Source organism: Pan paniscus, chromosome 19 (genome assembly GCF_029289425.2).
Source record: "Pan paniscus chromosome 19, NHGRI_mPanPan1-v2.0_pri, whole genome shotgun sequence".
NCBI classification, from domain to species: domain Eukaryota; kingdom Metazoa; phylum Chordata; class Mammalia; order Primates; family Hominidae; genus Pan; species Pan paniscus.
This window is the reverse complement of record NC_073268.2, coordinates 24,450,216-24,572,111: the sequence shown is the minus strand read 5'-3', so window position 1 is coordinate 24,572,111 and position 121,896 is coordinate 24,450,216. Positions and strand designations below refer to the sequence as shown.

General features: G+C 48.6%; 3 protein-coding genes and 1 pseudogene across 4 annotated transcripts; 1 reads left to right on the top strand and 3 right to left on the bottom strand.

The window, feature by feature from the left end:
- Positions 1-4,773: 4,773 nt before the first annotated feature.
- TOP2A (DNA topoisomerase II alpha) lies at positions 4,774-34,230 on the bottom strand. The gene is made up of 35 exons (XM_034941919.3): positions 34,051-34,230; positions 33,020-33,175; positions 32,702-32,792; positions 32,284-32,347; positions 29,755-29,900; positions 29,470-29,567; positions 29,030-29,242; positions 27,912-28,085; positions 27,621-27,722; positions 27,376-27,513; positions 24,765-24,903; positions 24,240-24,397; positions 23,822-23,947; positions 23,105-23,215; positions 22,857-22,962; positions 22,657-22,766; positions 21,045-21,137; positions 20,631-20,745; positions 20,406-20,527; positions 19,160-19,308; positions 17,099-17,330; positions 16,778-16,912; positions 16,458-16,658; positions 16,121-16,316; positions 15,283-15,374; positions 15,016-15,180; positions 14,801-14,884; positions 12,534-12,716; positions 11,700-11,790; positions 8,830-8,982; positions 8,463-8,586; positions 8,311-8,354; positions 7,749-7,883; positions 6,208-6,407; positions 4,774-5,890 (listed from the first exon to the last, which is right to left on the bottom strand). The coding sequence occupies exons 1-35, from the start codon at positions 34,069-34,071 to the stop codon at positions 5,762-5,764; spliced, it is 4,596 nt and encodes a 1,531-aa protein (XP_034797810.1). The 5' UTR covers positions 34,072-34,230; the 3' UTR covers positions 4,774-5,761.
- A 19,071-nt stretch (positions 34,231-53,301) lies between these two features.
- On the bottom strand, positions 53,302-59,600 carry LOC129394495 (large ribosomal subunit protein uL23-like; annotated as a pseudogene).
- Positions 59,601-59,741: 141 nt separating this feature from the next.
- Positions 59,742-75,380, top strand: IGFBP4 (insulin like growth factor binding protein 4). 2 transcript variants are annotated; one of them, XM_034941918.4, is made up of 4 exons: positions 59,742-61,784; positions 70,625-70,782; positions 71,577-71,711; positions 74,096-75,380. In XM_034941918.4, the coding sequence occupies exons 1-4, from the start codon at positions 61,436-61,438 to the stop codon at positions 74,228-74,230; spliced, it is 777 nt and encodes a 258-aa protein (XP_034797809.1). In that variant the 5' UTR covers positions 59,742-61,435; the 3' UTR covers positions 74,231-75,380. The 2 variants fall into 2 exon arrangements, with proteins under 2 accessions (XP_034797809.1, XP_063455122.1); XM_063599052.1 differs by having other exon boundaries at positions 71,577-75,380.
- Positions 75,381-93,014: 17,634 nt separating this feature from the next.
- TNS4 (tensin 4) lies at positions 93,015-113,587 on the bottom strand. Its single transcript, XM_003831419.6, has 12 exons — positions 113,149-113,587; positions 105,702-106,125; positions 104,188-104,612; positions 102,080-102,166; positions 101,643-101,768; positions 99,481-99,573; positions 99,286-99,363; positions 97,865-97,933; positions 96,839-97,007; positions 95,742-95,810; positions 95,469-95,495; positions 93,015-94,891 (listed from the first exon to the last, which is right to left on the bottom strand). Exons 1-12 carry the CDS (start codon positions 113,585-113,587, stop codon positions 94,750-94,752), a joined length of 2,148 nt encoding a protein of 715 aa, XP_003831467.5. The 3' UTR covers positions 93,015-94,749.
- Between the last annotated feature and the right edge of the window lie 8,309 nt (positions 113,588-121,896).

Below are 121,896 nucleotides of genomic sequence, written 5' to 3'. Positions count from 1 at the left end.
ACTTCCTGGGTTCGAGCGAGTCTTGTGTCTCAGCCTCCCAAGTAGCTGAGACTACAGGTGTGCACCACCACACTCAGGTAATTTTTGTATTTTCAGTAGAGACAGGGTTTCGACATGTTGCCCAGGCTGGTCTCCTGAGCTCAGGCAATCTGCCTGCCTAGGCCTCCCAAAGTGCTGGGATTACAGGCGTGAGCCACTGTACCTGGCCCAGTTTAACCAATTCTTCTATTGTGAGACATCTATGTTGTTCCCAATTTCTCACCAGTGTAAATAATGCTTCAGTGAATGCTTTTGGACTTAAATGTTTTCGTTTGGACTTTAACATATTTTTCCACAGCTAAATTACTGAGGAAAGGGTACGGGACAGGCAAGAACAGGTATCCATTACTCAAGAATGAAAAGTTAATGAATTAAATTTTTCTGTTTGGGTTTCAGGAAAAATGGCTAGAAATCATTAAAAAAAAATCCATTGCAGCAGAAACAGTGGGATGCACTGTATCTTAAAAACAAAAAGGGTCAGGCTGGGCACAGTGGCTCACGCCTGTAATCCCAGCACTTTGGGAGGCTGAGATGGGTGGATCACCTGAGGTCAGGAACTCAAGACCAGCCCGGCCAAACTGGTAAAACTCTGCCTTTACTAAAAATACAAAAATTAGCTGGGTGTGGTGGCATGCGCTTGTAATCCCAGGTACTCGGGAGGCTGAGGCAGGAGAATCGCTTGAACCTGGGAGGCGGAGGTTGCAGTGAGCCGAAGCTGTGCCATTCCACTCCAGCCTGGGCGACAGAACGAGACTCAATCTTAAAAAAAAAAAAAAAGAAAAAAGCCGGGAGTGGTGGCAGGTGCCTGTAATCCTAGGTACTTGGGAGGCTGAGGCAGGAGAATTGCTTGAACCCAGGAGGCGGAGGTTGCAGTGAGCTGAGATGGTGCCACTGCACTCCAGCCTGGGCAGCAGAGCAAGACTCTGTCTCATGGAAAAAATAAAAAAAATAAAAAAAAGACTCAGTAAACTTACTGTTGAATCCTTTACCAATTAATGCAACTTTTGAATCTTTTCTCAATAGCCATTCTTTTGTAATTCATAACTTATATGTATTTAAGGAATGTTTCATACACATAGGAAATAACCACATTCTATAAAGGGTCTAAATACATAAAACCATCACGTTTATTAGCAAATCTTTATATCCTTTAATGTGTCAGTAGCTTAAGAAATAATGAAGGCCGAAGGCCAGGCGCAGTGGCTCACGCCTGTAATCCCAGCACTTTGGGAGGCCGAGGCGGGTGGATCATGAGGTCAGGAGATCGAGACCATCATGGCTAACATGGTGAAACCCTGTCTCTACTAAAAATATAAAAAATTAGCCAGGCGTGGTGGTGGGCGGCTGTAGTCCCAGCTACTCGGGAGGCTGAGGCAGGAGAATCGCTTGAACCTGGGAGGCGGAAGTTGCAGTGAGCTGAGATTGTGCCACTGCACTCCAGCCTGGGCGGCAGAGTCAGATTCCATTTCAAAAAAAAAAAAATAGAGAAAAGAAAAAAAAAAGAAATAATGAATAGGCCTGGCATGGTGGCTCACGCCTGTAATCCCAGCTCTTTGGGAGGTTGAGGTAGGTGGATCACTTGAGCCCAGGAGTTCCAGAACAGCCGGGGCAACATAGTGAGACCCTGCCTCTACAAAAAATACAAAAATTAGCCAGGTGTGGTGGTGTGTACCTGTGGTCCCAGCTATTTGGGAGGCTGAGGCAGGAGGATCGCTTGAGCCCAGGAGGCAGAGGTTGCAGTGGGCTGAGATCGAGCCACTGCACTCCAGCCTGGATGGTAGAGTGAAACCTTGTCTCAAAAAAAGAAAAAAAGAAAAAAGAGTCAAGGAAACGTTATCCGCTTTCAGTTAGCAAGGTCTTTACTCATCAGGAAATGTAAAACTTCTACTTTCAAAAGAGAACTATTGGCCGGGCGCGGTGGCTCAGGCCTGTAATCCCAGCACTTTGGGACGTGGAGGCAGGCGGATTGCCTGAGCTCAGACCAGCCTGGGCAACATGGTGAAACCTCATCTCTACTGAAAATACAAAAAATTTAAGCTGGGCGTGGTGGCTCATGCCTGTAATCCCAGCACTTTGGGTGTCTGAAGTGGGACGATCACTTGAGGTCAGGAATTCGAGACCAGCCTGGACAACATGGTGAAACTCCATCTCTACTAAAAATACAAAAATTAACTGTAATTTTTGTATTCCCTGTGATCCCAGCCACTTGGGAGGCTGAGGCATGAGAATCACTTGAACCAGGCAGGCGGAGGTTATAGTGAGCCGAGATGGTGCCACTGCACTCCAGCCTGGGTGATAGAGCAAGACAAGACTTTATCCCCCAAAAAACAAAAAACCCCAGAAAATCCCACAAATAAAAACACAAAGAATTAGCCAGGCATGGCAGTAGGCGCCTGTAGTCCCAGCTACTTGGGAGGCTGAGGCATGAGAATTGCTTGACCTTGGGAGGCAGAAAGCAGAGAATTGCAGTGAGCTGAGATCGTACCACTGCACTCCAGCCTGAGTGCCAAAACGAGATTCTATCTCCAAAAAAAAAAAAAAAGGAAAAATATTTGATTCTTTTACTTTCTAAAAAGGGTTTACATACTTTCCTCCCACTATTTATTTTGTAAACAACTGGCATATTTACCAGATGGGGATTTCATCTTTGATTTGTAATCTGCTTTTTTCCACTTGGCAATGTCGTGAACATCTATCTTTTCATGTCAATAAATGTCAATAAATAAACAGTATAGATGATCATTCTTTTTTTTTTTTTTTTTTTTTGAGACAGTCTTGCTCTGTTGCCCAGGCTGGAGTGCAGTGCCATCATGGCTCACTGCAGCCTCCTGGGCTCAAGCAATACTCCTGCCTCAGCCTTCCAAGTAGCTGGGAGCACAGGCATGCACCACCATGTCCAGCTGATTTTTACCTTTTTTTTTTTGTAGAGATGGGGGTCTCACTATGTTGCCTAGGCTGGTCTCAAACTCCTGGGCTCAAGCAATCTTCCCACTTCAGCCTCCCAAAGTGCTGGGAATACATGTATGAACCACTGTGCCTGGTCTACCTGATCATTTTTTTTTTCTTGATGGAATTTCACTCTTGTTGCCCAGGATGGAGTGCAATAGCACGATCTTGGCTCACTGCAACCTCCACCTCCTGGGTTCAAGCGATTCTCCTGCCTCAGCCTCCTGAGTAGTTGGGATTACAGGTGCATGCCACCACACCTGGCTAATTTTTGTATTTTTAGTAGAGACGGGGTTTCACCATGTTGGTCAGGCTGGTCTCGAACTCCTGACCTTGTGGTCTGCTTGCCTTGGGCTCCCAAAGGTGCTGGGATTACAGGCGTGAGCCACTGTGCCTGGCCTACATGATCATTCCTAATAGGCACCTGGTATTCCATATTTACCATTTTAACCTTTTGGACATTTAGGTTATTTTCCATTTTATTATTACAGCAACTTCAATAAGCATCTTTGCATGTGGCTTTGTTTTGATATAGTTGTACATTCACATAGTTTTAAGAAATGGATCAGGCCGGGCATGGTGGCTCATGCCTGTAATCCCAGCACTTTGGGAGGCTGAGGCGGGCGGATCACGAGGTCAGGAGTTTGAGACCAGCCTGGCCAACATGGTGAAACCCTGTCTCTACTAAAAATACAAAAATTAGCTGGGCGTGGTGGCATGCACCTATAATGCCAGCTACTCGGGAGGCTGAGGCAGGAGAATCGTTTGTACCCGGGAGGCAGAAGTTGCAATGAGTCAAGATGGCCCCAGTGCACTCCAGCCTGGGCGACAGAGCAAGACTCTGTCCCAGAAAAAAAAAAAAAAGAAATGGATCAGAAACAAGGACTCTTTCTGAAAGGAAAAAAAAAGAATGGAGATCCATCGTATACTCTGCCCATTTCCCAATTTTGCAAAATTATATAGTAACCAGAATATTTACATTGAAGCAACCCATTGATCTTACTCAGATTTACTTATACTCATATTTGTGTGTGTTTACATAGTTTTTTGCATGTCTGATTCTTCTGTCAAACGAAATTCTTTTTTTTTTTTTTGAGACAGGGACTTGCTCTGTTGCCCAGGCTGGAGTGCAGTGGCACAATCTCTGGTCACTGTAACCTCTGCTTCCTGGGCTCAAGCAATCTTCCCTCCTTGGCCTCCCAAACTGCTGGGATTACAGGTGTGAGCCACCACGCCTGGCCCAGATTTCTTTGAAAGGGCTAATTCCTCCATATCTTTGTCAACACTACTTTTGGGTTTTGTTCAGTTTATCCCTCTGTAACTCAAGATTACTTTTTTATAGTTACTTTTTAAATAGTTTTTGACATTTAAATATTTCATCTATTTGAACTTAATTTTGGTGTAAGGTGTGAAGAAAGAGATTTATCTGATTTTTTTTCTAAATGGATTAGCCAGTTGCCTCAATATATCTTACTGATACCATCAAGTAGTTGACTAGGTTATCAAAATAGTTGTTAAAGGAAGGTATCATTAAAAAAAAAAGATACATGCATATTTACTGATCAAGTGTGGTGGAGATGAAGAACTTAGTCCTCATGTATAAAATCTCAATAAAGAGCCTTTGGCCTTAATTAGGTCATAATGCCTATCTCTTGGACTTATCACCTTAGCCAGAGGCTGTAAGGTCTGTCACAATATGATTGGAATGCTTCTGAAAGGGAAGTGAAGACTATATTTTAGAATAAGGAAAAGGGTGTAGTGTGTGTTTTAAAAGAGGCATTCTATGGGTTGCAATGTTTAGAACATTTTATTAAAGTACAAAATTGTTGGAATTTAGCTAATAGAAAAACATAGTAAATATTTACAAAAACGTTGATAACATTACTCAAGTCACACACATATAACAATGTAGACAGGTCTTAACAAAGTTTACAAATTGAAATTATGGAGATTTCCCAAAATGAATCTAATAGCTCATTGCTGAGCATGGTTATCAATATAACATTTAAGATCTTGGATCAAATGTTGTCCCCGAGTCTTCTGCAATCCTTAGAAATTGGTTTCTCTCTTTGGGAGATTCAGACTCAGAGGCAGCCAGAGGGGACAGGTCAAGAGCTGAAATAATCACATAACTAGTCTAATTTTCTTCATTCTATTGACTGTGTCAAGTTATAGACACAGCCAAAGTGTTTTTCTTCGGCCTCTGATGATTTGAGAAGATGAAGAACATGAGCAATTTCTCATTGCTTAAAGAAAAACTTGGCACATAAGAGGCTGAGTGTAGTAGAGTGTCTGTACTAGAACCATAAAGTTCTATCTGATGGTAAATTATGTATAAAACTAAGATAAAACAGATAATTATGCTCTATCTCATATTTACTGAAAGTAGAAAAGGAGGAAGAGTGACACTTTTAAATCAAACTGCTCTAGTTTTAGCTTAGTGGATGGTTAATAAACACACTGCTTTACGCTGAAGTGACCAGATAGCTATTTCTACAGTTCAGAAGAACTTAAAAATCAGGTTTTAAAGACAAAAGAAAGCAGACTCAAAACACAGACAAAGCAGAGAAGAAAACAATGCCCATGAGATGGTCACTATTTAGACAGTATTATAAAAAGCTAAAGAACACTTGGGCTTTACTTCACTTTGATGGTCTTGTACTAAAAACACCTTCCCCAAACTAAATTCAGAGGGGAGGAAGTTAAGAGCTTCAGGTAACTTTAAAACCAGTCTTGGGCTTGGTAAGATAATTACTTAAAATAATCACCTCACATTTTAAAACAGATCATCTTCATCTGACTCTTCCAGGTACTTTATAGGTTTCTTTGCCCGTACAGATTTTGCCCGAGGAGCCACAGCTGAGTCAAAGTCCATATGGAAGTCATCACTCTCCCCCTTGGATTTCTAAAAGAGAAAAGCCCAGGTAACTTGCACATTGTAAATCTGACAACATAATTGTAATGTAAAAAAATGTATCAAGACACTATATTCAAGGAGTTTTCTATTTTCTACCAAGTAATAAGAAGCAGATCTAAGGCCAACTCTTCCATTGCCCAAATAAGTGGCATATTTAACTTTGTTAAAACTAAATATGTACAGTAAAAGCTAACAGATTATGAGAGTTAATTTTCTTAAAGATATGCCAAATTTTTAAGAGCAATGGCTTAGTTACGTGTTTCAGAGCATCTACAGCAAAAGGACTGACTAGGATCAACACTCACCTTGCTTGTGACTGCTTTCGAAACAATTTTCTCAAAATTAGAGTCAGAATCATCAGAAGTGGATGGCTTCCTTTTGCGGCGATTCTTGGTTTTGGCAGGATCAGGCTTTTGAGAGACACCAGAATTCAAAGCTGGATCCCTTTTAGTTCCTTTTGGGGCAGCCCTTTTTTTGGCACCGGTAGTGGAGGTGGAAGACTGACCTGCAATTCAATACAGGCATTTGTCACAGCTGCTCTTTTTTTGAGATGGGGTCTCACTCTATCGTCCAGGCTGGAGTGCAGTGGCGTTATCTCGGCTCACTGCAACCTCTGCCTCCTGGGTTCAAGCGATTCTCCTGCCTCAGCTTCCTGAGTAGCTGGGATTACAGGCGTGTGCCACCACACCCGGCTAATTTTTTGTATTTTTAGTAGAGATGGGATTCCACCATGTTGGTCAAGCTGGTCTCAAACTCCTGACCTCAGGTGATCCACTCGCCTCAGCCTCCCAAAGTGCTGGGATTACAGGCATGAGCAACCGCGCCTGACCTAGTCACAGCCACTCTTAGATGAATTGTTCTCATTGCGAACTTTCTTCAGCAATGTGATGACTGTATATTTAACATAGGAAAAGACAATCTAAGAGAGGTGAAAACAGAGAATCAAAGTATTCTTAAACATTCTATTTTTTTTTTTTTTTTTTTTTGAGACAGCATCTTGCTCTATCTCGCCCAGGCTGGAGTGCAGTGGCACGATCTCGGCTCACTGTAGCCTCTGCCTCCTGGGTTCAAGTGATTCTCCTGTTTCAGCCTCCCGAGTAGCTGACTACAGGCATGTGCCACCACACCTGGCTAATTTTGTATTTTTAGTAGAGATGAGGTTTCACTATGTTGGCTAGGCTAGTCTCGAACTCCTGACCTCAGGTGATCCACCCACCTTGGCCTCCCAAAGTGCTGGGATTACAGGCATGAGCCACTGCACCCAGCCTTAAACTTAATTCAATTTCAAGAATACGTTTTACGTTAAACATTGCAATTGCTTATAAATCCTATCCTTGTCACAGAAATGAACTAGATGAAGCCTGGTACTGAGAGAAACTCACTGATTTTAAACATTTGGACTACCTTATTTTTGGAGACAGGGTCTTGCTCTCTCACTCAGGCTGGAGTGCAGTGGCTTGATCATAGCTCACTGCAGCCTTGAACTCCTGGCCTCAAGCAATCCTCTTGTTTTAGCCTCCCAAAGTGCTGGGATTACAGGCATGAGCCACTCTGCCTGGCTTTTGTTTTGTTTTTTGACTAGTCAAGTGCAGTAGTGAGAAGGAGGGAAAAGAGTAGAACAAGGAGTTTGATCTGTAACTGAACAATCAATAGAGATAACTTACTGTTTTGGAACAGCCTTGACTACTAATTTTGATTATAAAGATCGAAAAGAAATTGCTTCCAATTGGAAAACATTTAATCTGTAATATCAATAGTAAGTTTTGGCAATAAAAAAATTGAAATTGACACGTGGAAACCAGTTAGGTAATTGCAACATTAACCCATCTCAAAGATTTAGGCTTACTTTTTGCTGCTGTCTTCTTCACTGTCACATTCTTTTTAGGAACTGGGTTTGTAATTTCAGTTTCATCTGGGAAATGTGTAGCAGGAGGGCTTGAAGACAGTGGTACACTGTCCTTAGCATCATCAGCTTCAAGGTCTATTATTTCAAATGGAAAGGAAAATAGTACATTTAAGCAACACATGAAAATCCATTTTCTGCTTTGTCCCTGGTATGAATTCCTATTTAAACACCAAATATGTGACTTTTCTGGAATATTTAAAACATACTCTTAAAACTTTGTTCTAATTTCTGAATTTTTTATCAGCAAGAACAGTTTTTATTTTTTGTATCTCTAGCACCTAGCAAAGTACCTGGCAAGCACTATGATTACTTTTAGTATACTGAATGCAGTACCTATTTACATGTGAAACTAAACCCAGTGAACAGTATCAACATAATGTTAATAAGAACTCAAATTTATTTCCAAAGGAAGTACTTGGATAATGTAGCCAGGATTAGAACCCAGTTGGATCTGAGTGTCCCAGTAAGGCAGATGTCTCACTACTTTTACTTAAATACATACCTGACACGACACTTTTCTGTGGTTTCAGTTCTTTGTTACTAAGTCTAGAATTAAAAAAAAAAATATCCTGACAACCAATTCTAAATGTGTCAAGCAAAAAAGAATATATTAGAAACAATCATGACAAAACCCGTATTAGATAAGATACTTGCTTTGGGGAAGTTTTGGTCTTAGGTGGACTAGCATCTGATGGGACAAAATCTTCATCATCAGTTTTTTCATCAAAATCTGAGAAATCTTCATCTGAATCCAAATCCACTGTGAATTTGGTTTTTGCTAGTAAAAAAACCATATACAAAAAAATCAAAGAGGGTAGTAGGAGAAACAATTCATAGGCTGACATAACATTTCATGAATATTTTAGTTTTTAAATCTCCTGAAAGATGCTTCAGTGTTTCAAAGCTTTAACATAATTTACTGCTCTATTAAGACACAGTAATTTCTGGGGCAAAGTACCCTGAAGTATATTGGCCATTCCACTCTTACAGTTTATCTATAATGTTCTTTAGTTTTCCTTACTTGCTGCTCTCCGTGGCTCTGTTTCTCGTGGAGGGACATCAAAATTACTTTCGTCACTGCTCCTATCTGATTCTGAATCAGACCAGGGATTTCTCTTCTTTCCTTTTTTGATTGGCTTAAATGGCAATGTAGTTTGTTTCTTTGTCTTTGTACCTAGAGGGGAGATAGAAATTAATCACCTTTATATATTAGACCCACTTTTCTCCATCTATCATCCATCCATCCTTCAAATTTATTAACTCCTGTGATAGTTCTGAGAATACAATCGTGAAAAGAGACAGATATGGTCTCTGTTTTTGTGGTGCATATAGCTTGGTCACTTAATCTCATAAATAAATGTGGCCGGGCACAGTGGCTCATGCCTGTAATCCCAGCACTTAGGGAGGCTGGGGCGGGAGGATTACTTGAGCCCAGGGGTTTGAGATCAGCTGGGGTAAGATATAAGACCCTGTCTTGGCTGGGTGCGGTGGCTCACACCTGTAATCTCAGTACTTTGGGAGGGTGAGGTAGGCGGATCGCTTGAGCTCAGGAGCTAAAGACCAGCCTGGACAACATGGCAAAACCCCATCTCTACAAAAAATACAGAAATTAATGGGCATGGTGGAGTGCGCCTGTGGTTCCAGCCACTAGGGAGGCGGAGGCAGAGGCAGGAGGATTGTTTGAGCCTGGGAGGTCGAGGCTGCAGTGGGCTGTGATCATGCCACTATACTCCAGCCTGGGAGACAGAGTGAAATCTTGTCTCAAAAAAAGAAAAAAAAAGAAAAAAGGACTGTCTCTACAAAATACAAAAAACTTTTAGAAATTAGCTAGTCATGGGGCGAGTGCCTATAGTCCCAGCTACTTGGGAGGCTGAGATAGAAGGATTGCTTGAGCCAGGATTTCAAGACCAGCCTGGGCAAGAGTGAAACCCTGTCTCAAAAAAAGTAGATACTCAAGGACATATATAGCTCAATCAGTGGAACAGAATTGAGACTCCATACATAAACCTTAACATTTATAGTCAATTGATTTTTGACAAGGGTGAAGACAAACATTGTAGAAAGAAGTCTTTTTAACATATGGTACTGAAATAATTGGATATCTACCTGCAAAGAATCAGGTTGGACACCTTCCTTACACCATATACAAAAACTAATTCAAAGTGGATCACAGACCTAAATGTAAGAGCTAAAACTATAAAATGCTTAGAAGAAAACACAGAGGTCTACCTTCACGGGCTTAGTAAAATGGGAGGCCGAGGTGGGCAGATCGCTTGAGGTCAGGAGTTTGAGACCATCCTGGCCAACATGGTGAAACCCTGTTTCTACTAAAAATACAAAAATTAGTTGGGCATGGTGGTGCGTGCCTGTAATCCCAGCTACTCGGGAGGCTGAGGCAGGATAACTGCCTGAACCTAGCAGGCGGAGGTTGCAGTGAGCCGAGATCTCACTACTACTGCATACTGCATGCCAGCCTGGGCGACAGAGCGAAACTCTGCCTCAAAAAAAAAAAAAAGAATGAAGTACTAATATATGGGCTGCCACATGGGTTACCCTTGAAAATATGTTAAGTAAAGAAGTCAGCTCCAAAAGACCACATATTATTTAATTTATAGGAAATGCCCCAAATAGGAAAATCTAGAGACAGTAGATTTTTTAGTGGTCGCCCAGTGGAGAGGAGTTGGTGGCAAATGGCAAATGATTGTTAATGAGTTCAGTTTTCCTGGGGGGCAATAAATTGTATTAAAACTGTTTGTCTATACTAAAACCACTGAATGGCATACTTTATTTTTATTTTTGAGTTGGAGTCTTGCTCTGTCACCCAGGCTGGAGTGCAATGGCACAGTCTTGGCTCTCTGCAACCTCTGCCTCCTGGGTTCAAGCGATACTCGTGCCTCAGCCTCTCGAGTAGCTGGGACTACAGGCACGCACCACCACACTCAACTAATTTTTGTATTTTTAGTAGAGATGGGGTTTCACCATGTTGGCCAGGCTGGTCTTGAACTCCTGACCTCAAGTGATCCGCCAGCCTCAGCCTCCCAAAGTGCTGGGATTACAGGCATAAGCCATGGCGCCCAGCCAAATGGTATACATTAAATGGGCAAATTTGGCATGTGAATATCTCAATAAAGATGTTTCAAAAAAAGTAGACAGTAAAGGCATTATCAAATGATTAACAGAATTATTAATTCTATTTAGTTCATTGAGTGGACATTATTTATATCCGAAGCATGATGTTGAACTCTAGAGATACTACAAACATGACTAATATGTGGTCACTTTTCTTAAGAAACTTTGTATACTAGAACCTCGTAAGTGGCTAGAAAATGAAATCTAATAAACTGGGTATTTTCTTAGATCCCAATTAAGGAATTCAAATTAACAAACTACTTCATTACAAAATATTTTCTATAATGAATCAAATCCCAAGGACGATATTAAAGAGGTCCAGGCCGGGGGCAGTGGCTCACGCCTGTAATCCCAGCACTTTGGGAGGCCAAGGCGGGCAAATCACAAGGTCAGGAGTTTGAGACCAGCCTGACTAACATGGTGAAACCCCGTCTCTACTAAAAATACAAAAAGCAGCCAGGCGTGGTGGCATGCACCTATAATCCCAGCTACTCAGGAAGCTGAGGCAGGAGAATCGCTTGAACCCAGGAGGTGAAGGTTGCAGTGAGCCGAGATTGTGCTATTGCACTCCAGCCTGGGCAACAAGAGTGAAACTGTCTCAAAAAAAAAAAAAAAAAAGATGTCCAAGTAGAATTGAGATACGGTCCTCTTTCACATTTCTCAATTCAACAAAAAGGTTTTGAACATCTATGTGGAATGTACTAGGTAACGAACACAATTTAATCTTCACTTTATACCATTTTTCTAAAAATGTTGTAATACCTGGTTCTCTTTTCTGTTTCTTTTCTAATCTTTGTTTTAGGCCTTCTAGTTCCACACCATCTTCTTGAGGGCTTCCTTCAGTATTTTCATTCTAAAAGATAGCAAAGTTAGGGTTGGATATAGAATAAATTCTGAACTATGGGATTAGAGATTTTATACATTTTTGGCTGGGGGCGGTGGCTCACGCCTGTAATCCCAGCACTTTGGGAGGCCGTGGTGGGCAGATCTCTTGAGGTCAGGAGTTCGAGACCAGCCTGGCCAAGATGGTGAAACCCCATCTCTACTAAAAATACAAAAATTAGCTGGGTGTGGTGATGTGCCCCCAACTACTTGGGAGGCTGAGGCACGAGAATCGCTTGAATACGGGAGGCGGAGGTTGCTGTGAGCTGAGATCCTGCCATTGCACTCCAGCCTGGGTAACACAGCGAGACTCCATCTCAACAACAACAACAAAAAAATTTTATACATTTTTTTTTTCAATTTTAAGTGGACATATGCATCAATATTTTATGCATAATATTTTTAAGAGTATTACCTCTTTTTTTTTTTGAGATGGAGTTTTGCTCTGTTGGCCAGGCTGGAGTGCAGTGGTGTGACCTTGGCTCACTGCAACCTCTGCCTCCCGGGTTCAAGCGATTCTTCTGCCTCAGTCTCCCGAGTAGCTGGGATTACAGGCGCCTGCCACCATGCCCGCCTAATTTTTTTAATTTTTAGTAGAGACAGGGTTTCAACCATGTTGGGAGGCTGGTCTTGAACCACTGACCTCAAGTGATCCACCCACCTTGGCCCCCAAAGTGCTGGGATTATAGGTGTGAGCCACCACAAGAGTATTACCTTAATTTTCTTTTTATTTTTCTTTTCTGCCTCTGCTTTCATTTCTATGGTTATTCGTGGAATGACTCTTTGACCACGTGGAGAAGGCAAAACTTCAGCCATTTGTGTTTTTTTCCCCTTGGCCTTCCCCCCTTTCCCAGGAAGTCCGACTTGTTCATCTTGTTTTTCCTTGGCTTCAACAGCCTACAGAAGGGATATAAGAAAGCAAGTTTAAATGTTAACAAAAACATTACAATATCTAAACACCCAACAGTTAAACTGATTTCATTTTGTTACATCTTAAAAACTAGTGATAAATTGCTCCATAACCTAGTATACTATCAACAATAGTGAAGATCTAATTAAAACACACCTTGAAAAGGAAGGTGTGGAGACAGAAGGACTGGGTTTTATTCCTGATTCTACCACTTAACCTTTTTGAGGAAAACAAGGGAGAAACTAAAAATAAAACATGTATATACATATATATTTGTAAACTCACATACAAAATATGAAAGGAAGTGATGCACACTTATCCAACCGACTGATTACAATGAGCTAGGCATCTATACTGAAGTGCAGTAATACAAATTTGCATGTTAAATTTAAGAAATAAAGCTTTTGGTGGTTTTTTTTTTTTTTTTTTTTTTAAGACACCCAGGCTGAGTACAGTGGTACATGATCATAGTTCACTGCAGCCTTGAACTCCTGGTCTCAAGTGATCCTCCCACCTTGGCCTCCGGAGTAGCTGAGACTATAGGCCCACACCACCATGCCTGGCTATTTTAAAAAAAACATTTTGTAGAGATGAGGTCTTGCTACGTTACCCAAGCTGGTTGTGAACTCCTAATCTCAAGTGATCCTCCTGCCTCAGCCTCCCAAAGCACATTGGGATTACAGGTGTGAGCCACAGTGCTGGCCTTTTTTCTTATGTTAAAATAATGTTGAGAAACAAATGTTATTAGGAAGATTTAAGTAACAACCTTCTGAAACCATCTGGATAGCCCTGCTTTCTCCTTTTTTTTTTTTTTTTTAGATGGAGTCTTGCTCTGTCACCCAGGCTGGAGTACAGTGGCGCGATCTCGGCTCACTGCAACTTCTGCCTTCTGGGTTCAAGCAATTTTCATGCCTCAACCTCCTGAGTAGCTGGGATTACAGGCGGATGCCACCACACCCAACTAATTTTTGTATTTTTAGTAGAGACAGGGTTTCACCATGTTGTCCAGGCTGGTCTCGAACTCCTGACCTCAAGTGATCTGCCCACCTCAGCCTCCCAGAGTGCTGGGATTACAGGCATGAGCCACCATGCCCTGTGGCTTTGTCCTTTTAAATTGACTTGGGGGACTGGGTTGGTGGTCTTCTTCCACATTTAAGCTCTTTTTATCTTCTCAGTCCTAATATGTTCTTCCCTTTATCAAAAATCAACTCCTGCTCTTTTCTTTTTTTGTCCAAAAATGTCTGAATGTCTGGGCAGTCTCCTGGTATCATTTACTGTATTCTAAATAGTACTTTTTTTTTTTTTTTTTTGAGACGGAGTTCCACTCTTGTTGCCCAGGCTGGAGTGCAATGGTGCGATCTTAGCTCACAGCAACATCCGCCTCCCGAGTTCAAGTGATTCTCCTGCCTCAGCCTCCCAAGTAGCTGGGATTACAGGCATGTGCCACTACGCCTGGCTAATTTTGCAATTTTAGTAGAGACAGGGTTTCTCCATGTTGGTCAGGCTGGTCTCGAACTCCCAACCTCAGGTGATCTGCCTGCTTCGGCCTCCCAAAGTGCTGGGATTGTAGGTGTGAGCCACTGCACCCGGCCTTGTATTCTAAGTAGTATTTAATAATCTGTCCCTTTTTTTTTTTTTTTTTTTTGAGACGGAGTCTTGCTGTGTTGCCTAGGCTGGAGTGCAGTGGTGTGATCTCGGTTCACTGCAACCTCTGCCTCTTGGTTCAAGCAATTCTCCTGCCTCAGCCTCTTGAGTAACTGGTATGCACCATCATGCCTGGCTAATTTTTGTGTTTTTAGTAGAAATGGGGTTTCACCATGTTGGCCAGGCTGGTCTTGAACCCCTGACCTCAAGTGATCCACCCAACTCAGCCTTCCAAAATGCTGGGATTACCAGCGTGAGCCACTGCACCTGGCCGATAATCTGTTCTTTTATACGCTATTTGGAATTTATCCTTATGCCTCTTATTTTCTTTTTATTGCCAATTGTGAACTATCTTGACAAAGGTATACTGCTAGAATATATTATTTCATTAATAAAAATTCTAACATGGGCATTATAAACTACATACCTCCAATTCTTCAATAAATGTAGCCAAGTCTTCTTTCCACAAATCTGATGGACTCTTTCTTTTTAATGTGTCCAGCTCTTGTTCCTTCATAAGATAATTACAAAATTGAGTTAATATATGTATACAAGCAGCATTTTCATGCAACACACAATTTTACTTTTACCATTAGAATAGAACAAAACTAAGCAGCATGTACCATCCTACTATCAACTCACTTTTTCATTTCTTAGCCTGCAGAGTTCATCTTTCTTTTCCTTGGTTAAATACCAAAGGGGCATATCAAGAAGATAGTTGAAGGTTGGTCCAGAATCTGTTACGGAGTCACTCTTTTCAGTTTCCTTTTCGTTGTCACTCTCTTCATTTTCTTCTTCATCTGGAACCTAAAGGATTAATTAAAATCTAGCTTTATTAGAAAATGTGAAACATAAACATTGTACAATACATAGTCTTTAACAATATAGAAAAGTGCCACCCAAGATTACCTTTTGCTGGGCTTCTTTCCAGGCCTTCACAGGATCCGAATCATATCCCCTCTGAATCAGAACTTTAATTAATTCTTTCTTAGGCTTATTTTCTATTTTTAAAAAAGTAAACAGAGATAATGATTTTGAATAATATTTTAGGAAGGGGATAAGGTTTTACACAAGTCAAAAGTTTAAAACTGGAAATTAAACTGTCTTTGTGCTAGCATAAATTTGTATATCCCGGTATACAGGCAAGTCTCCCTAAACCATTGACAAATGTAAATTACCACAAGGGGGCAGTCAAATCATATATGAGGCTATGATCAAATCTTTTTTTTTTGGAGACAGGGTCTCTCTCACTCTTGTGTCCAGGCTGGAGTGCAGTGGCACTACCTAGGCTCACTGCAGCCTTGACCTCCCCAGCTCAAGTGCTGAGATTACAGGCATGCGCCACCACACCCAGACAGTATAAGCCATTTGTAATCTTCCTGCCTTTTTTTTTTTACCATCAGATTTATTATCTCTTCTCTGTTTCTTTTATTTTCTGTTCCTGTAGACATGATTAGTGTATCTATTCTCTTGGTCAATCAGTTTATGCAAGGTCTTCTAGCTCTCTATTCTCCTCATGTCTAATTGTCAACTAAATCTTGATTTCTCAAGATGCTCAGTCAAGGAAACATCATCTCTTTCAAACTATAAATACCTAATCAGATATTTTAAAGAAATGCGTGTATAAGTGACCAGGTGAATTAAATGGATTTTGCCTCTTTCTCCACCATTACTCTCACCAAAAATGTTTAAAGAAAGTTTGGCGTAACTAGAGTTTTAGTAAGCAGTTATTATTCCCAAAACATACCAATGATTATTTTGCCATCTATTTTCTCTAAGATAAAGCGAGCCTGATTATTCAGTTTAGCAGATTCAGCACCAAGCATTCCTAGGAGCCATTCTTTTCTTAATCCATAATATTTAAGTCTGAGTTCAAAAAAGTCTCTTAGAATATCCAACACCGTGTCATATTTCTTTAAACAGCCTACGTGGTCAAAAAGCACCTGAAAAAGGAAAACAAGATTAGAGCCAAGAATAGACAAATTGGCTAAACTTTATAAAGGTAGACTAAGATATACTTTTAAAGTTGATATTAATCTTTAATATAAATTGAAACGTGTACATCTCACAAAACAAATACATACCATAGAGTTGCATGTGAGACTAGTTTGGAGTTTGAAGACTTTGTGTAGTCCAACTCTCTCTGCCTCTGCCAGTTTTTCTTCAGTCATCTTCACAACAAATTTCACAGTGGTATCTGTATGGTATTCCCTATAGTCTGTTATGAGAGGAGGTGTCTTCTCGGTGCCATTCAACATGGGTTCTAGAACTTGTTCTTTGTATGTCTAAAGAAAGAAATAATACTGAAGTTTCTAAAATATAGGCTTCTGAATAGTCAACAGCAATAGTACAAAAGGTGTTTCTTTTGATCACAAACCTAAAAAAGAAATCCATAATTATTTACCTGGGTCCATGTTCTGACGGGAAGCTCTGAGATTTCAATGGTTGTAGAATTAAGAATAGCTACTTCACCACTAATCACATATTGATTTGGAGCCAGTTCTTCAATAGTACCCTTGAAGTTCTTGTAACTTGGAAGCTAAATTGGCATTTAAAAAAACAGTATGTTTTCTAAATGTGATACTAGACGGAAATCACAACAGCGTTTAACAATAAATCTAAAGTATGAAATTAAATTTTATGTTTGCATCATCTTTAATCATACAATCTATTCAACTGAAACCCAAGGAAAAGTTCAGGCTCTTAACACACACAGAATACTTACCATTGGCAAAGGTTCTTCTCCATCCATCAAACGCCTGATGTTATTTACAATTTCACGCACATCAAAGTTGGGGATTTTGCAGGACCACCCAGTACCGATTCCTTCAGCACCATTTATCAGCACCATGGGAATAATAGGAATGTACCATTCAGGCTCAACACGCTGGTTGTCATCATATAAAAACTTCAATGTGTGATCATCTTTTGGTGGAAATAACAATCGAGCCAAAGAGCTAAAGAAAAGAAACAAAGAATGTTATTTTACAAAAATACTGAATTTGACACTTAACTTTTATGGAAAGGACATGTGTTATACATGAAAATTATCTTGGTTTTACTTGCTGACTAATATACACTTAACAATATTTATTGAGCACTTGCTATGTGTCACGCACATGGACATAAAGTCTCAATCCTCAAGGAGCTCACAGTCCAGTAGAGGTTTGCAATTAACACATATTTTGTTAGGTGGTGGGATAAACAAGAGAAGAAAAAGTAGGAAAGTGACTGAAGAGGTGCTAAGGAAAGTTAAGCCGTTTCTGATAGGAAAACATTTGAGCAGAGAAAAGACACTGAGGGCGCCAGGTGCAGTAACTCGCGCCTGTAATCCCAGCACTTTGGGAGGCTGAGGGAGGCAGATCACCTGAGGTCAGGAGTTCAAGACCAGCCTGGCCAACATGGTGAAACCTCATCTCTACTAAAAATATAAAATTAGCTGAGCATGGTGGCGTGTACCTGTAATCCCAGCAACACGGGAGGCTGAGGCAGGAGAATCACTTGAACCCAGGAGGCAGAGGTTGCAATGAGCCGAAATTGCGCCACTGCACTCCAGCCTGGGCAAAAAGAGCAAAACTCCACCTCAAAAGAAAAAAAAAAAACAAAAAACAAACTGAGGGACTGAGCCATGTGGATATCTAGAGAAAGAGTGTTGCAGGCAAAGGAACCAGTAAGTAAAAGGCCCTGAAGAGGAAATGTGCTCGGTATATTTGAGTATAGGCCAAGGACAGTGTGGCTGGAGAGGAGATGGTATGAGAAGGAATCAAAAGACATGGAAGGTGGGGACACGGATCACATAATGTCTGGTTAGCTAAAATAGGTCTTTAGATTTTACTCTGAGCAGTTGAAGGTTCTGAATCAGAGTGACTTATTTTTTAAAAAATAATTGGCTGCTTTAAGAAAAGATGATATATTATGTTACAATAGTTTAGATGAGATGGGGGTGGCTTAGTATTTTTCCAATGCAGATCCTATAGGATTGGCTGAGGAACTGGATGTTAAGTATCAAGCAAAGGAGTCAAGGGTGACAAGGTTTTTAGCCTGAGCAATTAGAAGGATGGCACGGCATTCCATTTACTGAGACAGGAAAACTAAGGATTTGGTTTTAGACTTATGTTTGAGATACTTAACTAGATATCCAAGTGGGAAATGTTAAGAGGGCAGTCAGACATAAAAGTTGGGAGTTCAGGGGAGAGACCAAGACTGGAGATTTAAAGGTATAGAACGGATGAATGGGAGATCATTTGGGAATTGAGTGTAGGCATTGGAAAGAGATCTGATGAAGGAGCCCTGGAATGGGCCAGTATTTAAAGGTTGGGAAGGTGAGAAGGACCCAGCAGAGAAAGCTAATAAGGTAGAAGAGAACCAGAAGAGTCCACAGTCACAGAGGCCAAATAAAGAGTTTCAAGAAGGATGGAGCAATTAGTAACTGTTTGAATGCCACTGAAAGGGTGACTGGGATGACAGCTGAAAATTGACCATTCATAATATACTTTCCATAGGCTTGTAAAGGAGTAAAATTTCAATTGTGATATTTAGGAAGAATCAAAGTCTCCTTTACTCAGTCCCAAGCTCTACATCAGGATTTCTCAACCTTAGCATAATTGACATGTTGCACTGGATAATTGTTATGGGGGGGCTTTCCTGTATAAGCCTCACCCCTGGCCTCTGCCACTAGATGCCAGTATCTTCTGATTAACTGAGTTTTTGTATTTTTGGTGAACTAAATCTTACATTGTTTCAAAACTGGAAATGGCAAGTCACTAGAAAGTGAAAGCATACCTACCTGAGCATTGTAAAGATGTATCGTGGACTAGCAGAATCCTTGCCACCATGTAGCCTGGTACCAAACTGACCAATGGGCTGCAAGAGGTTTAGATTATTGCTACCCACAAAATTCTGAGCCAAATTGATAATGGTCATCATTAGTGACATCTGTGGGGAAAAAAAGATTCATTAAGCTGAGGCTTTTACTAATACAAATACATTATTATGACTTAACCTCACTATAATCCTGTAACATTTTGTGAGGTTTAGTTGTTTAGTGACTTTCCTCAGATTAATAGATGGCAGAAATAGTACTTGAACCTACAACTTCTGGCTCCAAGTTTAGGGCTGCCATCCAACAATTTCTATTAAATCCCACTCAACTTTGAAGGCATAGTTCTTCTCCTTATCCTCAGCAAAATGAAATATTTCCTCCTTTGTGTTACAATGCTGTGTTCATTTCTATTCTAGCATGTATCACTTTATTCTATAGCTGTGTGTGTACTGGCCCTCTGGCTAAATTGTTATTATATCTTGGGGATAAGGAACATATTTTTATTTATTTTTGTATACCTGGTACATGGTAGGCATTCAACAAATGTTCGTTGGGTGAAAATTTATTGTATCCCTACTATATTTTGATTGAAAGCAACAAGACAACCATTATATTTAAAATTCTAGAAACCTGTAGGCAATCTAGTTCTTTAAAACTGTTTTACATAATTAATGCAAAAAGTAATCACAAAACATTGGTGTAAAGTCAAACAATTCAGACACATATAAAAAGTGAAAGTTGCCCTTTCCAGTTCTCAGGGGTAACTAAAGTGAACAATTTGGAATGTATCCTTGTAGACATTTTTAGTTATTGTTCTGTCTTTTTTCCTCACCTGAGAATAGACCCTGGATATTCCTCAGTGTCAGTGCACACAGTTTTACTGAAGTTACAGCACTGATTCCATGCATACATGTGTCACAATTTATTATAACAATTTTCAAATCAGTGGAGGTCTAAATTTTGACATCACAAAGTTATAATAAACATACTAAGTATTTTTTAATGTAGACCTTTGCAGACTTATGAATATCCCTGCAGGAATATTACTTTCAGAAATCAAAGGGCAAGCAGTTTTATTCTTTCACAGGTTTTACCAACTTGTTCTTTACTATGAATATATGACCTTATACTTTCACCAAATCTGTTTTGAGAATGACTCTGCAGGGATTTCTGATATAATGCTTTCTGGAAACATGGATTGTGTGTTTACCTCACCATGATGATAAGAAGACATTTCAGCCACTGATCCAGCTAATTGGGCAACCTTTACCTCTCGCTTGTCATTCCGTTTGAAGCAAGTAAACAAAACCTTTCTCTGACCTGGTTTCAAACCTTTAAAATGAAATAAGAGCAAACGTAAGTATCCTCAATTTAACCATTTTTGGAATTTGATTTCCATCTTACAATGAAAACAGACTAACAAATTGGAACTCACCATCCACCATAGAAGGGATAGATCTCTCGTTATCAGAATTTGAGAACAAGATAAGTTCCTTGTTGATGAAGTCATTATATGTCAGATATGTGGTAGTTTGTCCATACAAGTAATCCTGAAGGACCAAATAGTATTACATGAGTCTACCGGTCTAAACAATGCTCAACACAAAAATCAAACAGAAACCTTTCAGAACTAAGAATTATTTCTGTAATTCTTAAGTCTTTAAAAAATATTGAATAATACAGAAATATTTTATATGTTTTAAAGATAAAGCAAATTTAACTGCTGCACAACTCTATCATATCAAATTTTTTACTAAAATAACTATTCAGTAAGTTTAATTTGCTATAGTATCAATACCAAAAGGTCAGTCTAACAATCCATTTTGTGGGATATATTTAAAACTTTTACCTCAGGAAGCCCAAGTAACTTTCGTTGTCTTCTATCCTCCATGAAATTAGTTAACCATTCCTTTCGATCATCTATCTGTTTTTTGCTAAAGGCCTATAAATTAAAGGATGAAAAGATGTCACTGGTACTAATAGGCTAATAGGTTCCAAAATATCCTTCTACAAAGAACGAACAACGGAAAAACAACAAAAATCCTGTTTTCCTTTTTTTTTTTTTTTTGAGACGGGAGTTACTGTTCTCTTGCCCAGCCTGGAGTGCAATGGTGTCATCTTGGCTCACTGCAACCTCTGCCTCCTAGGTTCAAGCGATTCTCCTGCCTCAGCCTCCCGAGCCCCTGGGATTAAAGGCGCCCGCCACCATGCCCAGCTAATTTTTGTATTTTTTTTTTTTGAAATGGAGTTTCACTCTTGTGGAATGCGATGGCGCGATTTCGGCTCCCACAACCTCCACTTCCCAAGTTCAAGTGATTCTCCTGCCTCAGCCTCCCGTGTAGCTGGGATTACAGGCACGTGCCACCACACCCAGCTAATATTTTGTATTTTTAGTAGAGATGGGGTTTCACCATGTTGGTCAGGCTGGTCTTGAACTCCCGAGCTCAGGTGATCCACCCGCCTCGGCCTCCCAAAGTGCTGTGATTACTGGTGTGAGCCACTGTGCCCGACCTTTTTTGTTTTTTTTTTTTTTGAGACAGAGTCTCGCTCTGTCGCCCAGGCTGGAGTGCAGTGGCACCATCTCAGCTCACTGCAAGCTCCGCCTCCTGGGTTCACGCCATTCTCCTGCCTCAGCCTCCGGAGTAGCTGGGATTACAGGCGCGTGTCACCAAGCCCGGCTAATTTTTTATTTTTTATTTTTTTTATTTTTTATTTTTTTTTATTTTTAGTAGAGACGGGGTTTCACCGTGTTAGCCAGGATGGTCTCCATCTCATGACGTTGTGATCTGCCCGACTTAGCCTTCCAAAGTGCTGGCATTACAGGCGTGAGCCACCATGCCTGGCCTTTTTCCTTTTTTTTTGAGATGGAGTCTCACTCTGTTGCCCAGGCTGGAGAGCAGTGGCCTGATCTCGGCTCACTGCAACCTCTGCCTCTCGGGTTCAAGCGATTCTCCTGCCTCAGCTTCCCAAGTAGCTGGGACTATAGCCGCGTGCCACCACGGCCGGCTAATTTTTTGTATTTTTAGCAGAGATGGGGTTTCACCTTGTTAGCCAGGATGGTCTTGATCTCCTGACCTTGTGATCTGCTCGCCTCTGCCTCCCAAAGTGCTGGGATTACAGGCGTGAGCCACTACGCTTGGCCAATTTTCTTATTTTTAGTAGAGAGGGGGTTTCACCATGTTGGACAGGTTGGTCTCCAACTTTTGACCTCAGGTGATCCACCTGCCTTGGCCTCCCAAAGTCCTAGAATTATAGGCATGAGCCACCAAGCCCAGCCAAAAATCAAAATTTTCTAAAATATCTGATTCCTTCTCTGGGATATGCTTACTGGAAACATTCTATTCTATAAAACATTCTTTTTTTTTTTGATACGGAGTCTTATACAAAAATGTAAATGTTTCAACTGGCTAAAGTAGTGATTTCTAAAATTAGAATGTATATAAAATACAACTCAAACCTACCAGGCTGATAGCAGCATCATCTTCAGGACCAGAATATTTGAACTGGATACGATGTCTTTTCATATCTGCAAAGTATTCTTTAGCTTCCTTTGATGTGCTGGTGCCCAAACCTATAAAACCAAAAATACCAAGTTCCCTCATATAGTCTTGTACAGGGTGTATAATAAAATGAGAAGTTCTATATGGGTTTCATTACAAACCTTTGTAATATTTGACTTTCCATTTTTTATGATTTGGAGTAGAACTCTTCCATTCTTCAAATTCAGGAAGGCTGTAAAATGCCATTTCTTGCTTGTTTTTAGACACCTGTGATAAAAAACAATGACTGTGGCTTTGTACACTGTGGGGTGCCCTGTATACCACTACATGTGACGGGGCTTATATGTATATCCAGGTTTGAGGAGTAGGGTCTTAAAATATCCATGATGGTACTTAGAAATTAGCGTACCTTTACAATCGGAGTGATAAATTCCTCCAGAAAACGATGTCGCAGAAGAGAGGGCCAGTTGTGATGGATAAAATTAATCAGCAAGCCTTTGATGTGGGAACCATCTTGGTCCTAGAAAGATTTGAAAGCCAAAGTTCAAAAGAATCGTTAGGCTGGGCGTGGTAGCTAACACCTGTAATCCCAGAACTTTGGGAGGCCGAGGCGGGCGGATTGCCTGAGGTCAGGCATTCGAGACCAGCCTGGCCAACATGGTGAAACCCTGTCTCCACTAAAAATACAAAAATTAGTTGGGTGTGGTGGCATCCGCCTGCAATCCCAGCTACTCGGGAGGCTGAGGCAGGAGAATCGCTTGAACCCATGAGGCGGAGGTTGCAGTGAGCCAAGATTGCACCATTGCACTCCAGCCTGGGCGACAAGGGCGAAACTCCATCTCAAACAAACAAAGAATTGTTTAGAAATAAAAAAATATTATGACTGACCTACTGGCAATTTGTCAAATTTTCTATGGGAATCAAAAAAGGTCTGTTCAAATCCAGACTCACTTAACCCGTATTTGCAACATACATATGATATAAGCATATCTGATTAGATGTTGATTAGAGATGATGAATAAAGCTCCTATTTAAGTAATTTATTTTCATGGCAAAAAACAATGAAATTAAATTAAGACATGCTTAATTTAGTTGAACAATCTGAAAATTTAATAACAAATCTGACCTGATCTGTCATAATCATTATCTTCCCATAACGAAGAGTCTTCAATGAATCTTCATCTTCATAGTTTTTCTTGTACTGAAGACCCACAATCTTGATGATATTGTTAATCTCAGCATTTTCCATGATCTGAAATGGACATATACCAAAAAAAGCATCGTTTATAAATTTGAAAAGAACAAAGAAATTTAACAGTATATGTTGCTTGGATTTTCTTGAGCTCCAGTATTTTGAGCTATTAGCTTATAATTTACTACATCAGAAAGGTCTGTTAAAATAGGCTACAATGTACCTAATTTCTCAAAATAAGCACAAATTGTCTAAAATATATTTTAAAATGCCTATTGAGGGAATTAAATATAAGCATAAAGTCTTCTATTATAAATTAGATTTAGATTCTGAAGATCGTTTTATATTCTACCTGCTTATGAGAAGCTTCTCGAACATTGAGTATTTTTCCTCTAAGAGGGAAAACCCCATATTTGTCTCTCCCAACCACACCAAGGCCTGAAACAGCCAAAGTTTTGGCTGAATCTCCCTCAGTCAGGATAAGCGTACACTCAGTGGAGTTTCGGCCCCCTAAAATAAAAATATACATATTAATATTAGCACATTTAGTTCAACCTCAAATATACTAACTTGAACATGCTGTTTATAGCCTTGTGATAAAACACAATTTACTATATAACAAGCAAAATTATTTGTTAGGTAATAGATCATAATATAAACATTCTTGTTTTATACTCCAAAATAATCACCTCAATATTATTTATAACATGGAAATGACCTAAATCTTCCATAATAGGAAACGGGTCGATTTTTAACAAGTTATTCTGTTGAATATAGTTATTCTGTCAAGGGAAAAATAAATATCCGTGGTATGCCATTAATGAATAAAATAACAACTGTAAGACTTAAAAGTTTGGAAACATTATTAAATATATACCTGCATCATTGGCATCATCGAGTTTGGGAATTCCCTTGATTCTATTATGTTTTACAGCTGAACACTTCTTGTTTAACTGGACTTGGGCCTTAAACTTCACCCAGTTTAGTATGCTTTCTACAATACCACAGCCAATGGCCTGAAAACGAGAAGATTCATATTAGGGATCATATTAGGGAAGAAGGGATCTATCAGAAATCTAGAATACAAATGAGCCTTAATACAAATAAAAATGATTCAAAAATTAAAAAGATGTAGAACAATAATTTCTGGATAGAGGGTGGCACATCTTCCCATGTCAGGTTATCACCACTGAGGGAGCTGCTCCTTTTGGTTCATTCGTTCAATAAATATTTACTATATAATTATATTGTGCTAGCACTGAGCTACTTGTTGGAGATATAGTGGTTAAAACAAATTAGGCCAGGCACGGTGGCTCACGCCTATAATCCCAGCACTTTAGGAGGCCAAGGTGGGCAGAACACCTGAGGTCAGGAGTTTGAGACCGGCCTGGCCAACATGGTGAAACCCCGGCTCTACTAAAAATACAAAAATTAGCTGGCGTGGTGGTGGGCACCTGTAATTCCAGCTACTCGGGAGGCTGAGGCAGGAGAATCGCTTGAACCCAGGAGGTAGAGGTTGCAGCGAGCCAAGATCGCACCATTGCACTCCAGCCTGGGTGACAAAAGTGAAACTCCATCTCAAAAAAAAAAAAAAAAAGGTAGCCAGGCATGGTGGTGGTGAGATGGCTGTAATCCTAGCTGCTTGGGAGGCTGAGGCAGGAGAATTGCTTTAACCTGGGAGGCGCGGGTTGCAGTGAACTGAGATCAAGCCACGGCACTCCAGCCTGGGAAACAGTGAGAAGCTGTCTCCAAAAAAAAAATTAAAAATAAATAAATAAAATTAGACACAAATAAAACAAATTGAGACACTTGTCCTCATCAAGTTTAAGACACAACATAGAAGACAGACATAGCTGGGTGCAGTGGCTCACGCCTGTAATCACAGCACTTTAGAAGGCCGAGGATGGTGGATCAAGTGAGGCCAGGAGTTCAAGACCAGCCTGGCCAACGTGGTAAAACCATCTCTATTAAAAATACAAAAATTAGCTGGATGTGATGGTGCATGTCTGTAATCCCCGCTACTCAGGAGGCTGGAGAATCCCAGCTACTCAGGAGGCAAGGAGAATCGCTTGAACCTGGGAGGCAGAGATTGCAATGAGCCAGGATTACATCACTGCACTGTAGCCTGGGCAACACAGCAAGACTCTGTCTCAAAAAAAAAAAAAAAAAAAAAAAGACCGGGCACAGTGGCTCACAGCTGTAATCCCAACACTTTGGAAGGCCGAGATGGGTGGATCATTTGAGGTCAGGAGTTTGAGACCAGCCTGACCAACATGGTGAAACCCTGTCTCTACTGAAAATACAACAACAAAAAAATTAGCCAGGCATGGTGATGCATGCCTGTAATCTCAGCTACTCGGGAGGCTGAGGCAAGAGAATCACTGAAACCTAGGAGGCGGAGGTTGCAGTGAGCCGAGATCGTGCCACTGCATTCCAGCCTGGGCGACAGAGCGAGACTCTGCCTAAAAAAAAAAAGACAGAAATAAAATAAGTTACAGTGTTATAAGTGTTATGGATAAGCAAAAAGTTTGCTAATAAGGTATGTTCAATATTATATTGGAACCAACTTAGGTAGGGGGAAGGGTAGAAAGTAAAGGCTTTCCTGAGGAAAGGACAAGACCTAAAGTAGCCAGGTGAAAAGGATGTATTTCATGCAGAGGGATTAGCATGTGAATAAACTCTGAGGAGGGGAAGAGCACTGTGCTTTTCAGTAATTTAAAAGCAACAGGACAATATACGAAAAACTGGCACTGAGATGAGTTGGAGAAGTAGGTGTAATTAGATTACAGCAGATCTTTCTTGTTGGCCAAATTATGGAATTTGGACTTTCCCTGAGTGGAAGTCATTGAAAGATTTCAAATGAGAGTGAAGATAAAAATGGGTGTTTTAACACAAAAGTCACTCAAAAGCATTCCAAGGAAAGGACTTAACCAGTATGAAGGTTAAGAACCTATTGTAGTAAACCAAAAAAGAGATAATGGTGAGAAGCTACTGCAGCATCCAAGAGATGATTCTTATTGACCGGATTAGAGAGGAGGGGAAATAAAGGAAGGCTCCCAGCTTTCTTGTTTATACAACCTAGAGGTTGGTTGGGGCTTTTTACTAAGATAGGAAGTTGTTCTTTTGTTGGAGAGTGGGGGGCTGCTTGTATGGGCAAATCAGTGAGTATGGAGGTAACAAATTCAATTTTGGATGTGTTGATTGAAAGCAAGTCTTAGGCATTTAAGTGAGGGTGTTTGTTAAACAGCTAGATTAATTCAAAAGTGATCTAAGCTTAATGGTAAAATGTAATTGGGAAATACTGAAATATAGACAGTCATTAAGTCTTTGGTAAATCAGTTAAAGAAAAGCCCTTTTTTACTTCCTTTTCAGATTGGGAAGACTTGGAGAAGCTCACTATGAGAAGAATCATTGTTTCTGCAGAGCTAAGAAGTGCAATGGAAAATAAAGTCAGGTGTTTCTATTTTTATTTCCCTCTAAGTACTCACAGCTTTGATAAATTTTTCACTCAATTGGCAGGTTGATCCAAAGCTCTTGGGTTGTAAAGTCATGTTTTCTTTTGTCTGAGAGTCAAAGGTTGGGTTTTCAATTAAGGCATTTACAAAAATCCACATGTGATTTTTCACCTGCAATAAAAGTTGATATTAAGCCACTAAAAATGTACTCATGCTTTATTTCTAGCCTTTCTCTTCTTCCTTGACTTTAGAAAAAGAAAACTGCCAAAAGCACATACCTGATGTGCTTTTACTGCAACACCACCCTTGTTCTTCTTCTTCACAACATCAACAAGTTTAGTCACAATCTGATCAGCTACATAATCAACATGTCTGCCACCCTAATAAGGAAAAATACCAAACTGTAAAACTCAGTATCCTCAAAATTATAATAATCAAACATTAAAAACTAATTTAACCTCCTTTATACTAAGCTAGCCCAATATTCAAGTCCACTTTATATATTAAAAACAATAAGAACACATATATGTAAAGATAAATCATGATTAATAATTTAAGAATAAAATTACCTTGGATGTAGCAATGCTGTTGACAAAGCTAATTTGCTGAAAGCCTTTTTCACTCATAGTTAAACACACTTCCCACCTGTGGTTTACTTGTTCATGTATTACTTTCAAGGAGTTACCAGTTTCATCCAACTTGTCCTTCAAATACATGTCCACATAACTACGAAATCCTTTTACCTGTACAGGAATTAAAGGTAACAGTATTAAGAAAGTTATTAAAAAATAGGTTCAATGATAGACTATGAGGACTTTCCAAAACCAATGCAATGATGTTCACTGATAGGCATAAGGGAATGGTCATTAAAGGACACAGGCCGAGGTGGGTGGATCACTTGAGCCCAGGAGTTCAAGACCAGCCTGGGCAACATAGTGAGATCCCCACCTCTATTAAAAAGAAAAAAAAAAAAAATTAGCTGGGCATGGTGGTGCTGCCTGCATTTCCAGCTACTCCAGAAGCTGAGGTGGGATGATCGCTTGAGCCTGGGAGGTCCAGGCTGTAGTGAGCCGTGATTGCATCACTGTACTCCAGCCTGGGTGACACAGCGAGGTTATCAAGAAAAGAAAAAAAAAGGAAAATAAAAAAAGGACATGAAATATTTATTTTAGGTGTTTCTTTGAGAAAGAAATTCCTTCAGTAAGTTTAAAATGAGCTGATTAAAAAATGTGGCATACCATTCTCTTTTCAAGAACATATGTGAGAAGTGGTAAGAAAATACATATGGTTGGGCCAGGTGCAGTGGCTCATGCCTGTAATCCCAGCACTTTGGGAGGCCAAGACGGGTGGATCATGAGGTCTGGTGTTCGAGACCAGCCTGGCCAACATAGTGAAACCTGTCTCTACTAAAAATACAAAAAATTAGCCAGGTGTGGTGGCAGGCACCTGTAATCCCAGCTACTTGGGAGGCTGAGGCAGGAGAATTGCGTGAACCTGGGAGGTGGAGGTTGCGGTGAGCCGAGATCGTGCCACTGCACTCCAGCCCGGGCAACAGTGTGAGACTCTGTCTCAAACAAACAAACAAACAAACAAACAAAAACATATGGGAGGGGAAAAAAATTCAATTTTGCACTTGACAATGATTACAAAATCCCTTATTATCCTTAACATCCAGGAAAATACTCACTGGCAGTTTATTTCCATTAAGAAAGACTTTGACATCTTTGGTGGATCCAGCAATATCATATGCTCTTCTGACCATTAGTGCAACAATATCTTTGTCCAGGCTTTGCATTTTAAACTTAGACAAATCAGGCTGAAAGGTGATACATGTATAATCTTCTCCATTGAAGGGCTTGAGTTCCATCTCACCAGCTCTTCCCATATTATCCATCCATGTCTATGGAAGTAAAGAATAGGAAACATGAAAAATTCAAGTCATCTCACAAACTGCAAGTAAATAACATAAATTTATGAGTCCTAATAACCTAATATATATGCTTATGAATAATTTTCCATACTTCAATAGCTTATAAACTATGTTAAATTAAACCGATCATTAATGCCATTATAAATGGCTATACTACTACCATTTATCATTAAGGTACAAGACACTTATTTACTTGCCTGTTTGAACATTTTCTTGTATTCTCTACTGGCTGTTTCCACAGTAAATTTGGTACTGAATATGTTACACAATTTGGCTCCATAGCCATTTCGACCACCTGGGCAAATAAATATGAAACACTATTTTATTGTTACTATCTCATTGACAGCTTTATTTCTTAATCACTGGCAGAGCTATTCAATTATAGAGATTTATTTCCATATCTTTAACCCTCATGCCACAGACAGTCATTTAAATATATATATTTTTAGTAACAAATATGTTATTTCCCCTCAATACTCTACCTGTCACTTTCTTTTCATCATCATCATAGTTACTAGAAGTTAGGAGCTGTCCAAATATGAGAGCTGGGACATACATCTTTTCAACTTTGTGTTCAACAACAGGAATACCTTTTCCATTATTCCATATACTAATTAAATTGTTTTCCCTAAGAAAAAAAGATTGAAAATTGTATTGTACAACACATTAAACGAATGCTTAACATTTAAAAATATTTAAATACTATTATTTCTAAAATATGTATATTCAGGCTGGGCGCGGTGGCCTGTGCCTGTAATCCCAGCACTTTGGGAGGCTGAGGAGGGCAGATCACTTGAGGCCAGGAGTTCTGGCCAACATGTTGAAACCGTCTCTACTAAAAATAAAAAAAATTAGCCAGGCATGGTAGCGCATGCCTGTGATTCCAGCTACTTGGGAGGCTGAAGCAGGAGAACTGCTCAAAGTGTTGGGGTTATAGATGTGAGCCACCATACCCAGCCCTCAATTTTTTTGGCACTTTTCATATATACCTTCTGAAATTCAGCAGGAACATTTCCCACCATGCTTAGTTCCTGACATTCCTGAAATAGGAGTCAAGAGGAAAAAAAAACCTTTTCCAACACCTGAATAGACACTGATAATGTTGAAAAAATACAAAATTTTAAAATGTTGGGATAAACAGAGGGAAATGATTTATGCCCAATGGAAAGAAAAGGACAATCTGGAAACATTATTATACACCACTCCCACTCCTTTTTTTGAGACAGCATCTCGCTCTGTCACCCAGGCTGCAGTGTAATGGCAGGATCACAGCTTACTGCAGTCTTGACCTCCTGGGCTCAAGCAATCCTCCCACTTCAGCTTCCTGAATAGCTGGGACTACAGGTGTCCATCACCACACCTGGCTAATTTTTAAATTTTTTTGTAGAGATGAGGGTCTCACTATATGGCCCAGGCTGGTCTCAAACTACTCCTGGGCTCAATTGATCCTCCCACCTTGGCCTCCCAAAGTGCTGGGATTACAGGAGTGAGCCATCATGCCTATTATACCCCTTTCAAGAGGATCATCTATACATCTCTTGTTCCCACTCAACAAAGTACATAAAAACAGGCTGGGCGCAGTGGCTCACGCCTGTAATCCCAGCAATCCCAGCACTTTGGGAGGCTAAGGCAGGCAGATCACTTGAGGTCAGGAGTTCGAGACCAGCCTGACCAACATGCAGAAACCCCATCTCTACTAAAAAAAATACAAAATTAGCCAGGTGTGGTGGCGTGCGCCTGTAATCCCAGCTACTCTGGAGGCTGAGGCAGGAGAATTGCTTGAACCCAGGAGGTGGATGTTGCGGTGAGCCGAGATCATGCCACTGCACTCCAGACTGGGCAATAAGAGCAAAACTCCATCACAAAAAAAAAAAAAAAAAAAAGGAAAACCAATATCAATCATAAACTGCCTTGCTCTCAAATAAAATGCTGAAAACTTATTTCAGTTATTTTAAGTTAATTCTTGGATGGTACAATATTTTAGTTAATAACTAGATATACATTATGGTTCTTGTTCTACATAGTACTTATTATCTATAAAAAAACTAATTAAAATTAGCTCAACTTTTTTTTTTTTTTGAGACAGAGTCTTGCTGTGTCACCTAGGCTGGAGTGCAGTGGTGCAATCTCGGCTCACTGCAAGCTCCACCTCCCGGGTTCATGCCATTCTCCTGCCTCAGCCTCTCGAGTAGCTGGGACTACAGGCGCCCACCACTACACCCGGCTAATTTTTTGTATTTTTAGTGGAGACAGGGTTTCACCGTGTTAGCCAGGATGGTCTTGATCTCCTGACCTTGTGATCCGCCCACATCGGCCTCCCAAAGTGCTGGGATCACAGGCATGAGCCACCGTGCCTGGCCCTAGCTCAACATTTTTTAAAGACTATGATATTGAGTCCTTAGGAAAATCCAGGTATACTTTGTCATAATCAATCAGACTAACAAAAAAGTGAAATAAGAACCCTGATCACCCACAAAGGGACACCCCGCATTTATAAGCAGAAATGTCAGATCAAATTATTCTCTACCACCACCTACTGGTTTACTGTTTGAATAGCATCAGGAGAAAAAGTTAAAACTCCAGATGCCAGAATACTTAAAGCAATTACTGAAGGTGCTTGCTCAAATATTTAGGGATTAGGTGTCATAAGTCCTGTAATTTATTTTGAAATGATCCAGAGCAAATAGGCCACGTGCCATGGCACACACCCATAATGCCAACACTGGAGGATTGCTTCAGGCCAGGAGTTCTAAGACCAGCCCAGGCAAAATAGCAAGACCCCTTCCTCTAAAAAAATTAACTAATTAAAAAAAAGATGGAGAAAATATGGAAAAACATTGGCAACTGTTGGATCTAGGTGGTGGGTATCCATAGGTTTTTCATTTTAGCATTCTGCTTTTGTGTACTTTTGTCAACTTCTGTTTAGGAAAAGCCAACTTCACCAGTAATCAAAATACATGCAGCTAACAATAGCAACGAGCTACATAACAAAAACTAAGCAAAAGACGTACGGATCAATTGTGACTCTAATACAAGACATTTTTGGGTCCCTTTGTTTGTTGTCCGCAGCATTAACTGAAAGAAAATAAAATATACATTTGTAAGAAATTAGTGTTTTAAAAAACATTCTGTAACTCTAAGTAAGATATAGAAAAAAAAGTTCCCAAACAGCACAGGAGTGGCATTAACAAGGTGTTAATTTAGCAATTTTTGTCCACAGTACTGTTTCTAGGAGAAAGCTCAACCTCCTGGGCTCCAGGAAACCAGCTCACCTTTATCAACTAATTGAAATGACAGGAGCCCTGGCTACAGCAGATTTGGTAGAAATGATACTTTTTGTTTTCACTTTTATCTTTTTAAAATTTTTATTTGGAATGATACTTCTTACGAAAGATTTGACCAGATCTTTATATTAAAGGATTTACTCACCTAGAATCTCATCAAAGATTTTGTACAAACCAGGAACAAAAGTGACTTCCCTATAGTTAATGCCAACATCTTCATCGTAAACCCACATTTGCTAGAAATAAGGCAAAGAAATACTGTTATTTTTACTCTATGTTCATTGTTCTGTTATCAGGATTACCGTAAAGTGTTCACATTAAGTATTACCGTATTTAGGCCAGTTCCAGTGACACTCAGTACATGAGAGACACAGAAAGGTCACACTCAGTACATGAAAGGTACAGAAAGAAGAGTATCCATTTCAACTACTAGGTTAACTGCCTTTGATGAGCTTGATTTTACCTGGGTCACTAATTCCACAGAACCAATGTAGGTGTCTGGGCGGAGCAAAATATGTTCCAATTGTGTTTTCTTTTGATAGATTCTTTCAACAGACAGTCTTTTCTTAGCATCTTCATTTTTCTTTATTTTGTTGACTTGCATATTTTCATTTACAGGCTAGCAATTAAAAAAAAAGAGAGAAAGAAGGCAATTTTTAATCATAAGTTTACCCCAAACTAGGAACAAAATGCCTACCATAGTGAGATGTCAACACGCATTGCAATCTGTTAGTAGGCAGTGGTGGAGTTGACAGTTTTGTACAAACAGGACAATTTAAATTGGCTGCGGCCAGGTCCCCAGGTGTCAGGTTAAACAGACACATATTATCTCACCAAGTGGGTCTGTCTGGAAACCTCTTTTCTTGAGCAACATGGTAGACGTCATCAATAAAATACACCCACTTCTTTCAGTTCCTGCATACATTATTTACCGAGTGCCTATTACGATAAATTATTTACGGTGTCCCGAGCACACGACACCGTAAATAATTCCAGTTCGGCAGCAGCAGTTTGGGCGGCTATCCGTTCAATCCCTTGGCCACCTGAGCGTTGTGAACTCAGGAAGGGGGCGCTTTTGTAAGCTGGCCAGCTGCTCCAGAGAAACACTGTGCCAGGCTCTGCCCTTTCCAAGATCGGGGACATTCAAGACCGTTTTCAAGCAGAGGGCAGGAGGGGAAAGCATCTGTACGCGCGACTCAATAACGTCGCACCCGGGCCGCTGTAACATGGATCCACTACGGGACCAACGGACTCCTGCCCCTAGAAACAGGGCAACAACGCACGACACCCTGGAAGCCGGGTCATACTTCACTACTAGCACCAGAAGGGGCTTTCGCCTCTCCACGATCACCCCGGAACCGGGAATGGAGAATATGTGCTCCCAAGCCGGTCGCCGGCCTGACCGCAGCCCCGGAGCTTCACCCGTCACGGGCGGCCAGAGAGATGCCCGGGCCGCGCTGAGGCTCCACCGCCAGTCTCTCCCGCGAGCCGTACCTGCAATGGTGACACTTCCATGGTGACGGTCGTGAAGGGGTTCGAGAACCCTGAAAGCGACTAAACAGGCAGGACCCCACGAGACCACCCTCGACCAAGCCGCTTCTCCACAGACGCGCGTCGGTTAGGAGAGCTCCACTTGAACCTTCCTTTAGCCCGCCCGAAGCAGACCAGCCAATCCCTGACTCGCTCTCATCGTCTCCGTCCAGAAGAACCAATCGTAGCTTGCCTTTTATATCCACCTATGAACGGCTGAGTTGGCCGGGGTTTGTTTGAATAAACCAATCAGATTAGGGAGGCGGGACTAGAGAGGCTTCAAAAGGCACCACTCGGCGTCATAGCGGAGAGATTGACAGGGAATCTGGCCAATGAGAAGGGCTCACTTGTTTTCTCGTGCGGAAAGCTTGGAAGAGATGGGCTTTGGAAGCGGGAAGGGGTTGCCTGAGGCAAAAGTGTGCAGGTGAAAAGCAAAGGATGTTTATTCTCCAGGAACTGCCAATCTATTTAAGATCCCTGAAATCTAAAAACTGTCCTCTGTTCTGACGTTGTTAGCGAGGGGAATGGGAGCCTTAGCTTCGTTTTCCTGAGGAAACTGAGTGCCGGCTTTCTGGACAGGCAGCCTGGCTGCTTGGTTGAAGCCAACAGATTCTGGCATCTGCCTCAACCCCGCCCCCTTTACCCTCGAATTCATTTTTCAAAGAAATAAAAGTAGGCTGTGTGTGGTGGCTGGAGTCTGTATTCGCAGCACATTGGGAGGCTGAGGCGGGAGGATCGCTGGAGCCTAGGAGTTGGAGACCAGCCTGGGCAACATAGCGAGACCCCGTCTCTACCCAAAAAGGAAAAAAAATAGCCGGGCGAGGCGTCGCACACCTGTAACTCCAGCTCCGGAGGCTGAGGAGGGAGGATCGCTTGAGCCCCGGAGATTGGAGATCGAGGCGCCTTGAACCGTGATTGCTCCACTGCACTCCAGCCTGAGTGACAGAGCGAGGCCACCTCAAGAGATAAATACATAAGTAAATAAATAATAAAAATAATTAAAATAAAAGTGCCACAGTTGTGGTTTGGGGGTTCCATATAATGGAAGGATGTAGAAAGGCTTTGCAAAATGGAGGGCAGCATTCAGGTCCCCAGTAGAGCAGCGCTGGACAGCAACTGGTAAATCGAAAGGGATAACTTGTGGTGGTAGCCTCTTGAGCTGAGGGTGGGCTCAGCCATCCGGGGCTGAAACCTTTTCCGCAGCCAGCTGGCCAGATGCCCTCCGACTGGCTACTTTTGCTCACCTCCGTGAACCCTGCAGTCCAGAACAGCTGTTCCAATTTGACAAGGAAATGCCAAGACTGAAGCTTTTTTGTTTGCTTGTTTTTTTGTTGCTTTTTTTTTTTTTTTTTTTTTGAGATGGAATCTCACGCTGTCGCCCAGGCTGGAGTGCAATGGCGCGATCTAGGCTCACTGCAACCTTCACCTCGCGGGTTCAAGCGATTCTCCTGCCTCAGCCTCCCGTGTAGCTAGAATTACAGGCGCCTGCCACCACGCCTGGCTAATTTTTGTATTTTTTTAGTAGAGACAGGGTTTTGCCATGTTGACCAGGTTGGTTTCAAACTTCTGACCTCAAGTGATCTGCCCGCCTCAGCCTCTCAAAGTGCTGGGATTACAGGTGTGAGTCACTGTGCCCGGCGAAGACTGAAGTTTTAAAATTACTCTTAGATATACATGTTTGAGTGGATTAAACAAAGTTATTACCCTTGCAAGAAGCCAGAAAAAAAAAAAACAACTGCACAATTTGAGTGCCTACTAATTCCAGCTGAGCCACCTCTTTCCATTCATTGCTTCCTTCCTCTACCTGGGTTTCAGTCCCAACTCAGCAATTTGCCATTCGTGTCATTTCGATGGAGGAAGCCTCTCGGTGCTTCCGTTTCCTCTCCTAAAAAGAATAATTAACTATGATCTCAGAGTAGTGTGAGGGTTACATGAGAGAAGTGTAAGGTAAATAGTGGGCTGACAGTATTAGGTAGCAGGAATTTTCCTTAGGCTGGTGTGACAATTGTGGATGTAATTTTTTTTTCTTCTTCTAAAAGAAACCAGAGGTCAACCACTGTTACATAACCACAGTGTGTCAAGGGAGGGCCAATGGGGAGCCGTATGATGTGGCAGGAAGCCAAGGATGGAAGTTGCCCATGGGCTAGGGGCACTCGGAAACCATAGTCATGGTGCTTCGGCATTGTTCTGCTCTCTTGACCTTTGGCTCCCTGGCCTCCAGCAGGCTCTGTGTGTTCCCAGCTCTGCTCTGCTCACCACATGTGTTAGAGAGCACAGGACCACCAGGGGCTCAGAGCAGTGGTAGGGAAGCTTGGCCAGTAGCCTCTGCTCAGCCAGAAGGCTGACCAGGCCCTGGGATCCAGGGCCTGCATGCCACTCTCTGCAGGACACCCGAGGGCCCTGACAGAAACCAGCCATGCTGGCTTCTACCTCCTAGAACGCACTACCTCCAAGGTAGTGGGGATGGTGGGCATGCTTCCCCAAGGATGGCAGCTCAGTTTCTGCAGCTCCCGGCCTCTACCCTGTAGCTCATCCCAGCCTGCAGTGACCCACTGGGCAATGAGGCAACAGGAATTTAACAAGCAGCTCCAGCCCTATTTTTTAGGGGCCCAGCTTGAAATCTGTCCTGCAGTTTAGCCGGATCCTGTGTGTCTTTGTTCCAAAAACCCAGAAGAAGTACTGTGGAGTCAAAAGGACTTTGGGGGCCGGGTGTGGTGGCTCACGCCTGTAATCCCAGCACTTTGGGAGGCTGAGGTGGGTGGATCACCTGAGTTCAGGGGTTTGAGACCAGCCTGGACAACTTGGTGAAACCCCGTCTCTACAAAAATACAAAAAAAAATTAGCCATGCCTGATGGCTGGTGCCTGTAATCCCAGCTGCTCGGGAGGCTGAGGTGGGAGAATAGCTTGAATCCAGGAGGTGGAGGTTGCAGTGAGCCGAGATCGTGCCATTGCACTCCAGCCTGGGCGACAGAGCAAGACCCCATCTCAAAAAAACAAACAACAACAACAACAAAAAACACAAAAGGACTTTGGGGCCACACACACCTAAGTTAGAATTCTTCCTGGGTCTCTTGGTTTCCCCATGCCATTATCCTTTATCAAAGACACAGAGGGCAAAATGAGATGCAAGTGTCGGAGACAATCCTTTTCCAGCTCTCCAGCACAAGGTGGTCTTGCTCTGGCCCACCCTCCTTCTCTTCTGGGTACAAGCTATTTCTCTGCCAGTCCCTCCCTCTTCCCAGAGCCTATTGCAGGGGGTCCTGCAGGACTTGTGGGGACTATTGAAGAAAGAAGTGGGTGGGGGTCTGGGATGGGTGGGCCTGGAAAGCATTGCACACAAAGAGGGAACTGCAGGTGCCTGCCAGTCCTGGGAGGCAAGAAGGGGTTGGGGGTAGTTCCAGGGGGCTGTGGTGGGGGGAGGGGAAAGATACCATCCTCATTATCCACCCACCCTGCCCCCACTCTGCAGGGGCCCAAAGTAGCTACCTGGACATTACCCCCTCCCTCCCCCAACCTGTACTTGAATATGTGGTTGAGTACTTAAGGCAGATCCCTGACTAGGATATTTGCTGGGTATATGACTTTGGGCAAGTCACTCAGTCTCCCTTACAAGTTCAGTTGTAGATCAAATTGACTTTTATTTGTGATTCATGAATTGGGGCAGCCCCCATTCTACAAAACAGAATGAAAGCTTCCACTGGGCAATAGCAGAACGGTGGGTTTTGTAAGGTGGGAACCAGGAAACAGCAATCGGAAAAAACCTGATTGGTTAACATCAGGTACTTCAGGTTACTTTTTTGTGGAGTTAAAGCAGAGGGGACTTCCTTATTAAACTGACTTAGGTAGATTGGACTCTCCTGTTTTCAGGAAAAAGTGGTCTGTTTTGGAATCTATCTGCTTCTTTAAAGTTTCAGTTGGATTACATGGCATTTAGCACGAATGACTCCATCTTGGTTTGGTCTAGTCTTTTGGGGCCTAGTGTAGGAGCTCAGTTGAAAACAATGGCCTCCATAATTTTTTTTTTAGATGGAGTCTCACTCTATTGCCCAGGCTGGAGTGCAGGGGTGCGATCTCGGCTCACTGCAACCTCGGTCTCCCGGGCTCAAGCAATTCTCCTGCTTCAGCCTCTGCAGCAGCTGAGATTACTGGCGTGCACCACCACACCCAGCTAATTTTTGTAGAGGCGGGGTTTCGCCATGTTGGCCAGGCTGGTCTTGAACTCCTGACCTCAAGTGATCCGCCTGCCTTGGCCTCCCAAAGCACTGAGATTACAGGCGTGAGCCACCGTGCCCAGCCAACCTCCCATAATTTTTTTTTTTTTTTTTGAGACGAAGTCTCGCTCTTTCGCCCAGGCTGGAGTGCAGTGGTGTGATCTTGGCTCACTGCAACCTCCACCTCCCAGGTTCAAGCAATTCTCCTGCCTCAGCCTGCTGAGTAGCTGGGATTACAAGTGTCCACCACCACGCCCAGCTAATTTTTGTATTTTTAGTAGAGATGGGGTTTCACCATGTTGGTCAGGCTAGTCTCAAACCCCTGACCTCATGATCCACCCGCCTCGGCCTCCCAAAGTGCTGGGATTATAGGCGTGAGCCACGGCGCCCGGCCTATAATTTTTAACAATCTAAAATGGGGATAATGGGAGTACCTCCTCCTGCTCTTCATAGGGTGAGCCATCCTCATTATCCACCCACCCTGCCCCACTCTGCAAAATTCTTACACCAAATTCTTAGTGCATTGTCTGGCAAGTAATAAGTGCTCAAGACATGTTAACAATGACTACCTCTGCTCCTTTCCAGGATCTTCCTTCCCTGCTAGTCCCACCAATTCCTTCTCCAAAACCAGCTCAAAATTCTCCTACCCAGGGAGCCTTCTCTGACAGTCTTTTTCATTGAACCTCCTCAAGTCTTTTGAGGTATATTTGCATATGCAGATAAGTTCCTTTTATAAGTATTCTTCGGTTGTTTTCTCCTGGGTTGTGTGCTTCCGTTCTTTCTGCTCTTTGGCAAGGGGAGGGAAGGTCCTGGAGGCATAGTGTCCCCTTCATGGATCTGGAAGGTCCCCTAGAAAGAGCAGCATTTCTTCTCTTTTGCAGGCTTTCCCAGCAGAAGGAGGCTGGACTGAAAGTGTGGCTCTGGATTTGGGGTTTGGAGCTGGCTAGGCTGGAGCCCACTGGGAATTCCTGGATGAGGCTGGGCCAGCGCCAGAGTACTCAGGTGGTTAGGGCTGGGCCAAGAAGCTCTGTTTACCTTGAGGTTGACAACTGGTGAGCCTGGTCAGTTTATTTATTTATTTATTTATTTATTTTTATTTGTTTATTTTTTTACCAGGGATACCAGCCTCTGGTTGGAGGAGGCCAGGAAAACCCAAAATGTCCCATAGAGCCTAGCCTCTAGGTGGCCCCTGTCAAAGAAATGTGGACAAAGTTGGGAGGAGAGCAAGGGAGGTTACAGAGGAGAGCAGTTCAGGACCAGAGTTGAGTAATCCCTAAGTCTGCACAGAAGTTCCCTATCCATCAAAAATTTTAAAATGTACACACCTTGTAACTCAGCAGTTTAAATTCTAGGAATACTGAATTCAATCAATTCAATTCAGTTGTGGAATTGTGCAAAGATGTATGTACATATGTATAGGATTATTGCAATGTTGGTGGTTTTCTTTTTCTTTTCTTTTTTTTTTTTTTGAGATGGATTCTCGCTGTGTCGCCCAGGCTGGAGTGCAGTGGTGCAATCTCGGCTCACTGCAACCTCCGCCTCCCGGGTTCAAGTGATTTTTCCTGGCTCAGCTTCCTGAGTAGCTGGGACTACAGGCACATGACACCACGCCCAGCTAATTTTTGTATTTTTAGAAGAGATGAGGTTTCACCATGTTGGCCAGGCTTGTCTTGAACTCCTGACCTCAAGTGATCCACCCGCCTCGGCCTCTCAAAGTGCTGGGATTACAGGTGTGAGCCACTGCACCCGGCCTATTTATTGCAATATTGTTTTTAATAGAAAATAACTGGCAGCAAGCTAATGGAACGAAATGATATGCAGCTATTAAAGAGATGGACATTGGTCTAAGTGTACTGATATGGAGGTATCTCTAAGATATACTGTTAAGTTTTTTAAAAAGTGAGGCAAATACTGTGTAGAGCATAATTCCATTTGAGTAAATAAAATTATATATATTATATATACATATATATGTGTATATACATATATGTGTGTATATCTTATATACACACATATATGTGTATACCTATGTGTGTATATCTTATATATACACATATATGTGTATACCTATATGTGTATATATTATATATACATATATGTGTATACACATATATGTGTATATATATGGATTGAGTATATATATATGTATATATATATGGATTGAGAATATCTGGAAGGAATTGTAAGGAGGTAGAGGGAAAGGAAGACTTCCTTTCTTCTTTCTTTTTGAGACACAGTTTCAGCTCTGTTGCCCAGGCTGGAGTGTAGTGGCACCATCATGACTCATTGCAGCCTCAAACTCCTGGGCTCAAGCAATTCTCCTGTCTCAGCCTCCCGAGTAGCTGGGACTACAGGCCTGTGCCAGCAAGCCTGGTTGATTAAAAAAATTTTTTTTTATAGAGACGAGGTCTTGCTATGTTTCCCAGGCTGGTCTCCAACTCCTGGGCTCAAGTGGTCCTCCCAGTTCAGCCTCCCAAGGTGTTGGGATTACAGGCGTGAGCCACTGCACCCAGCCAAGAGTTGCTTTTTGTATTTTTCCTCCTATTTGAAAATTTAAAAGTAAGGTCACCCTTCTCACCCCTGTCACTTTCCCCCACCTCATTGAAGGCAGGCATACCTGTCTATACAAGTTTGTGTGAGAATGTAATTTTTATAGATAAAGATAGATTATCAGTAGACTTGGGAACTCAGTGCTAAGAACTCTGCAGAAAAATTAAATCTTTGGACCAAAGTAAGGGACACTGTGCTATGGTGAGAAGTCCCAGACCAGCTCTGCTGTCCCTAGTTGCACGAGCTTGGGTAAATCCCCTTCTCTCTCTAGTTTTCAGTTTCCCCACCTGTAAACTGAAGTTGAGGTACCCCAGCTAGAGTATTGGGTTGCAAAATGCCTTCTTCACAGTCTCAGAGAGGTGATAGTGAGGCCGGGCATGGTGGCTCACGCCTGTAATCCCAGCACTTTGGGAGGCCGAGGCGGGCGGATCACCAGGTCAGGAGATGGAGACCATCCTGGCTAACACAGTGAAACCCTGTCTCTACTAAAAATACAAAAAAAAAAAAAAAAATTTGCCGGGCATGGTGGTGAGCACCTGTAGTCCCAGCTATGCGGGAGGCTGAGGCAGGAGAATGGTGCAAACCCGGGAGGCGGGGTTTGCAGTGAGCCGAGATCGCGCCATTGCACTCCAGCCTGGGTGACAGAGTGAGACTCCGTCTCAAAAAAAAAAAAAAAAAAAAAAAAAGAGAGAGGTGATAGTGAAAGCACTTGGAGGAGGTGAGGCCCAGTTAACCAATCCAGAACAGTCCCACTTTCATCTTTTCATATTTTAGGTTCTGTGTAAAACTTCATTAAACACAGGGCTTCACTGCTTAGATTTTTAAAATTCATGGGTAAATTACTGTTAAGGGCTCTTCAAGTTCTGACACTGTAATTCCAAATATGACTTTTCATTTATTGAGTTGGTTTAAATCAGGGTATGCCTGCAGCTTTGTCTTCCTTTCCCCCCCACAGAGCCCAACCAGGGCTGCAGAGGAGCTCAAGCCCATTGGGGCTGAACCCTGGTGTATGGGGAGGCAGAGGAGGGCCACGGATCCTTTTCACTCTTTATGTGACATCCCTTCCCCCATCTCGTGGCCTAGTGGTATGGCTGGGACTCTGCCAGCTCCCTAAGACATCCCCAATTGCCCCTCTCTGGCACCAGTGCCTGCTGATGGCAGCTGCTGGAACTGGAGCTTGGCCTTAGTTTTATGCCTGCTGGAGACTTGATCAGCAAGACCTGGGCAAACATAATGAGCCCCTTGCTGCTTCCTCACCCCTAAACTCTCCAGCTCCCCACATCCTTCCTCTGCAGTCCACAGAATGGAAGTGGTAAAGTAGCCCTCCCATCTGACAGCAGAGGCCAGGGCTGGGCCTCTCTGTTCTCTCAGCTTTTCACACCAGGAAAGGGAGGCAGAACTGGACTGAGTATCTTGATAGTCCTCAGGCTACTTGAATGATCGCCCTCAGTATGTTTTATTTGGTCACTGTGGAACATGGAAGGTCATCACCGAGGAACTTCTGCATTGGAATCCTCTACCTCGGAAGAGGAATAAAAAAGTACGTCTCTGGAGTGTCTTCCCTCCGACGTTATCTGACAGTTGTCCCCCCCTGCTGCTATCTCCAAGGCAATCAGGGCCAGTTTATGTCTACAGGGTCCCCTTCACTGACGATCTGAGACACTAGGCAGGTTGGAAAGGGGCGGAGTGGCGCTAGGAGCAAATTATTCACCTGAAGAAAATAGAAAGTTAGATCCTTCTGTTTAGGATTGAAGAAAATAATGGTGTTTCCCAAAGGCCTGGAGTTAAGTGCTGCTTATGTGGTTTTCTGTCTTCCTTCCTGATCATGAGAGAAGCTACAGGAGCAGGAAGATGGGAATCCTGACTGATACACACTCTATTTCCAACAATAGTTTTGCTGATTATAGTTTGTTGAATGCCAATTATAAGCACTTCACATAACTTTCTCCCTAATCTTTACAACAATCCTTTAAACTAAGGCAACTCAGGCTTGCAAGAGTTAGGCAATGTCCCCAAGATTGTGAATTTCTACTGATCTTTCAAGACACAGATCCAATGTCACTTCCTTTAAAAAAAATATTTATTTACTTATTTATGAGATGGGGTCTTCTTATGTTGCTCAAGATTACCTCAAACTCCTGGGCTCAAGGATCCTCCTGCCTCAGCCTGCAGAGTAAGCTGGGATTTTGTCACCCAACACACCCAGCTCAATATCACCTTCCTTTGAAGCTTGCTCTAACCAGCCTTGGTTTGTCTTTGTTTTCTTGGCTTCCTGTGCATTTCTCTCTATTACACAGCACTGTGTGTTTACCCACAGGTCTCCCACTTCAAACCGCAAGCTCTTCTAAAGTCAGGGATTTACTTATTTCTTTGGTACCCTCACTTAGTACAATGCCCACCCACTGGAGGCCTTCTGTGAATGGTATTATTAGCACTATCATTGTCCACCTGGAGGCAGCACACCCAGCTACCAGACCCCTTGTGCAGGAAAGCCAGCTCTCTGGCCAGGTGGCTGGGCTGTCAAACCCCTAAGTGAAGGGAAATGTCCACACAAGCCTCTGCTTATGCCCCTATGGAAGCCAGGGATGACTGTACCAGCAGTTTGCTGCATCCTCTTTGGATTCAGTGGAAGGTACAGTACTCATTGCTGCCATCAGCTGGGCTGTCCTTGGGGACACTGGGGCTATGCAGGAACATCTCTACCTTGGACTCAAAGACCCAGTGCTACGGTTTGAATGTGTCCCTCAAAAAGCATGTGTGGAAAGTTAATCCCCAACACAACAGTGTTGGAAGGTGGGGCCTAACGGGAGGTTTGTAGGTCATGAACTCCGTGCTCATGAATGGATTAATGACAATTATAAAAGGACTTGAGGCTGAGGCTGCAAGTTTGATCTCTTGCTCTCTTGTCCTTTTGCCTTCTGCCATGGGATGACACAGCATGAAGGCCCTCACCAGATGCAGGCCCCTTGATCTTGGACTTCCCAGTCTCTAGAACTGTAAGAAATAAATCCATGCTTTAAATAAATTATCTAATCTCAGGTATTCTGTTATAGCAGCATGAAACAGACTAAGACACCCAGTGAGGAAGCTGCAGGAAAGAAAACCCAGAAGGGGAAGAAGGGGTCAGTTGCAAGGGTCTCAGAGAAAGCTTCTCTTGAGTAGGGCTGCATCTCATAGGTAAAAGGGGAGAGGAATTCTCCACTACGGCTAATGAACCCCGCTCCTAGCTGGGAAGTGGATAAAATGTCAGCAGGGGTCTGATTGAGGAACCAGGTTATGTCTGTCCTCTAGAAGCGGAGGCAAAACAGTCACAGGGAACAGTCACAGAGTGTCTCTGTAGACACCTTCCTTCTTCCGTTACTGGGGGAACACCTGGAGGCAGAAGGTGCTAGGGGTAATGATGGTGGCATTAGAGGCAGTAGGGAGGAGGGAGAGCATCCACTTCTGCCAGAGAACTTTGAGAGAAGTGGAGCAGATGAAACAATGAGGGGAGTGGCAGGGTATTGCCAATGGCTTAAATTATGAGCAGATAGGTGAGAGAAGAGAGGGCAGGGGAGGCATCTGGAATTATTTATTCTGAGAAGAGAAAGACATTTTCTTCTTCTTCTTTTGTTTTTATTTTTTTGAGATGGAGTCGCTCTGTTGCCCAGGCTGGAGTGCAGTGGTGCGATCTCGGCTCACTGCAAGCTCTGCCTCCTGGGTTCACACCATTCTCCTGCCTCAGCCTCCCGAGTAGCTGGGACTACAGGCACCCGCCACCACACCTGGCTAATTTTTTGTATTTTTTAGTAGCGACGGGGTTTCACTGTGTTAGCCAGGATGGTCTTGATCTCCTGACCTCGTGATCCAGCCACCTTGGCCTCCCAGAGTGCTGGGATTACAGGCGTGAGCCACTGCGCCCGGCCGAGAAAGACATTTTCATAGGCTTCACTGACATATAGGAATTGACATGTGTGGCTGGGCACCGTGGCTCACGCCTGTAATCCCAGCACTTTGGGAGGCCAAGGCAGGTGGATCATGAGGTCAGGAGATGGAGACCATCCTGGCTAATGTGGTGAAACCCTGTCTCTACTAAAAATACAAAAAATTAGCCGGGCATGGTGGCGGGCGCCTGTAGTCCCAGCTACTTGGGAGGCTGAGGCAGAATGGCATGAACCCGGGAGGCAGAGCTTGCAGTGAGGTGAGATCGCACCACTGCACTCCAGCCTGGGTGACAGAGCAAGACCCCGTCTCAAAAAAAAAATTGACATGTGTAAGATCACAATTCCTGGTCTATTGGATGTTCTACTGTACACACTGCTTCCTCAAAGCCAAGGGAATTAATCCTTAATGGTAGGAGGTGATATTTGACAGGAATATTTGAGGATGTTGCTTTGAGGAGGAAGAGGAGTGTATTAGTCAGGGTTCTCTAGAGGGACAGAACTAATAGGATATTATATACATATATATATGAGTATATATATATGAGTTTATATATATATGAGTTTATATATATATATATGAGTTTATTAAGGAATATTAAACTCACATGATCACAAGGTCCCACAATAGTCCATCTGCAAGCTGAGGAGCAAGGAAGCCAGTTCGAATCCCAAAGGTGAAGAACTTGGAGTCTGATGTTCGAGGGCAGGAAACATCCAGCATGGGAGAAAGATGTAGGCTGGGAGGCTAAGCCAGTCTAGTATTTTCACATTCTTCTGCCTGCTTTTATCCTAGCTGTGCTGGCAGCTGATTAGATTGTGTCCAGCCAGATTAAGGGTGGGTCTGCCTTTCCCAGCCCACTGACTCAAATGTTAATCTCCTTTGGAAACACCCTCACAGACACACCCAGGATCAATACTTTGCACCTTTCAATCCAATCAAGTTGACACTCAGTACTAACCATCACAAGGAGGTAAAAGAGAAAGAGGAAAGGGCAGCCATAAAGAAAGGGAGCCTTGGCCTGAGGACACAGGCCTCTTCTGTTCTCTCAGGGAGACCCACCTGAGCATAGATCACCTTTCCAGGTGGACCAGAGGCTCCAGGAGGCCCCTCCAAGCCTCTCCCACTATGCAAGCCTTGCTCTCTCTTCTATCCTGTATTGGGAAGGGGGTTAGAATACAGGATAAGATGAACTCTCCAGCCCCTGGGGAACCCCCCAGGGGGAGATCCTAGGGGAGTGAGGTACAGGGTTAGTGAGCCAATAGGCATGACTGAGCATCTATTAGGCGTCAGTTTCCGAACACACAGGGATGTGTAGGACACGGTGTCATCCATGTAAGCAGCATTTGTTGTAGGAAAAGATGTAGGGAAGGATGGGGGAGGGGATGCTAAAGAAAGAGACAGAAGGAAGAGACTGAAGAAACAAGGGGAAGGGGAAGAAAGAAAGACGCAGTTGTCGATTCTCTCTCTCTCTCTTTTTTTTTTTGAGATGGAGTCTCGCTCTGTTGCCCAGGATGGAGTGCAGTGGCACGATCTTGGCTCACTGCAACCTTTGCCTCCCAGGTTCAAGCTATTCTCATGTCCTAGCCTCCCAAATAGCTGGGACTGCAGGTACGTACCACCATGCCCAGACAGTTTTTTATATTTTTAGCCGAGATGGGGTTTCACCATGTTAGCCAGGATGAACTCAATCTCCTGACCTCGTGATCCTCCATCCTTGGCCTCCCAAAGCGGTGGGATTAAAGGTGTGAGGCACTGCACCCGGCCATCAATGTCTCTTAACTCATACTCTAGTTGTGGCAATCGGACATCTAGAGAAAGGGTGGCTAAAAAGCTCAGTGATAAGTGAGCAGTCACCTGAGATAAGTTAAAAGGGGGGTGTCAAGGAAGGTTTCAGGAGGGCTTGGGACAGAGGAGTGGGCTGGCAGGGTAGGTGGCTTCTTCTCACCTGTAGACCTGGCTGGCCTGGTTGTCCCTGAGGAGACCCTGGCCCAGAGGCTTCACTGGTTCTTGAGCTCCATGGATTCCCAGGAGCTTGTCTGGGCTGGGCAACCCTGAAAGGCCCAGTGTCCACAGGGTTCCTGGCAGCCCAGAAACTCCTGGGCATCTAGGGTGGTCCTGGGGCCCTTCATGGCCAGAGTAGACCTAAGGTCCTATTGGTCATAGAGATCCTGGTCTGCCAGGAGGTCCAGAGGCCCAATTCCACCCTGCAACTGGAAGAAGAGGCTGGAGTCATGGATGTGAACCACAGAAGTAGGGGTGTGTATTCGAAGGTAGGGGTCTCTTACAGGGGCAGTCAGTGGGGCCAAGCGTGGGAACCCTGCTGGGAGTAGAGCGTGCACATGGGAAAGTGCCCACGGCCCTGAGATCACTTAGGGAAATCCAAGATGGTCCTGGGGGTGGGGCTACTGAGTTCCAGGTCCTATCCCAGCACTTGGGTGTAAATATAGAGATCGTCTCTATAGTTAGAGACAATATGGTTTCTTAGCTTGAGACTCCTGTCATCACCTTTACCCCAGACCCTTAATTCACAGGATCTTCAACCACAATTCTACCCAAATAATACCATCACCTGTCGTCCACCCACCCTACTCATTACCCACCCACCATCCATTCAGCCCCATCCACCATTCACTCTCCTCCCCACCCACTCACCATCCACCCATTTGTCTGCCTACCATCAACTCACCACCCACTTCCTACCAACTGCATACCATCCACCCTCACCGCTGGTCTAGCTGCTCCTTCCAAAAGTAGTGCTAATCAGGAGCCACAGAGGGTGCTGGGAGGCTAGGGTCTCTGAGGAGGGTCTGGGGGTCCCCTGGGGAGTTCCTAAGGAGCAGGGAATCTTGGGATCCCTAAAGCTCCCTTTCACCAGGAAAGCCAGAGACCCATTCTGTCCTGGGGTACTCCTCTGCCCCTGCTTTCTCTGCTGGAACAAACGGGACATGCAGTAGAGATGGAAGCAGGGAGGAGAGGGTTTTCTGTCTCACTCCAGCTCCTCAGTCTTCCTTTTGTTCACCCACCTCCCCTCCACTGCCATCCCAGAGGATCCCAAAGGCCCAGAGATTTCTCACCCAGGGTGGCACTTATCTGACATTCAGGGGGCCCAGCAGGGCAGGCACATCCAGAAGGTGAGTTGGGAGCAGGATGAGATAGGCTTGGAAGAGAGGTTAGAATCAGGCTGGCTTTTAGATTACTAAGTCCCACCTCCCCATTGTACAAATGGGAAAACTAAGGCCCAAAGAGAGGTGTAACCATAGATGACTGCAACGGGGCGGCAAGCTGACCTGGGGGATGGGGTGAGAAAGCCAGTGATGCCTCCTCATGTGGTGGGGAATAGGGTCACATGAACCTGTCACTTTCTCCCTAGCTCTGACATTCCACATAAGGTCCTTGGGAGGCAATAGGGTGGGGCCCAAGAAGAGAGGAGTAGGAGGGGGTGGAGTGCTGTGTGCCTCTACCCAGCATCCATCTGTTTCCCTGACCATCTCACCTTTTCAGGCTGTACACCTTCTCTCCCTCCCCTATCCCATGCCTGCTTACTTGTTTGCCTGTGTAGGAGCCAGGTACTGAGGGGTACAGGTCAGTGTGGCCTGAAAGAGCCTAATGAAACTCCCATTCATTAGTGGAAGTCAGGGTGGGGAGTGGGGGCAGGGGACCAGCATTCCAGGTAGCTGACCCCTGCCTCGGACTTTGGACTCAGAACCCAGGGGTCTGACTTGAGGAACAGCAGAAACCCATCCTCCAGTCCATTGCCCTCAGAGGGCTCTTGGGTGCTGCTGGGAGCAAGCCTGATGAGTAGATGTGGGCTCTGAGACTTGGTCTAGCTTGACAGCTACTACCTCATTCTTTCCTCTGAAGAATGAACAAATGAATGAAGAGGGAGAGTTTACCCCAGACCCTTAATTCACAGGACCTTCAACCACTCTTCTACCCAAATAATGCCATCACCTGTCATCCACCCACCACCTACTCATATCTGTTTTCTGATATCTGATTTCATATCTGTTTCTAAATCTCTCCCACCTCTCCAAGTTTTTCATTTCATCACATCTATTCACCTGTCTGTGCCTTTCCATCTCTCTGTCCTGTTCCCTCTTTCAGCCCCTCCCTCTCTTGGTTTTTCCCTTGCTAGTACTCCCTCCTCTTCTCTCTATCCTTTCACTCCAAATCATCATAGAATCTTAGCATCAAAAGAGACCCAAGAGGGTCATAATAAGGACACCATCAATTTGTAACCTGCTTTCTGGTATACAAGTCTGTCATTTTTATAGACAGCCTCATTTGATCCTCCTTAACAGCCTGCCAGAGTGAAGTAGGGAATAGCATCCCCAGTTTACAGATAAGGAAACTGAGGTTCACAGTGGTGAAGAGACAAGCCCACAGCTAATAAGGACAGAGCTGAGATCTGAACCCTTGGCTTGGACTGCAGGACCAGTGCAGACTGCCCCACAGTTTGTGCATCCCAAGCTGGGAGCAAAGCTCTTTTCCATTTCAGGCTGTCTGGCTTTCCCCTGGCTTGGGGCCCAGCTTCTGCTGCTCTTTAGATCATCATGACTGGGTGGGGGTAAGAAACAGCCTGCACAGCTCTCAAAGATTACTGGCTCCAAACATCAAGTCTCTGAAAATGGTGCAGACCAAGGGAGTGAATCCAGGCTTCAGGAGAGGAGACAGAGGCTCTGTGGATTAGGAGTTCCAGGTGTAATAGGCCTTGTTGCTGGGCCTACCCAGCCCTGTTCCTCTGCCGTCAAGTTCTCTCCAGCCATCAACCAGTCATCTTTACCTCTCTCAGGCCAAAGACAAAAGGAGACTGCAGTGAAAGAGGCCCCTGGCATGGAAAGCCTGCTGGGCTCTGTGGCTTCTCTCTGAGACCCTTTCTTCGCGTAGCTGAGGTTAGATCTGGGGCCTGGGATGCACCCTGACTGAGGGCACCAGAACTCTCAGGTTAGCGCTAGAGCTGGGCCAGCAGGGAAGACACAACCCCCTCTGGGCACACAGAATCTGACAACTGGAGTTGGAAAGACAAGGGCTTCTGTGGTAGCAGGGCCCACTGGACAGGAGGAAAAGGTGCTGATTGGGTTTGGGGAAAAGTCTCCAAGGCTGTGCTGCCTCTGGAGGTGGGGAGCGGGAGGTGCCAGTTGGAGGCTGGGTGTGAATGCAACACAGGCTCTGTTGTCCCAAAAATGAGTTTGAATGACATTTAGTTGCATGTGACCTTAAGCCCATGTTTTTACTACCTGGAGCCCCATCTATAAAATGGGTTTATAGGGTTACCATGGTAACCAATGATCATAATAACAGGCATTGAGCCTTACTCCATGCCAGGCACTGTGTTTAGTGCTTTACACACATTGTCTCAGTAGGTTTCTGCACAGCCCTATCAGGCTGGGCTGGCATTATCTCTCTTACAACTGAGGGCATTTGAGGATAAGAGGGAGGATGCCACTTTGCCAAAGTCACAGAGCTAGTAAATGGCAAATCCAGGATTCAGTGCAGGCCTTTTGGCTCCAGGCTCTTAATCTCATGCACTTGGCTGGTCATGGCTAATAACTAACACTCATTGGGCGCTTAATGTTTGGCAGGCAGCATTCTCAGTGTTTTATGCAGATTCATTCATTTAGTCATCATAGCCACACTATAATGATGTTCATTTAATATGAAGGATGAGGACACTGAGGCACAGGCTAACTTATCCTGGTTTCTGCTGCCAGGAATCCAGCCCAGGCAGGCTGACTTGAGAGCCAGCACTCTTTAAAAAAATAAAAAGGAAAAGCCTTTTTTTTTTTTCAGTAAAAATGGAAGTATAACATGCATACAGAAAAGTGCAGAAATGAGAAATGTCTAGCTCAATAAATGTTCACTTAGTGAGGTTGTAACTAAATAATATTACCTGTACCCCATAAGGCTACCTTCACTCCTCTCCCCACATGTAAACTTTATCCTGATTTCTAAAAATATAGATTAGTTGTCTTAGTCTGTTTTCTGCTGCTATAGCAGAATACCACAGACTGGGTAATTTATAAACAATAAAAGTTTATTTGGCACATGGTTTTGGATGCTGCAAAGTCCAAGAGCATTGCACTGGGATCTGGCAAGGGTCCTCCCATGGCGGAAGGCAGAAGGGCAGAAGCAAGTGTGTGAGACACAGAAGGAGGCCAAACCTCATCCTTTTTTTTTTTTTTTTTTGAGATGGAGTCTTGCTCTGTCACCCAGGCTGGAGTGCAGTGGCATGATCTCGGCTCACTGCAACCTCCATCTCTAGGATTCAAGTGATCCTCCTGCTTCAGCCTCCCGAATAGCTGGGACTACAGGTGTGTGCCACCATGCCTGCCTAATTTTTGTATTTTTAATAGAGACGGGGTTTTGCCATGTTGGCCAGGCTGGTCTCGAACTCCTGACCTCAGGTGATCCACCTGCCTCAGCCTCCCAAAGTGCTGGGATTACAGGCGTGAGCCACTGTGCCTGGCACCGTTTTTTTGTTTTGTTTTGTTTTTTTGAGACCGGGCCTTACTCTGTTGCCCAGGCTGGAGTGCAGTGGTGCAATCACAGCTCACTACAGCCTCCACCTCCTCAGGTTCAGGTGGTGATTCCCCCACCTCAGCCTCCTGAGTAGCTAGGACTACAGGTGCACGCCACCACACCCAGCTAAGTTTTGTATTTTTCGTAGGGACTGGGTTTCGCCATGTTGCCCAGGATGGTCTCAAGCTCTTGAGCTCAAGTGATCCTCCTGTCTTGGCCTCCCAAAGTGCTGAGATTACGGTGTAAACTTCATCCTTTTATCAGGATCCCACTCCTATGATAACTAGCCCACTCCTGTGATAACAATGAATCCATTTATGAGAGTAGAGCCCCCACGATCTAATCATCTCTTAAAGGTCCCACTTCTTAATACTGTCACAACGGTGATTACATTTCGACATGAGTTTTGGAGAAGACATTCAAACCGTAGCATTAGTTTTGCCTGTTTTTGAGTTTATATAGAGTGATACAGCAGTAATCTTTTGCTAACATATGATTTGTCTATATTGATGGATGTATCAACAGCATATTCAAGTCGAGACTTAACCATTCTACTATTGGTTCCATTTCTGGCTATTCTGAAGAGTGCTGCTGTGACACTCTTGAACATGTGTTTTGGAACACACACACACACACACACACACACATTTCTGCTGGGTATATATCTAGGGGTGGAATTACTGGTTGCTTCTCAGTGGTTGTACAAATTTGTTTTCTTACAAGCATTATATGAGAATCCCCTTACTCCACATTCTGGTATTGTCAGTATTTTATTTTTTTACCCATCTGGTGGGTATGGAGTGGTTTCCCATTATGTTTTTCCATGTGTATGTATTAAATGAGGCATAGCTGGAAGCAGGCACTCTTACCACCTACTCCGTACAGTTTCTCCTAACAATCCCATGCACTGCATATTTCACAGATGAGGAAATGGAGGCATGCCGTTACTCTCTTTCCTCTCTTGCAGTCCCCTCACCTTTCCTGGAGGCCCTTCCCTACTTTTCCAAGTGGGATTGGGATGTCTGGTCACTACCAATCTTGAGAGGCCCCTCAGGCCAGGATGTTCTTTTGGGAAGGGAGAAGAGGAAGGTTGGGATGAAGTGGGCAGGGGTAAGGAGGAGAGAAAGGATGAGGCATAGACGCTGGCATGAAGGATCCTGGCTCTGGCTATGGAATGATGGGGCCAGAAGAGAGTCTGGGCATATGCAGAAGGCATGACTGGTGCTATCTGTAAGCTCCTACTGCTGGTGGGGAAAGGGGGAGGCATGCAGCTGGGGAGTAAGGGCCCTGTGTGCATGGGTGTTGGAGATCACTCTGAAGGTCCAGCAAACTCTGGGGGCTTACGAGTCTAAAGTCTTATGCCCCCTCTGTGGGGGCGTCTCTAAGCCTAAAGCCCTTTTGGAGGACTTCCTGGGCTCAGAGGTCCCTTGGTCTCTTTAGGATTTCCTAAGGGGAAGGTGGCACTTTTTTCCTCAGGGTTGGGGAAGCAGGACTCAGGGCCTGGAGGCCCTCTAGGGAATGTGGACAGGGTGTCTGCTCTGATTCTGGGCCTCTGATCTGTCAGGCCACCTGCCCTTTGACTCAACAAGCATTAGGGGAAGCAGGGCAAACGACTTCCCAGCCCAACCTCTGGCTCTCTCTGCTCAAAGTGCCTTGCGTGTCGTTGTTTTTGCAAGTGTCCTCTGCAAGATTTTCCCAGGTTGCACTTTCTTCTTCTGCTCCTACCACCGTCTTTCTCGAATTCTGAGCCCAAAGCTCACGGTCAAAGAAGGCTAAGATTGTAGCAGGCAGTAAATGTATTTGGCACAAGTCTTGGCTCAATTACTTGCTAGCTGTATACTCTTGGATTAGCCTCATCACTTCTCGGGATGGTGACAGAACTCTCACAGGGCCCAACATCATTCACTTGGCTTGTCTCCTGCTTAGGCTTTGGACAATGAGAAAGCGCTCCTGTTGGTGCCAATTGGCCTGGAAGCGTTGCAGGCTCTGGAGTGTTGGAAGCCATGCCAGCATGGGGCCTTGGACCATGCAAAAGGAATCCGGAGGTCCTAGATTCCTAGATTGCCAGAGCTGGAAGGGCCTTCACAATTCAACAAGTTGCCTTCCCCCATTTTACAGATGGCCAAACTGAAGCTGAGGAACAGGAAGTGGTCACAAAGCTGGTAAGCAGCTAAGCAGGATGGCCTGGAGATATGAAACTGGATCCTGGCCAGCCCAACTGTGGATGGCTTTCCTCTCCCCTCCCCATCTCTTGCCTGGGTGTTCACCTCTGGAACCATGTGTTCCCAGGGAAGGACCCAGGCTCCATAGTCTGGGACTGGGCTGGACCAGGCCTCCCTCTGCACTGTGTTGTCTCTATGGAGATCCTGGCTCTCTTGATCTGGTCTCTCCAAGTATGGGGCCCTGGTGGGCAGGAAGGCAGCTGTACTGATACACCATTGCTCAGCCCACATCTGCGGTGACTGTGGGGGTGCCCTGTCTGGGACCTGGATGTCAGCTGACATGGAGGGGAGCTAAGATCCCCTACTCAGTGTGGGCACAGTGGACATTCCAGGGCAATCAGGAAAGGGGCTGGGAGGCCAAAGTTATGAGGAGGTCTGGGGCCCAGTCCCCTACCAATGCCACCTCTGCCCTGATCTCCCCACCCAGCTTGTACTCTGTGTCAGACTCTTTTGCCCTTGTTGGCATTAGAGTGCTCTGACAGCTGTTTTGAAAGGCAGTAAAGCATAGGGGCTAATAGTACAGACTCTGGAGCCAGACTGCCTGGGTTCACATCCCTGTTCTTCCACTTACTTGCTGTGTGACTCTGAGTAAGTTACAAACCTCTCCATGCCTCTGTTTCCTTGTCTTAAAAACGGGATGTTGATAGTGCGTAGTTCACGAGGTTGCTGTGAAGTGCTCATGAGTGAAGCACTTAGATCCCTATCCTGCATGTAGTCTGTGACTACTGTGTTAACTTTTTTTTTTTTTTTTTGAGACAAGAGTTTCGCTCCTGTAGCCCAGGCTGGAGTGCAATGGTGCAATCTTGGCTCACCGCAACCTCCCCCTCCCAGGTTCAAGCGATTCTCCTGCCTCAGCCTCCCCAGTAGCTGGGATTACAGGCACACGCCACCATGCCTGGCTAACTTTTTGTGTTTTTAGTAGAGACAGGGTTTCACCATGTTGGTCAGTCTGGTCTTGAATTCCTGACCTCAGGTGATCCGCCTGCCTCGGCCTCCCAAAGTGCTGGGATTACAGGTGTGAGTCACCACGCCTGGCCTAACTTTCATTATTACGTATAGTTTGTCTACTCCATCAGATGAGATGATCCCTAGGGCAAGCCCATCAACTCAGAGGTTCCCTCAGGGCAGAACTGTGTCTTTTCCACTGAGAACTGAGCTTGCTTTTTTCCTATCTATTCTCTGTCTCTCTCTCTTTTTTTTTTTTTTTTTTTTTTTTGAGACAGAGTCTTGCTCTGTCGCCCAGGCTGCAGTGCAGTGGTGCTATCTCTGCTCATTGCAACCTCTGCCTCCCGGGTTCAAGCGATTTTCCTGCCTCAGCCTCCCAAGTAGCTGAGATTACAGGCACCTGCCACCACGCTTGGCTAATTTTTGTATTTTTAGTAGAGATGGGATTTCGCCATATTGGCCAGGCTGGTCTCGAACCTCTAACCTCAAATGATCCACCCGCCTCGGCCTCCCAAAGTGTTGGGATTACAGGCGTGAGCCACCGCACCCGCCTCTTCCTATCTATTCTCTAAGACGCCCAGCCTGAACCCTGCAGAGGTTGGAAATTGTACCAACAAGGAAGCCAGTGAGACTTTCTAAGTAACTAGCCAGTTAGGGTGGGAAGTGGAGGAGGCTGGGAGGGAGTAGGCATTTTCTTCATCCATTCATCAGGAGGAGTGTCTTCCCAGTCCTTAGGGTACCCAGGAGGCAGGGACAGAAAATGATGCTGTGGGAGAGGAGGTTTCATTTTCTGGTAGAGCTCTGGGCTGAGAAAAATGTCAGGGAAGGAGGGCCAGATTTCTGCCTTGGAGAGGGTCCTAGTCGGAGCTCCCAGTCCACGAGGAGACAGAAGCCAGGTGGAAAAAACCGACGACCAGCACCTGCACCTTCTCCTTGGGTTCCAGAGCCTCTTCTCATTCATTATCTTGTTTTTTCTTCCAACCATTCTGTGGAAGATAAGCCCATTTCTTCTCTCTCTCTCTCTACATATATATATATATGAAAAATGTTAAATTAATTAATTAAATAATTTTTTTGAGAGGGAGTCTTGCTCTGTCACCCAGGCTGGAGTGCAGTGGTGCAATCTTGGCTCACTACAGCCTCCGCCTCCTGGGTTCAAGTGATCCTCCTGCCTCAGCCTCCCGAGTAGCCGAGATTACAGGTGCACGTCACCATGCCTAGCTAATTTTTGTATTTTTAGTAGAGATAAGGTTTCACTATGTTGGTCAGGCTGGTCTCAAGCCCCTGAACCGCAACTGATCCACCTGCCTCGGCCTCCCAAAGTCCTGGGATTACCAGCATAAGCCACTGCGCCCGGATGAAATTTTTTTTTACAAAGGGTGGAAATGATCCTCCAAGATGTTAAGTGACAAGTCTAAGGTCACACAGCTGTTAAAAGGCTGTGTTGCAACTTGAACCCAAGTCCTCTGACTCCAAATCCATGCTCTTTTAATTTTATTATTATTATTTTTTTAGATGGAGTCTTGCTCTGTTGCCAGTCTGGAGTGCAGTGGCACAATCTCAGCTCACTGCAACCTCTGCCTCCCAGGTTCAAGCAATTCTCCTGCCTCAGCCTCCCGAGTAGCTGGGACTACAGGTGCACGCCACCACGCCCGGCTAATTTTTGTATTTTTAGTAGAGAGGGGGTTTCACCATGTTGGCCATGATGGTCTCGATCCCTTGACCTTGTGATCCCAAAGTACCTTGGCCTCCCAAAGTGCTGGGATTACAGGCGTGAGCCACCGCGCCCGGCCTGCTCTTTTTAGAAACAATTTTATTTTTTATTTTTAAGAGACCAGGTCTGTCTCTGTTACCCAGGCTGGAGTGCAGTGGCACTCATAGTTCACTGCAGCCTTGAACCCTTGGGCTCAAGGGACCCTCCTGCTTCAGCCTCCTGAATAGCTAGGACTATAGGCACATGCTACCATAGCTGGCTAATTTTTTTTTTTTTTGAGACAGGGTTTCACTCTGTTGCCCAAGCTGGAGTGCAATGAGCTATCTTGGCTGACTGCAACCTCGACTTCCTGGGCTCAAGTGATTCTGCTACCTCAGCCTCCCAAGTAGCTAGGATCACAGGTGCATGCCACCACGCCTGACTAGTTTTTGTATTTTTTTTTTTCAGAGACAATGTTTTGCCAGGTTGCCCAGGCTGGTCTTGAACTCCTGCGCTCAAGCGATCCACCTGCCTTGGCCTCCCAAAGTGCTGGGATTACAGACGCGAGCCACCATGCCTGGCCCCATGCTCTTTATACAGCCTCTCCCAGACACGACACTTGCAGGCTGAAGGGGGACACTAAACCCAGTCTTCTGAGAGCCTCTAGTTCAGTGGGGGAGACACAGATCTTGCCACCAGGGGGTCTCAGCCATGTGGAGAAGTTACAGTTCCCAGCAGGAGAGGGGTAGGAGGGAGCAAACACTTGGTGCTTACTATGTGCCAGGCAATTTGGATAGGTCTCTCTCTCTTTCTTGCTGCAAAGTCCCATTTTCCAGATAAGGCCTGAAGCTCAGAGAGCTCAAGTAACTTGTTTTAGGTTTCCTAGTGAGCCCAGTGACACAGCTGGGGTCAGAATCCAGGTCATTGTGACACTCACACTGTGCTGATTCTTGTAGCATGGAAGGCCATTGGCTCAAGGATCATCTCTCTCTTTTTATTTTTTATGGTGAAAAGATATACATATATTTAGAATTGGACAGCTGGACTCAGTTTAGACGATCCCAATTTTGTTGGCAACATCCAAAGCATCGTAATCAGGAGCCAGTCCAACATATGCCTTCTTCTCTCCATCAGGCTGAATCAGGGTGTTGACCTTGGCCACATCAATGTCATAGAGCTTCCTCACAGCCTGTTTGATCTGGTGCTTGTTGGCTTTAACATTCACAATGAACACAAGTGTGTTGTTGTCTTCTATCTTCTTCATGGCAGACTCAGTGGTCAGTGGAAACTTAGTGATGGCATAGTGGTCAAGCTTGTTTCTCCTGGGGGCGCTCTTCTGAGGATATTTGGGCTGCCTCCGGAGTCGCAGTGTCTTGGGCCGCCGGAAGGTGGGTGACCTGCGGATCTTCTTTCTTTTTGTGGCTGTGGACACCTTTCAACACTGCCTTCTTGAGTTCGGCTTTAAGAGGGGCAGGAGATTCTTTCTTTGCCTTCAGCACCGTCTTGTGAAAAAGGATCATCTCTAATGAAGACTTTCAGCCTGTATGCCCTGAATGTAAAACTGACCACCTGTGGCTCTGGATCCCCATTGTGCCCCATATGAACATCTCCCAGGGCACCTGCACACTTCTCAGATTTATTTTATTTACATACTATCGTCCCTCATTAGGCAGTGAGCTCCTTGAGGGCAGGGGGTGATCTTGGTCATCTCCGCATCCCTGGTATGTAGCATAAAGCCTGTGCATATTAGGCGTTCAGTAAATCCGTGTTACATGAATGGTAGGAGGTGCTTGGAAGGCCTCTTTCCTGTGCCTCTTCCTGCCTCTTTGGAATTAACCCAATGATGAGGGGTGGAGGGACACCAGAGGATGGACTGAGGGGCTGGCGTTGAGGTGTGGGAATCTGTCTCGTCTGGCAACCTTTGCAGATTCCCACACTCACCTGCACTCATGCTTCATCCCAGGCATGTTGCGTGGGTTTGTCCGGCCTCTCCTGCACTCCTGCCTCTGTGTCCTGGCACCTTTTCTCCTCTTGGGCTTGCTGAACAGGGCACATGTCTGGCATTGGGAGCAGAACTACTCTTCTCCATTCATTTTACTCTCACAAGAGCTTCGAGGTAGGATGGGTGGAGATGATCTACCTCCATGTTACAGCTAAGGTCAGTCAAACTCCAAGTTCGTGCAAGTTGGTGGCAGAACAGGGTCCAGTGATGATCAAGGAGGGAGACGGGGTGGGGAACGTTTTCTTTTTTTTTTTTTTGAGACTGAATCCTGCTCTGTTGCCTAGGCTGGAGTGCAGTGGTGCGATCTCGGCTCACTACAACCTCCGTCTCCTGGGTTCAAGCGATTCTCCTGCCTCAGCCTCCCGAGTAGCTGGGACTACAGGCGCGTGCCACCATGCCTGACTAATTTTTTTTATTTTTAGTAGAGACGAGGTTTCCCCGTGTTAGCCACGATGGTCTCGATCTCCTGACCTCATGATCCACCCGCCTTGGCCTCCCTAAGTGCTGGAATTACAGCCGTGAGCCACCATGCCCGGCCTGGGGGCAGTTTTCTGAATCAGGCACAGGCTGGGCTTCCCCAGGGACTTGAGGAAGCTGGTTCTGTTTGCCCTTCTCCAAGGCATATGGGGCAGAAGGGTCCCCACTTCATCTATGAGATGGAATGGAGAGAACCCCAGAATCTTGGCCCCAGCCATCACTTTCCAGCCCTTCTGCAGTCTTGATGGTTGCCAGTAGGTGCCGTCAGTTTGCAACTTTTTGGTCTGTCCTGCAGGTCCGGCTGCCAGTCCCAATCTCCCTGCAATCATCTCTCAGTAAGTAGGAGGTAGCCCAATCCCCGTGAGGCTGAAAGACCCCTGTCCCCGGGGAAGAAGCAGGAAGAGGGTCTCTGAACTGCATTTCAGCTTGGCTGACCTGCAGCTTTCTAGGCCGAGACAAAAAAAAAAAAAAATCCACAGTGGGTTACTGATTATTCCTGGACAGGTACGCTTAACCTGAAACCAGCTCCAGTACAGCAGAAACCTTTGTAGGGAAGAATGGGTGGGAATTACGGGGGGCCTGAGAGGGAACCTAGGAGATGGATCTTTGCTCCAAATGCCACTCCAGGGCTCTTCTCAATTTGGGCAGGATTGGGCAAGGCTGGGGGAATAGGGATCAATAGGATTTTACAGAGGGTCAAGCCAGGCCCAACACTAGCCCAAGTAGCAACACTGGGTGAATTAAAAAAGCATCCCTTCCTTAAAATTCTTTTTTTTTTTTTTGAGACGGAGTCTTGCTCTGTCACCTGGACTGGAGTGCAGTGGTATGATCTTGGATCACTGTAACCTCCTCCTCCTGGGGTTCAAGCGATTCTTCTGCCTCAGCCTCCCAAGTAGCTGGGATTACAGGCATGCGCCACCACGCCCGGCTAATTTTTGTATTTTTAGTAGAGATGGGGTTTCACCGTGTTGGCCAGACTGGTCTCAAACTCCTGACCTCAGGTGATCTGCCCACCTTGGCCTCCCAAAGTGCTAGGATTACAGGCATGAGCCACTACGCCTGGCCTTCTTTTTTCTCTTTCTTTCTTTCTTTTTTTTTTTTTTTTTGAGATGGAGTCTCGCTCTGTCGCCCAGGTTGGAGTGCAGTGGCGCAATCTCAGCTCACTGCAAGCTCCACCTCCCGGGATCATGCCATTCTCCTGCCTCAGCCTCCCTAGGCTGGGACTACAGGCACCCGCCACCACGCCCGGCTAACTTTTTGTATTTTTAGTAGAGAGGGGGTTTCACCGTGCTAGCCAGGATGGTCTCGATTTCCTGACCTCGTGATCTGCCCGCCTCGGCCTCCCAAAGTGCTGGGATTACAGGCGTGAGCCACCGCGCCCGGCCTTCTTTCTTTCTTTCTTTTTTAGAGACAGAGTTTCCTTCTTTCACCTAGGCTGGTGTGCAGTGGTACAATTCTAGCTCACTGCAGCCTCCAACTCCTGGGCTCAAGTGATCCTCTTGCCTCAGGCTCCCGAGTACCTGGGACCACAGGCGAACGCCACCACACCTGGCTAATTTTAAAATTTTTTTGTAGAGACAAGGTCTCACTACGTTGCCCAGACTGGTCTTGAACTCCTGGGCTCAAGTGATCCTCCCGCCTCAGCCTCCAAAAGTGCTGACATTACAGGTGTGAGTCACTGCTGCAGGCCCCTCAAATCCTTCACTGCCATCTGGGAAATGATCACAACAGCTCTACAAATACACAATGACTACAAGGAATGGTGCCCCACTGGAGTTGTTCAACGCAAAACTTGCACATTGCAAGTGGCAATCTCCCAGGCCTGCCTCCCTCCACGAGTGGGTCTGAATGGGCCTGAGAGGCAAACATCCAAGAAGGAGGAAGAGGCTCGGCGGCACCTCCCTCCCCGGGAGTTCTGCTGATTCCATCTTGGGGAAGCAGGGTGGACCAGGGCCCAAATGCGCCCTGGGGAGATTGCGGGGGAGGGAGAGGTTGCAAGGGGCAAGTGGCAAGAGCCTGTTAACGTCTTAGGGCCTCCAGGCCTTTCTGTGCCCCTAGCTGTGCCTGTACGCTTTACCCCACCTCAGGAGGCTTGGTCTCCAGCGGTTGAGGCTGGAAGCACCAGGATCCGCAGAGCCGGGAGTCCGGGCTAGGAAGTTCCTTTCTCGGTGGGAGACTGAGGCCGCCTTGGCGGGGCGGGACGAGACTCCTCCGAGGTCGGGAAAGGGGGCCCCGCAGCAGCCCCTTGGCTTCCCTTCTCCCTTGCCTCCCCTCCGGGGCTCCGGTTCAGAGGCGCTCTGGGCGCCTGCCACAGCTTCCAAACTGCGCCGCTTCCTTCTTCGGCAGAAAAGGACTTTCAGATGCGGCGGCGGCGGCGGCGGCGACTCAGGACAGCGCCCCCTCCCCCTAACGGCCGCCTCTCCCTCTCCCCCTCGCCCGCCCCGGCTCCCCCACCTCTGGGAAGGCGCTGGGGGTGTGGCCAGGGACCGGTATAAAGTCCGGGGGAGCCGGTCCCGGGCAGCCGCTCAGCCCCCTGCCCCTCGCCGCCCGCCGCCTGCCTGGGCCGGGCCGAGGATGCGGCGCAGCGCCTCGGCGGCCAGGCTTGCTCCCCTCCGGCCCGCCTGCTAACTTCCCCCGCTACGTCCCCGTTCGCCCGCCGGGCCGCCCCGTCTCCCCGCGCCCTCCGGGTCGGGTCCTCCAGGAGCGCCAGGCGCTGCCGCCGTGTGCCCTCCGCCGCTCGCCCGCGCGCCCGCGCTCCCCGCCTGCGCCCAGCGCCCCGCGCCCGCGCCCAGTCCTCGCGCGGTCATGCTGCCCCTCTGCCTCGTGGCCGCCCTGCTGCTGGCCGCCGGGCCCGGGCCGAGCCTGGGCGACGAAGCCATCCACTGCCCGCCCTGCTCCGAGGAGAAGCTGGCGCGCTGCCGCCCCCCCGTGGGCTGCGAGGAGCTGGTGCGAGAGCCGGGCTGCGGCTGTTGCGCCACTTGCGCCCTGGGCTTGGGGATGCCTTGCGGGGTGTACACCCCCCGTTGCGGCTCGGGCCTGCGCTGCTACCCGCCCCGAGGGGTGGAGAAGCCCCTGCACACACTGATGCACGGGCAAGGCGTGTGCATGGAGCTGGCGGAGATCGAGGCCATCCAGGAAAGCCTGCAGCCCTCTGGTAAGGTACCCCTGGCCTCCCAATTCCCTCCTGAGTGCGCTCCCTTCTCAGCGGCTTCTTCCCCATTCCAGCCGCCCTGGAAGGCCCTTAAAAATCCCCTGTGAGTTGAAGAGAAGGCAGGTACGTGGCAGGGCCCGACTGGCATGGGACAGGCTCACCAAGGAAACTGCTACCGAGTCCCTAGCAGCCTGTTGCCACCACCAAGGGAGACTGTCCCACCGCTCCATCTCAAACCTCCAAGGGTTGTCTGTTTGATAGGGGGTCCCAGTGGGAGGCCTGGCTGCTGGTGCAAGAGTAGCAGATTAAGGTCCAGTTAAGTCAGTTGTCTAGGGCCAGAGAACTGGAGGATGGTGGTGGGGTGTGTGTTGGGGAGGATGAGGGAGTGGGGAAAGCTTTCTGTTCCTGATCCAGGCCGAGGGTGAAATCCCAGTGGTCTGGGGAGCCAGGGCCTGAACTTTTTTTTTTACATGGTCCAGTGGTGGAGTGGGACATACAAATTAGAGGGACTTTGGCGTTGAGGGGCATTAGACTTGCCCTTCCCCAAAGCCCAGAGCCAGGTCACCTTGTTGTTTGAGAGGCAGTGGGAAGACAGGGGTCCCTCTGCCAGGCCTGGACACCTCTGCCTGCCCTGGTATACAGGCCCCCTGTTCTTTTCTCCAGGCAGGTAGGATTTGAGGTGGTAGAAAAGTCTTGGCTCCTAGCCCAGAGCTGCAGGAGCCTCATGTGTGTGGGATAGGGAATAGAGAAGGGGCCAGGGCGCCAGGGGAGAGAAACAGAGAGAGAGAGAGAGAGAGAGAGAGAAACAGAGAGAGAGAGAGAGAGAGAGAGAGAGAGAGACTCTGAGAAGGCCCTTGCCCTAACCTCATTCTTACACTTTCTTTTTTTGTTTCTCAGTTTCTCCTTAGACTCTCAGTCTCTTTTCCTTCTTTCTCTTGCTCTTTTGTTCTTCCTGATTTGTCTCTCAACCTCTAGTTTCACTAGTCATGCTCTCGAGTTCTGTTTTCCTCAGTGTCTTCTGCCCATCGTGCGTTTCTTTCTCCACCTTATTCTGTGTTTCTGTTTCAGTTGCTCTGCTTCTCTCCCTCTCTTTCTGTTGCTGTTTCTCTGTGTCTCTGTCACTGTTTGTCTTTCTCTGTTACTTTGGGAATCTCTCTGTCTGTCTTTCTGTATCTATGCCTCTGTTTCTCATTCCATCTCCGACCCTGTTTTGCTCTCATGTGCCTCTGTCTGTCTCTGTCTCTTTTCCTGGTGCTTGAAGCTTCCATTGTTGCAGTCCGGATGCTGGGACTCCAGCCCCAAGCTTCCTGTCCTGGGTCCCAAACCCTCCACTTCCTCAATCCTCTGCAGCTTGTCAGCCGAGGAGAGCAGGATGCAGGGAAAACAGGAAGGAGGTGGACCCCAGGGGTCTGGGCCTCGGGCCTCTCTGCCCTTCCTGCCCCTGGGTAGGGAGAGATGGGTCAGCAGAAAACATTCTAGGAGAAATGCCAGCCTGGCACCCAGCATATCTGGGAAGGGGGGTCTTGGGGGAGAAAGTCGCTAATCTTGGGGCAGAGATGCCAGTGGCAATGGTAGAGGAGGGGTACTGAGACTGGGAGGGAGCAAGGGCCGAGCCCTTGGGTTCACGGGGTACAACAGAGTCACGTTCCCTTTGAATCTCCATCCTCCACCAGCCAGAGGGTATCTGGCACCAGATAAGGATGGCTGGTAGCCTCCTCCTCTCTCAGCACTTTGAATGCAAGACAGAAGAGCCCTCAAAGGGCTGGGTAGGAATACCTCAGCCTCTGGTTGGGTAGGAATACTCCATCCTGTAGTGGAGGAAAATAAGATCCCCTAGGGGTTTGGGGAGGGCATGGCATGAGAATTTTGTGGTTGTCCTCTGGATATAATGCAAACTGGCCTCCAGGAATGTCTAGGGGCTGGGTGTGGAGGTTCATGCTTGTAATCCCAGCACTTTGGGAGGATTGCTTGAGGCCAGGAGTTCGAGACCAGCCTGAGCAATATAGCCAGACCCCCGTCTCTACAAAAAAAAAAAAAAAAAGCCAACTGCAGTGGCTCATGCCTGTAGTCCCAGGTATTTGGGAGTCTGAGATGAGAAGTTCAAGGTTACAATGAGCTATGATCACATGATTGCACTCCAGCCTGGGCGACTCTATTTCGTAAAAAAAAAAAAAAAAAAAAGGTAGGCCAGGCGCAGTGGCTCACACCTGTAATCTCAGTATTTTGGGAGGCTGAGGAGGGTGAATCACCTGAGGTCAGGAGTTTGACACCAGCCTGGTCAACATGGTGAAACCTCGTCTCTACTAAAAATACAAAAATTAGCTGGGCATGGTGGTGCGTGCCTGTAGTCCCAGCTACTTGGGAGGCTGAGGCAGGAGAATCACTTGAACCTGGGAGGTGGAGGTTGCAGTGAACCAAGATTGTGCCACTGCGCTTTAGCCTGGGTGACAGAGCGAGACTCTGTCTAAAGAAAACAAAACAAATAAACAAAAAAACAAAAAACGGTGTCTTGGAATGGGGTGGCTTTAGGTCCCCTTTGGATGACACAGCCAAGGTCTGTAATGCCCCTCCCCCTTTCCTCCTTGCCTTGTCCTCCAGCCTCCAGCCATGCAATGGATGCAGGTATCTGGAGAGAGACGAGGGAAGCCTGGAGGTACCTACTGAGCAAGCTATGTCCGTGCCCTCCCACACCTCCTAGTCATCATAGAAGTAATCCCTTGCTGTGACCTGGGCCACATGGCACCATGTAAAAGGCACTCTCTAGAGTTCTGCTGCAGCCCTGCAGGGTCTGTGGGTGAGATAAGATGACCAAGCCCCTACCCACCCATCTTTTTAGCCTTACACAGTCAGTAGGCCACTGTCTGCTTTAGGTCCCAAGGCTTGGGCCCACTGGCCCGCGAATAGCTTGGTCGAGGGTACCTGTCTATTTTTTCTGCCTTTTCCTTTTGGGGCTGAGTGTCAGCAGGTGGCTGGGGGATGGTGGCCACTTGGCATGCCCCCTTCTTTGGCTGCTGTGGTCCAGCTGCCTCCTGTTTGCCCCAGGGGCAGATCTTCCCTTTCCGTCTCCAGCCACCCCTGCCTGCCCTCCTGTCACAGCTTTCCATGTGCTGGCCAGGTTGTGGCTTAACACCACTGAGGCCACCAGAGATGAGGCGGGGCGTGTGCATCAAAAGTCCACACCTCTGCATCCTGGTACTGATCCTAGACTCATGGAATCTGGGGGAGTGGACAGCGGAAAGATCAGCGTTTGGACGGGGAGTTCCTAAGCTGGGCTCTCAGTCCCTTTGGGACAGGGTTAGGGAACAGGCAGGCTGGGTTAATTTTTAGTCAATGCAGCAAATTCTGCCCCCCTACTTCAGTACTGGGAATCCAGTTATGTCATGGGAACAAGGGCATTCCCAGAAATTCTGTGCCTTGTGGGGAGGGGGAGGGAGGAGCATGGCCGCTTCCCATTTTTAATTTAGTACTGGCAAAGCTAGCAGTATTGGTGCCTCGGGTATCAGGAGTCTTTCCACTTAAAGACAGAGTGCTGCAGAGCTAAGTCTCTCCTCCTCCCCTTCCACCCAGTCTACTTCATTTTCCTAATTTTTAAAGTGGGGAGGGCAACAGGACCTGCCTCACAGGGTTGGGGCGTCTGGCATGGGATAAGAGCTCAATAAATTGAAGTGATGAGGAAGATGGTGATGAAGAAGCTGATGCTGGGACTTAGGGAAGCGGTAGGACGAGGGAGCAAATTTGGGGCAACGTTCAGAGGAGTTGAGAGGGGTGGGGTGGCCTTTGGTGCATTTTGCTGCTGTCAACATGGGAAGAACAGGCCAAGTTGCCTTATCTGTTTTTTATTCTGAGGCTGGCAGCATGACACAGCTGTTGGGGGTGATACCCCTTGAGCCAGACCTCAGAGAAAGGGCCTGGTGCCCAGCACCAGCGGTCTTGGCTTCTCCAGCTAGAGTCTAGGGGAAGAGGGAAAAGACCTTTCTAGCAGGACAGGTGGGTGACCCTCTGGATCACAGCTGAAACTTCTGGTCGGGATGGCTGGGCCCACTCAGTTCATAGCCTAGATGTCTCTCGAGGGCCAGGGGCTGGCGTTGGGGAGAAATTGTGAGGGTAAAATCAGGCAACAGGAAAGAGGAAATCCTCTGGCTTTCGCCACAAACTTTGCAGCCAGTGGTGCCAAAGCCGTGTGGCCTCTTCTCTCTCTGGCGCCTTCCCTTCCTCTGCTGCTGGAGCAAAGACCGAGGTTTCCCCTATAGTCAGATGTCAACTGGCTTAGCTCCAAGCTGGGGGCTGTAGGAGGACCAAGCCTACTTGGAAGTCCCATCTCCCAAACAAGCTTTTTGGAGGTCAGACTTTTCAGGGGAATAGGTCTGACTCCACTCCTGCTCAGAGGGGAACCCACAGGCATTGGAATTTCTCCAGAGGGCACTACCAGGATGAGTAGCACCAGGTGGCTGGAACTCTTGTGTGAGCAGGGAAATAGCAAGTATTTAGCCAGTTTTGGAGATGAGAAGGTTAACGTTATCAAGAGACTCAATGCTATAACCCTTACCCCCACAAAAACCTGGTGCTTAGGGGTGGATCCTGGGGTGGCTCTTCAGTCTGCCAGTTAAGCAGGGTTGGGCAAGGAAAAGTTACAGATTACATGGAAAGTCAACAAACCACGGTGCAGAGAAGCTGTTGAAGTCAGCGTGCCCTGCCCTGGCTCTGTGTCTCTGACCAGGGCAGGGTCAGAGTGCCCAAGCGCATGTGGGTAAGGCACATGTGGATGAGTGTGTGTCTGGACACGTGATTGTTTGTGTACACTTGCAGTTCTTGAGCCCGAGCCTGTCTGTGTGAGTAGGCAAATACGGATTTACCCTGTGTCCCCATGAGACTAAGGAGGGAGCTACTCTCCCTATCCGGTGGGTGCTACTCTGTGTAGACATGAACTGGGGATAAGTAGGATGGCTAGTGGGGAACCTAACAAGGGAGAAGCCAGGCAGTTTGCTGGCTTAGCTTTTCCTAGGTGACCCTCTGATGTGACATGGGGCCATACCAACCCAAGAGCATAAGCCATGCCTCTGGACTCACCCTGTGCCCCATGCAGCCCTAGGCTTCAGTGAGCATACCTAATCCTTCTTAATGGTAAACATCTTAAATATCCATTAATAATCCTCTGAGGGTTAGTTGTTTGTGAACTTTGACTCGTAAAAGCTCAGCACTGTGGCTCACGCCTGTAATCCTAGCACTTTGGGAAGTCTAGGCAGGAGGATCACTTGAGGCCAGGAGTTTGAGACCAGCCTGGGTAACATAGTGAGACCCTGTCTCTTAAAAAAAAAGAAAAGGCCGGGCGCAATGGCTCATGCCTGTAATCCCAGCACTTTGAGAGGCCGAGGCGGGTGGATCACGAGGTCAGGAGATCGAGACCATCCTGGCTAACACGGTGAAACTTCATCTCTACTAAAAATACAAAAAAATTAGCTGGGCATGGTAGCGGGCGCCTGTAGTCCCAGCTACTTGGGAGGCTGAGGCAGGAGAATGGCGTGAACCTGGGAGGTGGAGCTTGCATTGAGCCGAGATTGCGCCACTGCATTCCAGCCTGGGCGACAGAGCGAGACTCCGTCTCAAAAAAAAAAAAAAAAAGGAGAGAGAGAGAGAAAAAGAAACTCAGCATGGAAAGCATAGTTGTGGTCGTGCTTCTATTCCATATCTCTTGAGATTTTTGAGGCTGCTACCACCCTAATTCTCCACACTTCCAGGGTGGGAGCTCACTACCTCCTGAAAACTCTTCCCCACTCCTTGAACTCCTGAAAAACCTTCCTCACTCCTTGAACCAAAGAATATTCTACCCATTTACTGAGAGGAATGAATCATTGTACAAAATAGTGCTTGCTTTTTTAAAATTTTGAGACAGGGTCTCACTCGTTGCACAGGCTAGAGTGCAGTGGTGTGATCACTGCTCACCGCAGCCTCGACCTCCTGGGTTCAGGTGATCCTCCCACCTCAGCCTCCCAAGTAGGTGGGACTACACGTGTGCATCACCACACCAGGCTAATTTTTTGTAGAGATAGGGTTTCAGTATGTTTCCTAGGCTGGTCTTGAACTCCTGGGTTCAAGCGATCCACCTATTTCGGCCTTCCAAAGTGTTGGGATTACAGGCGTGAGCCACCCCAGCTGGCCCCTAGTACTTTCTTTTATGGTCATTAAAAGAAAGCAAACTCAGGAAAAACAAAGGCTTTCCAGGTTGGAAGGGTGCCCCCTGGTGTTAGTGTCCTGGGCTGTGGCAAACAAGTCCAGGTGATCTCCAGCCCTACTTAAGTAACAGGGTGGGGCCTTTGTCCACATCTCAGCTCAGCCTCTGTCCTTCTGACATTTGGTTCTAATTCTTTAATTCTTGAATTTTTTTTTTGTTTTTTTTGTTTTTGTTTTTGTTTTAAGAGACAGGGTCTTGCTCTGTTACCCAGGCTGGAGTGCAGTGGCACAATCATAGCTCACTGTAGCCTTGATGTACTGGGGTCAAGCAATCCTCCCACCTCAGTCTTCTAAGTTAGGACCACAGGCAGGTCTAATTTTTTTTTTTTTTTGGTAGAGACAGGGTCTTGCTATGTTGCCCAGGCTAGTCTTGAACTCCTGGCCTCAAGTGATCCTCCCACCTCGGCCTCTCAAAGCACTGGGATTACAGGCGTGAGCACCCAGCCTGGTTCTAATTCTTTGAGGTCTTCCATTTCCTTTTTCTCTCCACTCCCCAGTTCCAGCTTACACCCCTGAAACACGGTGACTCCATCCTCAAGCCTTATGGCTTTGTGCAAGGTGGGGGTGTGGAGGGAGGTGATCACTGGGGCAGCTTAGGTTTCTTTGGCTGGAGGAATTCCTTGGGAGGGTCTCAAAGGAAGGGCCTGGATCCCAGATCTTTCTCTGGTTCCTAACCGAGGGCTCAGGATCCATCTCCTTATGGTCCCCTTGGCACAATCCTCGTCTTCTGAAGTTTATGTTTCTTCTTTTGCTGCCTACCTTGGCCAGGGGGTCTTGCTATAGTGTCTTCTCTTTGGTTGACTCTTAGGAACTTGATGTAGGACTGGAGTCCCCTCTGGACTGTCCTTCTTGGGATTTTAAATGTGCAGAAGGATGGATTATATCTGTCTACTCTATTTATTTCTTCCCTTTTATTCCTCTTTTCTAAGCCAGCTCTCCACCGTAACAAAATCTTCTTCCATCCTTGGTGAATTTTATTAATAACCTTTGGTGTGGAAGGTTATTGACAAAGACTTTCTGGTTAGATTCCTCCTTGCCTGGTTTGCCTTTATCCACATATTTCTCCCCACACCCCCCAAACCAGGAGAATGAAAAGAGAACCAACCCCCCCAGCTTTGGCTAGGCAGAAAAATACCATTTGACCCAGAGGCAGCTCTGGGATCGCTGCCACGCATGGAGGAACCTGCTAACTCCTCAGGAAAAAAAAACCCTGACGCAAACCAGATGTAACCTCCTGTCCGGCTGCCAACATCTGGAATGCTGGCAGGGGCTTTGCACTCAGGCCGGCAGCGAGCTGCCAAGCCTGAGCATTTCAGAGGTGGCTCTGATCTGCAGAGAGGTCTTCCAACCTCTTTCTCCAGCTCAGCCCTGTATTCTGGTTTTGACTGCTTGGAGGGAGGAGCAGTGGTTACAGTTCTGGGACTCGAGCATGGGGTTTTTCTTTTTTAAAAAAATGTATTTTATTTTATTTTATTTTTTTAGAGACAGGGTCTTGCTCTGTCACCCAGGCTGGAGTGCAGTGGTGTGATCATAGCTCACTGTTAACCTCGAATTCCTGGGTTCAAGTGATGCTCCCGCCTCAGCCTCCTGAGTAGCTAGGACTACAGGCACATGCCACCATACCCGGTTAATTTTTAAGTTTTTTGTGAAGATGGGGTCTTGCCATGTTGCCTAGGCTGGTCTCGAACTCCTGGCCTTAAGTAATCTTCCCTCCTCGGCCTCCCAAAGTGTTGGGATTACAGGCGTGAGCCACAATGCCCCATTTGGATGGAGTTTTTCCTGAGCTCAGATAGAGCCTTCAGGAGATGCCACAGAGGGGTTGAAGGTCCAGCCTCATCACTCCCGTCTCCAGATCCCTGGTGCCCTGGTTCTGGGCAACCCCTGTGGACTTTGGATGGAGTCTGAAGTCTAAGAATGGGAAACTTCGAGGTGGGGGACTGAAGGAATGTGTGAGGCTGTTCTTGTGGTCCTGGGGCCACACAGGTCGTGTTACACACATACTCACACACACATACACTCACTCTTCCTCATGCAGGCGGATACACTAACTCCCACTTCTCTCCCACCCAGCCAATGGGGAGAGCCTTTTGGGCTAGAGTTCTCATTGCTCATGGAAACTCTGATTCAGGCCATTTGGAAGAGGGCGAGCAGAGTCCACAGCCCTGGGGATCCCCTGGCTGGCTCAGCCAGACACCGAAAAAATCAGGAGAGGCGACAGGGAGAACGATCAGATGGAGAGGGGAATGGTGGGAGCTGAATGGAAAGGGGACAGGATCCAGCAGGGGGTCCCCCTGCCTGCCTCAGACCTCCCTGCAGGGCCCAGGGGACCCTCCTGCCATCTGGGCAGCTGCAACTGGTGACTCATCTGAGCGCTGGCCTGGGTGGGGTGAGGGACAAGTCAAGGACTTCAAGAGGAATATTCTCCTGAGAGATCCAGGGGAGAGGGGAGGAGGTAGGGGGCTGCTCTTGTTTCTTCCCGCTCCCCAGGCCCCCTGCTCTTCTCCAGCGCCAAGCCGAAGAATCCCCAGGAAGGAGAACGTGGGTGGGAGGCTGGGTTGGTGTGATGCTCTGACCTCTTCCGGTGCTGACCTCTCCTTATCGCTACCTGAATGCAGACAAGGATGAGGGCGACCACCCCAACAACAGCTTCAGCCCCTGTAGCGCCCATGACCGCAGGTGCCTGCAGAAGCACTTCGCCAAAATTCGAGACCGGAGCACCAGTGGGGGCAAGATGAAGGTCAATGGGGCGCCCCGGGAGGATGCCCGGCCTGTGGTAAGGACCTCCGACGCACAAATGTGCATGTGCATAGACACACACACACACACACACACACGCCCCCCGCCCCCCACATGCACGCACCCACACACACCATCACCACCAGATCTGGGGCGTGTTCATTCAGCACACATTCTAGGGTGACTACTGTGTGCAAGGTGCAACTAGTGTGAGTCATCAGGACCCAGAGAAAGCACTCATTCCCTTCCTTGGGATTCCTTTCCTGCCCATCAGTTATATACATCGGGGCAGCTTAAGTGATTATTAAATACTGAAAAACTTCTATACCAATTGGTAAAAAGCAGTTGCCCAAAGCGCCCTGGGGTTTCTTGGCCTTTTTTGGATTCCCCACCCCAGACCTTCTCAGTAACCAAAGGGTAAATGCTGGCCATAGCAGGGGGCCTGGGACCCTGCTCCAGGGTCTGGCTAATGTCCCTTCTGAAGGTCTTACAAGTTGTCAGTTGGAAGTTTTATCTGTCCCTTCTGCATAGAAATCACCCCCTCCCTGGCTTTCTGCATAGGTTCCCGCAGCCCCTTTCCCCACAGTGTCCCCTCACTTCCCACCCCTCCTTTGAAGAAGCTCTTTGGCTCGAGACCCTTTCCTCCACGTCTCTACCCTCCCAGTGTGTCCTCCGGACCCAGGCCTCTCTCTTCACCTCACTGGGTCCTGCCCAGCCCCTGGGGCTCAGGCCTCCTTTCGGGGCCTTCAGTTCTCACTTAGCTCTGATCCCAGGCCTGGGCCTCCTGCCTCTCTTCCTTCTGCTGAGCAATTTTGTCTTCCCCTCCTCCAGCCCCAGGGCTCCTGCCAGAGCGAGCTGCACCGGGCGCTGGAGCGGCTGGCCGCTTCACAGAGCCGCACCCACGAGGACCTCTACATCATCCCCATCCCCAACTGCGACCGCAACGGCAACTTCCACCCCAAGCAGGTGGGTCTCTGTCTCCCGCTGGCTTGGCCCTGGACTCAGCTCTGGGGCATTTCCGGCCTCTCCGCAGGATGGTCCTGGATGGAGATCTCAGGAAGGGGAAACTCCTCAACCCCAACCCAACCCCTTGGAGCCTCCCTAAACCTACCTCAGCATCAGAACCTCACTCATTTTGGAGATGAGGAGACTGTGATCCAGAGAGGAGTAAAAGCGCCAGGCTAGTCCAGAGTCATAGAACAAGTTAACAGCAGATCTTGCCTCCCTATCCAGGGCAATTTCCCTCACCCCTGAATTTCACCATCTGTGGTGCAGACCTAGCAACCCTGACAACCTCTGGCTCCCAACACTCTCTCATTCACTCTACTCTATTCCTATGAGTAATTCCTCCTGTCAATGAGTGAGGTTTCTTCTGGGAATGGAGGGCCAAAGTCATGAGGAGTCAGGGAGGAAACTCAGCCTACCCCTCCCTGCAAGGCGAGTAGCAAAACCACCTGGGGTACAGCAAGGGTGAAGGTAAAACCAGATTGGACGGTTGGAGACAGGCACTTTGGGTAGAAGCAGAGGAAGGAGTGGGGCAGGAGAGAAGACACAAAGGCAGCAACTTCCCTATTCCTTCCTGCCCTTGGAAGCTGGGGTCCTCTGACAAGCCTCCAGGAGGCTGGCATGGTCAGCAGGGTTGGCCTCTTCCAGCCTATCTCTGGCCCATCAGAATGGGTGGCCTGTCTGGGCAGGGCTCTGGTGTGCCTCCTGCTGGGTGTTGCCTGGGGAACCCTATCCTGGAGCTCTTTGTCGGTGTAGACAGACTCATTTCCCTGCTCCATGAGCTATAGACAAATCCACAATTTGAGCTGCCACTCTGCCAGCAGAAGTCTAGATAGAAGGACAAAGGTTGCCCTGAGTCTGTGCATCCCAGGATGACATGAAAAGGGTATGAGTGAAGGGCCAGAGAGGGCACCCCAAAACCAATGCCCAGCCTATTTCTAACCTTTATCCTAACACGAATTTTATCCTTGTCCCAATTTAAAAAACTTTTTCTCTTAATTAAAAAAAAAATTAATAGCTTTATTTTTTAGAGTAGTTTTAGGTTTACAGAAAACTTGAGCAAGAGTACAGAGTTTCAATGTACTGTCATCCACCCCAGTTTCCTCATTATTAACATCTTACATTTGTTGCAATTGATGAACGAATATTAGTATATTATTATTAATTAGTGGTTTATATTAGGGTTCACTTTTTGTGTTGTAAAATTCTATGCATTTTCTTCTCCTGATTTTTTTTTTTAAAGGCAGGATCTCAGTCTCCCAGGCTGGAGTGCAGTGATGCGATCACAGCTCCCTGCAACCTCCACATCCTGGGCTCACGTGATCCTCCTACCTCAGTCTCCTGAGTAGCTGGGACCACAGGCACACAACTATGTCAGGCTAATTTTTTTTTTTTTTTTTGAGACAGAGTTTGTCTCTTGTTGCCGAGGCTGGAGTGCAATGGTGGGATCTCGGCTCACTGCAACCTCCATCTCCCAGGTTCAAGCGATTCTCCTGCCTTAGCTCCCGAGTAGCTGGGATTACAGTTGCCCGCCACCACACCCGGCTAATTTTTTGTATTTTTAGGAGAGATGGGGTTTTGCCATGTTGGCCAGGCTGGTCTCGAACTCCGGACCTGAGGTGATCCACCCACCTCGGCCTCCCAAAGTGCTGGGATTACAGGCTTGAGCCACTAGCTTCTTCCTCTGATTTTTATCCCATTGAAAGTTCTGACACTTGAACTTTATCCCCAGACCAATTCTGATCCTTAAGCTATCCTTCACTCCAAGATTAATTCTCACACTGAAATATACATTTGCGCCCCCTGAACCTCCTACTAATTTTGACCCAAACTTTAGCTTAACTTTAGTTATTCTGACCTTGACCTCTGTCTTTATCCCAATTGTGTTTTTACCTGGGCTTTAACCCTCACCCAACTCATCCAACTCAACTTTTAGTCATATTTCCTAATTCAACTGCAAATCTTACCCTGGTCCTACCTTAATCCCAACTTGGATCCACCTCATAACTATAATCCCATTCTTAAAGTCCCAACCCAATCAGAATATGTACCCAAAACATCTCCAACTTGAACCCAGCCTTTCAAATCCAGCTGTGCCTTTAAACCCGAGGGCTTTCTTAAGGTCCTGCCTTCCAGAACTCTCTGGACCTTTCCTTCTTGACCATGTTCTCCCTGCTCCAGTGAGCTCAGAAGACCCATGCTCAAAAAAGAGTCACCACCCTCAGAGGCCATCTTGAAGCAGCGACCGTCTGACTTGGGGGCTGGGCTGGGCTGGGATTGGGGTGGGTCACTTGGGGTCTCTTTTCCTGTGTCGGAACTGACCCCTCATGCCCTTCTCTTGGCAGTGTCACCCAGCTCTGGATGGGCAGCGTGGCAAGTGCTGGTGTGTGGACCGGAAGACGGGGGTGAAGCTTCCGGGGGGCCTGGAGCCAAAGGGGGAGCTGGACTGCCACCAGCTGGCTGACAGCTTTCGAGAGTGAGGCCTGCCAGCAGGCCAGGGACTCAGTGTCCCCTGCTACTCCCGTGCTCTGGAGGCTGCAGAGCTGACCCAGAGTGGAGTCTGAGTCTGAGTCCTGTCTCTGCCTGCGGCCCAGAAGTTTCCCTCAAATGCGCGTGTGCACGTGTGCGTGTGCGTGCGTGTGTGTGTGTTTGTGAGCATGGGTGTGCCCTTGGGGTAAGCCAGAGCCTGGGGTGTTCTCTTTGGTATTACACAGCCCAAGAGGACTGAGAGTGGCACTTAGCCCAAGAGGTCTGAGCCCTGGTGTGTTTCCAGATCGATCCTGGATTCACTCACTCACTCATTCCTTCACTCATCCAGCCACCTAAAAACATTTACTGACCATGTACTACGTGCCAGCTCTAGTTTTCAGCCTTGGGAGGTTTTATTCTGACTTCCTCTGATTTTGGCATGTGGAGACACTCCTATAAGGAGAGCTCAAGCCTGTGGGAGAAGAAAAATCTCATTCCCAGAGTCAGAGGAGAAGAGACATGTACCTTGACCATCGTCCCGCCTCTCAAGCTAGCCAGAGGGTGGGAGCCTAAGGAAGCATGGGGTAGCAGATGGAGTAATGGTCACGAGGTCCAGACCCACTCCCAAAGCTCAGACTTGCCAGGCTCCCTTTCTCTTCTTCCCCAGGTCCTTCCTTTAGGTCTGGTTGTTGCACCATCTGCTTGGTTGGCTGGCAGCTGAGAGCCCTGCTGTGGGAGAGCAAAGGGGGTCAAAGGAAGACTTGAAGCACAGAGGGCTAGGGAGGTGGGGTACATTTCTCTGAGCAGTCAGGGTGGGAAGAAAGAATGCAAGAGTGGACTGAATGTGCCTAATGGAGAAGACCCACGTGCTAGGGGATGAGGGGCTTCCTGGGTCCTGTTCCCTACCCCATTTGTGGTCACAGCCATGAAGTCACCGGGATGAACCTATCCTTCCAGTGGCTCGCTCCCTGTAGCTCTGCCTCCCTCTCCATATCTCCTTCCCCTACACCTCCCTCCCCACAGCTCCCTACTCCCCTGGGCATCTTCTGGCTTGACTGGATGGAAGGAGACTTAGGAACCTACCAGTTGGCCATGATGTCTTTTCTTCTTTTTCTTTTTCTTTTTTTTAACAAAACAGAACAAAACCAAAAAATGTCCAGATGATTGTGTTTGGTTGATTTATTCTCAGTTAGACACAGGGATGCACCAGGGGTGGAGAGACGGGGACAGATTTTGGGAGGTGAGTATTGTGTGGTCCCCAGACCTGCCTGTATGGTAAGGGACTGCAGAAGGACGGCCAATCCACCTTCCTCTTCCCTGCAAGGGAAGTTTCCTAGGGAACTCCTTGGCTTCAAAGTCTGCGCTGTCTTTACTTAGACTCCTGGTGGGCAAACAATGGCTCCTGAAAGGGGGGCATGACCAAGAACAGCCCTGTGGGGGCAGAGCTGTCTCTGGGATCAGCTGGCATGTGGGGCTGGGGCATTTCCTAGGGCATCGGGCGGACTGGGCTTGCATCTGGATTTGATTTATTAATTTGTTGGGGAGGGGCAGGGACACTGCCCTGCATTTGAGGAAAGGGGGTAGATGCTTCAGCACATTCCACAGCTCTGACTGCCGAGATCTCTGACTCGGGCATTGTGCTGAGATTGGATTCTGAGGTTGGGAGGGGTTGACTTTGCTGTAGACTCAGTGCCAGCCACAGCTTCAGAGATTGTGCTCACATGGTATGCCTGGACTCTTGGCCATCCTCCAAATGCCCCTCCCCTCCCACACCTCTGTGCCTCGTGTGTGTGTGTGCACGCATGTGTGTGGCAGGGGGTGGAGGGTCCGGGAGCAGAAGCTGATCTCTCGGTGGGGGCCTTTTTCCAGGAGGTTACAGGCAGTCTGGAGACGCTGCATTGAGCCTGCCGCCCGCTGCGCGGGCTCCCTCCTGTCTAGCTGTGTCCTGGATTCTCAGCCCCCTCCCCAGCTCCAGAGGCGCTTCCAGGCTTCTGATTTCACTGGGCCCCAACTTTGTTGGCACCTGTCCCGTCTGCATCTTGAGGCTGGGTCTGCAGTTCTATCTCTCTAGCTCTGCCCCAGCAGCAAAGTCCTGCAGCCATCTGGTCTCCCTGAGGCACCACGGCGGCTGCCAGCAGCAGGAGATAAAGAACAAAGTGGTGTTGAGGGTTGCTTCCTCAGCCCCAGCCACTCTTCACAGAGTCCCCTCCTTCTGGAGCCCAGGCCAAGGCCTGTGGGGATGGGAGGTGGTGCACGCTGAAGATTAAGTTTTAGGTTTCAAGTTTAGGGAAAGTATCTCTTTCCCTAAGGCATCTTTTTCAACCCCCCTTGTCTCTAGTCCCCTTCCCGATGCTCTAGGCTTGCACCCTTGGCAGTGGTGGTAGGAGGTCCTTTTTCTTTCATGGGCCTCCCAAAAAAGCCAAATTGGCTTGGAAGTAGCTGTGTGCATGGCCTGGGTGTACCTTCGTGACATACGTGCATTTGTGGAGTATGTGTGTGTGCATGCATGTGAGTGAGTACGACGCAGTGACACCTGAAACGTGAGTGTATGGGCTTTTTGGGGGTGTGCATGCCTGTTTGATGTGTGAAGGGAAGGTGTGCCATTTGTGTGGTGTGTATATGTGGCGTGTGCATTTGTGTGGTGTGCATTTGTGTGGTGTGTATATGTGGCGTGTGCATTTGTGTGGTGTGCATTTGTGTGGTGTGTATATGTGGCATGTGAACACGTGTGCGATGTGAGGAGAGAGGGAGTGAGACATTCACGGAGCACGCCTGTCTCTCCTGGCTGTGGATGACTGGACTCTCGCTCATTAGGTGATCCCACCTCAGGGTTTGTGGGGAGATGTCTGACACTAGAGAACGAACATGTGCTTTTGGGAGAGGACTTTCACATCCCACAGAAACACTGCCCTGTCCAGGCTTCGTGCCCACAGGATCCTGGAGCCAGGTCCTAAGTACCAAAAAGCAAATAAAAGCAGCTTCGTGTTTGCAGCTAGGCCCTCCCACCCTTGAAATGGTGGGAATACCCAAATGGTCTCTCTAGTTGCCACAGGGGTGTCAGCACCTCTGGGAGATGTGGGAGGGAGGTACTGGTGGCACCACTAAACCTGGATGGACTTGAGAACTGAAGTCCTTGAGTGCTCTGTCCTGCCTCCTGGAGACATGTCATTCCCTCCCACTGACTTGGAGCAGGGGATGGGACATCCCGCCTGCCAACAACCCCTAGCTGATCTACATCAAGCATTTGGTTTCCATTTCCCAGCTCACTAGTAGAGATCAAGCCCTGATGTTGGCTGGGGGTTGGGGGCTGGGTTTGGGTTTTCCACTGGCAAGAAGGCGGGGTGGTAGTAGGGAGGAAAAATGGAGACTTGAACTGATTCCAGCCTTGGATTCAGGTTGGGGAATCTCTGGAGAGCTGGCCAAGCCTCTGGGCCCTGCTTGCTCTTCAGGCCCTGAAGTTCCAGCCACTGCCATCTCCCACCTCTTTCCAGGAAAAGGCTGGTTGTCCTAACCCCGCTGTCCCCTGAGCCACATTCTGCCACCAAGCTGCTCCAGGAATGTTACGAGGCATGCAGGATTTGGGATGCCTGCTCGGTCCTCTTTCCCAGTGTGGGGGGCTGTTATGTGGCTGTGTGGTAAATGGCCTGAAGTGTTACCTGACAGAGATTCCCCCTGTATTCCAGGCCTCTCTGACCTCAAAAGAGAAAGTCAAGGTGATGTGGTGGAATGGAGCTGGGAGGCAGGCTGGCCTCTGGGATGTTGGGTCAGGACCATGGGGCAGACTTTTGGGCACACCCATGGAGGAGCAGACACTGCTGCAGCCAAGCAAGGGTCTAATTAGATCCTCACTTCCAGAGTGACCTGTCCCCTCTTATGTCTGAAGCTCCAGGGTTGGGGAGGGTGGGGTCAGGGAGTGTAAGTGGAGGGAGTAGCTGCAGATAATTAGAAACATGCTCTACCGAGTGAGCAGGCGCCACCAGGACCACCCCACCCCTCACCCCCGCCCCCCACCTCTTTTCCTTAGGTCCCCAGCCCCCTTCCCATCTACCTGGACAATTCCAGCCAAACTGGGGGAGGCGCTGGTGGAGCCTGGGAGCAGCAACTCGGTGGGATTGGCTTCCTAGGCCCTTACACAGTCTCTAAAGTGCAAACAACATATTTTTGCCATGCTATAGTATTTAATTACACATAAAAACAGAGCCATTAAACTGAAATTAAACCCTTGTTGGAGTCACTTAATTCAGGGCATGACAAATTGCTTTCAGTGGAGGCGGCAGTGCAGTCCCCCAGGGAAAGATGGAGATTAGTGGCTTCCATGGCTGGCTGGGTCCCCTCCTTCTCTTGGTCCCCTTGCCAGCTCTAAATTCTGAAATTGGGGTCAGAACCCTTTTTCTGAAGACCACCCAAGCCAAGGGGAAGCCTCTAGGTTTGTTCAGGAGGATAGGAATAGAGGGTTGGGGAATCACAGAATCACTGTCCAACCCAGTTTTAGACAACCCAGTACATTTATTGATGGGGAAGTCAAGGCCCAGACACCAAGGTTGTCCAGAGCCAGGATTAAAACTCTGGCACTAAGCCATAACTAGAGAGGCTGCTTTTTTTCCTCAGGCTTGTGTCCTTTGACCTTGGGCCTGAAGACAGAGGTTGAGGTTGGGGCCGCATGGATAAGGGGTGGGAACCAAGGCAGACCCTGGATGGGGAGGGCAGACTTCTCCAGAACTAGATTCCCACCTGGTCAAAGTCTGGAGACAGTGGGGAAGGGAAAATGACCCTGGGGTTTGGGCTGTCGAGGCGGCCATCACTTCTGGTGGGTGGCCTGGAGCCCAGACTCTGGCATCAGGCAGATCTGGCTGCTGACCAGCTGAGTGAGGTTGGGCAGGTAAGACCTTTTGCTCCCGTGAGCCTCCGTTTTCCCATCTGTCAAATGGGAATAGTAATTCCTATCTAGAGTTGTGGAGACCATTATATGGGCATGATGCATGAACAGGCTTGGGGCTGAGCTCACTAAGTTCTGTTAGACTTCCTTCTCTGGACTTCAGTTTCCTCATTTATAACAAGATCCAGCTGGGATCTGATGGCTTTTAGAAGCTTCGCTTGCTCTTTTTATGCTGGCAGCCCTTCTTCCTCCCTCTAGCCCCTTTCTTTCCTTCCCTTTCCTTCTTTCTTCTGTGGGTTGAATGTCTAACTAGGGACAGAAGTCTGGGTCTGTGGTCAGACGATTGGGTAGGAAAGGGAGGTCTGCACCCCCTAAGGTTTCCCTGCCCCACGTGGCCCTCCTGTGGCTGTGTGTGAGGCCCATCTGGAGGGTGAAAGGAGACCAAATGGGACAGGGGCTGCGCTCGGGGAGGGGCTTGGGGGTCCTGCAGCAAGGGCGGGCTGCTCGTTGTCTGTGGCCTCCCTCCCCATGTGTCCTCTATGATCTGGGAACCTGTTCTCCTGATTGGAACCAGATGGGTCTGCTGCGGCTGGAGGCCTAAGCTGTCTACTCACTCGGTGTCCTCCCCCAGGAGAGAAGGCGGGGGTAGACCAAGGGCAAGTGGTGGAGGTGTGTGTGGGGTCCCTCTTCGCAAGGGCTGGGGGGGAGAGCCCTTCTTCCCTTCTCCGTCTCTCTTGTGGCCTGGAAACCTTTCTATTAGCCTACAGAGGGTGGCTGGCTGTGGACAGCCTCTCACTGAGGCATGGGTGGGCAGTTTGCCACCTTACCTGATGCCATCCTCTAGGAGCAGTACCCGCTGCCCTCACCTCCCTACCCTGCCCCCCATTCTCAGAGCTCAGCTCAGCTGCAGATTGTCTCTGCTTCCCTCCTGGGTCCTGGTCTCTTGAGTAGAACCAGAAACTTCTAAGTTGGAGCAGTGGGGAGGGGAGCTCAGCCTCCACCCCACCCGGGGGAAATTAGACCAGACTGCCCAGGAAATAATTTCAATTTTCCAGCATCATGGAAGCCTAGTCGGACAATAGAGGATTTTTTCCCCCAAAAAAATTTTTTAAAAAAGCACAAAAAAACTCCAATTGCCTTTGGCTGAGCTGTTTTCCAACTTCATTTCTCAGCCACAGTTCAAAACTTCTCATTCAAAGTGACATGTGACTGCTCTGTGACCCTGGTCCGCTCGGCCGCCGGCCCTGTGAGGGGTCAGGCCAGGCCAGCACAGAACTCGAGCTCCCAGAATCTGTGACCACCCCCACTCCCAAAAGCCTCCCGAGGTCTGCTGTGGAGACAAGGCCCGCAGGACTGTCTCTGGGCAGCCCCAGCGCCTCACAATGAGGGAGGGGCTGCGGTGGAAACAGAAACCTGCCTCTAAAAGAGAGGAGAGTTTAGGGGCGGGTGATTCCTACAGCCCAGGCCCAGGCCCACTGGGGTTTATGTTACAATATAAACTGGGGCTTTAACAACTTTGAGACAGTTTCTTATTTTTAGGGTTGGGCGGGGAGTGGAGGTTGTCTTAAGAATGCAAATGGGGCAGGGCACAGTGGCTCACGCCTGCAATCCCAGCACTTTGGGAGGCCGAGGTGGGTGGATCACAAAGTCAGGAGATCAAGACCATCCCGGCCAACATGGTGAAACCCCGTCTCTACTAAAAATACAAAAATTAGCTGGGTGTGGCTGTGTGTGCCTGTATTCCCAGCTACTCGGGAGGCTGAGGCAGGAGAATCGCTTGAACCTGGAAGGTGGAGGCTGCAGGGAGCCGACATCGTGCCACTGCACTCCAGCCTGGGTGACAGAGCGAGACTCCGTCCCCCCCCAAAAAAAAAAGACTGCAAATGGGGCTTGTAAACCCCTCCACGGGGATGTTCTTAGGGCTCTAATGAGTGGGGAAGGCCCTGCAGGCCAGGGAAGGGCCAGCCTCCAGTTGTACTGTCTGCAGTCAGCAGCCCTGGGACACTGGCAGAGGACAGGAGGGTCGGTGCAATCCTAAGTGGCAGGTGGGCAGGGAGGGGGTAAAAGGGGGACGAGCAGAGGCTGCCAGGAGGCAGATCTCAAGGTTCTGGGGTGGGAGGTAGGAGAGGGGGCAGACCACACAGGAGGCTTTGGGGAGAGCAGGGCAGGGTCACGGCTGGAGAGGAGAGAGCAGGGTGTGTGTGTGCATGTGTGTGTGTGTGCGCGCCTGTGTGCGTGCACATGTGTGCACGTGTTCGGGGGAAGGGAAGGGATGGCTCTATCTTGTGGCTGAGAAAGGTCATCCCCAAGAAGAGCAGGGTTGGGACCAACATGTTCCTCTCTGGCAGGTCCATAATGAAGATGGGAAACCGAGGCCTCGATGGGCCTGAACTGGCTTGTCGGAATGTGTAAATGAACTGGTGGAAGCAGATTAGAACTCAGGGCAGTATTCTTTCCCCCAGTGTCTCCTGGTGAGATAAAAAGGGGAACCTAAATAGGAAGGGGCACTTTGGGCACCAGAGAGGTGAAGCTAGGCCAGGGGCTTTCATTTGGGAGGAAGGAAGGAAGGGGGTGCAGTTTCTGGGCAGAAGAGCCATGATCCTACATGAGGGGGACGGAAGTGTGTGAGGTCCTGCTGGGGACCACACACTTATGTGGTGGCCGTATGTACCTGAGCTCAGGGGCAGAGGAAGGCAGTGGAGAGGCATCTGGTTAGGACCCTGTGTAACACCCTCCAGAGGCCTCCTTTGAATACCTTCCTTGGCCTGTAGAGCTCTCTCCGAGTTTCTCCAGCCCCTTTAGTGTGACGCTGCCAGCCTCAGGGCCTTTGCACGTGCTGTTCCCTCTGCCGAATCACTCTCACCCCTGCTCTTCACAAGGCTGGCTCCCCTACCTCCAGCCTTCAGCCAAATGTCACCTCCCGTGAGAGCCCTTCCCTGACCATCCTAGGTAAAGAATCTCCCTCAACCTTACTTTTCTACCATCTTGTTTATTTCCTGCATAATGTTTTTCACAATTGTTTCTTGGGTTCCCCTGTTTTGCTAAAACACATGCTGGTCTTATTTAATTACACTTGAATCTCCAGAGCCGGGTGCACAGTAGGAGCTCAACGAATGCTTATTGAATGAATAAATGAATAAAAAAGGAAACAGGAAGCAGTCCTGGGTGGCTGCAGGGCTGAAGGCTTCTTATAAGGGGACCAGGGTCCTCTGCTGAGTCCTGCCTTTCTCTTTACTCTTCCTACCCTAGCCCCGTGGGGTCCCTGAGGACAGCCCAGGTGGCAGAAGCCTTCCTGGGACAGGAGAGCTCAGTGCAACAAGAAAGCTGGCACTTGAGGCCAAGCAAGGTGGCTCATGCCTGTAATCCCAGCACTTTGGGAGGCCGAGGTGGGCGAATCACCTGAGGTCGGGAGTTCGAGATCAGCCTGACCAACATGGAGAAACCCTGTCTTTACTAAAAATACAAAATTAGCTGGGCGTGGTGGAGTATGCCTGTAATCCCAGCTACTTGGGAGGCTGAGGCAGGAGAATTGCTTGAACCTGGGAGGTGGAGTTTGCGGTGAGCCGAGATCGCGCCATTGCACTCCAGCCTGGGCAACAAGAGCAAAACTCTGTCTCAAAAAAAAAAAAAAAAAAAAAAAAAAAAAAAAAAAAAAAAGAAAGCTGGCATTTGGATATCTTTCTTTTTTTTTGTTGTTGTTTTTGTTTTGAGACAGGGTTTTACTCTGTCGCCCAGGCTGGAGTGCAGTGGTGTGATTATGGCTCACTGCAGCCTCAACCTTTGGGATCAAAAGATCCTCCCACCTCTTGAATAGCTGGGACCACAGGTGTACACCACCACGCCCAGCTAATTTCTGTACTTTTTTTGTAGAGACAGGGCTTCGACATGTTGCCCAGGCTGGTCTCAAACTCCTGGGCTCAAGCCATCCTCCTGCCTCGGCATCCCAAAGTTTTGGGATAACAGGCATGAGCCACCCCAGCAAGCTAGCCATCTTTCTATCTATGCCTCTGTCTTTCTGTGGGTTCCTTTGCCTCTGGTCCTGGTTCTCTTATTTGGTTCTTATCTTTCCATTTTCTGTGTCTTGCTGTCCTGTGCTCCTGTCCCTTTTCTCCCTCTCCATCTCCCTCTCCCACTACCTCTTTTTTTGTTTGCTTGTTTGTTTGAGATGGAGTCTCACTCTGTCACCCAGGCTGGAGTACAGTGGCGTGATCTCAGCTCACTGCATACTCCTCCTCCCTTGTTCAAGTGATTCTCCTGCCTCAGCCTCCTGAGTAGCTGAGATTACAGGCGCACGCCACCACACCTGGTTAATTTTTGTATTTTTAGTAGAGATGGAGTTTCACCATGTTGCCCAGGCTGGTCTCGATTTCCTGACCTCAGGTGATCCACCCGCCTCAGCCTCCCGAAGAGCTGGGATTACAGGCATGAGCCACCACACCTGGCCTCCCCCTACCTCTTAAATCTGCCCCATCACTGGGTTTTCCTGCGTCCCGCTCCCCGACACTACTCCATGGTCTGCCTGGAACCGAGGCATGCCCTCTCCTGCCACCACAAAAGACCCTCCGCAGTGCGAGATAGGCTCTGTCATAACGCCAAGGCTGCCTGGCTTTTGGGAGGGGAGGTGGATGGAGGAAGTGAGGGTGAGGCACCAGGGATCTCCCCACACACCTGCCCCCAAACACGTTGTCTGAGGGCTCAGGCGGCCCCCACCCTTCAGGCAGGGCAAAGTGGGTGGTTCTTTGTTCATCTTCCTCCTCTCCTCCACCATGCATTGGTTTCCATCTTGGCAACTTGGGAGAATGATTGGCTGCCCTGTCTGGGAGGATGGTCCTCATGAGGGTATCTCAGAGAGTCCTGCCCGGCTGATGGGAGGGGTGGGACGGGGCCCTGACTCAGAACTCAGGTTTTCATCCCTATCCTAAGCTGGATCCTCCTGGCCCTCCCCATTTCAGTAGAGGGTTCCATCATCATTCCTGTAGGCTGGAACCCTGGGAGTCCTTCTAGATAACCCCCTCCCCTACTTCTCACTCCTGTTCCATCTTGAAGTCCTGTGGATTTTAACTCTCAGTATCTCTCCGCTCTATCCCTGCTGTCCTGCCTCCATCCAGGTCCTAGACGTAGCCTCCACCATTGCTTCCCTTGCTTACTCCACAGCCATTCTCAGCTTATTAATCCCCAGATTTTTTTTTTTTTTTGACAGAGTCTCGCTCTGTTGCCTAGGCTGGAGTGCAGTGGTGCAGTCTTGGCTCACTGCAACCTCCACTTCCTGGGTTCAGGCAATTCTCCTGCCTCAGCCTCCCAAGTAGCTGGGATTACAGGCGTATGCCACCACACCCGGCTAATTTTTATATTTTTATTAGAGATGGGGTTTCACCATATTGGCCAGGCTGGTCTTGAACACCTGACCTCATGTGATCCACCCATCTTGGCCTCCCAAAGTGCTGAAATTACAGGCATGAGCCACTGCACCTGGCCCCCAATCAGTTCTTCCTACAATACCAGGAAATTGAGTCCTGTCAGCCTCTTGCTTCCCTGGCCTCTCAGGGAAGGGTCAAGACCAAAGCCCCCAACATGGGCTGGAGGTCCTGCTTGGCCTAGCCCCTGCTGACCTCACCAGGCCCCCTGCCCCTCACACCCCCTTGCTCTCTGGGGCCGCTAGCCAGACTGGCTGTATTGCATTCCCTTCCACCACAGGGTCTTTGCACATGCTGGTCCCTCTGCTTTCAATGCTCCCAATGCCCCCTCCTCCACACCCCCTGACAATGGATTTTTCTTCAGCTCTCATCTCAGCCATCATCACCTCCTCAGGGAAGCCCTCCCTGACTTCCCTGAGCAGGTCAATTCTCCCGAGTATTCATTTCAGAGCACCTTGAGCATCTTCTCAATGGAAGAATATTTAGTTAGGCATTCACAGTGCAGTTACTCTGTATCTTTGTCCCTCTTTTTCTTTTTCTTTCTTTATTTTTTATTTTATTTATTTATTTTTTGAGATGGAGTCTTGCTGTGTCACCCAGGCTGGAGTGCAGTGGTGCAATCTTGGCTCATTGCAAGCTCTGCCTCCCGGGTTCACGCCATTCTCCTGCCTCAGCCTCCTGAGTAGCTGGGACTACAGGCGCCTTCCACCATGCCCAGCTATTTTTTTGTATTTTCAGTAGAGACGGGGTTTCACCGTGTTAGCCAGGATGGTCTCGATCTCCTGACCTCGTGATACACCCGCCTTGGCCTCCCAAAGTGCTGGGATTACAGGTGTGAGCCACCGCGCCTGGCCTTCTTTTTATTTTTTTGAGAGGGAGCCTTGCTGTGTTGCCCAGGCTGGAGTGCAGTGGCGCAATCTTGGCTCACTGCAACCTCCACCTCCCGGGTTCAAGAGATTCTCCTGCCTCAGCCTCCTGAGTAGCTGGGATTACAGGCGCCCGCCACCACACCCGGCTAATTTTTGTATTTTTAGTAGAGATGGGGTTTCACCATGTTGGTCAGGCTGGTTTTGAACTCCTGACCTCATGATCTGCCCGCTTCGGCCTCCCAAAGTGCTGGGATTACAGGCATGAGCCACCATGCCCGGCTATCCTTCATTTTTATAAGCTCCATGAGGTCAGGAGCCTCATTCATCAGTGTAGTTCCAGGCTACATGTTTAGAAAATAAAAAACACAGGCCATCCAGTTCTGTGTGAATTTCAGATAAAGAACAAATAATTTTTTAGCATAAGTGTGTCCCAACCCCATCTCTAAGGGCTAAGCACAGTGCCAGATAAACAGGAGGCCTGAGGCAGATACTGAATGATTACTGAATAAATGTAGCAAGGGGCTTTCTGCCTGTCTCTTCAATGCCTACTGCCCATAGATGCTTTTCTCCTGTGCTCTGCACCCTTGGCACCTAGTAGCCCTATTTCTTCATTTTTTTTTTTTTTGAGATGGAGTCTCCATCACTTTGTCACAACCTGAAGCGCAGTGGTGTGACCTCAGCTCACTGCAACCTTCGCCTCCCGGGTTCAAGGGATTCTCCCGCCTCAGTCTCCCGAGTAGCTGGGATTACAGACATGTGCTACCATGCCTGGCTAATTTTTGTACTTTTTTGTGGAGATGGGGTTTCACCATGTTGGCCAGGCTGGTCTCGAACTCCTGACCTCAAATGATCTGCCCGCCTCGGCCTTCCAAAGAGCTGGGATTATAAGTGTGAGCCACTGGGCCTGACTTATTTCTCCATTTTGTAAGAGGGAATGTGTCTCTGTAGATTGCCTCGATTTGGGTCTCCTGTCTTCTGGCCCTGTTCTCTCTCTGGGTTTCCTTCTTTTCGGATGGCCCTCCTCCTGGTCTGTTTCTACATGCCCTCTTTTTTTTTTTTTTTTCTGTTTCTCCATTTCTCTTTTTTTCCTGTCTTTTATTTTCTTGAAAAGGAGTTTCTCTCTGTTGTCCAGGCTGGAGGGCAGTGACGTGATCACTGCAACCTCTGCCTCCCTGGTTCAACAATTCTCCTGCCTCAGCCTCCCGAGTAGCTAGGATTACAGGTGTGCACCACCACGCCAGGCTAATTTTTGTATTTTTGTAGAGATGGGGTTTCACCATGTTGGCCAGGCTGGTCTCGAATTTCTGACCTCAGGTGATCCATCCCCCTCAGCCTCCCAACGTGCTGGGATTACAGGTGTGAGCCACCGTGCCTGGCCCTGACTTTTTATTTTTGTCTCCCTCTCTCTTTGCTTGTCTTCCCTCCCTTCTCCCCATCCCATCTACTCACAAGTAGCTGGGGGTAGAGTGGTTTCCCGGGGGTCTCTGTCTTTCCCAGCGGTCTCTGTCTTTCCCAGCCAGGATCCTTGGGTCTCATTATGGGGCGTCCACGAAGGAGACTTGCTCTGGCAGGAGTGGGTTTCAAGCACTGTAGGAGGAGGTAAATTTGCTTGGAGCATTTGGTTTGGATCCTTGGTCCTGATGGAAGATTCTGGGTGGGGGATTACAGGGGAGATGTGCTGGCTTCTAGGCAGAAAGAGAGAGGCATGGCTTTTTCAATTTCCTGAGTAGCCTGGGGCTAGGGATCAGGGTGGGAGGGGAAACCTAACCCCCAATGGAAGAAGAGGCATTTGGCAGAGACACCAGGAGGGACAGACAACGCTGTCCTGGTGTGCCTGAAGGCAGGGTATTGGATTTGATGACCTTGGGCTCAATAAACTCCAAATGTCTGCTTTCATCTCCATCACCATCGTCATCATTATCATCAGCAGCCATGGGACCAGATTGCCTGGGTTCAGATCCCACTCTGCCACTTATGGTTGAACCTTGGGAAATTTACCTAATTTTTGAATCCACAGTTTCATGTCCATCAAATGAGGATAAATAATAGTACTTAGGTAGTGTTGTTGTCAAGATTAAATGAGCTAACATATGGCAAAGCTTCTAACAGATACTACAGACCTACCATGTGCCAGGCACTGTTCTAGACGCTGGGGATTCAGTGGTGAACTAGACAAGTCTCTTTCTTCATGGAGCCCTCATTCCCGTGGCCCAGCACTCAGCACACATTGAGTGCTCAGTGAGAGAGCTGCAGATATGCTGCCCTTCCCATAAGGAGCATTTATACAGCACCCCAGAGACTCTGAAGTGCATTCATGACTGGTGCATTTATAAGGCTTCCCACAACCTTCGTTCTGTGAGGTGGGTATTACAGTTGAGGAAACTGAGGCTCAATGCCCAGAGAAGTGACTTGCCCCAAACTGTGCAGCTAACCAGTGGCAGAAGGGACCTGCCACCAGATCTGCCTGACCACCCAGGTTTCCATTTCTTTTTTTTTTTTTTTTCTTTTTTAAGACAGAGTCTCACTCTGTTGCCCAGGCTGGAGCGCAGTGGCATGATCTCGGCTTACTGCAGCCTCTGCCTTCTGGGTTCAAGCAATTCTCCTGCCTCAGCCTCCCGAATAGCTGAGGCATGCACCACTGCCCCTGGATAATTTTTGTATTTTTGGTAGAGATGGGGTTTTTCCTTGTTTCCCAGGCTGGTCTCGAACTCCTGACTTCAAGTGATCTGCCCGCCTCAGCCTCGCAAAGTGCTGGGATTACAGGCATGAGCCACCACACCTGGCCGGCTTCCAGTTCCTGATGCAGAAGAAGCAAGTGTGTGTGTGTGTGTGCGCGCGCATGTGTGTGTGTGCATGCGTGTGTGTGTGTGCACGCATAGATGGGAGTGGAGTGAACTAAGGATATGTCCTTGTCAGTGTTCACAGGGTGTCAAGTCTGAATTCTTGGAGGAGAGAACATTGCTTCCTGGGGCACACGTAGGCCCCTCCCCCAGCTCCTGGCCAACCCTGTCTGCCTGGCTCTGCGTAGTTCACTGGGAGTGCAGCGCATATTTGTTGAATGTGTGAATGAATGAGTGTGTGTTGCTTGCCCTCCTACCCCCCTCCTCATTCTTCCTCTCTGGTTCCCTCCTTCCTGGCTTGTCTCCCTGACCCCCAGGCCTGCTCCAGCCAAGCTCTACTTGCCTTTCTTGGCTAGTCCAGATGGGGAGAGGAGAACACTGAAAAGCCTTCCAGGAAACACTTACAAAAGAAGCCCCTGGCTGGCCCTGGGAGCCTGGGAAATCGAGGGTCTCCTTTCCTGGGGCTGAGGGCTCCAGCCTGGCCAGGACTGCAGCTTGGTGGGGATGGGGAACATGACTGGGCAGGACTCTGCCTGGATGGGTGCTGTGGATTGAGCTGTGTCCCGTCAAATTCGCATGCTGAAGCTCTCACTCCCAATGTGACTATATTTGGAGATAAGGCTTTTCTGAGGTAATTAAGGTTCAGTGAGGCCACAAGGGTGAGATTCTAATCAGATAGGATGGTGGCTTTATTTTATTGTATTTTATTTATTTATTTTTTTGAGACGGAGTCTCTCTCTGTCGCCTAGGCTGGAGTGCATGATCCACCCGCGTCAGCCTCCCAAAGTGCTGGGATTACAGGCATGAGCCACCGCGCCCGGCAGGATGGTGGCTTTATAAGAAAGGGAAGAGAGGGAGAGGGATCTCTTTCTCCATGCACACACACTGAGGAAAGACCATGTGAGCACACAGGGAGAAGGCAGCCATCTGCAAACCAGGAAGAGAGTCCTTATCCAAACCTGGCCATCATGGCACCCTGATCCTGGACTTCCAGCCCCCAGAACTGTGAGAAAATAAATTTCTGTTGTGTAAGCTGCCCAGTCTATGGTATTTTGTTATGGCAGCCTGAGAAGATGAATAATACAAGGGGGAATGCAGGCCCCTGTCCTGCTCTGTCTCACATAGTCCTCCCAAGCTCAGAGGGAACCAGGGACCCAGGCCTGGATTGAGCAGGCTCCTGCACCAGCCTTTCTCAGGGTGAGAGCTCCTCTTCTTAGGTTCTCATCCCTTCCCTGGTCTGAACTCCAGGTTCTCATCCCAGCACCCTTCTCCCCAGTCTGGGCCTCAGATGCCATCTCCTGCCTCCACTGCCATATTTCTAAAGCAGAAATCTGGTCAATTACTCCTCAGCTGAAATGTCTCCCTGATGCAGGGCAGGTGAGCCCCAAATTGGGGCTTAGCCTGGGAGGGTTCTTGGCTTCATTCAGGGAATAATTCAAGGGCAAGCGGTGGTAGAAGAAAGCAGCCTTCTAGAGGTGGCGGTGTCACAGCCCTGTGACTGCTCCTGCAGAGCAGGGCTACCCCAGTGTGCTAAGAGCTGCAGCTCAGTAGCTTCCACACTCATATTTGCACCCACTTTTAAACACATGCAAATTAAGGGGCAGATTATGCAGAGATTTGTAGAAAAAGGGTGATAACTTCTGGGTCATTAGGTTGTTGCTGTCATGGAAAGGGGTGGTAATTTCTGGGTGTTGCCACGGCAATGGTAAACTGACATGTCACACTGGTGGGTGTGTCTTATGGAAAGCTCCTCCCACCCCATCCCTGTTTTAGCTAGTCCTCAGTTTGGACCTGTGTCCAAGCCCTGCCTCTGGAGTGCAGTCCCGCTTCCTATCTCATCCTCATTACTTATGGGATAAAGCCCAAGCAGGGTGCCATGTATGACCATGCACTGCATAGCCCACAAAATCATACACAGTAGGCCTGAGTCCCATCTCCTTCATTCAGCAAGTATTCAATCTCCACACATTCTCAGCTGGCACCCAAGGGTCCTGAGGGTCCTGTTGCTGTCTTTTTCTTCTGCTTTCTCTCTCACCTACTCCCTTAGGTACCGTGTACTTGAGCCACACCAAACTTGGTACATCTTTTCATACCTGTGTGCTTCACACACGAATGTCTCCATCTGCTTTCTGTGAATGCTGAGGCAATAGGATGGGCATGGACTTGAAATCCTGTTTCTCTGCCATTTACAGTTAGGTGAATGTGGGCAAGTTAACCCTCTGAGCCCCAGTTTTCTAATCTGTAAAATGGGATTAGGCATATATAATGTGCCTCAGACTGTATGTAGCACATGAGAGCCCCTCCCCACTCCTAAAAGTTGGTTTCTAACTCTCTTTGCATGCCGAACTCCTATTCATCCTTGAAGACCCAACTCAAATGTTACCTTCTTGGTAACATTGCCCTCCTTCCCTTCAAGTGGGTAAAGTTTATCTTTCTCAGTTTCTACTCTTTCCACCAGCCCTGCATAGCACTTATAAACCTCTGTTAGAAACACTGTCATATTTTTCTGTTTTCCTGGTTCACATGAATAAAGCACACAGCCAGAAAACATTTGTTGCATGAATTAAGGCATTGGCCCCTGGGTTGAAAGCCTTTAACCCTACCCCTGCCCTGGGTCTAAGACCTTGCCATGGGTCTAAGCCCTGGCACAAGAGTGCAGGATCAGAGGCCAGAGATAAAACAGAGCAGTGAGCAGCCTCAGCCCTCGGTGGGGCACGGGCATGGGGCGGTGGCTGGTCAGATGGTCGGGGTAAGGGCACTTCAGCCTCCTGGAGAGGTCTCCGTAGCCTGAGAGGAGGCAGGGTTTAGAGGGTGTGGGAACCTGAGTTTTTGTTTGTTTGTTTGTTTTAGAGATAGCATGTTGCTCTGTCAACCAGGCTGGAGTGCAGTGGCACGATCACAGCTCACTGCAACTTCCGCCTCCCAGTTTCAAGGGATTCTCATGCCTCAGTCTCCCGAGTACCTGGGACTACAGGTGCGCTACCTTGCCCGGCTAATTTTTGTATTTTTTGTAGAGATGGGGTTTCACCATGTTGGCCAGGCGGGTCTCAAACTGGAACCTGAGTTTTGAGAAATGATTGGCAGTGCGAGAGGCTCCCCAGTTCCCTTCTGCTGCATGTCCAGCCACCTGGGACAAAGAGGCGAGGAAATTCAACTGGAAAAGAGCAAGAAGGAGGAAAGGTTTCTCTGCAAAGGGGTTATCGAGTAGAGAAGGCATAATGAGGAGAGATGGTGAGAAAGGAGAGAGGGGAAGTGGGAGAAGAGAGGGAGGGAGGGTGGGTGGTATGCGTGTGTACGGAGATCAAGAAAGGGATGGAGAGGGATGAAAAGACTGGGGAGAGAGACACTGGAACGAGGGCTGCGGCAGGGGTTAAGACCCAGGGCTGTAAGGCCTGGAGCCTCCTGGAGAGAACACTCCTCTGGTGTCCTTGGGTGGATAAGATGGCTCCTCCCCTCCTGGTTCCTGGCTCAGTGGTTATCCTGCCTCCCCTCTGCTGTCCAGCCCTCCTACCCCTGCCGGGCTGGCTGCTTTGCCCTCAGCAGTCTTAAGTCAAGTTCTCCGCTAAACCTTCTTAGGGGAAACATGAGCTGTGGCAAATGCAGCAGAAATGATCGCCTTCCACGAACTCTGTTCCATGCTGGGCCAAGCGGGGCCACAGCAGGAGACTGAGAGGAGACTGAGAGGAGTCTCCATCTGGAACTGCACTGGGGCGGTGGAAAGGGAGGCAGGGGCTAACCGGCGGTGGTTCAAGGCCCCTGCCACTGGGTCACATAGCTCAGCCCAGAGAGAAGGAGGGGCTCTCCCATTCCCAAAACTCTTCAGGAGAACAGAAGTGCCATAGCCTCTCTTGCATCGCTTGCTGAGGCCTTCTCAGGGCATGCCAGCCTTGGCTCCCTAGTTGCAGCGAAGTCTGGAGCAGGTCTGGGAGGGAGGCATCCCTCTGGGACTGGCTTAGGGGAGGACTGCCACTGGAAGGAGCTGGGGGTAGAAATCCCCAGGCCCAGGGTGGGATCAAGAGGCCATGGTCCCGTTCTTTTTCTTTTCTTTTTTTTTTTTTGAGACAGGGTCTCACTCTGTCACTCAGGCTGGAGTACAGTGGCACAACCACAGCTCACTGCAGCCTTGACCCCCCAGGCTCAAGGGATCCTCTCACTGCAGCCTCCCAAGTAGCTGGGGCTACAGGTATGTGCCACCACGTCTGGCTAACTTTTTGTATTTTTTTGTAGAGACAGGGTCTCCCTATGTTGCCCAGGCTGGTCTCCAACTCCTAGGTTCAATCCATCCTCCCGCTTTGGCCTCCCAAAGTGCTGGGATTACAGGTGCGAGCCACCACACCCGACCACAGTCCAGCTCTTCAGGGCGGAGCTGGCAGCTCTGGGGCCATCTGGGTTCGGGGACTCTTCCGGACTCCTCTTGAGGGGTTCATGTTTTGCCCGCCTCTCCTTGTCTCTCAGTGCGGGCTGAGTGAGACCTTGGAATCCGTCAGGGGCACCGTACACACTCACTTTGGGCCCCGGGAAATCACAATCCTTTTGTTTCCCTGGCAGAGTGGCAGGAAAGGGGCGATGAAGAAAGAAGAACAAGCGTGTTGGGCATGTGGGGGACACAGAGGGTTTAAGCAATGGTTTACGAAGTGGAAGCCTGCTGAGCCTGTAGCGCCGTGGCCAGGGGTGCGGGAGGGAGTGTGGCACACCTGGTCTCCCCTAAGACACAGCCACGCCCTCCCAAGTCAGTCCCCCTTCTCTGTTCAGGTCTCCATTTCCAAGGGCACAGCCCTGACTGCCTCAGAACTTACTGTTTTGCAAAGACAAACATTTTATTTTTCATGATAGGAGCTGTAGCAGAGAATGCGGGGCCTCTGCCAGCCCCCAGGCTGGGACTGGGGCCTGTGACCTTGAGAACCTCATCTCACATTCTGCAGACTTTGGCGGCGGGGCAGTGCTCGACCACTGGCTGAGTGGGCTGGTCTCAGCCTGTCCCGCAGGCCCAGGGCTGAAATCATAACCGTCAGGCCCAGCCTTGGCCAAAGATAATGCAACTTTGGCAGGGCTGGCTGCTGGGAGGGGGCAGGCACTTGCTCCTCGTAGAGCAAGAGTGGGTTTCTTCCCTGACCCTCCCTTCCACCCCGGTAGGGTGGTTTCCTTAGGAACTCAGGCCTGCGGGAGAAATGGTTCCAGCTTCTGGAGGCTGGGTGGGGGTGGGGTGGGGGTGGGGGTGGGGTGGGGGTGGGTGTGGGATAGAGCCCAGCTCCTCCAAGCCTCTTAGGGAAGCGGCCTCTTTGCATTCTTGACTCTCTGCTGCCCCCGTGTGGCTGTGAGGCTGGTTGAAGCCACATAGCAGTAGAGGGGGGTGTGTGTGTGTGTGTGTGTGTGTTGGAGCGTGGGTTGGGGGAGGGCTCAGCAAGACAGGAGCTGAGGCAGAATCACAGAGGGATGGCCCTTATCTCTGCCCCCACCGCCTAATATGCAACATTAGGGCAGCTACGATACCAGCTTTGGAATACTCGCCTATCAAGGAATGGAAAGAAGCTGGGCCAGGTGGCTCGCGCCTGTAATCCCAGCACTTTGGGAGGCCGAAGCAGGTGGATTACCTGAGGTCAGGAGTTCAAGACCAGCCTGGCCAACATGGTGAAACCCTGTCTCTACTAAAAATACAAAATTAGCTGGGTGAGTTGCACATGCCTGTAATCCCAGCTACTCGGGAGCCTGAGGCAGGATAATTGCTTGAACCTGGGAGGTGGAAGTTGCAGTGAGCCTAGATCACACCACTGCAGTTCAGCCTGGGTGACAGTGAGACTCTGTCTCAAAAAAATAAAAAATAAAAAACAAGTGGAAAGAAAAGATGGGGTGATACTCATCTGCAAGGGGGTGCAGGACAGCTGGGTCTCCTCTGACCATGGGGACAAGTTACCCCTGCTGAGCTGCCCTAAATACCACACCCAGCTTGGCCTGCAGCATCCTGGCTGGGTGGACCCAAAAAGCCACCCAGAAAGTGGGAAAAGGAACAGAGGAACAGATATGGAAGGAAATAGAGTCTATCCATTCCCATTTTGTAGTCAGTTCTTGACCATCACCAGCTGCAAGCCAGGAGCCCCGTGGGTCACCGCCAGGCACCTGCTGTCTGCCATGAAACAGGGGCTGCAGGTCTCTCGCTCAGACTGTTGTGTCGGCAGGGCCCAGGTCGATGGGGTCAGAGGGTCCTTGGAGGTTATTTTCATGCAGGGGTCTTCAGAGGTGTGCATGCTTCAGAATCATGGAGGAGCACGTTCAAATGCCCACCAGCATCTAAGAACAGCTGAGCTTGTCTATTGGTCTCCTTCTATGGTTGAGGAAACTGAGGCCCGGGGGGTCTGGATGATGGTGACTGCTGAAGGCCATAGCAGGTTCAAGGGTGTCAACTTGATGCCAATCCCCCTAGTCCCATAGATTGGTCTGTCAATATTGTCACAAGCCACACCCATTCAGGGGGTGGAGGGGGGCTCCTTAGCGAGCCCCTGGAGGTGTTGGTTAGGTGCACAGGCAGTCTGTCCCCTACATCCTTTCTGTGTCCTGCAGCAGAGCAGTCACCAGGCCGATGACCTGCGAGGCTGGCTGGACCATGTCATACTCCGCAAAGAGGTGGCATACGTTCTCCTGAGGCTCTGTCTGGCTCTTGGCCACAAACCCAAAGATCCTGGTGGGGGAGGGCAGTCTGAGTGAGGGGTGGGACCCAGGGAGGCATCAGGCTGATGGGAATGGGGTGGTGGGGGGCCCTCAGCCTGCACCTCATTCCTCCCTGCCCCTCCCTTAGCCAATTGACTCCAGCACCTCCTTATGGTGGGGCTCCCTGAGGAAGGAGATGCCTCTCCCATCAGACTGGGAGATTTCTGAGTTCAAGCTCTGGGTTTCCTTTGTTTTGAGTGAGGGCTCCTTGAGGACAGGACCTGTGCATTCCCCATTAGAGTGGAAGCTCCCTGAGGGCAAGGATGCATCTTGATCATCAGACTGGGACATTCCAATAGCTTGAGGCTCCCTGAAGTTAGAGCCTGTGCCTCTTGCAGAAGATTGAGGGCTCCCAGGCTCATGTCACCCCCATCAGCCCAGAGGCTCTGAGGGCAGTCAAAGTCTTTCCCATCAGATGGGAGCTCCCTGAGGACCAGGGCCTGTGCCCTCATCAACACTTTGGACTATTAAAGTCAGAATGGTGCCTCTTTCCTTCTGCAGTTCCCTCCCCATGTTGGGTTTGGGGCCCTGAGACAGGAAGGCCTTACCAGGAGGGTTTGCAGTACTTCTGCCACCTGTAGGAAAAGAACATGATACCGAGTAATGAGGCTTCGCTCCATGCCACAGGACCCTGGAGGAGCAGCAGGACTGGCCAGCTGCGTCCCCACCCCACCATGCCCCACCCTACCCTCATTCTGTCACCCTGACCCCTTGAGGTTCACAGGCTCCCTCTGGGATCCCAGTCCCAGAGTCGGCAGGACACCTTGGTGGGCAGCTGGGCCCTGGACGGCCTTCTTAGTTTGGCCCAGCCTTGAACTTACTTCCGTTGCTCAGGGTCCATACCACAGAAGCGGAGGGTGGTGAGTGGGTAATGGCGCCGGAAAAACACCCTAGGAGGAGGCGGGGAGAAAAGGGAAGTGATGAGAGCCTGTCCCAGTGTCATCCTGCCTCCAGCATCTCTCGTTCCCCCCAAGCTCAGGTGCCCTGTCCTCCAAGAAGTCTCTGGGTTAGACCTTGACGACCGCTATGGCCTTTCCCACTGGGGGGCCCTGGCGCCCCGCTCCTGCCTCTCTCCTCTCATGGGGCTTGTCCGCCTGTGTCTTACACTCTGGGGTTTTCTATCACACCCCTACCACGCCATTTAATTTTTTTTTGGCCCCTAACTTTTTGGGGACACGAATTACGTCTTGGTCATCTCTTGTTTCTCCCTGTGAAGTGCTCAGCCCTGGATCAGGCTCCTGTTAGACTGTGAGATCCGAGCCTGGGGAAGGAACGATCTCATTCCTCTCTGGGTCCCAGTGGTCAGCCAGAGTCTGGCCGAGGGAAGATGTTCCATCAATGGGTGCAGGCATAATCAGCACCCATGAATACTAGTTAACTCCATTTCCTTCCTTCCTTCCTTCCTTTTTTGAGATGGAGTTTCACTCTGTCACCCAGGTTGGAGTGCAATGGCGTGCTCTCAGCTCACTACAACCTCCGCCTCCTGGGTTCAAGCAATTCTCCTGCCTCAGCCTCCCAAGTAGCTGGGATTACAGGTGCGTGCCACCATGCCCGGCTAATTTTGTATCTTTAGTAGAGACGGGGTTTCATCATGTTGACCAGGCTGGTCTCGAACTCCTGACCTCAGGTGATCCGCCCGCCTCGGCCTCCCAAAGTGCTGGGATTACAGGCATGAGCCACCGTGCCCGGCCCCCACTAACTCCATTTTCATCAGTCATGATGAACAGGGGCTTTGGCAGTGGAGTGAGGCCTGGAGGAGGCAGGGAAGCTGCCTGGAGTCACTCAGCACATCACTGGCCCCGCTGGGTCATCCAGAACCCTGAACTCGACCTTCATCCCTGATCCGCAGCTGTCTCAGCTATCCCCTCCAGCTCTACTCCGCCAGCCCCGGAGCCCCAGGGCAAGGGAAGGCCCTTACTTCCTCTGGACATCAGTCAGGGTGATGCCCTGCTCTGTGACTTTGAAGTGGACCACGGTGGGCGTGGGGAGGATGTCCCTCTCAAAGGTGGTGGAGATGGCTTTCTGCACGGCCAGGGCTCCAGTCAGGGTCTCCACGCTCACTGAGCTCAGGTACAGGGTGTGGCAGCCTGTGGGAGGCAGACACTGCGCTGGGGCCACTGACCCAGGGCCCAGGTTCTCCCTCTGCCCAGGGCCAGGGGAGGGGGTGAGTCTCCTGTTCAGGAATCCAGTGGAGCTCCTCTTAGAGCCGCCACCTAACAGAAAGTGGGTGTGTGGGTGATCACAGTTTGAGGCCAACCCCAGAGGGCTTTGGGATCTTCTGTGGCTTTGCATCGCCCTGGCCCCTGGCCCTCCAGCATGGGGCAGGGGAGGGGATGTTGCCCTGTGTGTAGAGGTGCCCAGGAAAACGTCCTTCTGTCCACACTTAACGGCTGCTCTCCTCCCCACACCTCCATCTTCAAGGTCTTGGTTCATTGGCAACGGTAGGGACAGAAGACAAGAATGGGGAGGGAAATTGTTCGTGCTCAGGGCATAGAGCAGGAACAGTCACTGAGACAAGTGCCTATGTGTGCTGGCCTCTGGGAGTGTGGGTCAGGGACCTTTCCCCTGGTGAAGGCTCCAGGACTTAGACCTGACACCCCATAGAGGATCCCAGACCCAGAACCACCTCTAGGGCAGGTTTCTCAGACCCAGAGAGACCCTAGCACGTGTGCACGTGCCCATGTGTGTGCAGGAGGGACTGTAAGTTCTGCCACTCCCCCCACCCCCCACCCTGCCCCACTTCCCTGCTGGCCTCTCATCTTCTGTTTTACAGGGGTGATGGGGAGCGGGTGTGGCACCTTGTTAAAGATGCAGAAACAAAGCTGAGATGGGAAACACGTGTGGGCCTGTGCGTGTGTGCGTGCATGCGTGCGTGTGTGCAGGGTTGGGAGGTGCCCTCTTGGGGCACAGCCAAGCTTGGCGCCTCCCTTCCTGTACCACTCACCCGCAGATTTCTTCTGGCAGGAGGCTGGGCTGTCTGTAGAGTCCGAGGCCCCATCTGCACCTCCTGGTTCTGAGCCAAGGCAAAGAAACAGGCCCCCCAAAGGGGCGGGGGTGGAGTGAGTGGACCCCTCTCACAGGAACAGGCCTCATGAATCCCTTTGAAGATCTCCCACCTCCACCCCCATCTCCAGGAAGTGACTCAAACCAGGTGTGATTACCGTAATTAGGCAAACAGGCCACTTTGGGCTCCCTAAATGCTTAGTTTGCAATCCTTTTGATCTCTTCATCCCCTCCTCGCCCCCCCACCTCTTAGATGGCTGCCATGATCTTGTCCTCACAGGCCCCTGACCTCCTCACTTCTTTTGGACCCTGTCCCAACCCCTGACCTGTCTTTGCAGAAAGCGAGGAGGCTCTCACCATCGCTCCTCTGGGGCTTCCTTGCCTTGATGCCCCTCCAGAAACAGCCCTTCTCGAGCTTCTCCTGCACACCCCTGAGATGATCTATTTCATCTGAGCTGCCCCCCTACCTGGCTGTATGCTCTGGATAGGGCATGCTGATCTGGGTTCAAGGTCTGACTCTGTGGGCCTTTGGGCAAATTACGTAACATCTAGAACCCTCGTTTTCTTTTCCTTCCTTTCTTTCCTTCTTTCTCTCTTTCTTTCTTTATTAGATGAAGTCTCGCTCTGTCGCTCTGTCACCCAGGCTAGAGTGCAGTGGTGCGATCTTAGCTCACTGCAACCTCTGCCTCCCCGGCTCAAGTGATTCTCCTGCCTCAGCCTCCTGAGTAGCTGGGATTACAGGCGCCCACCACCACGCCCAGCTAAATTTTTGTATTTTTAGTAGAGACGGGGTTTCACCATGTTGGCCAGGCTGGTTTCGAACTCCTGACCTCAAGTGATCTGCCCGCCTTGGCCTCCCGAAGTGCTGGGATTACAGGCATGAGTCACCACGCCCAGCCCTTATTTTCTTATCTGTGAAATGGGGATGATAACAGCAAAGTCTACTTCACAAGCTTGTAGTGAAGCATGAATGGGTGAGTGAGTGCTCAACAAATGCTGGACCTGGAAAGAGAAAACCTCTCCAAACTATTTGATTTAGGCTCTTTCACCCTCTCAAAGCAGGCTGCTATTTATCCAACATCCATTCTATGCCAGGCATTGCGCTAAGAGCCTTGCCCGGTCTATCTCATTCAGTCTGCACAGCAATCCTATAAGTAGGTATGATGAGGAAACTGAGGCTCAGAGAGGCCAACATTCTCAAATTTTCACAGCTAGGAGGTGGAGATGTTGAGCGACTCCAGTGCACACAGTTTTAACCGTGACACTAAAATAATCCACCAACAAGGTAGGAGTGAACCCCATTTCTAATGAGAACAAACAGGTCCCCCACCTTGGCATTGCCTCTTTGGGGCCCAGACCCACCTCTCTGTGGGATGGTGAGTTTGCAGGGCAGGGCCAGGGCCATGATGGAATGCTGGCACACGAAGGCAGAGAGGCTCCCTGAAAGGAAGCAAGCAGCCCTGCATGAGTAGAGCTTCCCCAACCCACCCCTCAGCTCACAACGGAGACTTCGCTGGCCCCCCATCCCGGGGGAGCCTGGAGGCTGGGGAGTCTCACCAAAGTAGGGCTCCTCATCTGCTCCTTTGAGATGCACTCCTTTGGCAGACGACTCGATGAGGAAGTGTCGGATGAGGTCATTGCTGTCCTCACCTGGACAGAGAAGAAAGAGTGCATTCAGATAGAATTGCACCTTGTGGCTGGGCTCGGTGGCTCACGCCTGTAATCCCAGCACTTTGGGAGGCCGAGGTGGGCAGATCACTTGAGGTCAGGAGTTCGAGATCAGCCTGACCCACATGGTAAAACCCCGTCTCTACTAAAGACACACACACACACACACACACACACACACAGAGTCACACACACAAAGCCGGGCGTGGTTCACATGCCTGTAGTCCCAGCTACCCGGGAGGCTGAGGCAGGAGAATTGCTTGAACCTGGGAGGCAGAGGTTGCAGTGAGCCGAGATTGTGCCACTGCACTCCAGCCTGGGTGACACAGTGAGACTCTGTCTCACCAGAAAAAAAAAAAAATTCCACCTTGTCCATCCCCCTGCCTCTCCCTCCCACAGAGGAGGTGCCAACACATCTGCTCAATGGCTCCAGCCACACCCTCTTCAGGAAACCTTTCTCTTCTTCTTCTTTTTTTGGGGGTGGGGTGGGGAAACCTTTCTGCTGATCAAGAGTTATCAGGGATTTTTTTTTTTTTAGAAAGAGTCTTGCTCTGTCTCTTAGACTGGAGTGCAGCGGCATGATCTCGGCTTACTGCAGCCTCAACCTCCTGGGCTTAAGGAATCCTCCCACCTCAGCTTCCTGAGTAGCTGGGACTACAGGCGTGCCCCACCATGTCGGGCTAATTCTTTTGTAGAGACAAGGTCTCACTGTTTTGCTCAGGCTGGTCTCAAACTCCTGAGCTCAAGCAGTTCTCCTGCTTCGGCCTAGGGATTATTTTATTTTATTGTTTTTAGACAGGGTCTCATTCTTTGGTCCAGGAAGGAGTGCAGTGGTGTGATCATGGCTCACTGCAGCCTCAAAGACCTCCTGGGTTCAAGTGATTCTGCTGCCTCAGGCTCCCAAGTACCTGGGACTACAGGTGTGCTCCACCACACCTGGGTAATTTTTGTAGTGACACGGTTTTGCCATATTGCTCAAGCTGGTCTCAGATTCCTGGGCTCAAGTGATCCTCCTGCCTCGGCCTCCCAAAGTGCTGGGATTACTGGCGTGAGCCACTGTGCCTGGCAAGGAAACTTCTTAATTATTTAGATAAATGTCGACTCTTTGGTCTGGTTTCTGTCTCCCCCTGCCCACCAGGTCATCTCTGCTGGAGCCACGCTGGCCCCGGGGGTGGGGAGGTGAACAATGACCTTCTGACTCATTTCTACCAGTTCACAGTGTCCTCCTCAGTCTGGGCTCATTGCCTCTTGCAAGGCGTCCTTTATAAGTAACACCCTCCCCAGAGGTCACTTTCTTATTGTGACAGTGAGGCATACTGTCAAGAACACAAGGCTGGGTGTTTCATCCTCCCTTTATCACTTAATTGCTCTGGGGTCATTAAGTAACTCTGGGAGCCTCCGTTACCTCATCCGTTAAATAAGAGGGTGCAATCCTGGGGTTTGAGTGAGGCCTATGACCCAGGTACCTTGTACTGTAATCATCTGTTTTCGTCTGTCTCCCTAGTGAGGTGGCATCTGTGTCTGATTCCACTGTATCCCTGCTGCCTCACACAGTGCCTGGTGTGTGGTGATGCCCCATAGATGTTTGCTATCAAATAAGCATGGGAGACCACAGGAAAGCATATAAGCTATCACACACACGTGCGCTGAGCTAGTACGCAAACCTGGTAAGCTATCACCTGTGAGATAAGCTAGCTGCGTGTGTAATCACACATTAGGTTCCCTGGAAATGAATCCAGTTTGACTCCAAAAAGAGCAGCCTAGAGGGGGCTAGGACCCTCCTCCTTCTCTCCCACCATCAGGAAAAAGCAGGGAAGTGAGGGTGGGGCTCGGGAAGGCAGAAGCACGCAGGCTTGCTGTGAAAGGCGTTTTTCAGGGTGCCTTGGGGCTGGAGGGCATCGGGGAGAACACTGGGGTGGATGCTTCTCCTAGCAGCTGTTATAAGACTGGCGCCATGTCACCCTGAAAGCTAGTGCCAGAGCCAGGACTGGAACCTACCACACCCCGCTGCCTCAGTGAGGCCTCGAGTGAGCACAGAGACAGACGCATACCTGGTCGATTCTGAGCAGACGCGGGAACCTCCTGCACCTTCAGGGCCAGGCCGAAGGAGCCTCGGTATGAAGAGCTGTCCCTTATGACAAAAGCCCCTGGCTCCTCCTTCCTCAGCAGCTCGATTGCTGGAACAATCCTTGAGTCAGAGATGGACACCGCCCCACCTGGACACCCTGTCCCCAGCCCCGTAGGGTCTTCACAGAGCAGATGTTACAGAGTCACCTTTTGTCCCCAGGAAGTTCTTTGTACTGTCAAATCTCCACCATTCTTGCTGTGGTTCCTACTTCCTCGGGAGGTCATGAGGTCAGCAGGACATCCCCCTCCCCCGCTTCCCAGGACCCACTATTTGCCATTCCTTAACTGTAACCCAGGGCCCTGCCTGATGCAAAGTGCAAGACCCAGACCCTATTCTGGGGTCGCTCGTGCTTCCTTTTACCTTGCTCTCGGGTGATGTTTGGCTTAAACCAGTATTTAGATGTGTCCATCACGAACTTCATGGTGGGCTGCATGTCCCTGGCGGGACCTGGAGACAGACAGAGAAGGGGGACCCTGTAGGCTGGACAGACGGGAGCTGAGGGATGTTCACCAGAGAAGGCTGGAGACCCTTCCCTACTCTATTGCCCCAAGGTTTCATTCAACCACCATCCCAGACCCTAACCCCATTGTATCTCCAAACTGCCTACGATGAGGGAAAATCAAACAGAAGGATGCCAGGGTTTGGTGCATCTAGAACTCAGAAGTGCCCTTGTATCCTTGGTAATGAATAAGAAATGAATAGATATAACCTCAGTTTAAGGAGAAATGGTTTCTTAAATCTACTGTTGAGTCCCCTGGTGAGGACTGAAATAAGAGATAAACAAGGAATTCTCAAATGCATCATGTTTGATTTTACATTCTCCTTCGTCTTCATAATCCTAAGAATTCCTTAGGGGAATATTCAGCTTGGAAAAGAAAATGGCAGCAAACATGAAGGAGAGGAAAATAGCAGATCTGGGCAGAAAAACATGCCCCTGGGAGGCGGGAGCCTGGATCTTGACTCTGATATGGGATAACTGAAGCTCAGAGGGGACCAAGTAGACTAAACAGCTTCTGAGGGTCTTTAATGTTCTAGTAGTCTATGGAATTAAAATGAATTTTGTTTTAGGAATATTTTGCAGAATTTGATAAGATCTGGGGGTATAGTTAGTGATATTATGGGACCAAAGCAGGATGGGAATATCACTAGGCTAAGTAAATGTGCTCTTTGGGATGCCAAAATGGCCATTTCCCTGGGTCCCTAAGGCAGAGAGCAGTAGCTGTCAACCTTGGCGGCTTGAAAAGGAGTGTTGTGACCACTTACTCTCAAGTAACTCGTTCAAAAAAAGTACTGAAATCTGCAAATGATTTGTCCTAGGAAAAGGGCAGATGCAAAGGCACGCCAGAAGTGTCATTTTCTCCCGCTTGCCTCCACATGGCTTCGTGAGTGGGAGTGAGCAGTGGGCTATAGTAAACATTCCACCCCCACCCCCTCTGGAGTCGCCTTGATGCCTGTGAGCGTCATGGCCAAGTGGGGGCTGAGAAGCCCCCTGATGGCCGAGGGAGGGGGAACAGGGGGTTGGCAGGGGACTCTGCTCATGGGAGAGGCATCCACAGGGTGCTAGAGCTTAGCTTCTGGGTTTACTGCTTGGGTTTGTTCTCCTTGGACGCCTGTGGTCTCAGACTCCGGGAAGGAGGGTGTTTGCTGTTTTGTGGTTTTCGGCTGTCTGAACTGGAATGCATTGTCTCTATTACCCCATCCACCCACTCTGTGTTCTCATCATCCACGAACGTCAGAGTCAGAACTGACTCGCCCTCTCGCTCTCCTTGAGTTAGTCATCAAGCACATCCTGAGGGTCGCCTGGTTCTGTCCTCTCTCCTCCACCCCCACTGCCCCATCCCGGTTCAGGACCCTGCTATCCATTGAGCTGCCAGGGTGATCCATTGAGCGAGCACCTCTGACCCCATCACTCTCCTGTGTGAGGAGGCTCTCTGATGGTACCCTATTGCTTAAAAGGCAAATTCCATTGTTTTTTTTTTTTTAGCTTGGCATTTAAGGCCTTTCACAATCTGGTTTCAAATTACTCTCAATGACTTGAACCTGCACCCAACATTCCGGCATTTCCTGAACATGCCATGCGCTTCCACACCTTCATGACTGTGGACCCCCTGCTTTCTCTGCTGGGAATGCCTTTCCTCTCCTTCTCTGGCCACAAACTTCTGATCCATTTCCCAGATCCAGCTCGGATGTCGCTTCCTCTGTTCTCCAGACTGAAAGAATCATTCCTTCAGCTTTGGCCAATATGATTGAGAATATCTCTTTACCTCCGCGTTTATCCTACCCTACCGTGATGATTTGTTTTTGTCTCTTTCTAAACTGTGTCCCTCTGTGTGTCCTCACTACCTGGCATAGTGCCAGACACACAATAGTTGCTCAATAAATGTGTTGACTGGCTGTTGCAGAAACCCACTGGCACTTTGTCTATTCCCCAAATCTTACATTGCTTCAAATATTGGTTTACGACGTACCCTCTGGGCATGTGGTAAAGGGGGCATCTGACAGGGTCTGGCTGTGGCTCCTGGTGGCTGGACAGGGGTTGCTGGGAGAAGCAGCTCCAGGTTGAACGGAGTTCTGGTGTCCTGGGGTCCGCTGGGGTGGAGAAGACCCTGGTTCTGGGCAGCCGTTGATCAGCACAATGGGTATGTCCACCATGGAGTTGGTGATGGATGGGGGGCAGCTGCTGGCATGTTCTTTGGCCAGTGGTGGAGAGTGGGGTGTTCTGGGTTGGCCCATGGTTAGGGTGGGGTTTCTGGGAGCCTGGAAGTCACTGGGTCTTGTACACAGGGACACTGAGCCAAGGCTGTGGAGGCTGGAGGAAGAGTTGGCTGGACTTTCCAAGGATCTGGAAGATGACTGATGGCTGGAGTTGCTGGAGTGCAGGAGGGACTGGCTGCTGCAGCGGGAGAGAGTCAGACAGGGTGTTAGGGCAACAGGTGGCTCAGGGGCTAGAGTCAGGCTCCGGATCTGGTGATCTGCGTTCCCGTGGCTTTGGCCAAATAGAACACTGCATACCCCACCCCCTACAGCCCACAGCAAAGTGCATGCCCACCTAATCCTCAAGGGATGGTAAGGATACAGAAATGTCCTTGGATGGTAGCGTCTTTGGTCACTTAAAGTAGCCAATGAGCTGACCCCTGCAGGCTTTGGGCATAGGCTGGCCCACATTCCGTCTGCCTTCCCAGCCAGGCCGTTGTGACTGAGCTGTCGGATCAGGATTCCTTCAGGCCCCCATGACTCCCAGGAGCCCTGCAGATGGGCTGAACCTACGCTGGACCACACCGTGGCTGATGCAGAGGGAACTCCCCAGCTGCAGGAGAAGGCCAGCTTCACATCCAGCCAGACTTCTTCCTGAGCTCAGGGGCCTGTGCCAGTGGGCATGGCTGTGGAATCCCCAGCCTCTGTGCCAGGGACTGCCTTGGCCAGTGGCTTTGGAGGTGGAGTGGGAAGCAGGGTCCTGTGGTTCGGTCTTCCTGGGGCAGAATGGGTGCGCATGTGCCTGCAGTTCTGCTGTGAGGTCTATAGAGAACTGAGCTGGGATGATTGTGATTCCCAGGAAGGCTGCCTCACTCCTTTGCTAGGTTTTGCCAGCAACAGAGGAAGGAACCTTTTTATTCCTAAATAGTTCATCTCAGGCCCCCCAATTCTATTTATAGCCCTGTGTTTTGGGGTTTAAAAAAACCTTCCTTGAGATGGGTTGTATGAGGGCTGGAAAGGATATAGATGAGCCTCATTAAGGCAACAGCTCTTTTACCAAAAGGTAGATATAAGTCAAGACTTTTTATATTGAATTGTATTCTAAATGCTTGAGGACAGCTTGAGATCTGAAAGGCTGTAAAAGCAAACATTTGCTTCTGGTTTTGGTGCATGCCCAGATTTTGCTCAGACAGAGCAGGGTCCCTTTCAGTGATTTTAGGGGGTGCATGCGTGTGTGTGCCTGTGTGTGTGTGTGTGTGTGTGCAATGTTAGAAGCTACAGAACCTACCTTCCAAACATATAGCTGACATCAGACACTGGGCTGGCTGACAGCACAGAGATCCTGCTGCCCCGCTGTGGGGCCAGGCCTCCCAGCCGCTTCTCCAGTCTTGGAGAAGCCACCAGCGGGGAGCCCAAGCCATGGGGGCTCGAGGCCTTGCTCCCCATGCAAGGGATTGAGATGCTGGGGGAATTTGGGGGTCGAGGGGAGAGACCCTCTGAGGGGGGCAGAGGGCGCTGGTGCCCCCTGCCCTGGTTCCCAGAGAAGATGAGGCTCTCACTGCTGCTTCGTGTCTCTCGGGGGACGTCTCTGGAAAGGAGGAGGCCACCACTGCGAGGGGAGCCGAAGGGCGGGGTGACAGAGGGGCTGGAGCAGTGCTGGGGGCCATCGTGGCACCTTGATCTGGCGGAGGTCACCTCGATGTACTTTATGTCTTTGGGGGAGAAAAGCAGAGCATTGGTGAAATGCAGGAGCCTGGACTCATAGAACAGAGAGGCTGGAAGTGTCCTCAAGGTCATTCTGTCCCCCCTCTTTTATAGAGATGAGGACACTGAGGCCCAGAGAGGAGAGCCCAACTCCACCTTCAGGGCCCAGTTCCAGTCACCCTCCCTGTGACAACTTCCCTTGGGTGAGGAGATGCAGTGGAGGACCCAGGCCTTGGAATCAGACAGACCCAGGCTTCAGATCTGGCTCTGCCACTTATTTTCTGAGAGCGTTTGGCCAAAAGACTTCACCACCCAGGGCCTCAGTTTCCACACCTGTAAAGTGGGGCAACTGCATTCAGCCTTTTGGTGATACAAAAAGGATGAAGTGAAACTCATGTAGGCAGCACAGCACTGTTCCTGGCACAGACCAGGTGCTTAAAAACTGGGCAACTCTCTCCTTTGTCTGTGCCCTGTTCCTAGGTTGAAATGGCCACTTGATGGGTTGTACCAGTGACACTTTCTGATGCCTCTGCTACTCAGGATGTGTGAAAGTGGTTTCTCTGAGGCTGGGCGCGGTGGCTCACACCTGGAATCCCAGCACTTTGGGAGGCCTAGGCGGGTGGATCACCTGAGGTCAGGAGTTCAAGACCAGCCTGGCCAACATGGCAAACCCCATCTCTACCAAAAATACAAAAATTAGCCGGGTACCTGTAATCCCAGCTACTTGGGAGGCTGAGGTACAAGAATCGCTTGAACCCGGGAGGCAGAGGTTGCAGTGAGCCGAGATTGCGCCACTGCACTCCAGCCTGAGTGACAAGAGTGAAGCCCCATCTCCAAAAAAAAAAAAAAAAAAAAAAAAAAAGGAAGTGGTTTCTCTGTACCTGCAGTGAAAGCAGGGATTCTCAAGCTTGGTTACACACTAGACTCACCCCAGGCTGCGCCTCGTGCCAATTAGATTAAACTCTCCAGGGGGTGAACCCAGGCCTCAGTTTTGTTAGTTTTCCAGTTTTTCAGGTGAGTCCAGTAGACCATGAATGGCTCAGCAGGACCACATCACCTGGGCTCCACCCCTACAGAAACATAATCTGCATTTTAGCGAGGCCACCCAGGGCATGTGAATATGCAGTGGAGTCTGAGAACCCTGCTTTGGAGCAGGCACTCCCTGAGCACAGGGCTTGCTGCATTCTTGAGCTATGGATCTCCTGGGGATGGTAGCTGGTACACAGGGGTCACCCAACACACCCCAGGCTGCCGACGCGCTCCAGCGCTCTTTCCACTCCCTGGTCGGGGCATCCAGGACTCTTGGGATTCTGAGGCCTTGTTCCTCTCCCGAGGTCGGCCTTGGAGTGGGCTGCTCTGAGGTTCTCCCCAAGGTGAGGATGAACACCCTTCCTCCTGACCTGGGGGAAGGGAATTGTCCTTGGTGCTGTTCCAGCAAAGCTGGAGGAAGGTGGGGGTTAATGAGCCGCTCCTTCCTGAAGAGTGTGAGTCTTGCCTCTAGCTTCCTGGGATGGAGGCTGGGGAAATTGGGGAGAACGTGCACCCTCAGCTCCCACCTGCCTGGGGCCCTGGCACATGCACTGTTCCTCCCCATTATGACTGTGGAGCCCCAGCCTGCCCCAGCCCGCTCCTGGGTAGGGCCATCTGGCCCTGCTCACGGTTACTGCCTCTGTCTGAGCCTGCTTGGGCCACGGTGGGGGTGGGGAGTTACATCAGATGAGCAAGGGCTGGCAGCTGACTGGGGCTTGCTGCTCAGTGGGTGGAGGAAGAGCCTAGCTTTGTAGCAAAACAAACCTGGGGTGAGTCTGGCTTTGCTGCTTTTCAGCCAAGGGCATTGTGCAACTTTCCTAACCTCTCTGAGCCTCAGTTTCCTTATCTGCAAAGTGAGGATCTGAAATCAGTCTTCCAAGATTGTGATGAGGATGAAATACAATAGCCGGGAGCCTGGCCCATGGTGAGGCTCGAGAGAGGAGCATTTCCTACCTGCCTGCTTTTTGGGGGCAGTATTGGCCAAATGGAGCCCTTTTCTGGCTAAGGTGGGGATCTCTCTGCTTAGAAAGATGACTGCAAGAAGAGAGTGTTTGGGGCACTGCATTGTGGGCTCTGGAAGAAAAGAGATCTTGGAATGGGTTGGATTCTTCTGGAAGGCTGGAAAGCACAACTTCAATTTTTATAGGACTTTATAGTGTTTACACCCATAATCTCCTCTGAACCTTATAATAGCCCTTGAGCAGGGCAGGCATTATTTTTTACAGAGGAGGAAACTGAGGCTTGGAGAAGAGTGGGGATGGAGCTAACACTTAGTGTACAACGATGTTTCACAGAGACTGGTCTTCATTGAGTGCAATGTGCCAGGACCACTATGAACACATTGCTTGTATTAGCTCCTTTAACCCTCATGACAACTCTGTGGAAGTAGGGGATATTATTAATGCCCATATAACAGATGGGAAATCTGGAAAGCTCAGAAAGGTGAAGTGAGTTATCCAATGCTGCACAGCCAGGGAGTGTTGTTGAGCTCTGTTTAGGGACTGCTTCTTCCAGGATGAGGAGGGGCTCCTTGGGACCCTGCTCCAAGGCCTTGCCCTGTGAGAAGGTGCTTGGCTGCTTTGGGGAGGGTCTCTTGGCACAGTGAAGCTCTGGGCTCCCTACTCACTGGGCCATTGAAACATCCATCAGGGACCTTGCTGGGGTCACTGAGTAAGGAGAGCGGGAGGGGAGGGAGGAGCCCCGTGCTCACCTCAAGGTGGGTGTGGCTGGGGGGTGGGGTTGGGGCCTCTACCCATCGCAGGAGTGCAGTCGCTGTTTACTGGCCTGTGGGGCAAGTCTGAGCAGTGCTGGGTGGGTGCCGGCGCCAGCCCCAGGCAGGCCGGTGAGTGGAGGGAGGGCGTGTGGGTGAGGGGTGGAGAGATAGTTATTAAATACCCTTCACTTGGGGCGGGTAAACAGCCTTGCCTGGCAGACATTGTTGGAAAATGAAAGTGGGGGGCCTGTTCCAAAGATGGGGTGGGGGGTGTTGGAGAGGATAAAGAAAGGGATATGGTGTTTGCTTCTAGGAACCACATTCTCTGTGAGATGGGGGCCCCCAGGGCAAGTTTAAAGGAAGGCAGGGGCAGGGAACCTGGGGAAGGTTTGTGAAACGCCCAGGAGGTCGCGTCTCAGGAGCCTGCAGGCTGCCTCCAAACGGATGGATTCCGTGATGCCCCAGAGGGCAGAAGACTAGACTTTAGAAAGAGAGAAAGGACAGTGGCCTATGGAGCCCAGAACCTGGGATTTGAGGCCTGACCTATCTCTCCCTGACTGTGTGACTGTGAGCCATCACATACTCACCCCGAGCCTCAGTTTCCTCATCTGTAAAAGGAGGTTTCCACTATTTCCTTCAAAAGCCAGACACTGGGATCATGGATTACATGGACTCTTTTTTTTTTTTTGAGACAGGGTCTCACTCTGTTGCCCAGGCTGGATTACAGTGGCGGGATCTTGGCTCACTGCAGACTCCACCTCCAAGGCTCAAGTGATTCTCTCACCTCAGCCTCCCAATAGTTGGGACTACAAGTTCATGCCATCACACCCAACTAATTTTTGTATTTTTAGTAGAGATGGGTTTTCGCCATGTTGGCCAGGCTGGTACATGGACTAGTTTTATTTATTTATTTTTTTAAGCCTGGGCTGGGTGATATGGCTCATGCCTGTAATCCCAGAACTTTGGGAGGCTGAGGAAGGAGGATTTCTTGAGGTAGCCTGGGCAACATGGCGAGACTCCATCTCTACAAAAAGTTTAAAAATTAGCCAGGTTGGCAGGGCATGGTGGCTTATACCTGTAATCCCAGCACTTTGGGAGGCCAAGGTGGGCGAATCACCGAGGTGGACGAGGTCAAGAGTTCAAGACCAGCCTGGCCAACATGGTGAAACCCCGTCTCTACTAAAAATACAAAAAAATTAGCTGGGCATAGTGGTGGGCACCTGTAATCCCTGCTACTCAGGAGTCTGAGGTATGAGAATTGCTTGAACCTGGGAGGCAAGACTCCATCACCCACCAAAAAAAAAAAAAAATAAGAAATTAGCCGGGCGTGGTGACATGTGCCTGTAGTCCCAGCTACTGGGGATGCTGAGGTGGGAGGATTGCTTGAGCCCAGGCATTCAAGGCTGCAGTGAGCTATGATCACACCACTGCACTCCAGGCTGGGCAATACAACGAGACTCTGTCTCAAAAAAAATATGTATATATATTTAGGGGAAATGTCAATATAGAATTGCCAATGTTTAATTTTTAAATTTTGCCAAGTTAGGACAAAAAGGAACAGTAAACATCTCCTAGCACGGTAATGTCAGAGTGTCTTTCCTTGAACAGCCCAAAAGTAGGAAGGATGAGATTGTAAAATGGCAGGGGATCCTCCACTCTGAATACATTTCGAGGTAAGAGAACTCACCACAACGCTCAGAATTGTACACTGCTATAGGCCAGTGAGAGATTTGTCACCAGCAGTAGGGTCTGCGGGGAGGATTTTGGGTGCAGGTGTCTGCTATTCTTAGTGATGGTGGAGAACTTCCCAGTGGGGAGCTGACCTGGCTGGGCTGTCTTAGGAGGTAGTGAGCTCCCAGGCATTGCAGGTGTCCAGGCAGACGTTAGAGGAAGAGATTTTTTTTCTCCATCAGAAGGGGCCAGGGCACAGAGAGGCAGCTTCCTCAGGACCCTCTGGCCACTGCCTGCCTTACATTCCCTGTTCCCCAGAGTTGGGTGGACACATGTTCACAATGGCATGTGGTGCCCAGGGCATCTGTGGATGTGGACCCATGCCATCAGCCCTAAGCTGATCATGAGCCCCTTCCATGGAGGAAGGGCCTAGTTGTCACCAACCCCCACCCAACATTTGAGGACGTTCCACAGGGACTGGTTTTGCCCCAGCTGGCCTTGGACATGTGGAAATCCAGTCCTGGGGCATGAACGGTAAAGCCCTGGGCTTGCTCCTGCCAACAGTAATTAGGCCCAAGATGCCTTTCCTGCAGTGACATGCCCATGACTGACTGGCCTGAAGAAACAGGAAGACCCTTGAGGGACAGTTTCTTTAACAGGTCTGGCAGGCAATGCTTGGTGAGAGGGGACAGAGCAGGCAGGAGCCCAGGAACCCAGGAACCCTGGGTGCCAGAGGGCCTGGGTGCTGGGCTGGCCTCCACCTCAGAGCCCAAACCTGGGGCTAGCCCAACGTGCAACCCCAATGTTTAATAAAAACAGCTACCATTTAGAATGGCATATGGTGTGCCAGGATTTGTGATAAGCAGCCAAAAAATGTAATTTCTTTCAATCCCCATAACACCCTTTGAGGTAAGAACTCTCATTATCTCCATTTCTCAGATGGAGAATCTGTGACACATAGCAGTGAAGCAAGCAGCTTGTGAAAGCTCTGCCTGACGCCAGCCATTAGGCTAGACTGGCTCCTTACTTAACCCCAGCAACCCCAGCTTTCTCATTTGCAAAACAGAGATAAAATATTCGGCAGGGCGTGGTGGCTCACGCCTGTAATCCCAGCACTTTGGGAGGCCAAGGTGGGTGGATCACTTGAGCTCAGGAGTTCGAGACCAGCCTGGCCAACATGGTGAAACCCTCTCTCTACTGAAAATACAAAAATTAGCTGGGCATGGTGGCAGGTGCCTGTAATCTCAGCTACTGGGGAGGCTGAGGCAGGAGAATTGCTTGAACCCGGGAGGTGGAGGTTGCAGTGAGCCGAGATCGTGCTGTTGCACTCCAGCCTGGGTGACAGTGAGACTCCATTGCAAAAAAAAAAAAAAAAAAAAATTCAGCTCAGGGAGTGGATTGAGAGGATTGAAGATTCTACATAAAGTGCTCAGCACAGTGCCTGATATGTGTCCAGTAAGTGTAATATCTTATGGCTCCTATCTCTAATCCTAATCATGCACCCCTTCACCCTTGCTGGTAGTTTAAAGCCTTGGAGGCCTCAGTCTTCCAACCTGTCTAATGGGGCTGCTCCTTGATCCTCATCAAGAGCATACTTGAAACTCTTTGTTCGGGAAACTGAAGCCAGATGTAGGAATTTCCAGGTTCCTTTGGACTCGGTGGTGCCCTGGAATTGGCTTGTATCAGCTGGTTAAGAGCTGATTGTTAAATTTTCAGGATTTTGTCTAGCTAGTTACTAAACCCAGCCATTATGAATAATTACATTATGTACACTTACAATGAAATAACTTACATTAAAAACAAAGGTAATAAATACTTAAAATTCGTCACGTCCCAATTATTTTACGACAGTGTCTCCCCACCCTCCATACTATTATCTGTGCTCTCAGGGTTATTTACATCTATTGTGTTGGTGTGGTGGCAATGCTGTGTGACAGCCTGCTACTCCACATGTCTCCAGCTCCTCATTCAGTGACATCATGTTGGTAGTTTGAAATTGGCCACGGTGGGAGAATTTATACTGTGGAAATGGGCAGAAGCTTCAAATCAGCTCCCTCTGCCCCTGCTCCCCAACCAGAGAGCCAGGTAAACATTCACCAGCATACCACTGCTTGAACACTACCGGGTCCTTATCCTAAACAGATGCCCCAATCCTACCATTTCCAGCGTGGGCCTCTCCAGAAAGATACTCCCCTAAACAAGAACAGAGGTCCCAATAGCAATCCTACCAAAATTTCAGGGGGGCCCAGGTTAGGCTCTGAAGTGAGACACCCTAGGACAGTGGGGGTCAGGGATCCACATTTATTGAGCTCTTCCTTATGGGCACGGCACTGCACAAAACACTTTCCATAGGAGCTTATTTAAGTCCTCATAAAATCATAGAAAATCAGTATCTATCACTTTCCAAACTCAGGAACCAAATAGAATTGGCTAGTGAGGGAAGCTTGTATTTATCCCCTTTGTGTAGCACAGAAAACAGAGGGGTTAGTAACTTGGTTAGGTTTGCACAGCATCTCCCAACAGGACAGGGTCCCCTTCTCTGTACATAGGAAAATCCTTCTTCCTCATGAGGTCTGGCACCAAGCCCCCCTCCTGGTACTGTGCCCCAAATCCTTACCCAAGGCTTCAGGTTCCTCCTTCTTTCTCATTGACATGGTGCTCTGGGCCAGCTCAGCCTGGGAGCCCCCAGTCCCTGGGGGAAGCAGCTGGAAGGTGGGGTCCAGTTCCAGGATCATCTGATTGAGGCTCTCCAGTGAGAAGTCAATGTAGGAGTCAAGGTCCTCTGGGGTCCCCAAGGCCTTCTCACCAGGGGACGGCAGGAAGCAGGTGGCTTTGGCCTCCGCCTGTGGGGCTTGCTGGAGTCGGCCAGGGGGCCCCATGCAGGGCAAGGGGGCCATCAGGGCCTGGGCTCCCCAGCCTTCCGTGGTGTAGTAAGAACACTGGGGTGGCAGGCTGGGGCTGGGTGCTGGGTGCAGGGTCCTCCTGGGCTCATCACAAGGCGCCAAGCTGACAGCATGGCCTCCTGCCAGCAGTGGGCTGGACATCACCTGGGACATGGTGGGGGTGGTGACCTCTGCAGTTTACCTCTGGTCTTCAACCAGCCTCACTGACATCCCAGAGATCTCACTTGCCAACCAGGAGCTCCCAGGATCTGAAAGAGTCCAAGAGTGGGAACGGAGTAATTTCTGCAGGTGAAGCCCCTGCCTCCCACCCTCCGTACAAGGGCTAAGTTATTCATTCATTTAAAAGCATGGATGCTGGAGCCAGACCACCTGAGTTTGCAGCCTGGCTCCACCACCTACTAGCTGTATAACCTTGGGCAAGTTAATTGACTTCTCTGTGCCTCAGTTCCCTTGTCTATAAAACAAGTTAATCATTGTAATGTGCTTAGAACAGTGCCTGGCACATGATAAGCATTACGTAAGTGATCATTAAATAAAATAACTTCAGTAGATGTTTACTGAACATCTACTAGATCCCAGGTGTGTTTATTAAGTAAATACTACCTAACGTTTGCTGAGTAATTATTATCCACATAAGCTCTGGTATTTTTACATAAAGGCTTTAAAAATCCTTATAACAACTGTATAAGGTAGGTATTATTATCCCATTTTACAGGGAGAGAACTGAGGCACAGAGAGGTAGGTAACTTGCCCAAGGGTCACACTGCCAACAAGTGTAGAGAAGGACTGGGCCCTCGGCTGCCTGATGTCCGAGCACCTGCACTTGGGCCGGTTGGTGAAACAGACAAGTAAGTGGGTGAACAACTGTAAGCAGTGTCACGAGAGAGGAGGGAAGGGACAGTGGACTTTTCTAGTTCAGTGGGGAGGTTAGGGAGATCTTCCTGGAGGAAAGGACACGTAAAGGGAGATAAGAAGGAAAAGCAAGAGGTAGCTGCGCAAGGTGAGTAGGGATGAGGAGGCAGAGAGGAAGATTTAAGTTAGAGGGGATGAGCTGGGCGTGATGGCTCACACCTGTAATCCCAGCACTTTGGGAGTCTGAGGTGGGCTGGTCCCTTGAGGTCAGGAGTTCGAGACCAGCCTGGCGAACATGGTGAAACCCCATCTCTACTAAAAATATAAAAATTAGCTGGCATGATGGCACGTGCCTGTAATTCCAGCTACTCAGGAGACTGGGGCAGGAGGATTGCTTGAAGCTGGGAGGCAGAGGTTGCAGTGAGCCGAGATCGAGCCAATGCATTGCAGCCTGGATGACAGAGCAAGACTCTGTCTCTAAATAAACAAATAAATAAACAAAGTAGAGGGGACCATTTGTGCAAAAGTCTGGCCAGCAGGGAAGCTCACAAGACACTGTTGAGCACCTGAGTAACAGAGCACCCGGGGTGGGTGGAGGAGATGGGGTTGGGGAGGCAGGCTGGCCAGATCCCGTAGGGCCTTGCAGGCTGGGCTCAGGACTGCCAGCTCAACCCTGAGGGCAACAGGGAGGCTCTGAAAAGTTTTGAGCTGGGGAGTGACATCATCAGATGATATTCATTTCCTTGGGGCTCATTTGGGAAAGAGATGTCTCAACCTCCTCATTTTCCTTACTGTGAAAAGTCCTTTCCATTGTCTAACCTTAATGCCACATGCTAGTTTCTTGTAGGTGGGGCTTGGTAAGGAGGTAAGAAGTTCTGGGACTGAGGCTGCCAAGAAAACTGTACAGAGCTGCAATGTGCTGGTTGCACTCCCATTGCCTGCTCTGAGCTTCGCTGCTGGTCCCCAGGCCCCACCAACACCCCCCAACTCTCTTTCTTCTCATTGCCAAAATGCCTCCTTTACGTCCTGTTTTGGAGTCAGACCTTAGCACTGGAAAAGGTATCTGAGACTAGCCTGGGAGAAGAGAAAATGGACTCTGGGATCCGAAGGTTTAGATTTGACTTCTAGCTCAAATAGCTCCTTATGGTGTGACTCTGACCCTGAGTTTCCTCATCTGTGAGATGGTAGTGAGAATTCCTGCACCCTCCCAGAGAGTGTTATGGAACCAGTGAGGTGCTCCTTGTGAAGGTAGTTAGGCAATTCTAAATAGTACTTAGAAATAAGGACTTATGGAGTATAACAGCCTCATAATAGTAGCTTCCATTTACTGAGCGCTGACCATGTGCCAAGTAGTTTACATACGAATTACATTGGTAACTCAATCCTCTCACAGCTCTAGGAAGCACTGCACCCTATTGTCAGTCCTCTTGTTTTTTTTTCTTGAGACAAGGTGTCGCTCTGTTGCCCAGGCTAGAGTGCAGTGGCACAGTCATGGCTCACTGCAGCCTTGACCTCCTGGGGCTCAAGCGATTCTCCCAGCTCACCCTCCCGAGTAGCTGGGACTACAGGCTTGTGCCCTATACCCAGAGAATTTTTTGTAGAAAGAGGGTCTCACTTTGTTGCCCAGGCTGGTCTTGAACTCCTGGGCTCAAGTGCTCCTCCTTCCTCAGCCTCCCAAAGTGCTAGGATTACAGGTGTGAGCCGCTGTGCCTGGCCTTATTTATTTATTTTGAGTTGTCAGTCCATTTTACAGATGAAGATGCTGAGACTCGGAGAGGTCAAGAAACACGCTTCACATCCAGAAAGATGGTGGAGCTGGGATTCAAACCCAGGTGTGGGATTTTGGAATCTTAATTCCTTATGCTAAGGGAGGAGACCACCCCTCATATTGTCTTATGCCCAATTTCTGCCTCCAAAGAAAGAAAAAGTAAAAACTAAAAGGCAGAAATGAAATCCACAAGCAGACAGCCCGGTGCCACACCCTGGGCCTGGTAGTTAAAGATGGACCCCTGACCTAATCGGTTATGTTATCTATAGATTACAGACACTGTATAGAAATGCACTGTGAAAATCCCTTTTCTGTTTTGTTCCCATCTAATTACCGGTGCGTGCAGCCCCCAGTCACGTACCCCCTGCTTGCTCAATCGATCACGACCCTCTCACGCGCACCCCCTTAGAGTTGTGAGCCCTTAAAAGGGACAGGAAATGCTCACTCGGGGAGCTCGGCTCTTGAGACAGGAGTCTTGCTGATGCCCCCGGCCGAATAAACCCCTTCCTTCTTTAACTTGGTGTCTGAGGAGTTTTGTCTGCGGCTCGTCCTGCTACAATGCTACATGGAATTCAAGTGCAGAGGGACACCTGGGATCTAGAGAGGGGGCATGATTGGCTGAAGGTCGCACAGGTTTCATGAGAAAAGCCAGGGCCCCTTCCCCTCTCCTGCTTCCCCCAACGCCCGCGGCTCCGGTAGGTCTGATGCCAGACTTTTCCTTGGCCAGGTCCTGCAGGGGGCGGGGCATCCCGGGCACGGGAAGCTTTCTATAAATGGAAGTGGAAGGGAGCCGGCCTCTGCGCTCCCGCCCTCCCGGGACAGCTGAGGACACAGAGCCGGAACCGCAGCTTTTTCCACACAGGCTCCAAGTGGACTGGGTTTGTTGGGACAGGATCTGGGCGCTCCCTGCAGGGTTTTCTGGCTGTGTCCTGCAGAGGAGGCTGGGGCTGCTGACTTTGCAGAGCTCAAGGAGGGCTGGGTGTCCCCTCGCAACCAGGACCCAGTATACCTGCTTACTAATTTGGACACAGCTTTTGTGCCACGCTGGGCAAACGTCCTTTCCTCTCTGGGCAGACCTCAGTTGTCCCATCTGTGTGATGGGGATGTGATAATAACAGACACTGAACACCTTGCATTTTCTCAACAGTTCTCTGTTGAGGAGGGTGCTATTGCTGCAGGGCTGGAGAGGTTGAGGAATTTGCCCAAGGTCATACAACTCAAACTGTGAATTGGGGTTTAAACCCAGGTGGTCTTGCTCCACGGTCCCACACTTTTAGCCTCTGCTGCTGCTTCACATATTTAAGAACCCTGTCCACCGCTGCCCCTTCTGGGATTCTGGAACCAAGAGGGACAGACCTGGAGCTGAGCAAAGGGCAGGCAGCCCCTACGCTCCTCTTCAGCCTCCCCTCACTTTTAAGGCTCTGCGTCGCCCTTGGATGTACCAGGGCAGGGCTCCATCTTACTCCTGTATTCCTGAATGCTGCCCCCTTCGCGGCCCCGCACACTCCTCTAACTTGCTCTTTCTTGCTATAAGTGGTGGGGAGAGTCCCTGGGCCCGGGGCTCTGTGTGGTTGGGAGGCACGGGGCGGGGGCAAGGAGGGCTCCAGCCACCTCTGCTCTATTTGTAGGTGCCCCCTACCCGCTCCCACTTCTGATTCTGACTCAGATCTCTTTCTTTGTTCCCAAGGACTCTGGGGAGTCCTGGTGCCTTGGCGAATCCCCTCTTCCGTGTCATTGCCAACCTCTTCTCCTGACTTACTCTCTCCCGATGAGCCCAGGTCAGTGAAGGGAGAGGGTGGGGCAAGGGTAAAGCCTGAGTCTCCCCCAAAGCACTTTGCCTCATTAGCCCAATCTCCACTGCACCCCCTATTTTTGAAAACTGGCTCCCGATCTTCCCATCCCTCCCACCCAGACCCGGTGACGCAGGACGTGGACCGCAGGCAGGGACCCATAGGACCAGTGAAGGCCAGCCGCCCCATCTCCCATTCCTGTCTACCTCTGAAGTGCCCAGAGGGCTCCCAGAGCGCTGGGAGGCGAGAGGCCTGGGTTCTGTGTCCAGTCCCTTTCCATGACCTCAGGCAAGCCTCTTCTCTCTGGCCCTCAGCTCTCTCATCTATTTGCCGAGGGGCACAGGTTTAGTTCCCTTGAACTGCTGAACTCCGCGGTCTGTGATCCTGAGACCATCTCTGTCTCATCCACATCCTCCACCCCATTTCTCCCCACCTTCACTCTGAGCCCTGAGAAATGGAGAAGCTGAAGACAAAAGGTTAAATGAGGCTGGGCTCACGCCTGTAATTCCAGCACTTTGGGAGGCTAAGGTGGGAGGATCACCTGAGGTCAGGAGTTTGAGACCAGCCTGGCCAACATGGTGAAACCGCGTCTCTACTAAACATAAGAAAATTAGCCGGGCATGGTGGCAAACATCTGTAATCCCTGTTACTTGGGAGGCTGAGGCAGGAGAATCGCTTGAACCCTGGAGGCAGACGTTGGCAGTGAGCCGAGATCGCGCCACTGCACTCCAGCCTGGGTGACAGAGCAAGACTCCATCTCAAAAAAAAAAAAAAAAAAAAATTAAATGTTTAAATGAATCAGGGCCAGCAAAGGTGCTCCGTGTTCCTCTCTTCTTAAAGAATAAAGGCACCTACCTGGTGTCCACAGGTGGGCAGACTGTTGCCTTCACTACTGGCTCCTGGGACCAAGACAACTCAGAGTCCAGGTGAAGAGTCAGGAGAGGCGCCAGTTCACCTCCAGACCTGCCTTAAAAGCAGCTTGCCCGCCTTCTCTCCTCCCCTCCGGGCGGGCCCTGCACGTGGCCCTGACAGCAGTAGGCCCCACCCCTGCTGGGTCCAATGAGCTCAGGTGGGGCTGGCACAGGCAGCCGGAAGGGAAGCACTGGGTGGTGGGTTTTGGGTCTGGGTGTGTGTGAGGGGCTCCCAAGTTCCTGCTTGGGCTTCTCGTGGCACCACATGGCCAGGGAGTCCTTGCTTGGACAGGGCATAGCTAGAATCAAGGTGTGCAGTGGGCACTCCTCAGGTGCTGGCTGGGGCAGAGGCCATGGGTTGGCAGAGCTGGCAGAGAGTGAGGGCCTTGACAAAGCAGGATGCCAGTGGTCAGGAGACCCTCTGCAGTCCCCCTTTGTGCTGGGTCACACTGGGACAGGCACAGGGTAAGGGCCCACTGGAAGTAAGGCTAGGCACGAGCTTGTCTTTTCTTCTTTCTCTCCTTTTACAGTAATGACTCTAGCCTGGGATGGGGCCTCTAACTCAACGAAAGGAGGCTGAAGTGTCTGGAGGGCTTTGAGAAGGGGCTTATAGCTGTTCCTTCACTCATGGGCTATCTCTGTCCCTCGTCTGGTCTGTGCCCCAGGGTGGAAGTTCCCTGAGGGGAGGACATTGGAGGGTGAGATCAGGAAGCCCAGAAGTCTGGTCTGGTAGCTCCTTCTCCATGGTTCCAACTCTCTCCCTGTTCTAGAGGGGCCAGGGGTCCTAGAATGTTGTAAGGAGGTGTTCAGACATGGTGAGGGGAGGGTGCTGATGGCAGAGCCTGGTCTGGGAGCGCTGGTCTGAAGTGAGGGAGCTGGTGAAGTCTCCAGCCCAGGGACTCATGGTGATCCCAGTAGGCTAATCTCAGGGGTGGGTTGCCCCATGCCCCCATTATGCCCAGTGGAAGGGCTTCTGGCCTTACAGTTTTTTATGCCCTGGGGTTTCACTGAGGCATGGTGAACTAGTGCATGGGAGGCCGGTGAGCAAAGCTATGGAAAGTTATATAAGGTGCCCCTTCCTGATGGTGACATAAAAGGTGTCCCTAGGTGTCCATGCAGCCTTGTTGGCACATGGCTTGATGAGCAATTATGTCTTTGGATGAAAAATGTGGTGCTCCTGCCCTGGAGTGGATGTCACTGCACATGGCGGCTTCCCCCATGAGGCTGTGGCTCATGATTGTGGGAGAGTGGGAGGGGTGACTCGTGAGTTTCTTGAGTGGAAGGGGCAGGTTACAGTAGGGCGAAATGTTGGGCAGAGACTGTGGCAACTCCGGGGTAACCCTGGCCATCTCCCCTGGGACTGGTATGGATAGCCTCTGCAGTGGTTCTTCAGGGCCAGGGGGTCCTCCAACCTTACAGACCCATACCTTGGGGTTATGGTCTTTCTTGGCAGATTGGCTCTTTTGTTTCACACCCAGCTGCTTCCTTTAGCTTAAGATGGTCTCAGAACAGTGATTTCAGCCCCAGCTGCCTCACAAACCCTGCCCAACACCACATCACTGCCCTTTGCCATGATCATCAAGGGATGGATGGAGTGGCATTTCTTTATACATCTATAGATATGACATTTTTTCTTTAGCCTATGGATGTGATAGATTACATTAATTTACTTTTGAATTTTGAACCCTCCTTGCATACCTGGGATGAACCCCCTGGTCATGGTATATAATTCTTTTTTTTTTTGAGATGGGGTCTTGCTATGTTGCCCAGGCTGGTCTCAACCTCCCGGACTCAAGTGATCTTCCCACTTCAGACTTTGGAGTAGCTGGGATTACAGACATGTACCACTATGCCTGGGTCTGTATAATTATTCTAATACATTGTTGGGTTCAATTTGCTAACATTTTGTTGAGGATTTTTGCATCTATGTTCATGAGTGATATTGGTGTCTAGTTTTCTTTTGTATCTCTGGTTTCAGCAATGCTGGCCTTATAAAATGAGTTGGGAAGTGTTCCTTCTGCTTCTATCTTCTGAAAGAGGTTGTAGAGAAGTGGTCCTATTTCTTCCTCAAATGTTTGGTAGATTTCACCAGTAAAACTGTCTGGTCCTGGTGCTTTCTGTTTTGGAAGGTTATTAATTATTAATTCAATTTCTTTGCTAGATATAAGCCTATTCACAGCATTTCTTTTCAACCTCAAAATACACTATTTCCCTAGTTGACGGGGGCACCTTGTCCTACATCTACTCTTCTGAGAGAAGGGATTCCAAGTAGATTAAAAAAAAAAAAGTCCAGCCTATATTTTGATGTATTCTGCATGTCTCTTACTAAGGGAGAAGGAAAATCAATTAAAGAAACTAAGAAATGGCCGGGTGCAGTGGCTCACGCCTGTAATCCCAGCACTTTGGGAGGCCGAGGTGGGTGGATCATGAGGTCAGGAGATCGAGACCATCCTGGCTAACACAGTGAAACCCCGTCTCTATTAAAATACAAAAAATGAGCCGGGCGTGGTGGCGGGTGCCTGCAGTCCCAGCTACTCGGGAGGCTGAGGCAGGAGAATGGCGTGAACCCAGGAGGCAGAGCTTGCAGTGAGCCGAGATCGCACCGCTGCACTCCAGCCTGGGTGACAGAGCAAGACTCCATCTCAAAAAAAAAAGAAACTAAGAAATGTAATTTTTGACTGAGTTTTTTTCTTGTAGAGAACCCACATTACTCATTCATTCAAAATACATTTATTTGGTTGGGTGTGGTGGCTCACGCCTGTAATCCCAGCACTTTGGGAGGGCACACTGCCAAGGTGGGCAGATCGCCTGAGATCAGGAGTTTGAGACCAGCCTGGCCAACATGGTGAAATCCCGTCTCTACTAAAACCACAAAAACTAGCCAGGCATGGTGGTGGGCACCTGTAATCCCAGCTACTCGGGAGGCTGAGGCAGGAGAATCTCCTGAACCTGGGAGGTGGAGGTTGCAGTGAGCTGAGATTACGCCACTGTACTCCAGCCTGGGTGTCAGAGTGAGACTCCATCTAAAACAAACAAACAAATAAACAAAAAACAACAATTTATTGAGTGCCCCTGCATTCAGATGTTAGGATATAGAGATGAATGGGACAAGGCTCCTGCCCGCAAGGAGCACACTGTTCA

Coding starts and splice junctions, on each gene's coding strand:
- IGFBP4 (XM_063599052.1), top strand. CDS start 61,436: ATGCTGCCCCTCTGCCTCGTGGCCGCCCTGCTGCTGGCCGCCGGGCCC. Junction 61,785..70,624: donor GGAAAGCCTGCAGCCCTCTG/GTAAGGTACCCC, acceptor ACCTGAATGCAG/ACAAGGATGAGGGCGACCAC. Junction 70,783..71,576: donor GGGAGGATGCCCGGCCTGTG/GTAAGGACCTCC, acceptor CCCCTCCTCCAG/CCCCAGGGCTCCTGCCAGAG.
- TOP2A (XM_034941919.3), bottom strand. CDS start 34,071: ATGGAAGTGTCACCATTGCAG. Junction 16,659..16,777: donor CCGTCAGAACATGGACCCAG/GTAAATAATTAT, acceptor TTCTTTCTTTAG/ACATACAAAGAACAAGTTCT. Junction 12,717..14,800: donor CATTTATTGAAGAATTGGAG/GTATGTAGTTTA, acceptor TCCCTTCTGTAG/GCTGTTGAAGCCAAGGAAAA.
- TNS4 (XM_003831419.6), bottom strand. CDS start 113,587: ATGTCCCAGGTGATGTCCAGCCCACTGCTGGCAGGAGGCCATGCTGTC. Junction 104,613..105,701: donor GTCAGCTATATGTTTGGAAG/GTAGGTTCTGTA, acceptor CTCCCGCTGCAG/CAGCCAGTCCCTCCTGCACT. Junction 101,769..102,079: donor AAACATCACCCGAGAGCAAG/GTAAAAGGAAGC, acceptor GGATTGTTCCAG/CAATCGAGCTGCTGAGGAAG.